This window comes from Thunnus albacares, chromosome 2, assembly GCF_914725855.1.
Source record: "Thunnus albacares chromosome 2, fThuAlb1.1, whole genome shotgun sequence".
NCBI classification, from domain to species: Eukaryota; Metazoa; Chordata; class Actinopteri; order Scombriformes; family Scombridae; genus Thunnus; species Thunnus albacares.
Window position 1 is genome coordinate 1850001 of NC_058107.1, and position 131760 is coordinate 1981760.

General features: G+C 41.2%; 2 protein-coding genes across 4 annotated transcripts in view; one reads left to right on the forward strand and one right to left on the reverse strand.

The window, feature by feature from the left end:
- Positions 1-10583, reverse strand: part of LOC122989672 (olfactomedin-like protein 2A) — a 24125-nt gene extending 13542 nt beyond the window's left edge. Inside the window, exons 1-2 of the mRNA XM_044362699.1 lie at positions 10290-10583; positions 675-938 (exon numbers count right to left, since the gene is read on the reverse strand). Of these exons, the coding sequence (XP_044218634.1) occupies positions 675-938; positions 10290-10358 (333 nt within the window). The 5' untranslated portion in view covers positions 10359-10583. The remainder of the gene's footprint in view (positions 1-674; positions 939-10289) is intronic.
- Positions 10584-14362: 3779 nt separating this feature from the next.
- nr6a1a (nuclear receptor subfamily 6, group A, member 1a) lies at positions 14363-106125 on the forward strand. Of its 3 annotated transcripts, XM_044362712.1 has the most exons (11): positions 14363-14855; positions 38216-38263; positions 66248-66271; positions 93898-94128; positions 94754-94809; positions 95792-95952; positions 96655-96885; positions 98079-98333; positions 99700-99821; positions 99908-100060; positions 100609-106125. In XM_044362712.1, exons 1-11 carry the CDS (start codon positions 14789-14791, stop codon positions 100737-100739), a joined length of 1479 nt encoding a protein of 492 aa, XP_044218647.1. In that variant the 5' UTR covers positions 14363-14788; the 3' UTR covers positions 100740-106125. The 3 variants fall into 3 exon arrangements, with proteins under 3 accessions (XP_044218647.1, XP_044218656.1, XP_044218663.1); XM_044362721.1 differs by lacking the exon at positions 66248-66271; XM_044362728.1 differs by lacking the exons at positions 14363-14855; positions 38216-38263; positions 66248-66271 and adding an exon at positions 81644-81785.
- The last annotated feature ends 25635 nt before the right edge of the window (positions 106126-131760 follow it).

Consider the following 131760-nt stretch of genomic DNA (forward strand, 5'->3'; position numbering starts at 1 on the left):
GACACTTGTGTATTATGAGCTGATATAAACAATGCTGCCTCTAGAGGCTGCTAGTGGGGCTTCTGAGAATTTGTCTTGATCAAAATGTCATCACATCTGGTGTAAAATAAACAGTTTCAGAGGAGACACGTTGATGAATCAGTGATAGTGATGAATATACTTTCAATTATGTATTTAAAAATGTGACTGATCATTAATTTAAAGCTTTTATTTGTAAGCTTTGAAGTTTTCTGACTTTGGTAACTCCTTGTGGTCTAATGTGTTGAAACCGGCACACAAACTATACAAATTTAAAGGACCAGTGTGTAGGATTTAGTGTAGGAGACGCTACGGTGGCTGCAAAATGCATGAAAAACATGAAAGACCCTCTCTAGAGCCAGTGTTTGGGTGTCCATTCTGGGCTACTGTAGAAACATGATATAAAGGCTCATTCTAAGGTAACAAAAACACAACAATTCTTATTTTCAGGTGATTATACACTAGTTAAAACATTCTTATGAATATTATATTCCATTTCTGCCAAGTCCATTCCACTAGATGCCACTAAACTCTACACGCAGCATCTTCAACCTGGAATTTAATAATTTTTCTACACACAAAAATTGATCAGAAGAAATTTAAAGTTGCTGTATTCACATAAATACATATAGCGGCTTTAAGTTTAATCTCCTCACCTTAAGTAACTCAGGGGCCTGTTTCTTCAGCTTCTCCATCTTCCACTCATTCTCACAGGGGTTGAGGGAGGACGGCGGGGCCGTGCACGAGCACTTGCAGTCAGATCCGGAGCTGACGGTTTCTACCGTGTAGAAGTCCTCCACACGTACGCTGCCGCTCCGCAGCCGCAGGCAGGCGTCCTTGCTTAGAGGGCGCATGATGCATTTACAGCGGCAATCTGAGCCCTCTGATGTCATCCTGACAGGCTCTGTCTCGCCAAAGATCTGGAAGAGAGAGTGTGAATTAGTAGAAATCCAAACAGAAAAAGGTATTTTGTGTCCTTTTTTTGTCATGTCACTATAATCTTCCCTTCAATTTCGCACCTAAGTGTCTCTTAGATGCATGAAGTGGAAATGTTTCTTTATTGTGGCACAATTCTAAACAAGAAGCGTCATAGCTAAACAAGAATTTATCATACTTGGATGTCAATGACATGGATTGCACTGTATATTTATCCAACCCCATAAATTTGGCAGTTTTTGAAGGTATATGTTGAGCTGTGCTGTTCCTTCTCCCAGCAGCTGTCCCAGTCATCTATTCCATTAGTCTAACCCCTGCTGGACTTCTATGAATAATAAATCCATGTTTTATTGTAGGGAAACAAAAGCAAGGGAAAGGAAAGTGATCCTGAGAAATAACCACATGTTTCCCTATTTTGAATGTTAGCTGGTGTGACTCAGAGGAAAGCCTCAGAGACAAACATAACTCATAAGGATTCTGCATCACCAGCTGGCCTTTGGCTGCCATGTATGATGACAGAGCTTTGGCAGGCCATGGTCATAGCTTACTTAAAAAACAGGAAGCAATGCACGGCAGCTCCAGCAGACATTCCACACAGTTCCTATGTGGGATGAGCGCACGCTGGCATCCAGAGGAGACATCTTTCACGCAAGCATTCAACTGCACAGATTTATTGCATGTTTGATGAAATGTTCAGGTGGTGATGGTGAGTTGGCAGAGTGTTTTGTGCTGAGAGCTCTGTGAATTTCTCAACTTCACCCATAAAAATGAATTCCTTTTTCAGTTAAAGGCGTGCTAGTTCAAGAGACCTTAACTGAAACCTCATCACTAGCCTACACTTGTAAATTAGTTTTGCTACTAACTCTGTGTCCTCTCATGTGGCCCTTTATGGCTGCCTTGTTGTTAGCTGATCTGAATAACGGACATATCGACATATAGAACTGGAATTCGTGATGACTTTTGAGATTAGACACAGCACAGTCACACTACTCACACATATGGTTGGTGCATACGTTGCTATAGCTACGGCTAACATCTGCACAGCTGCTACATTGGCTGTTTGGGGCAAATAAACACGGACTGCAAAAATATTCCAGTTAAGTTAGCTTCATGTTCCATCTGGCTGGTATTGTTCATCTTGGTGTTGAATATCTATTGGGAAGGCCTGCACCGATGTAGAAATTCAAGTAAATATTACATGTAAATGAGAGTAGAGATAATGTGAGTAGTTATCTGTTGTTCTATTTGCATTGCTTTTTGTCCTATTAGCAGCCACACCAAAGGATGGCCATAAAAGTCATTTGGTTTGTTGTTGGTCCATCTGCCCTTCTAACAAACTCTTTGTTCTAGACAAGCTATCTCGAAAACCATTACAGTACAGTAGCTGGATGTCCGTAATATTCGCTGTGGATATTCATTAGGTTAAATTCCCATTTGATTGCAAGAAATATGTAAATCTAACCCACAGACTAAATGCAAACCAACAGTACACATACATGCTCTAGAAAAAGGATGAACCCTTTCCATGTTGCACACTCCAGGAGCTTTTGACTGGCCACCCTGAAAACTAAATGTTAAATTCATAAACCAGTAGGCAGACTGCAACAAAACTTGGTCACCATATTTATGCTGCACCCCCTTGGAGGCACCATATTTTAAGGGTTCAATAGTATCCTCTGGTGTGCACACTGACTGAAAAGATGGGTCAAACAGAACAGATATTTTACATTTTCCATTACATTTTCATAGTACTAACAAAGCATTTTGTCTAAATTCCACATGCAAATACTTCATCTATGTTGCACATCACCATGTTCTATTTCTCCCTGGCCATCATTCTTGTTTTCAGTCCATGTGATGCACCTCACTAACAGAGAGCTCTTCTCCCATCATTTAGAGTCCAGATTCTTGGATTGTTGGAGGAGGTTTGGGCTGTCATCTCTTCCTGGTGAGATTTAGGGGTCTTTATAAACCACAGGACAGGCACACATGTGGTATCACTTTTATCAGGAATAGAGCTCAGATTCTTCATTAATGAGCTGTGGTCCTATCATCATATGACTGCAGTATGAAGGTAGGACTCCAAGTATATGATGAAAACATTAGTAGAAAGTGGGGCCAAACATTTACTGAGGTCCCAGATAGGATGGATAGGAATGCACCTTACCAACCAATCTTTTTGCAATAGTGCTTTTTCATGCAGACATTTTGCCTTGTCATAGGTGAGTAAAATATTTCACTGAAAGAACTGCGTTGAGTATCAAAATATCAGCTGTAAGCTGTAAGGAAATTTAGGGATTTGGAGGCACTATTAGGTAAGATAACAAAGTCATGGAGGAAATCTTCTGGAAATCGTCTCTTTGCAAAAGTATCTGAAAAAGTACAGAAGAGTACTTCTGCTCCTGATCTGACTAGCAGATGTAAGTAAAACGCAATATCAGTTTTTCAACAATGATAGAATTGCTGTCATTTATAATGAAGCAACAATGTCTTTACAGTAGCACAGCAGTTGGTATAGTGTCAGTAAATTGGGCTATATGTTGTTTTACACAGCCAGCCTACAATTAAAGGGGAACCCTGTGGACACATTTGGGGCAATTTAGAATTACTCAGAATATCTGTGAAACAGGTGTATAATGTCTTCTGTGGCTCTGGGGGAGCTTTGTTAAGCCCAAAAAATAAGTCTGTAATCAGGCTTATCCCAGCTTTGGCTTGGAGACTACAAATGTACAACAGAAAGCCTGCATTACAAAGTGGGGACATGGAATAAGAAAGATGTAGGCATTTACGAGGCATGACGGGTCTAATCAGAGGTTGCTATTGGTTGCAATATTGGAACAATTGAGTGTTTAGAGCTTGATCTATACTCGGGACTAAAAGTCAGGCTTTTTTCAGCTTCTGCTGCTCTAATTTTGACCAAAAATCTGTTTCTTGTGAGTCAGCCAACTTTAAAGAAGTGCAATACTAAATTGCTGAAGTATTAAATATGATTTGAATATGACAATAAATGATAATTGATAGGGAAAATGGATTCATTTCATGTTATCATTTATATAAAGTGTTTTTTGAATGCTGTTTGCTAGTTACAATTTTGGATGTCTTTTGGCAGTGCAGCAGCAGATTTAGTGAAGGTTAGGGGGTGGAGTGGAAGTGGTAGTGGGGGCTCATTAGTGAAGGAATGCAGGCTGAGTGATGGGGGAAGATGTGGAGTGGGGCTGCTTTCCCCCCCCATTACTGCAGACATACTGGGGGGCGTCTGATACGGGGCAGGACTCCTGTGTGCGGAGCCGGGCCAATCCTGACACATGTCAAGCGAAAAGGCAGCAGGTTGACAAATGCTACAGCCACATGAAAACAGAGTGGATTAGCAGATTAAACTTCTTTAGCGGAGGCTATGCGCACGGCCCTGCTGAGCTGCATTGTTCAACCCCAGTCAAACACTAACTGCTCCATAGCAACACCAGCTTAAATTGCTTTAAGTTGGAGAAGTCAGAGAAATTCCAACCAGATTTACTTTAGTACTTCATGTTTTGTCGAGTCAACAAAGCCTAAAATATTACCTTGCAGCCTTTACTGAGGAACCATTTGGCAATAGCTTATCATGAAGAATCTGAATCATTCTGCCAATCAGAGCAGCTGCCTTCTCCTTCTGTCAAATCATATGTGCTGGTATGCCTAACTAACCGTCCAGCATTTCATGCCAAGCTGACCTACCAGCATGAGAACAGGCAACGCAATTAAGAGTGCTAATAATTAAGAGTACCGGGTATTTAATGCATGCTTTGAACTTTGAGTCTTTGGCTTTGACCTCTCAAGTGCAGTCAAGTTTCAGGTCAAAAAGAACAGGGCTCAAACATGAACTCATGTCTGCACAATGGGAGGAAAAGACCCTGCACGCCGCAGAGAGCTCTATTAGATCAAGCGCTGCAGCCTGTAACAGCTAACACACCCTGACAGTGATGAAGTGAAACCCCAATTGGTTGCTAAAAACACAAGATGTGTTACACAATGGCTGGTGCGTTTGAAAGCCTCTGCTGGCCTCGGAGTTGAAGTCAACTGATGTGTCAGTTGTGCTGGCCTGTTGTATCTGCAGCCATGTTCATGTAAATAAGGATATCCTCTGCTTTCAGTTCTTTGCCAGCTGGTAATCAGTGAGGGAACTGTATGGTGAAAATGTCATCAGGCAGTGCAGGTATCCTGTAGCAAAGCTCAAATGTTCAGCTGCATGTTCCAGTCTTCTTTAAACTCAAGTGATTCCTGTTATGACCTGCAGCTAAAACAACCTCCCCGCATGTTACTTTTTAAACTATTTTCCCACAAAAGCCACCATGAATACCAATTCTAATCAGTCTTAAGCCCATCAAGCCTTTAAAGGATGGAATATCCCTTTAAAATCCACATCATCTCCTGTCAAGGGCACTCAAGACCAAAACCGGGGTCCACATTCCAGTCCAAAGAGTCTGCCTGATTTTTTAATCTAATTAGCTGTGCTTATGATAAACAGTCTTACTGTGCCACCGTAAAGACTAACGTGGTACAAAGGGGGAATTCTATCAAAGCCTTTAGTCTGGAGATGAACCGTGAGGTCGGTGGACCAGACTCCAAGCAAAAACATCGGCATTAGCACCGGGATGTTAATTAGCTGAGCACAAAGTGTATCAAGCACTCGCTGCTTTTGGGGGTACACATCGACATTCCTGCTGGGTCTGTTTATGTGTCCAGAAAGGCTCTAAACTTTTCACTCATCACAGCCCATCAGGACATTCAGATTAATGAGACACTGAAATATATGGGCTGAATGACTTCATGAGTTACTTACGTGAAGGTTCCTCCCTTGCCATTGCAACATAAATTAACTCTGGTAAACCGTTCAACTGGGTTTTTGCACATTTACAAAATTTATTCCCTTATTTCATTGCAATCATGCATAAAGGGATACTTCCCTAATTACTGGTGTATGTCTGGTGACCTCAACTATGACTGGAATGACAGATGTTGCCAATGTCTTGTCCCCAGATGATTTGGTACAACAGATGTTAAAGGGACGTTAAAAAACTGCAGAGTTTATCACTGCTCAGTGAAAGATATCGTGCTCAGTGACAGGACAATTAATTAAGCAAATATTAAATGTTTCAAACCAAAAATGCAGACTTTATTGTGTAATCTACAAGAACAACCACCAACAGAGATGACAGTTGATATAATAGTGCAGATGCTAATCAATCAATCAATGTGTGTTTGAGTTATGAGAAGAGAAAAGCTCGCACTGATACAACATAAGCACAGAGTTATTTGTCAGTGCAGCTATGTTAGCTAATCTACATAACTGTATGACCTACATCCATACCACAGGCATTGAATTTTAAAAAATGTGAGCCTGTTTGTAATATAGTCGGCCACTTCTCTACAGGATTTACTAACCCTGCTGCCAGAAAACAATGTTAATATTGGATGATTCTACAAAACCCTGGATTACACCCAATGCCCATGTTGCCTAGCTTTCTACAGTATCTGCACATGGCAACTACTGCATGGTGAAGATTAGGGAAAGATTGTGGTTATGGCAAATAAACTATGAAGAGATCTGTTTGTTTGAATTTTACATGTCAACAGAATACAACCGGACACAAGGGCCCACTGATCTGTAAAAGGTCAAGGTCCACAGGGAGATGCAGTCTGAGAGAGATTCTACATACAGTACTATAGATTGTACAAGACTGAGGACATATACTGCAGACAGAGACAAGCTACATTTGAAACTTATCTGTGTTCATAAATCTTGCTCACAAGGATTTAAGGGATCTGCATAGAGGAAGAAAAGCACCCAAACTATGTGAATGAAGACATGGAAGTCTGAGAAAAAGGCCAAGCATGCTTTGAAACGCACAAATCTGGATTGTAAATGTGTAATCTGTAATAAAAACAGGGTTGATTTGTGATGGCTTGTGCTAAGAACCAGGAAACTTGTCATGCAAATTGAACCAGTTCTCTTTTGCTTATCCCTATTATTTATCTATTATTATATTAGTATTATAGATTATATTTGTTATAAAGCACACACATTGGTCTTGGCATTCAGTCAGACTCATTTAACAGTGGAGCTGTTAATTCATTAATGCATTGTTCAGGAAAATGTATGGATGTAAGAAAGCCTAAAATATATGTATGCAGTAATCCATATTCAGCATTTCATACCAAAGCCAAGCAATGTCAGACCCGTATTAAACCCTGGTCACGCGCAGGGTCGTGAACCCAGGTCGAATGTCAAATGTTCACCCATTCACACCAAACACCAAAAAGTTGTTCCCGGATCATTGCCTCAGTGTGAAAGAGGTATTAGTCTTCCTCGTTTCCAGCAGCTTGCAGCTTTGTTTTAACCACAAACACAGAGACATGACTTTCTGCAGGCTGATGATGTTGACACTTCATCAAGCCCCATGTGACATCCCCAATTAAATGAAGTCTTGTTGACATAACATTGCATGACAAAACCTCATTTCATGCACATTGTGGCACTCATCTAACGCAGCGGGGCACATTACAGAATCTGTAAATCCATGCATATTTAATCTGTCTGAGTGCCATGCTGCAGACTGCTGTTTCACTGAGGCAGACTGAGCATCCCGGTCTGCTGTCTCCTTCTCTCTAGCCCCCCGTTGACCTTGCACTGATTGTCCTCGGGTTTGTTTACAACCAAAACACGAAGCAGGTGCACGCACTGGTTCCCACGCCACCCTGCGTGCCCTCCATGCCCTCCTCTGAGAGGGCTTTGTCTCTTGTTAATACCAGTGCCACCAGTCTGGCTACAGACAGTATGACTGGTCATCTACAGAGACATAAGAGTGAACTTAAAAGAGTGTTGATGTAGAGTGAAAAACACAACTGACAAGAGATCATTACTACACTGGAAGCAAAAGATCACATCAGCTGATTCTAATCTCATCTCATCAATATGTATAGTTTATTTGGATATGTGTGTAGTTTTAGTGAAAAACGATGATGAAAATGCTTTTCGAACTGCACAATAATGCAATTTGGGACAAAAATAGAATAATTATGATTTTAGGGAATGCTTTCATTGGAATGAATATCAGTAAAATGTGTCATCTTTTGGTCCGTTCACTTCAGATACATATCTATCTGAATCAGCAATCAGATATCACTCATACACTGTTTATCATGGTCTGGCTCCCTGTGTTTCTTGTTGGCTCCCTGTTCGTTCTCTCTCTCTCTCTGTCTGTGTGTGTCTGTCTGGGCGTGGTGCTCCGTTTCCCTCCTGCTGCCAATCAACTGGCACGTTGCGTCCCATCCACTCATCAAGCTCCTGCAGTAGATATACACCTCGGCTCTACACTCCAGTCTTGGCCAGACTGTTCAGTTCACCAATGTGGTACTAATGTTCTTAGTCAGTATATCTCTTGTGTTTGCCTAAAACTCTGTTTGACTCTGTGTTTTCCTGTGTCTCAGGTTCATTACCCATCTGTGGTCTTTGTCTGCCTGCCTCGCCCAGCATCCAGCCGACAGCTCGGCTCTCTCTGCCTGACCCGCTCCGCTGTTATTTCGGCTCAGCTCTCTACAACTTCTCAATAAAACTGCATCTGAACTGTTGCAAGCTGTGTGCCTGAGTCCTGCTTTTTGGATCCAAACTTACCTCACACTGTTGCAGACTAATTATGATTTACTTCATAAAGTTTTCATAAAATAATTTCTATTCTGTTGGTTTCATTTATTTGTAAAGGACCAATATCAACACTGAATATGAATGTTATCATTTGATCTTCTGTAGTCCTCTGGCAGGTCACAATAAAAACATACACAGTGTGACAGGACAAAATAAACAGAACAATATTAACCACTACATTACATCACACACAGTATTTTTTATATTTTATGTTTTATGTGTATAAGTGTTCCACCTCACATCTGCTATTATAACCAGTACTATTACTACTAGTATTAAAAATACTACTACAACCACTATTACTATTAATACTTGTACTGACACTACTGCATCTGTGCAATAGTGTTACTAGACTGTTACTAGATGTTGATTACATGGCCACAGGTACAGTGTTCAGACAGCTGAACATCACATTCACTTGTGACAGCCTCCACCTCCACCATCCTCTTCTGTTTTCAGGCGTTCCACCAGATGTTGGAACCTGGCTGCAGGGATCCCGTTCAGCCACAAGAACATTGGAGAGGTCCAACACGTGCATGTTGGATCTCTCTGCATTCCACTTCATCCCAAAGGTGTTGGATGTTAAGTTCTTCCACACCAAACGGGGAAAAAACATTTTTTTTTTATGCTGGCTTTGTGCACGGATGCATTTATCATGTTGGAACAGGACAGAGCCAAACACAAACTGCTGCCACAAAGTTGGAACAACACTCTTGTTTATAACATTATTGTAAGATTTCCCTCAAAAAACAGTATGTGGACGGGGCTGTCCTCATCCCTTTGGCCCTATAGTGTACAAACACTGTTCCTACTATACATGCTACCACATGCTTGTACTATTACGGCTGTTATTAATATTGCTTTTACAATGTTACTACTTGAATGCTGCCATGAATACTACTACCACCTCGTATCACTACTACTCCTACATGGGGGCTTTACTCTTCACTGACCTACATTATTTGGCCTCTCCCATTGTATCCAGAGTAGGCAGTTGTTGACAGTCACACACCATACTTGGACATACTTGAAGAAGACCTTCTGGTGTTCATATCTGTAATGTGTACTTGTCGTCTGTCAGCGTCTGTGTGTGTGTGTGTGCATATGCATGAGTGTGTGTGTGTGTGTGTAGAGCTGGATTAGGCTGAGGGAGAGTGAGGGGTTACCGGAGTCCAGCAGCTGTACAAACAAGGGCAGCCAGATATTACTGTTGCCCCACTGAGTGCCATCTCTCCCACACTCTGCTGGCAGCATGCCTCCACACACACACACACTGGAGGTATCATTACATAAACCAATTGTTACTCGTGTCACACTGTAAGCCCTCATTGGGAGGTGACACAACCTGAACCATCTGCCGACAAAAGACAGACAATTTAAAGGTCTGGCTTGGGGGAAAATGTTGGGTAGGCCTATTGGTCAGGTCACTTATTTGTCTGAGGCAGAGGCACCATGACATGGGACATGCTGCAGGTAAGAGGTGAGATATAGAGTGGGATATTATTATGACAGCAACTTGATTAAACATTGAACATTACTGACTCTGAACAGTCCATTAACACGTTTGGGATTTATTTCAATACAGTAACACAGTGCAATCATGTGTAGAAATCCTTGGAAATACAGTGAAAAGCCTCCTTATGTGTCTTCTTACCTTGCTCTGTGAAGACGCATCCTTACACAAAACCAGCAGGCAGGCAAACAAGTTCGTGTATCTCCACATTTTCTCTCCTGAGCGTCTGGGCGTGAAGTTCAGAAATCCAAAAACAACACTCACTGCATTCAGTCCAGAAGATGTAGCCTGGTATCGCGCCTACTTTAGCTCCATTTCCACTTTACACAGGAAGGATCATACAGTGTGTGTCCGTCTGTATGGATGTGTGAGCTGTGCTGTGCGTCCTGCCTGCACCGCGCGCTCTGTCCTCAGCCAGGAGCAGAGTGCGCATCATCTGTCATCCGCTGTCCTTACTGATGGGAGGGGTTTACACACACACACACACACACACACACACACACACACACACCGTACATGTGTATGTAGTCTGCACAGCTCGACGGGGTTTTATAATAATATTGATACTAATGATAATAATATGAATCATCATAATAATAAAATGATGTTGTATTTTAAACACTTCAGTGCACATAACGTCCCGTACTGAATATTGTCACTATCTGACTTTATAAGTGGTCATGAAAAGATTCCATCGTTTGATGTGAGCAGCGCACTTACTCCAAACTCTTATGTCAAATCTGAAGGGCTTTTGGCGCCATCAGCTGGTCAAGTATTACTTTGCAACTCCAAATCCAGATCCCAGTCTTACCTGGGACCAGCAGTGGAGGTAGCATTGAAATCCTTTGCTCAAGTAAAAGTACTAATACAGCGATGTAAAAATACTCCATTACAAGTAAAAGTCCTGCATGAAAAGTCCTACTGAAGTAAAAGTACATAAGTATTATGAGCTTGATGTAGTTAAAGTATTGCAGTAAAAGTACATAAGTATTATGAGCTTGATGTAGTTAAAGTATTGCAGTAAAAGTAGTGGTTTGGTCCCTCTGACTGATATATTATTATATATGACATCATTAGATTATTAATAGTGAAGCATCAGTGTTAGAGCAGCATGTTACTGTTGTAGCTGCTGGAGGTGGAGCTAGTTTACACTACTTTATATACAGTTAGCTAGTTTAGTCAAGTGGTTCCCAACCTAGGGGTCGGGGCCCCTCCAAAGGGTCAGCAGATAAATCTGAGGGGTGGTGAGATGATTAATGGGAGAGGAAAGAAGAAAAAACAAAGTTCTGATACACAAATCTGTTTTCAGTTTTTAGACTTTTTCTCTAATCTTTGATTTTTGCTGAAATATTGGATCATTTGAACATTTATTGAAATGAAAGCATGTGAGAAGTTTAGAGGGAAAAATCACTATTTGGTGGAGCTGTTAACAACTCATAGACATGTGAAATGTGACCCCGACTACACACTGCTTTTTGTAAGACGTCAAAAGCCAAAAAGGTTGGAAACCACTGGTTTCATCTTTAACAATGTGTTGTATTTTAAAAGCTTGTTATATTATCCATTGTGTCAAATCTTCATCTGAAAAGTAACTAAAGCTGTCAAATAAATGTAGTGGAGTAGAAAGTACAATATTTCCCTCTGAAATGTAGAAACTAGCATCACATGGAAATACTCAAGTAAAGTACAAGTACCTCAAAACTGTATCTACATACAGTACTTGAGTAAATGTACTTAGTTACTTTGCACCTCTGGGGACCAGTCATGGCTTGAGACTGGACCTCGACGCTCTTATAACACAGAACTTCAGCAAACACAGTAGATTCAGTAGAAACAATGCTGAACAAATCACAAAATACATGTGCAAGGATAAACTACATAGTCTGATCTTCCAAGCACTAACAGGAATAAGGGCTCAAATAGGACACACTGATGAAGACATGTAGGGAATAATAATAATATTCATCATAATAATAATAACCTTCATATAGAACTTTTCAAAAATAAATGGACAACATACTGAAGCCAAGACTTGAGAGCAGATAAACAACACTCACGGGACACATAAAATACATATTAAATAATTAAATCATAGGAAGAAATATGTAAATACAAACTATGAATAAATAAACTTAACACTAGTGTAAATGAAAAGCCAATCTATAACAATGAGAGATTGGGGGCACTGAGCTGCTCCAGAGCTGTGGACCCCTGACCACAAACGCCCTGCGACCCTCCGTCTCCCACTGGGACCTGGGGACAGCCGACAACAACTGCTCAGCAGACCTCAGCCGGAGTGTAGGGAGAGAGAAAGTCAGCAAAAAAAAATAGTGGCAATAAAAGTCCATGGCTGGATTAACCACTGCTGGTGGCCCCTATAAATTCCCCATTTCTCCCAGAATCTGTTCTTAAATAAATCTGGTCCCAAGCTACAGCTGTGTGGTAATTTGATTAAATATGTTTATGAATGTGCATCATTTAAAGACAAAACTGAAATAATGAACGTAAAACTAGAAAACAGTTCATAAAGCACACAGCGGTCTATTACCAAACAAATGCTCAATGACATTAGCACAAACCAGCTGACACACAGTAAACTTGGAGCTTTTGGGGCCCCTGGAGTTCCTGGGGCCCGGGGCAGTTGTCTGCTTTGCCTGGTGGCAAATTCATCCCTGTGGGAAAGAGCTGGAGGTACACGGTCAGGCAACAGAGACATCTGCTGGACAGTAAGAGAAAAACAGCAGGAAACCTCATCCCACACATCAACATATAATATGAAGATTAATATCTTCCAAAATAATTCATAGTATCTCTGGTAGGCTAAACTCAATCATAAGCTGATTTTTTGTTCTTCATATTTTAGTTTCCTATGGAAAACATCAAATTAGCAGCACTGTGTCTGAAAGAAACTGTACTTGGTTTGTCTTACAGACTTGTTGCATATAGTGAATTGGTGTAATCTGGGTTATTTTTAAGCATTTTTTCAATCATACTACCCAACACTTAAAATCAACATGACGTACCAGATGTTTTCTGGCTACCTCAGAGTAAGAATTGTGGATATCATAACAGGCAAATTGAAATAAAACCCAAATATTTGGTCTGTATGAAGGCCTACATGTCATGTCTTTGTAGACTTTGCAAAGGGAGACTGACAATGGAACAAAAGTTTGGGAATTACTTTTGTGCAGGCCGTGGTGATTTGTAAAAACAATGTATATGCATTTTACAGTCTGACACAGTTCAGTCAGGATATTCTGAGACATTTTAGAAAAACCCAAATCCCCATATAACATTAAAAAAAATGCTGCTAAAAACAGCAGGTTCAACAGTCAAACTTCAGCTGATACACTGGAGACAACAGCACAGATAATCAGGATCATTCATCTTCAACATCTATTTTTCTCTCTGTTAAACTCATTTACTCAGACATGACCTGCAGTATTTGTTGTCATGTTGTGTCAAACTGAGAAACAGCCGCGTTTAAACTAGTAGCCTGTTAAGAAATGTTTTATTGTAGAACATGAGTGGTGGCCTCAGGCTAACAGAATGAAAACCTGATGAATGATTCACACGGTGTTACAGTGTGAGCACCAGAGGGCACTACACACTGTCACCTCTTCCTTACTGAAACATATTTCTTCATATACGAAGGAAACATGCTGCTAGTTTTCAGCTTCTCTCAATAAAACCAAACCTGCTCTTCAGATCCAGAGCGGAGGCCGGGGCAGGGTACGAGAGACTCCATGTCCCATAATGCCTGCAGCATAAAGTCCGTCCGTTGCGTAATCTCTGTTGTGTGTTTGTGCTGCCTTCAGGATATGTGGGAGCAAGCAAACTTTATATGAAGTTAAAGAATTATGATTGGAAACTCATTTATGCTAACCGATAGTTTAGATTGAACATATGTATTATATAGGCTACAATATTTTATCCATTATTGTATGTCTTTTCTTCTATTTTCTATCAAAGTTCAGGAAGTGTGAGTCAAGTTCTCCTGTGTTCATTAAGTGAACAACAAGTTCACACAACCGGTTTCCAGGTAACAAAAGACAGGTTTTTGGATCACAGCCGGTAATGTAGCTAGCCCCTCCTGTACTATGTCTACGTCTTCTCAACAACAAAACAGCTTTGGCTCTGGTTTTTATGGGGGTTATTTTGATCTGTATTTCACATCCTTTAGGCAACTTTTAATTGTCTATAGTGGGCCAGCCTTAATTAAAAAAAAGTTCCAATAGAGCCAAAGTATTTTTCATTGTATGCTAATTGTTTGACCATCACATGTCAGCCTAGATGTGTAAATGCAGATTAAAACTTCACCATAACATCTGAGGCCTAATTTAGTTATTTCTGTGAGAAGCCGCAATCTTCCAACTTCCCCACGGGCCATGAACGCATCATCTTTGGGGGTGTGGATCCAATTATTCCCCGCTGGCTTGGAGGCAGCAGTGAGCCAGCCAGGCTGAGGACAGGGGCAAAGCAGCGCCAGCTCGATTCACTTCATCCTGCACGATCATCATCATCATCATCATCATCACCACCACCATCATCATCATCATCACCATCACCATCACTGTGCGGGCTTTTCGTGGCGGTGAGAGGCGACGTCGGGCAAACTCGGGATCAGCCCATGCAGGAGGATGGAGATAGAGAAGAGGACGAATGGGTTCGACTACCCGGAGAGAAACAACGCCAAGTCCGTCAACGGTAAGCAAACACATCCCGGAGCAGGGTCCTGTATGTGCACATACATCATCCACTGTACACACACACACCAACACACACACACACACACACACACACTGCTGGCTCACACCTTTCTCACCTCTTACCATGACACTGTGGCTGCATTATTTTTTCATTTGCCCCCCCCATCAGTGCACTCATGCCTTTCACCGCCGCTGCAATCAATTCTCAAAGACACCTCTGCAAACTGCACCTGATAGTGCGATGGAAATGACAAGAGAAAGAGTGTGAAGCCCGCATTTAATGTCATATGTAACTAAAGCTAAAATGAAGTTAAGGCCTCTAAATGTTAAATGTATATGAACACGTGGAGTGTGATGAGTTTGCAGCTCCAACAGAGACTGAATTTTTGGTCTGAAAATGTAGTTGATTTGGTTTGTTTCTTTGTTTTGCATCAGTGGGAATGATTGAACTGTGTGTGTGTGTGTGTGTGTGTGTGTGTGTGTGTGTGTGTGTGTGTGTGTGTGTGTGTGTGTGTGTGATAGCTGGAGTTGGGCTCGCTGGGAACAGAGGTCGGAATGTTTTTATTTGGAGGTGGTCAGTCAGGCTCGGGGAGATCGTAAAAGGTGAACTTTTGAACTTGGAGAACGCCCTGGAGCCATTATAGTCCCCAAAATCCGGTGTTGCATGCGCCTCACAGGATGGTTAAAGATGGAAAAGAAAAAGCGCTGATAAGACAAGACGCTTTACTTCAATTCCAGGTTGCTTTATTTTATTTGATTTTATATCAATTTACAGCCTGATGTTGAGACTTCTATGGAGATAAAATAATGTGTTCCCCACACAGCTCACTTCTCATTCGGTTTGCTTTCAATTTATTATTTCCTTAGAAGTTCCATATTGATCAATTCCAGGCCCAAACTAAGCCCCACAATGCCTTGCAGCAGTGTCTGTCCCAGGCGCCAGTGCCATATCGTGCCCCCATGCGGGTGACTGAAGATTTATTGACATTTCCAAGATTAAAATTCCTCTAACCGTGCCTGCTCCGCGCGCACACACTCACTGTGACTTATGTGGACACTGACATGGACTGGGAGCTCTGGTTTGTGTGTGTGTTTGTGTCATTTGATTTGTTGAGTAGCTGAATAGCCAAATGAGCCCAATTATTATAAAGATAGAAGAAAGACTGGAGACCCAGCAAAAGTCATTAAAACAGTATAAAAAAAATCTTCAGTAAATAAATAAATATATATATTTGAGTAAATGATAAAAAAAAATACACACATTTAATACATTGAAAGCTTATTTTGAGTATCACTCAGATCTGAAACTCTATTAATTGATCAGTTAATTAATTTGATCATTTTTCAGCCTCTTAAATGTGAAGATTTGCTGCTTTTCTCTGTTGTTTGTTGAATCTTTTTCAGGACGTCACCTTTAGAAAATGACAACAGCCATTTCTTTTTCTTACTATTTTGTGACATTTTATAGACAAAACAATTGATCAACCAATTAAAAAAAAAAAAATGATGATGAAAGCAGCTCTACTAACGTTAAATTAACAGTATTAAAGATTTAATCGTCTTTATTATCCAATTTTTTTTGCAGTTTTCATGGCAGAATACAAGAAAAAAAAAGCCAAAGGAAGATGAACATGTTTTTAAAATATTTGATGAGGCCGAAACACGTCATCTTTAACAGAAACGGTCGTTCAGCGGCTAAATCTGACATCTAATAATGTGATGTATAATAATTCTGGCTTTTTAAAGAATGTAGAACTGAAATGATTTGTTTATTCATCAATAAACAATCAAATAATTGGCAACTGTTTTGATAAAAAAATTGTTTTAGTAATTTTTCATTCCTCCTCTGTCTGGTTAATTGTGAGTTTTGCTGCTCGTCTTTTGTTTCATGTGACAGTAAACTCAACATTTTTAGATTCTGGATAAAACAACAATGTTGAAGACGTCGGCTTGAGCTCTTTAAAAATGTATCATTTGCGTTCTTCACTACTTTCCTGACGTTTTATAGGCCGATATGTTAATCATGAAAATAATCTTCAGATGCATTGATGAGGGATATAATTGTTAGTTGCCACTTTAGGAGAAAGACAGATGTTGCAGATGTTAAAGTCCAGCTGGTTAACCCATCACTGACTGGTTTAAACCTCTCTATCACCCTCCTTCCACTGTCTGCTCAGGCCTCTCCACATAACCACATTTTAAGAACAAACTCAATTTCCATTGATCTCTGAATTGACCAGGAATTTAGCTTCTCTCCCCCCCCCCTCCCCCCCCCCGTCCCTCCCGCTCTCTGCTCAATGAAGTATGCTTGTTTTAATGTAATTGAACTCACTGGAAGAGGAAGGAGCAGAAAGCAGGAGGAGGACAGGTTGGGTGGAGGGGTTAAATGTTTGTGTGGATCCGTGTTTGGGCCTCGGGGAGGGGGGGGGGGGGTTTGCAGGCTGGCACGGCGGGGCAGACGTGGTGAAAGAAAGTGCTTTGTCAGCCCCCTCAGCTCAGGGTCTGGGGGTAAAGAAGAGGCGGCTGCAGGATCTGTCCTGTCCCTCGGGGCAGGGTGAAGGGGACGGCTGGCAGTGGGTGGGGCAGGGGCAGGATGCAAAAACCCCCCGCCGTGACGCTTGAATGATGAGCCAGGAGGAGTACAGTAGAGGAGGAGGGGCCGCCGCTGGGTGAAGGAGGAGGGGGTCGCTTCGGGGGTGGGGGCCACGCAGGCAGATGTGATCCATCATGTTGTGTTTTCCTCTTCTTTTTAACTTGACTCCTTCTGCTATCAGTAGATCTGTGTCAACACCAGGACACACACACACACACACACACACACACACACACACACACACACACTAAAGTGGATCTCTAAAGTCACCGTTTTTATTAAAGTCTAATCATTGATCCTGTATTTATTAGGAAGGATCAGACTGTCAGTGAGGTTTCTGTTATCCAGTAAAGAGAAAAATATGACCACAAACAAACAGGCCTGAAATCACAGCAGGAAGCAGTTTGTACAGTTAAAACAAATTAATAGAGTTAATAGCTATAAGAATATATTTCTGTGCTGAAATAAGATCATTCTTTCATTTCCACAATTTAAAAAGTCTGATTCTGATTTGACCCTCATAGAAATGAATTTTAACAGCGTTTTTTCCTTTCAAATTTGATTGACTGGAGGTTGTGAAAATGCAGTTTTTCTAGCAGGTTTCTTTAAATTTATGTCCTGAAATGGAAATAAATCCAGCACAGTTCACATCTTAGATCTGCTCTCTGAAAAGCTGCTTCTGATTGGTCACGTTTTAAAATGTGTCTAAAAGTAATTCAGCTCCAATTTTCCAATTTTCCAAAGCAGGTTGATGAAGAAACAGGGAGAATCAGTAGTGATACTGTAGTGATTTTCATTAAAAAACAGGAAACTGTAGGAAATGATCTAAATGTTTAACTCGTTTCAAATGTATTTTTTAAGTTGAAATCAAAGCTTTGAAATGAGAGAAAAATCTCCCACCTGTTCCAAGATCATTTTACAACCGTTCCAGTTAATTCTTCATCTGGTTCATTAGCATTTCAAACAAACACACTCCTCAGCAGATGGTTTTTACCAGCTTAAAGACTCGATGAGTGTGAGGGGATTTTAAAGATGTAGACGCTGGAAATCAGAGAAAAACTCGAGTTGATCATCTTATCGATAATAATAATAATTCATCTGATCATCCAGCTTCATTATAATAAAGCACTCTTTTGCCTTTTTCAGAACAAAATCAGAATTTTGATTTGGTCTTTTTTTTTTTTTTTAATTGAGGGAATTTGATTTGATTGATTGTTCTTGATTTCAGTCTTTAAGTTAAAATAAATGAATTAAAACAAATCAGCAAATCAGAAAAAATGAAACAAACAAACACAAAATAATGAATAATGAAATATTTTCCAAAAAACTAATTTTTTTTTTTTTACCAGACTATTTGTTGATGTATGAATTCTACCAGTAATTATGAACAGAGTGAATTATTGAATCATTTATTGATGAATTTAACATCATTTTACTTCCATATCTAAGTGTTCTGACATTACACAAGTAAACAGTCTGTAGCTAAACCACAGTCAGAGGACAACATGATCTTTCCATTTAATTACTTTTCTTCGTCTTCTTCATCTTCACGGGAGAACAAATAGACCGATGTGGGTTTTAGGAGGAAGAAAGGAAGCACTGAAAGGGAAAAAGAATCTAATCTAGCTGTGAATGGAGAAGATGTTGTGTGAGGAACGAGCTCAGTGTTGCTGAGGAAAAGTCCTCATCTGTCCGAGAGGTCTGGAGGCTCAGCGTCCTTCATCCTGATGCTGCCGTTTCCAGGCAACACACATTTTTGCGGTCAGGATAACGAGGGTCAGATGGTGATGCAACAGAGACGACAAAACAGCAGCAAACGCTCAAACACACACACACACACACACGACACAACACAGACTGTTGTCTTATCTTATCACTGTAGTCAGTGCAGCCACATCAACACACAAGGACCCTCTGCAATCACACTTCATGTTAGATTAAAGGTGAGCAGCCACGGCTACTGCACACTGCAAAAAATACAGGCTAGTATTGATTCCTAAAATCTTTTTCTCTTAAAACAAGAGAAACATTTATTTCACCTGAATGTGGTTCATTTCCTTCCTGCAGCTGCAGTGAGCTGCTTTCATCTGCTGCTGAGGAACAAATCAGATTATCTCTTATTATCCAATTGATTTTTGGTTTGTTTTATGTATATATACACACAACAGGAGGACTGCAACTTGATTATTTTCATCATTGATTATTCTGCTGCATATTTTTTTGATGAATCAATTTTAATGTATAAAAAAAATGTCAAAAAATAGTGATAAAAAGCCCCATAATTTCTTAAAACCTGAGGTGACATCTCATAATAGTTCCAAACCCAAATATATTCAGTCTACACTGATATATGGCAAAATAAAGCAGATTGTTTTCATATTTGAGAAGCTGGAACCAGTAAATATTTGGCACTTATGATTGAAAAATGACAAACTATGAATCCATTTTGATTTTTTTTTCCCTGATGAATCGATTCATCGACTAGTCGTTCCTGCTCTAAATGAAGAATCAGAGAAAGAGAAAACAGAGATAGATAAATCATTGATATTTTAAATCTAAGGCTGCAGCTGCAAAGTCATTTCTTTATTGAATATGCAAACAAATCGGTGTAAAGATGCAAAGACAATGAAGATTTATAAGAGGAAAATCAATTGAAAAGTCTTTATTTTAATCTGCATCTGAGTGAATATTTTTTGTTGTTTGAGTTTTGAGTTTAAAAGGGTTTTTTTAATTCTAAATGAAAAAATAAAACACCAGATGACTTCAAATGAAAGAAATGTAACACTTGAAAGTCCAAACTATGTGATCACCGTTACTTTTCTGTTCAACCTGCTGACGTTAGATTTTTAAAAAAATGCTGCAACCACGTAACGACTATATTTCACACTCAGCTTGTCTTGTGTTAAACTGTGATGTCAGCCAGTACAAAAATTAATGAAATGACTGTAATATAAACTCTGTATTGAAAATGATAACATAGAAAATTAATGTGACCTGAAAAAAATCATAAACTATTTAAAATTTGAACGAATTAAAAAAAAAAAAAAGCCATTCATCTTTTTTGGTGATTTGGTCGATGCAAACAATCATTTCATTAAAATCATCATGTTTCTATCACTCAGTGTTAAGATGTTGTACATAATGATTTTTTAAAATTTCAATCCGATTTTTCTTTTTTTTATATAATAAAATAATAAAATAATTGTATCTACCACAGTTTTCCAGGGAGAAGTCTTCAATTAACTTGTTTTTCTCCAACCAACAGTACAAAAGATATTTCGTTCATAATGACATAAAACAAAGAAAAGCACAAAATATTCACATTTAAGACACCATTCTTGGTGTTTTTTTTACTTGAAAAGTGACTGTAATATCAATCACTTATCAAAATAGATGCAGTTTCATTTCCTCTCAGTTGATAAATTGACTTGTTTCAGCCCTTTTTTGTTGTTCTACAACAAAACAACAACAAAATGCTGTTTATCAGTGACGGGAGGATGCAGAGAGAGAAATGAATGAACGGATACATTTCAAGGAGGCAGGCTGAGTTAACACTTATCATTTACTTCTGTAAGTAAAAAACGCTTCTCATTTGAAGTCATGAAATCACTACAACATTTCCATGACTTTAATATACCGCGGCAGCGAGCGCTATGGGAACGGTGACCAGGGTCAGTGGGATGTTGCTCTTGAAGCATTAATGGCCCGGTCTCTGCTGACCTCCTGGTAACCCAGGAAAGTATTTACAACCTCCACTTGATCCATGAGCTACAGGCTGCGATGGCAGTGAGGCTGTGTGCTCTGAGAGATGTTTGGTGGCTTGATCCTGGCACAACCTGAGGCTCTAACAGCTGGTAATGAGCTGCAGGGGAGGACGGGGGAGGAAGCAGCACACTGCCATAAACCATATTTTGAAGGGGAACGTAGTACAGTAAGTTATAGGGAACAGTTGGTACAGTGACGCTGCCGATCTGCAGGCCACGCTTTTGTCAGGCCTCTGTGATATTCAACACGTAGCCAAGCCAGAGGCCATAAACGTCTTCAATTTGAGTTTGAATTTGGGTGGAGGATGAGTTTACAGGCAGCTGTAAAACACTGAACTTGGTATGTAGAGTAGGAATGGCTTTCCTGTGAAACTGTGGCGCTGGAGGATGCAGTTGTCGGGGGGTTATAAAAGAGCAGCTGAGGGCTTCCAGTTCAAAAACGCTATTTCCATTTTAGAGGGGAAAGCAGGGTCTCGTAGCGGTTAGGTGTCACTTACTTGGATATTTGAATTCCAGAAGAAACTCGCTGCAGCTCACGTGTGATTTTTGTCTGAAAAGAAGGTGCCAGTGTTTGGATGTGTTGTTCCCTCCAGGCTCCCGTCCTCGCTGGTCTGCAGATGAAGCCGCTCACCGGGCACCGCAGTCATTTCACAGTCAACAGAAAAGACACACAGAACTGTGCACATTGACTCTTTTAACGGGAATCTGCTAAACAGTTACAGTCCTAATGACCTCAACACAAACACAAACACAAACACTCAGTTATGAGCAAACGCTGCCTGATTGCTCACTTGAGGTCACGTTTTTTAAGTGCAGTGCACTTTAGCTGTGAAAGGACTAAAAGGCGTAGTGTGAGTACCAAGGCTGCATCTTTCTGTTCATGATATATTAAGCTCTTCATATTTTTCTTAATATATCAATTAATTTGATCAGACTGTAAAATGATTTAAGATTTAAAAAATACCAACTTCCAGACTAAAATCACTGTTTTTTAGTGACACTGCAGAAAATGTTGTTTCAAGAGTTGCACTTTGATATTCGTCAGCATGCATTTGGTATTGATTATATAGCATTATTTATATATATATATATATATATATATATATATAATATGTAATTTTATATTCACATTTTTTGTTTTATGATATGTTTTTATACTATGAACCTTTTTAGAAGCAAGTTGCTGCAAACTTGTGTGAAAAAGAAAGAAATTTGGTCCAAATATTTGAATTTTTAATATGACTGTTGCGTTCACAAATACACCATGTAGTTATTCGATAGCATATTTCAATGACAGAGAAAGAGGTGAGCTAAAGTTGTAAATTATATGAATACTTTTTGTTTGATGTCTGACCTTTAAAAAGCCCCCACAAAAGTTTAAAAGTTACAAATACATCTAAACTGGTTCCTTGTGTTTAGTTGTCACATTGAAACAAGTGAAACCTGTTTGAAATAAACTCTACAGCTGAAGAGGTCAAGAGTTGCTACCTGCACTTAGATTACTCATTGTTTTCATCCAGAAATACCCACATTGTCTAAAATGAGCAGATCAATTTGAGCTGATTTTCACTCACTGAACTTCTAATGTCAGATACATTATAGTCTGAGCTGTTATTAATAAGAAATGAGATGCAGAAGAATAGGAAACATGGTGACTCCGCAGGCAGATGCCTCAGTTTTTTCTTTTTTTGGTTTGTTTTGTAAGATGATTATTATCAGATGGCTGCCATAGGCCTGAGTTTGCACAGTGCAGTACGCTGGCTGGCTCTGTGAGGTAGTAAAACTCTGACCCCTGGTATGATGAAAGGGAAGTTGCTCCTTTGAGCGTGTCAAGCCGCGGTGACGGAGCCCCCGCCCCTCTGACCACAGCGTGACCCTCAGCCGGGCTGCCCGCCGGGATTAGTGCAGATAAAGACATACATTCATTAGCTTAATATAACATACACTGATGACTGCAGAAAGAAAAAGGCTCTGGGGCTGTAAAAGTGGCCTTCACCCCATTGTTTGATCTTAAAGGATTGTATTTGCATTGTGGCCGGTGCTGTAGCTTAGAATCAAAAGGAGGCTAAACTATAACCTTAAGTGGGAGATCAGTGTAACTCAAACCTCACCTATGATTGATTATACTTTCAGAAAAATACAAGTGTATGTTTTATTTTTATTAACTCCTTTAAATCAAATCAAATCACCCCTTAAATTTCCTTTATAGCATTAAATGAGTTAAAAATCCACACTGACAGTATTTTATAAATACTTTGTCTTGTTAAACACTTGCTAGGATCTTTATGAGGCAGGTAGGAAATATCCCAAATGCCTGTTAATATATAATGTTATATGAGCCTTCATCATTAAATTAAACAGAGATACTCTAGAAATGGTTGGTATTACTGCACAGATTCTGCCTAATATCCATGTATGCTGCCTTTTTGATCTTTTTACTCCAACGGGATGATTGTATGTTTATGTTGTGGTCGATCGATATCAATGTCATGTCTGTGCATTAAGAGTCAGGATGTGGTTAGCTTAGCTTAGCACAAAGACTGAAAGCAGGGGAAACAGCTTACCTGGCTCTGTGCAAAGTGAAATTAAAAAAACAAAAACAAAATGATGAATTAAAGGTTGCTCTGAAAGCAATAAAAAGAAATGTAAAAACAACAGTTTGTGTTTTCAGAAGGCTTCGCCACTTGGAACTAAACTTAGCACAAAAAGTAAGGAAATTAGTGTTTGGTACATTATTTCTTTGTTGTAACAATGCTTCTTGGCAATAAATCTTATACCGTTGGAAAGCCTGTTTATTAATGGTGCCACATTTGTAAGGAACATGCATTTGTGGGGTGAGCAGCAGAGCTGAGTATGTGGGTTGCGCCCAAGAAAAATATGCCAAATCTTCTCTGCCAATGCTAAACAGCTTATTCTGCCATTGACTCTTGTTTGGTGTTTGGTGGATTGGATGATTGAAGTTTGAAGAAACAAGACATATTGGCCATTTAACAATTTATTCACTTAACAAACAGGAGCCTCAGTAGCGTGTGGAAGAACCATACACAGCCACAACAGCCTGGCACCTCCTCCTCATGCTGGTCACCAGCCTGGTCACACACTGCTGCTGTGGGATGGCGTCCCATTCTTCAACCAGCATTTGTCGTAAGTCAGCCAACGTGGTTGTATTGGTCACTCTGGCACAAACAGCACGCCCAAGCTGAGTCAATGGCAGAATAAGCTGTTTGGCATTGGCAGAGAAGATTTGGCATATTTTTCATGGGTGCAACCCACATACTCAGCTCTGCTGCTCATCCCACAAATGCATGTTCCTTACAAATGTGGCACCATTAATAAACAGGCTTTCCAACGGTATAAGATTTATTGCCAAGAAGCATTGTTACAACAAAGAAATAATCTACCAAACACAAATTTCCTTACTTTTTGTGCTAATTTTATTTCTTGATGAACAGCGCCCTAGTTTGTCACTCTGCCCAGTACTTCTGTGCATCGACTGAAGTGGAGTAGAGAATCTACATGTCAAATTGTGAGCTTGAGAGGTGCTGGTCGGTGTTTCTTTTCACTTTGGACAGAGCCAGGTTAACTGTTTCCCACTGCTCCCAGTCTTTATGCTAAGCTAACGCATCTTGACTCCAGCTCTGCACTTAGTGCACAGACATAAGATTCAAATCTTTCTACTTTTCTCACTCTCTGCAAGAAAGCAAATACTACATGTTTCAAGTCACAAGCAGATTTCCATTAGAATAAAATGCTGGAGAAATCTATTTTGCAAAAGTTGTGATAAAGTTTTGGTGGTGTGCCCTCTGCTAGTTCCCTCCAGAGGCTAAACAGTGTGACATTGCAGGCGGTCTACTGGTCCTGAAAAAGTATGAAAATATCTGAAATTCTATTGCAAAACTCTACATGAAATTTAAAACATTGATAATTATTGAAGGGATTTTGTTTCTTAAAGGGAGCCAATTATGCTTTTCCTTATCATATATATAATGTTATAATGTTGGATGTTCATATTAACCATGGCCAACGTGTCAAATAATGAGGTAAACGTAGGTAGCAGTAATCCCTGTGAGCTTCAGACTGCTCTGAACGCTCGGTTTCCAACAACTTTTTCGACTTTCAGCCTGGGTTGATGATGGCTCGTGACGGTTTTCTTTATATGGTCATCTGCTCATGCAAATTCACTGCTCCACTCTGCTAACATAATGGCATTTTTCCATTGTTTTGGGGGCATCACGCTGAGCTGTGACTCCATTACACAGCAGGGCAAAGTAAAATAAGTAGTTTACCTGTTGGAGGTGTGCTGGTCATCTGCAGCTCTTCATCAAACATCATCATCACTGTGGCTGTTTCTGCTTGTAGTATTCGTCACTTTCTAACTGATCCGCTCAACAAAGAGCTCCAAATATCTCTATGTGTTGTTGTTTCAACTGGTGTTTAGTGCTGCTAACGAAGCTCTGCTAATTTGGTGCGGAACACGTTTTATTTCCTGTAAATTCTTCATGGTAAAAGACTCCCGCTGAAAGCTTTTAATTTGAAGCAGTAAAGCAGGAATTGTTGGGTTTTCATCTGCGGTAACTTAACACAACTCTGATACAGCTTCCAGAAAGATGGCCAATCAGAACAGAGTGGGCTCGTCCGGAGGGGGGGCCTTAAAGAGACAGGAGCTAAAACTGCCTGTTAGAGAGAGAGGCTGAACTGAGGGGCTGCATAAAGGGCCAGTATAAGATAAATAAGGAAGTTTTTGAACTGTGAATCATGCAGAGCTGCTCTAGTGGAGTCCAAAAATAAAAATATAGAGCTGGACGTGAGCATAATAGGTCCCCTATGAATTCACTTTTACATATCTTAAAAACGTGTTTCTGTTCAATGAAAATTGTCAGATAAGTTTTTCACTTCATGAAAATAATGTTTTTTACTGGTATTATAAAAGTATACAGCTTTCTTACTCCTACAGGTGAAAATGTTCACGCTGTCATTTTCAGGTGGTCAAAGTGTGAGCTCATGAGCGAGACGGAGCGCAGTCTGTGAACTTGAGTGGCGCTGGGAGGCAGTACTGTGGGGCTGTGCGTTTTTTCAGCCAGAAGCAGCGGGGAGGACAGAGTAGACATTGTGCTGCGTTGTGTTACACACCGAGGTCAAGGGTCAGGTGTAGAGGTCAAAGGGATGACCGCGGAGCAGCAGGGACGCTGGAAGTCATTCAGAGTTGGGAGGGCTGAGAGAAAGTCTATATAATGACGTCATATGAAATGCTGCACAACATTCATAATTTCTGTATTAATTTGAATGGCCAACAACATTTTACACTAGTTTTAGAATACATGCTGTATGTCAAAGTGCCATAGTACCATATTCAGCTATGAGCAGTTCACAGATGGAATGCAGGTTTATTCCTAATCAGAAGATGATTTATTATTGACAACAAGGCATTTGAACTTTATAACACACACACACACACACACACACACACACACACACACACAGCAACCAAAAACATGAATTATAACTCTGAATTCATTGAAGACGGCACTCCAAAACGTAACTCCACACTCAGAGGTGTCCTCTTGCTCTCATTCGAAGCATGTCGCACCACCAGATCCTGACAGAAACTAATCATCCAGCAGTATCACCACACCAAGGTTAAAACAATGAACACACAAAGCATCTGAAACTTACAGTGAACTTGTACATAATATAAATATTGTAACCAAGACCAGGATTTTTGCTGTTTGGCTTTGGGGCCATTATTAAATAAATCAGAGGTTCTTTTTTGAGACATGGTGAAGCACGGTAGTGATATCTAACCCACCATTACCAGTCACTAATATCCGTGATCCTTCGCACCTAGCTATGTGCTCTGCGCTTGTGCATCAGATACACAGAAAAAAAACATTGAATGTTCTAAAATGAAAATATCATAAAAAAAGTAACAAAGAGTGGATTTCAATCATTTAGCTCTCAAAAAATATGTTTTTTATTGATTTGTTTAGTAAACTCTTTGCTTTACAGCCCCCCCCCCCCCCCCCCCCCCCCACCAGAAGCAGGGGGAGCTGCAGCTCCCTGAGCACTCCTGTTTCCAGCATCCATGAAGCCAACACTTGAGTTCCTTCACAATCTGTCATTTTGAATATCCACCATGGAGCACTGAGAAGTTCTTAGCTGAAGACACATTGCTAATCAGGGCTGAAACTGTTTGTTATCATCAAGAGGGGGCACATACAAGTAGGCTCCTGTATTTGTTTCAGGGTTTACCTGTGGGACCAGGTGTAAGGTGCTGTAGCACCCCTGTCAGATTCAGCGAGCCATTGGCACCCACTGGAAGCAACACTGACCCCATTAAGGAACAATGAAGCTTTGATAGAGTGATACAGCAGCAGCAGTCCTTCTACGGCCAGGTGGTCGCATAACACTGGAAATGTCTTCCCTCTCCACTTGGTTCTAACCCCATCTGCTCCTTCAAGGCTGTCTGTGGCAAACTGAAACTCTTTACTGTCATGCTTGGGTGTCTCTGCTGGAGAGAGGGGGGGGATTGAGTGGTGCCCAAGGGGTAAAGCAGCCCCTCTCTGCTCCGACCTCTCAGCAAGCACAGGATTCACTCTGTTCCACAGCGGAGTGAAAACAATGATGTATCTGTGGCTGCTGCTTCCTCTCATCCATCTTACAGTTGGGAGGGCTGATTGATTGATTGATTGATTGATTGATTGACTGAGCAGAGAGCTGATGTCACACAACCCACAACTGTACTGTTCAAGTGTAATCTCACAAAACGTTTCCCATCTGTGCTGTTCAAACCTCGTCAGTCAGTCAGTCAGTAGCTGCTGGACTGTAAGAAATGTTTGTCTTTCTATGAAGTGATTCTTGATTCCCAGATTCACAGTTGATTAAGTAAAATGCATTATTACCAAGTGTTGTGAACAGAAAAATGTAAAAGCTTTCATGAAGTGGCTATAGGTAAACAATATAAATCACTCAGAAAATGGCAATTATTTATTATTTAATTTAATTAATATTGTACTTTTCATAAAAGAAAAATAGTTAAAATTGCTTTAACATAAATTTCAAAATTACATTTCAGAATAGAATAAAGATGGGTAAAGAACAGATTACTTAAAATACAATATGATAAAATACATTCAAATGAAATGAGTAGTAATTTTATAAAATGGCTCAGTATCTGACCTGAAACCACAGTAATGCATAAAAATCTATCACTGATTTTGACTTCTGGGGGCTGAGTTCACTTCCATTGAAAGTCTCTCACTTCAGTGTTATTGATAAGGTTATGCTGTTCAGTTTCCTCTGCACTACAGGAATAGTCTGATGATCACATTTTGCTTTTCATTCTACTTTCTGATGCTCACCTGGCTTCCAAATTTTCTGTTGTGCGCTGTGAGTGCACAGGCTTAGCGTGTGCAAGTAGGCAGGCAGGTTGGTTGGCTGACGGCCCAAATGAAATGATTGGACGGACTTATTACAGGCCTGCAACAGCCACAGAAACTGGATTTCTTTCTTTTTATTGTCAGAGCGTTTGATTTATCGGGATGTACCGAAAATTTCAACAAATATAACAAAAAATGCTTCTAAGATACATCACCTACCCCAGTTTTAAAAGGCCAGTTGCATTATTTTTATTATCTGCAAATTATTTTCTCGATCATTGGATTATTCTTTTGGTCTGTAAAATATCAGAAAATAGTAAATAATTCCCCAAAGTGCAAGATGACACATTCAAGTTCCTTGTTTTTCTGACCATCTTACCATCATATTCAATTTACAGTCATGTAAAACAAAGAAAATATTTGTGAGATTGGAAAAAGTGTTTGCTTGAAAAATCCCTAAAACACCGATTTAATCCTGTGATTGACTAATCAAGTAATTGTATTAATTGTATGTATGTTAGCCCTTTTCAGTTTGTGAATAGGTTAGTTCTTTTTTCTCTTTTTTTTTGCCTAACCAATCAGTTTGAAGTGACGTATCCATCACATTGACAAAAACGTAAGCAGATTTAGGAGTCTTATACAACCTGTGCATCTGCATCTTCTCATTCATAATTGTTGGACATTTTTGTGGCCATTGTTCTTTCATTATATTTTCATGGATGTAGCTAGTTAGCTAGCTAGATAGGAAGTAATAATCATGTCCACAAAGCCCAGGTTTGTTGATTGTTTCTCCAACTGCTGGAAGCAGCTGTCGATGAACACCAGAGCTCTCTGAATCACTAAAAAGTATATGTGGGACTTGTGATCGAGAGGTTTGGAGAAACATGTCACTGTTGAATTTTTCAAATGCCATTTTTAACACATTAAATTCCATTTACCTCCATTGTACTGTGGTAGACGCAGGAATCTCAGAGACAAATAAAAAACCTTAACATATCTGCATGTCTAAGAGCACTAGAGGACAGTCAGAAAATATGTTTGTTTTTCAATTTTGGTGAACTGATCCTTTAAAAAACAAACCAATAATAGACTTCAAATGACAAAAATTCTTTAATCCAAAATAACAGCAAGTCCAGGTTTTTATGATTCATTGCAGAGAAAGAATACTTCAGGAGTGTCTTGTGGGTGATTCAAAGAATGTTAAAGCTTTGAGCTTAAAACAGGAGTGATATCAGCAGATAGTTTAGTTAAGCCAAGTGGCAAAATGATTAACAAGCGGAATAAAATTTAAAGATGAAAAAAATGCAGACATGCTTGTGTCTGCATTAGCAGGAGGTTGCTGTTCATTCAAAGGACAGAATATCCTATTAATGGGTTTATTCACGGTAACAGGGAGACTCAGTGGGGTATCGGAGGATCAAAGAAACAGTTTGACCTCGCTAAGGCTTCAGTTGTGCGATGGCCAATAGCCAGGCTACTCTGGCATCTAACTACAGCCACTAAACTGACTCACCGACTCTTCTCTACGTCTCTGTCAACATTTCCCCTCTCAGTCCAGTCCGCTGTTTTAAAGCAGGCCTTCCCAGGGTGACATGTGATAGATGGTGGCTATGTGGGTTAGATAAGAGCAGGGCTGGCTCAGGGCCAGCCAGGCTGGCAGGTAGAGGCCAACCTACTCAGATAACAGGCTGGTGTTGCCCTCCATTGGCCACGCGGAACCCCAGCCATCTGGGACAGAAGAGCAGGGACAATGATGGACTGATACAGGGGCTGCATGAATGTTTGAAAGGGATTCCTAGGCAGTGCTAATGCATGGCTGCAGGTTGAGGATTTCAGAGGGAGGGGGGACTTAGTGTACATTCAATATCTGTTGCATGTAAATCACAGTTGAAGCCGCTATATTGTGGCCACATGCACAAACAACTCAGCCATATGGTGCTTTCTAGTAAGGAATGTGGATCCTGCTGTATTGCAAAGATACATTACAGCTTGGGGGTGTGGTTATTATTGACCACAGTGTTGTGTAAAGACTGATGTCTTATTTATATCATAGGTCTTTTTCACGGACGCCAGGGGTCACTGGGACATCGTTAATGTCATTCGTAGCAGCTTTTCCTTCTATGGCAAGTCAAATGTCTGCTCTGAAAAAGGAATGTAAATATATCTGGATATTTTTGACCATCTTGACAGTTACCTCAAAGCTGATTGTGATAACCTGAGACTCTGTTGATCAGTAAACTCAAACACATTTTTAATCTTACTGATTTTTGGAGCAACTATGTAGCAGCCATTAGAGGGACTGAAGCAAAATATGTATTTTCACTCAGCTTTAGCTAAGGCATGATGGCTGCATCTGGTTTCCAATGGCAGTGATTATCTGGCCAGATGAAACAGAGCCATGCTGGCTGGAGGCACCTTGAATCAGTGGTTAAATCACCATATGAAGTAAAAAGAAATGTCTGCATTGACTTGCTTACACTTGCAAATCTTCCATTCATTCAGTGTACTTGTCAGAGCTCACAGCTGGCTGTGATGAAGGCCTGATACAGTGCTGAGCCACTTGTGGTAAATACCATATTGAGCATTAATAGCATGTCTCCATCCACAAGGAGGGAGACAGAGGGGACAAGAGGCGGTATGTTATTTTGATGGCGAGCTGATTGCGCCGGAGGTTGCAGAGGTTTTAGAGGTGAAAGGTTAAAGATGCAGCCTTTCTTTGTCAACACACAATGGGCCACAGCGGAGCAGGCTCCGGCTGTATTGGTTGCTGCTGGAAGCCTTCCCAGCCTCGGGCTATAATGGTCAATAAGCTGTCATGAGGATTAGCAACAGAGACCACACACTGGAGAGCTCCATTCTTCTCTACCGCTGGTCCATTATCAGCACACACTGCTGCCTCAGAGTATGGACTGAAACAAGGCTTAATCCTGATCCCAGAAACGCCACCATTAAGATCTGACCACTCTGAGAAAGAAAACTAGGAAATGTGAAAAGCAGGAGGACTGACTGACCGATATCAACTCACAGTGTGTCCCTCTACAGTCACCGGCCTTCTCTTGAGAGATCATTTCAGCAGAAGGCTGACCGTGTGTTTCTGTCTTCCACACACATCTTTACAGTATCAAAAAAATCTTGCAGAGTCTTGAAACTTGAAACTTGAGTGAAGTCGACCTGGTTCCTCTTATACCATCAAGTCAAAATTTCAGTTTGTCCAATATTTTGGTTTGTGACCAAATACCTGCAAAACTAATGATCAGCCTCAGCTGCACTTTGAGTTGAGTGCTAATTAGCAAATGTTAGCATGTTAATACACTAAAGTAAGCTGGTCAACTCGGTAAACATTATACCTGCTAAACATCTGCATGTTAGTATTGTCATTGTGAGTGTGTTAGGATGGGGACTTTAGCATTTAGCCCAAAGCCCTGCTGTGCATAAGTATGGTTTCATTGTGTTTGAAGCAGAAATCTTGCAGAAATCTCAAAACCTGGTCAAATAAAAACAAAACTATTTGCATATAGAGGTGCCATGTGGGGTGAACTGACCCTTTTTTAAAAACCATGGTGTGCTTTGAAAAGTGGTTAGCAGTAATGTCAAAACATATATTAAACCATGATATGGTTCTTTTTAAACTGACATTTAACAAACAGGAGTAAAGCAGCCTAGTGAGAAAATGAATTAATATACTGTGAAATTATTAGTTTCTTATGTGTTGGTTTAATTACAGGGACAATACAGATAACCTTTGAGTCTATCTGAAATGAATTTGCAGCTGAAACAAATAAGTGGATAAAAAGATTGAGGATAAAAGCAACAGAACTGATAAAACAGACTTTGTGCAGTAATTAGCTTTATGATGACTAGAAGTCATAATTGAGCCTCAATTTGTTTGTTTTTTTTTTTACCTCTAAATCATTGCTGCAATGTAACAAATTGAACAAATTAAATGGATCTGATCACTTGTGTGTGTGTGTGTGTGTGTGTGTTTTGTGGGGTAAATCTCACATAAACGCTGTAACATATCTCAGAGTTTCAGTGTGTTCGAGGTGGGGTGGTCACAGACATTCATGCTTGTCTGCATGCGTGTTTGTGTGTTACACGTCAATGTGTGTCTGTTCAAAGGAGGGCGACTGGGGCATGTGTGTGTTTGTGTGTTGGTGTATGCTCCAGGGAGAACATATGCCGATGTTGACTGTGGGGCAGGGGTGGAGGTAGAGGGGGAGGAGGAGGAGGAGGAGGAGGGGGGCAGCTGGCGTGTGTCGGGTCAGGGGTCTACAGCTGTTGATAGCAGGGTGGTACACTGACACAGATAGGGGGATCTGATGCTCTGACAGCCTACGCTCTGGGCTGTCAGAGCATCGGTCCGTCTAGATGTGAGGGATGGAGCTCACCGGGCGGTGTGTAAGTGAGAAGTAGACGTCGTGTCTCCAGACGACGGCTGCACAGATGGCTCGGCTGCTGATGGAGGCGAGATGGGGAAAAAAAGAGGGTATGAAATAAAACTCGGACAGCAAGAGGGTAACTAATATGAAGCTAACAGATTGTTGTGGGGTTATAGTTAGACCCGTATGGTAGTCAGATTATATATCAGCCTCTGTATTAAATCAGATTTGGTCCAGTCAGTGTGGTCTACAGTATTTATTGTACATGATAAATATTACAATGATTGTCTATGGAAAGTCTTTAAGCTCAAATCATTTTAATTTTTTGACATGGAAATTGACACTTTTAAAGGAACTATTTCATTATTTGCAAAGTGTGCTTCTTGCTTTCAAAACAAGCATCAAATGAAAAGATTTTCCTCCAACCTAAATGGCAAAATTGGCTTTTGTCATTGATGAAATAATTTGTATGTGACCTAAACAAACATGATTCATAAGACCGTCCCTATAGCTATGGTTTGGTTAGTCTTAGGTGCACAAACTACTTGGTGAAGGTTATGTAGAGACTGATGGTTGAAAGAAACAAATATTAACTGTTGGTTAGAGATGAAACATAAACTGTGCGCCCAACTAGCACTGCAACAATTAGTTGATTAATCTATTAGCTGATCATCCTGCTCTTTTGAGAATCGATTCATCGTTTTAAGTCAAAAAATCTCTGGTTCTCTTCCCCAAATGTGAATATTTACTGGTTACTTTAGTCTTCGGTGACAGTAATTTAAATATCTTTGGGTTGTGGACTGTTGGTATGAACAAAACAAGACATTTGAGGACCTTGGGCCACCTTGGGCTTTTGTAAACAGTGATCGACATCGTTCACCATTTTCTGACATTTTATAGACCGAGCAACTAATGGAATAATTGGGAAAATAAATGTAACACAGCAAATTAGTACAAACAGAGGAAAACTTCAGCGGGAAATTCCCCAAACTGCACAAACCTCCAGCAGAGTGTTAGAAAGAATACAGAGGCTAGAACTTATTACCAAAGTGAGTCAAAGATGGTAAAAGGCTGTGGTCACCAATGCAAATGTTACTCAATGCCTTCCCACAAATGTTCTTCATGTCATGCTACTTACTCTAATGTTATGTGAACTGTGTATTAGTTACAATTTTTATCATTTTTTTTCTCAAGAAAACATTTTTCAGTAGTGTTCTAAAGAGCAGACAGCACAATAAGTAGATACTTTTTGGATTTAGATTTGATTTTTGATCCTCTTTTACTGAACTGCTGGATATTGTGCTTTTAGAGGCAGGTGTGTGTTTAAAGCTAGAACCTTTTGAAGCAGACAGACCAAACAACACTTGAGGATAACTGTACCTAAAGAAATGGTCTGACAGTTACACAATCAAATGAAAGGTGTGTTTGTGTGTGTGAAATACATTCACACACTGTAGGGTTTGTTGTAAATGGCAACAGTGGTTCTCTCACAAGGTCTCAGCAGAAATATGATTGAATCATTTATCCAGGGTCTGTTTTCATAGTACATCACTGACATAGTCACTGTAATGAAAAAACGGAAACTGTGCTCAAATTATTGTATTGTAGGAGCTTCAGAATTATTGATAGTACATTGTAAAAAGGGGTAAATTATAGACTGCAAACAGACTTAACTCTATATGTAACGTCCTGATATCATCTTCTAAACATTTTTACAAAGTATACACAAGGCATCCTGCAGGATGATTAGCCTACATCATCTAGTAATCATGCTACACAGTGAGCACAGTGAGTGGATGAGATGCACTGTGTATTTTAGTTTTGTCAGCAGCATTTTACACTTTAAACAATCCTCTGCCTTTGATTTCTAATCTCTCAGTTTGAGTCCACATTATAAATTAGTGATTAACGCAGACGCTCATCATTACTGTAAACAGGGATTCATATCACTGCTGATACCAAGTCTACATAGTGAACTTTGAATATTGACAGATGCTGAGTATCTAATCTGTGTAAGCTGGTGCTGTGTCACTGAACAGTCAGGCTGGCAGGATGATGTCTCAGCAGGCAGATGTGATGTGTTGCTCACTGCTTTCTGACCTGTGAGTGCTTATCTAGAGAGGGAGGAAACTGGATTTACTCTTATAGCTGTAATTGAGATGCAACCTGTGTAGCATTTTGAATAGATATTACCTGAACAGTAATTTGCCTTTTAGTTAAAGGACAGGTTCACAATTTGTCAAGTCTGTCTTAGAACAGTGAGGTGTCCATATGAACAGTGAAAGAGGTTTACCTCGCTGTAATCATTCCTCCTGTTCATACTGACTATTAAAATCCTCTTCAAATGTGCTTTCAATGTAAGTGATTGGAGCCAAAATCCACAGTGTGTCCACACAGTCATTTTGTGCAAAAACTCCCTCTTTGTGTTTCCTCGGACAGTGTTTCCCTGTTGAGCTGCAGGTGGAAGTATAGTAACAAAAAGAGGGACTTTGGCACTAAAAAGACTGTAACATTGAAAGATATCTACTTGATTTGGACGACTGAAGGTTCATGTAAGCTCCAGATTAGGACTGGGCAATATATTGATATTATATTGACATCGTGATATGAGATAGATATCGTCTTAGATTTTGGATATTGTAATATCGTGATGTGGCATAAGTGTTGCCTTCTCCTGTTTTTAAAGGCTGCATTACAGTAAAGTGATGTAAACTGTTCTAACTGTTCTATTATCTGCCTTTACCTACTTAGTCATTGTTTATCAAAAATCTCACTGTATAAATATCTTGTGGAAGCACCAATAGTCATCCCTACAATATTGTCGCATTATTGATGTTGACGTATTTGGTCAAAAATACCGTGATATTTGATTTTGTCCATATCACCCAGTCCTACTTCAGATAAACTTTTAAATACATTTTTGTACAGAAGGAGGACTGTGGATTTTGTCCCCCATCACTTCCATTGTAAGGTCATTATGAAGGGATCTTCTAATGGTCAGTATGAACAGGAGGAATGATTACAGCAAGAAAAACATGTTTCACTTTTCATTTGGGCTCCTGACTGTTGTTCGAAGACAGACTCGACCCTCTGGCTAGTGCACTGTATATGGCTTTATTTGAACTTATTTTACATTTTAATGAATTTTAGCTTGTGTGGAGCCTTCAGCAGTGCTTTATTCCTGCAAAGGTCATTCTGTAATTTGGTAATTTTAGCACATCATTACTCAGTAACTCATTTTGTTACTATTTTGTTCAAATGCATGTTAAATTAGTGCTTCAACTTGGGAAGTACTCACCAGTATAATATGTATGCAGTATGTATGCAGTATGTACCACTTTCTAATCAGTGTACGTACCCATGGTGTAGTCACTGTAAGTGTTGGACAAGCTTATTTCCTTCTCTAACAAAATGTGTAGCTTCTTAGTTGGTTAAGAGCTTTCAACTTATTTTATGGGTATTCCTTACTAAATGTACTGTAATTAGAGTTGGTTGGTTGGGTTGGGAGCTCTGTAATTTCCATCATTTTATGGATGAATACATTGAATCTGGAGCTAATGCCTCCAAAATCCTCTGTCCACAAATGCTCTGTATAGTGCCACAAGGGTATCAGACAAGTTATAAACATGAGCTGTTTGTACTACTCAGGGGTGGGCGATATGGCAAAAATATTATATCACAATTTTTTTTAGGCAGGATCCTAATCCACGATCTTATCACAATTCTTTTTCATGTTGGTTTTTAAGACTATTTTGCAAGTTCCTGAACAGTACTCAAGATTCATTATCACATAATGATAGAAATTTGTCTCAGCTGAGGGGCTCACAAACAACATAAAAACATGGAACCATGAAACCATGAAACATGACCATGAAAGACTCACAAAAAATTACAATAAAACACAAATAATTCCATAAATAAATAAGAGCAGGTGTGCAAAGCTGCATATTGCAGTACAACCAAACTAACAGTACAACCAAACTAATTTCACAGCTGAAAAGTTGATGTGTAGAAATGTTAGTGTGTCATTTCGGATAACTAGCTGGATGTGCACCGTTCAAAAAGGGCACAAACACAGTACACCTGAGCTGACATCACGCTAGCTTGCAGTATGAGAAGTTAGTGCTACCAGTTAGCAGGCGAGCTAACCGCTAAATGGTGGTGTTAATGTGCAGCCCAGCTGTCAGTTTAATGTGATGTGCAGCAGGTGAGCTTCCTAGCAAGACATTAAAACTGCTGTAGATTTCACAAACACACTACCGAGCATCAAATCTGTGGGCTAACTGGTGAGCTGGTGATGTGACGATACTCAGCATTTACCAAACAAATGATGTGAACAGTGCTGATAGTTTGCTCTGTTGCGAGATCCCTTTTGCCGGAGGTCATTTTCTCCAGCAGACCATAGATATGGTACCAGGTGCTCGCCATGTTGGTGCTGTTACCTGTTAGCCTCCTGCTAGCAGACTGCACTCTGTCAAGGCGCTGAACTGATACAATGTGCAATGTAGCACAATACTATAGATCTCTCTGTTATGGCAGATTGTGGAGAAATTTTAATTGTCCACAATCTAATAATTGTCATATTGCACACCTCTAGTGCTACTACAAATTACACATTTACCCGCCAAATGCTTTGTGCAGGCACCAGGTTTAGAGTACTGGTACCTTTTATCTTCCAGTTCAAGCACTTGGCTAAATGGTACAAATATTTCATCAGGATGTCTTTGCCCTGTTCCTTTTTGTGGTAAATCATGCATTGCTTTTTAATATATTCCTGCACAGATGTCACAAACACAAAATAATGTATGTGTTTTCTATTAAAAGGACCAGTGTGTAAGATTTAGGGGGATCTATTGGCAGATATCCTTATATCTACATAAGGAGCGGGTCCTCTTCTACAGAGCCCGCCATGTTGCACCGCCATGTTACAGTAGCCCAGAACAGACAGACTAGCTGGCTCTAGAGAGGACCCACTGTAGTTTCTCCTACATGCTTGGAGGGGGAGGACGGGTGGGGGGTGGTATTCAGTCGGTTGCAATATGCAACCACACCGTTAGATGCCACTAAATCCTACACACTGGTCCTTTAAATGACAGAAAATCCTTTTTTTTCTTGGAATTTCTCCTCTGTGTTTATCTACCACACTACCACACCACAGCCTGAAAATAAATACCAGTGAGTATCTGTGTCTGTCTGTTTAAAATGCATCCAATAGCTACCTTTGATCTGTCTGACCTTTTTTCCAGGCTTTTATGGGGACCATCCGCTAGAGTCTGAACAGAACGACAGCATGGGTGAGTTCACGACATGCATGTATTCTCAGATGTGAATTAAGGACACAGCCCTCTGTATACTCTGTATATTTGAAGTAAATAGAGTATATTTTAATAGGACCTTTTTGACATGTCACAGTAGGAAAAGCACAGGGGTAAAGATAAAATGAATGACGGCTGAATTCCATTTAGCTGCTTCAGTTTCAGGCTCCTGGTATTATGCATGCTGGCTTATTGGGATACTTGAATAGAACAGAGCCATTGTTAATCTTATTAGTAACACCTGTGCTTTTCCTAACATGACAAGTCAATAATGTGTGCTGTCTTCAATTTGTCATTACTTAGTTTTCCCACTTCGCTCTTCAGTCACTGACCTGTTGTGTAGCACTGTGTCACTACATTACAATCATAAATATTAGTCGTAAATACCAGAAAAATAGAATACAGACCTCATAAAACACAGCTACAGTATATTGTGGGCCAGTTTTAGTTTCTGGCCATGAATTAAATCATTAGACAGAGAGCTCCATCTAGTGGTAAAATAGGGTGCCATAAGTTTAATGAATGGGTTATAATTTCCTGACAAATCCACAAGAGGGGAGTATGAACTCAATAATAATGGAGCTGCCTCTTTCATAAGCTCTGGTCCCCTGGCTCTTAAGCAGTGACTGGGAGACAAAATGAAATGTCTAAAAGCAGCTGTTGATTGATGATAGGAAGGATTATTGTTTCCTTGCTTAAGCAAAATAGAAAATAATATTTTTTCTGTTATTTGTTCTGCTGTGTAGAAACATTTTGGCCAAGTGGTCAGTGAGCATATCCTGTACATAAAAGTTTAATCTGTTATCAGAAGTCTCTCTGCATGGTGCATGACATGCAAACCTAACACGTGAGATGTAAAAATGTCAAAAATATGTTCCTCCCAGGAGGAAACTGGGAGCAAGGGGGCAGGGGTGAGGCGATGGTCCAATGTTAAGGTCCAGGTTCAGGCGAAGTTCACCCGGCACTCCCCTGGCTGCCATCACAGCGCCAGGTGGCACCGTGGAGGGGTCAGAGGTCGGACACAGTTCAGAAACTGCTGACCTCGCCGTGACTCTGCACTGACCTGATTGTGTGCAGCTCTTCTCCGGCTTTTCTCATCGTTCCCTCTATAAACCTGCGAGAGGAGAAAAGGGTGGGGAGAGGGGGCTAAGAAGTGGAAGGAAGCCGGAGAGGAACTATTAAACCTGCGCACACAGTGAATGGCTGGCATTGTTGCGTGCTGCAGGAGGAGGCACGGATTTATGAGGCCGAGGCTGATTGGGTTGTAAACTTGACGAGGTGGGCTCACGGCCGCAGCTTCTCTCTCTCTCTCTGTTGGCCCTATTCTCCTCCCAGGATGCCCCGGTGCACGTACTGGGCAAGGGTGATGCTGGGGTCAAGGGGGGCTGAGGCAGGGCTCCTCAGGCTTGTAAATGCTCTGACAGGGGTGGGAATTCAGAGACCCCCATTCAGTGACCAAAAAACCCAGGTCAGGGGCCAAATAGCTGAGTTAGCAACAGCTGTTTTCAACACTAGCCCTGTAGATGAAGTCCTAATGTCAACTCGCGTATCTCAAATGAGAATGTTTTGTTTTGACCCTTCATATGAATCTTTCTACCTAAACTTGGAGCATGCATCAGCATCTTCATGAGAAGAGATGGTGATCTACAGATGGTCATTTATTTGGGATTGATTGGTTCATAGGGTTATAAACCTATAAGAGAAGTGGAGTGTCCTGGGCACAGATGTAAAATGCTAGAGTCCATAAAAACTGTAGCTGCACACTTAATCATTCACACATCCATTTGGATCAATTATTTATCTTTTCTGGCTCATCTTTTATGTAATCATTGTTCAGGCCTGTGTTTCTGCATTTATTCAAGTGATAAATAACTGAAGCAACATAAATCATATCCTTCCTATTTAGATGTTTTGTGCTGTGTATCAGGACATGTTTTGCTCCCTGTGGCTCCTCCTCCAATCACCTCTTGGATGACCTGGCTCTGTCGCCGGGTTCAAACTCTTCCCCAACCCCCCCCTCCCTCTCTCTCTTTAGTCCCAGTTCACAGCTGACCAATAGCTGCAGAGTGGGTCGTCAGAGGGGTTATCAGGGTTCTTTGGTGACTACCTCTGTTCCATGGTTAATCATTACCAGCTGCCTATTCCAACACAAGGACGGGACTTTCTCTTCTCAACTTTGGCCCCGAGCGGTTTCACTCTTCAGCTTCATCAGACTGCTTCTCTGCATGCTTGCTTTTCATTCGTTGCTGTACATTTTAACCAGTATCTCTCAGGAAATGCACACAACAGGCATGAAATGTTATGTGTACATCGCAATAAATGTCTAATTGGATAATTAAAGTAAAATAGGTGTATTGTATGACATAGCTCTTTAAGTTTAAGGAAGTATAGTTTGCCAAGAAAGACTTGATTTTTATTGAATTATGTTTTGGAATCTGATCTTTCTGACATCAAAGAGTGATTGATTTGTTAAAGAAACCCACCTCATATCAGAACACAGGCCTCCTACAGCACTACATGTTGTAGGCCAGCAGGGGGCAGTAGATCCTTTCCTGACCTGCGTGTGATGTATACTCCCACGTGCCACCTGGACCCAGTGAACTCAACACCCATATGGAAGTACTTGGCTGGAGCCCAGCACATGCCTTTCCTTTGTCCTCACATAACTGGGCTAACTTTATGTGCCTGTGTCCAAAAGTCATTCAAGATCACCAGGTTTTCATTTTCCTACGTGCTACGCAGCAGAGCAGTCAAACACTTGACGCTGCTTCAGATCCCTCTCTTTGTTCCTTTTGTTGTGTTTTTTTTTATTTCTCTTGTAAAAGTGGATTTCAGTGTGAGTTTTCAGTGTTTGACTGAAGTGAATGTATAGGTAAGCTGGTGAAGAATGAAACACCACTAGTAGTAGGCTTTTTCTTTCCCTCTCCCATGGGTGCCCCAGCCTTTTTTGCACTTGGAACATGATGTGAGTGCCGCAGAGTGTTTGGGAGCTGCTGCTGGTGCTGACCTCTATGCTTTCTTATCACTTTAGCCTTTAATAATTCATGATTAGCCTAGATTTGATTCACCGTCTCTTTTTTTTTTTTTTTGCTCGGTTGATGCAACTCGCGTTGGCGTTAGACTCGGGGTCAGCCTGCGGAGTGTTTCCAGGTCAGGGAGAAGTGGGTCACGCTGTTCCCAGTGTCAGTGCCTATAACTTCACAGTGTGTGATGACAAAGCCCAACTCCACAGGGATAAACAAGCAGACTTTTGTGTGGCCCTAATATATGTAGTGAACAGTGTCCATCCGCCGCACACAGGCCTCTGTAGATATACTGCTTTACTGTGCTGACGTTTCTTTTAGTTATTAAAGTTATATATTTGCAGATTAATCCTTCATTTGAAGTCAGTAATGTATCACAATTTCTCAGAGCTTTAAAAAAGAGCTGCCAACTCGGAAGGAAGGAACTTAATTTTATAGAAACTGTTTCAGTTGTGTTTTTACACAAACACAAAAATAATCTTGTTTATTAGAAAAATTGTGTCTAAAAATATTGGTTTCCATTTTTGTCTTCATTTGTTTCTCATTAGTTTACTGTGCAAAAATCTGTAATTCACCCCAAAAATCTTGTAAAGATGACATAAAAATTAGAATTTTATATATAAACATAGTAATTGTTATTTTATTAGACTAATTTTACAGCTTAAGATTTGTATCTTCATGTCCAGCACCTAAGGTAGACTGTGTGTGTGTGTGTGTGTGTGTGTGTCACGTATCGTGTTAGATTGATCTTTGTCGAGACAGTTGAAAGACAAGAAGTGACCCGGGCTGCTTCTCATTGTCCCCTCCGACACTTTTCCACTGTAAACAAGAAAGAGAACATGCTTTCGGCTCTGCTCTGGTTGGAAAACATCAATGTGTTTGAAATTTCCCAGCATGTTAACATAACCTTACAGGGCAATTACTGCGAGATTATTTCCATATGTCTATATCTCCTCCGATTACACACTGAAATAGGGTTATGAGGCTGATTAACTTTCCAAGAATCACCGGCACAGACTGTTTCACTTTTTTAAAATATATGTATATATTTGATCGGGTTGATTTGAATCAAGACAGAATTCATTGAGTCTCTGTTTCACGTCTGTGTTACATTTTAGTTACAGTGCATTTGGATGACTGTCCTGTAATTACAAATGTCCCAGGCTCAGCCCCCACAGCAGCCTGTCTGTCTTTAAAAGTGTCCTTGACAGGGTTCCCTCTGGTCTTAGAATTCCAGGAATATCATTGAAGTTTGGAGAGGTGCTGTAGACATGGAAAGTTTGGGAAAGTTGTAGGTCAGGGAATAATAATCTGCAAAAGAACGGTCGCTTCGTGCAATATAGCCGACGGGATTTTCCAGCTTGTTTCACACATTTGTTGCAGTCAATGGTTTTCAGCCCAAGTGAAGTGGAAAGCAGACAACATTAACAAACAAGAACCGAGTGCAATTTTGAGGTCACGGAAGAGGTCGCACTTAGTAATGGAAAATGAGAGAAAACTTATGGAATTTAACATCTGGGTCATGGTGGGAAGCCTGCTTTAGGCAGGACACTGAACCTCCTACCTGCTTGCTTTGCATTGGACTGTATACAAAGTAAAATCATAATAGTAGTGTCTGTTAAAGACGAGACCCAGTTGTTGTCTTCATGCAAGGTCTGGAGACAACAGATCTAAAACATGGAGAATAATGTGTTGACAACCTTAACAAACAAGACGCTGAGTAAAAACACATTTCCAGCAATGCATCATATCAAATGTTTGTTGAATTGATAATAGACATTTAGATCCTTATTTCACAGGCGATATGTGTAGCTGCCTTTCTTCATGTGTCTGTATTCTATCAGTATCCATCCAATGAGAAAATGTCTTTGTCTGTTTCATTTCACCGTACAATAGTCTTTAAAACAATGACATTAGTTTTAAGGCAGCCATTCAAATTGATACAATTGAATTTGGTAATTATTCAATTTTGAGTTGTAACAGTTCAGACTCAATCTGCACTTAGATCTGCGTCACCGCACATCAATAATGTCACTTAGAACAATAAAAATAGACATGTTGTACAATTAGATTTCCTCAGTCAATGTGATTTTCATCGTGTTACTCAAATGAGGTGAAACCACTGAGACACGATTAAAAAGCGACAATTCTCTCCATAAACAGTGAACAGTTTTCATTGGAAGCATGTGGATTATCAACAGCGACAATTCTGGAAAGAAACTAAACTTGAACCACTAGATTTATGTAAACACTGTATGAATGTTTTTAGGTAATTTATCCTGTAAGTTGACATCAGTAAACTGCACACAGTGTGCTCATATTTAAAAGCTGGACAGGTATGTGAGGCTCTTGTTATTGATTATCAGTAACCATATGAAGCTTTGGTTTCCTCCCTGTTCCACGTTACCATCAGTGTGTTGTATGAAATCCTTGAGTACACATCAGTTGCTGTCGTCAGTCCTCGTGTCTGATTGGTTACTGGGGTGATTGAACCGCAGTCTGCATTCATTGATCAGTGAGTTATTCTCATGTAAACCCACCGACAGCAATGAATGTTTATTGCAGCCTTAATAGTGAACGCCTCCTGCGTCACAGGTGAAGCCGCTGTCTGATGGATTGGTCTTAAGGTCACGGGTTTGGTCCCGTCGACGACGAACAAGTCCATCTGCCGACTGTGCTCCCGCCTGTATGCTCTGAAGTGAAATGCCTCATGATGCATGGTTTCCAGATGATGGTGTGCGTGTGTGCTGTGGTGACCCTCAGGGTACAGTCAACGGTCGATGGTTTTGGTCAGAGCTCAAACTCACCGACAGCGTTGAATGTTCACCGTGGGCACCGTGAAGCGCTCTGTGTCTCACCATTGGTTTGTTTGATTGATAGCAGCTTTTTGATTTGTCAGAGAAAATCAACACATGAAACATACAAGTAAGAAAACCGAGCTCCAGAGTGCATTTTCATTTGTCGTCAGCCTCTCAGTTTGACTCAGACAAGTGGAAAATCACAGAAACACTTGCCTGTCCCTCGCTTGTTGGTCCCCATCCAAACCACATATATTTAAAATGTCTGCAATTCAAATTTAAACATGTGTTTTGCTTTTTCGTAAGCCTGCTATGGTGTCAGTGATTTATATATCCATCTCAGCTGTCAACAGATGGTAAAAACGATGGAAAAATGCTAATTTTATAATGCTAATCGACACCAAGAAAGACTAGCTAGATATAGCTGTGTGCTGAGTATCACAATCATGCGTGTGTGTATCTGTGCGTTCTTCTGTGTTTCTCTTGGCCTGTGCGGAGCAACTCCATGCCAAGGCGTGTTACCACCCATGTCGGCGTGAGGTTCAAATTACGTTGATGGGAAGCCAGCAGGAGTGAGGAGAGGCGGTGATGCAAAGGGCTTGGGTTTCTTTAAATAGCCCTGCAGACGTGGTGAACGCCATCATGATTGTCATCGTCCTCAGCTTCTGTAAAACTACTAACACAACTCTCATCTGTCTTCTTCAGCCTGCAGCAAGAAGAGGAACAAAAAGGAATGGAGGGGGGGGAGGTGGGGGTGGAGGGTAATCTGAAATGGCATGAATAAAAGGACAGCGTCAGTCAGGCTCGTGGAAGGAGGCGAATTGGTACAAGTGTGATCAGAGAATGCCGCTGTGCCCCACAGCTTAAACTAGTGCACTGCAGTGTTGAGCTAGTTAGAGATGATTACTGTTCCCTTTACCCTGCGTTGAACCTCAGCTACTGCTCTGGGAGTGCGCCTTCCTGTGTTCGTCTCTTTGAGGTTGGAAAATCATGCAGTCATGTTTTATTAATGCTCTCTCTCTCTCTGTCTGTCTGTCTGTCTGTCTCTCCTTTTCGCTCTCTCTCTCCACTGTTTTGCCTGCTTCCCTCAACACAGAAGAAGAGATTTGGAACACAGTATTTTGTTTGTTCTACATCCTCTTTTTCACAACGAATTTTGGCATTTCACGTAGGTCGGGGTTTTAATTTGGAAGGGTACTGAAACCTTGTAGGGAGGTAGTGAATGTATGATGCAACTCATTGTAGAGAGGGTTGTCGCAGCTCGGTAGGATTTGTGTTCTGTTAGATCAATCAGATGGAAAATGAGAGAATTGGATCTGCAGATTTTTGTATGTGTTCTCCACACACCGTAGGCTTTCAGACAAGAGCCACACACTCCTCGCGTCCTGCATAATGAATGATCACTTTGGGAAGAGTGAGGTACAATTCACTTTTTCCTGGTTTGACACAGTTCACTGACCACGGAGGAGACGTCATTATCGCCACAATATAATACTAAAACATGAATTATTTCCCTCGCCCTCCATTTCTCCTGTCTGTAGTGTTTACCCCTAAAAACAAAACCCCAAATGTCTCAAGATGAATTTTCCTTGAAAATAATCTTCACCTTGAATCTAAATAACCAATATCATAGCTATTTTTTTGGACAATAGCTTTTGTGTTACATTGCTTCAATACACAAACCATGGCCATATATTTGTTAATTTTCCCCCAGTTTTTCTTATCTCTAAGAAAGCTAGATGCCCGCTTACCTCCTTTTCTTTGCAAAGAATACAGTTTCTGGCATTTTCCTATTTTTTTCTCTGTTTCCACTGACAAACAAGGTGGGAAGTAATAGTTTTTTCAGTCTCTCTGGCTCTGGCTTCAATGGCTTCCCCTCTTGGCACTTGTACTGTTTGGCTGTGCGCCTGAGACACACAGAGGCTTTTTTCATTCTCAAATATCTCTCCCTTTCCTTTACCCCCCTCTTTTTTTTTCATCTGACTTGACTTCCGCTCTCCCTGCAAGGGGAGAACTTATGGGAAATGTATGTTAACTCACTGCATGCTGATTTATTCATCGGTTTGAGGCGTGGCTGTACTTCCGCGTCAGGGTTCTTGATAATTCCGCTGCTGGCGTGGTCCCCAGAAACTTTGCATAACTGACAAACTTGCAAAAGTATAGCGTGTAAAAATAGCTGGGCGAGCATGAGAGCCTGACAGGGCCAGAGTGAAGAGTGCAACAGTGTGACTGAACCAGTGTGAACCCTGCGTCGTCAGCACATTCCAGGGGTTGGACAATGAGAAGCACACAGTGTACTCTGTCGTGTTGCCTGCATAGCTGGCTGGTCTGCAGCCAGAACTCCGTGCTGCCTGAAACAAGGCCAACGCAACACAGATGCACAAAATTCAGCAAAACGAGCACAAATTTTTCGATTCGGTGTATCGTACATGTCAGCTATGCTAGGATTGTCTGAATTGGACTCAGCATTTAGCCTGTTTCTCGTGTGAAAAGGTAACGGGTTCACTTGAGGAAGATTAGGCATTACTAAAGAAAAGGTTCTCCACATCCAGAGTTATCAGTGTAACTGTAAGGACCAAAATACTGATTGAAGTATGAAGACGTGGTCCATGTGGGAATCTATTTTCATACTAGAACCACTGGGGAATTCAATTTGTGCTCGTGGAACAAGAATGTGTTGTACATACGGTTTCTCTTTTCTAGGGTTAAGGTTCGTCAGCTAGGCTTGGTTATGGTTCTGGTAAAGTCAGAAAAATCCAGGAATTGAAAATGTTGAGACAGGAAGTGATCCTGGGATCTCTGGAGCACAGGGTGACTGTATCAACTCATTAAACCTTCCTAACTTTCCACCGGACTGTTACAGTATCAACACTCCTACTGTTTCCGGTTAATTCATGATGAAATTGTATTTCTTTCACTTTTCATTTGACATTGTGTGTCCATTTCACAGAATCTCACAAGCGAGCCATCTTAGGACAACCACCTTTTAGACGTTCAAAACATGCCAAATATCTGTCAATTTCCTCTGACAAATATTTTGCTCACATTACTGTACCCACAGTTAACGTGAAACTCCCAGCATAGCTCAGACGCCTGTTCAAAAATACTCAGGCTGTGAGGCTGCCAGCATATGCTCTCACACACTTTCCCATCCCATCATGCCTCTTGACAATTATTATTATTATACAATCCGCTGGCACTGCGAGACATCTCCTAATGGAAGTGCATGAGGAGATTAAATCGCTAAAATCACCAGCGCAGTGAGTGATCCTCTTCGTGGGCAAACTCAATCAAATTCAACAAATATGCCTTAATTGCTGTGTCAGTCACAAAATAGGCTTTAAGTCAGATTGGACATTTTAATATCTGCTCGAATTAAGAAGTTTATAATGAGATTTAGCGGTGCAGCGGGGTCGCGCAGTATCATATTTAGCTGTCACACTGCTTGCGTTTGTTGTCACACATTTGCAAAGTGGAATGGTCCGTGATATAACAGGGCTGATTTATAAAATGTGGAAGTCAATAAATAAATTAGGGTGAGATAAATATATGGTAGCAATAGTGGCTGAGCAGTAACATATAAATGTTCATGTCTGATATGACATGTGATGTCATTTGATTGACTGTAGATTTACAGTAGAACTAATCAATATCTTAAACTGATTTGATGCTACTGAAGGCAGTTCTGTGCTATTGTGGTATGAATGAATAGGTTGTAAACATGTGATGATTATTGTTAGTCTTAGTATTGGGATTAAAGATAATTTCAGGAGTGAATACCGTGATCAGAATAAAATTCAAGGAAGGAAAAAGTAAAAATAACCTGCTGCCTTTTGTTGTAATTATTTGGCAGTGACAGGGAAAAGGAGGGGATAAGTTATTGTGGTCACAGTTTGCATCTTGGAAAGCTGGATTCCCGTCTTCTAAGATACTAAATATTGGCAAAAAAACTGCACCTCTCAAGAACTTTCATTTCTGACAAAACCCTGCACTGGAATATTTACTGAACTTTTCTGTCAGGCATGATTGGACAAGCCTTAGTAGGATTCTCTGGATCTTGAGGGGTTTAAAAATGATTCATAACCATTGTGAAGCCGTACTGACTTAACCTGGGTACTGGCAGCAGTGGCCAGGCCGGCCCTGCTTCAGTGTAGGGACTCCTTCAGGCGGAGCGCCAAGCCTTTCCAGAAACACCCTGCCTCCACGTGCCATGGATCATCCTGCCAAGGCTCCAGGGGTTTCATTTGCAACTTTAACTGTGGCTGAGCCAGCTCCTATCTCTGCTGCCAGCTCTTTTCTCAGCATTAACCCGTGGCTCTCCTTTGACGGTGACATACGGTTTTCTCTAACGTACCGACCTCCCTGCTTATGACTTACCTTTACCCCCCATCTTCTTCTCAGTTCCTCCTCGCAGCAGCCAGTATCCTCACTCTCTTCGCTGCTGATTGACGCCCCTGTCTGTCTGTCTGTCTGCCCTGTTTTTCTCCCCCCGTCTGTCTTTTCTCTCTCTCTGCTGTGCACCTTTGAACCCAGCATTGATGCACTTGATCACATCACGTCAGTCTGGCTCTAGTTGACTTATCCACTCCTGCAGCATGCCTGAGAGAACTGCACTGTATGTCACACTCCTCTCTCTTCTCCAAAGCTTTGTCGGCTCATTTCAGTCATGAGCGCCGAGGCTGATGAATATGTATCCCGGGCTCTTTTCGCAGCAGTTTTGAGGATCTCTAACAAAGCGGGATGAGAGAGCCCTTTGTGGTTGTCTTCTGGATTTAACCGTGACATTTCTCTGGAGCCTGCTGCCACTTCTTATCTTCAACAGACTTTATCCCCAGGTCAGACTCGCGGCCCCTTTTGAACACTGGCATTGTCAAAGCTCACACCCCAAAAAAAATCCTCGCGCTAACTATCATATTTCGTTATTCGGGAGCTCACAGTAACGTCTGTTTGAATCTCGGGGCCTTAATTGAGTCATTAGAGCACACAGAAATATCTAGCCGAACACAAACAAATGTATCCTCAAGAAACCCAAACAAAAGGTTATACAACGTTTTTAATCTGTCGTGCCGACGCAGTGCAGTGGCGGGATTGTCGGCGAGCACAGGGATCAGCGTTTCCCCCCTTGTCTGCCCGGCCGCTCGAGTTTGCTGCACCCCCCGGACTGCGGTAATATACAGCAGGGAGCAAGGGAACCGGGCCATCACCGTCATCATCATCATCATCATCATCTTAAAAACACCCCCCTCTCTCCCCCCATCTCTTCCACCCACCCCACCCACAAAGCAGGGAAGCCTCACACTGAGAGATTTAGGAATAGCACGGGGCAGGGAAGCAAGGGTGGCAATTCTGATTTCATATTTCCGTTATCAGTGGGAGCCAGCAGGGTGAGCCAGCATGGGAATGACCTGGATACTGATCGATCTTTATTCCTCCCAGATGCTGCCGCCTGTGCCAGCTAACAGCCAGACAGACCTAGTGGATCCAAATTATGTTGCTGATGTGTTTTCACAAAATAACTGAGCAGAAAGTGAAGGGATAGGGAGCAGGTTGTCGGAGGAGGTGAAACGCCTCATTTCAGTGTAAATTAAGCTCCTGTAACAGCGGCGTTGGTGCACCCGGAAAAAATAATCCTACAGCAGCCACCGGTGCAGTAACATACACACACCGAAGACAATGAGAGATACACAAAGCTCCAAATTTTATACCTGAACATTTTTTTATTTTGCCATTTTGTCTGTTGTGATGAGCTGTAGCACCTCCCTAAACCACACCGTCCTCCATTTTTAGCTCCAGTTGGAATCAAAGCCACTAATACTGGCATTGTTAGTGCCTTCCTACACCTACTAGAATAAACAGGTCAGCTCGTCTACAGTGCCATTTTATTCCCATAAAGCCACATTACCCAGTTTTTTTTTGTTTTTTTTTTGCGTGACATTACAAAGCATCGCGCCCCATCCCAGTAGGGGAGCGTGTCTCTGCGTCGCAACCAGCAGGGACACTGTGTCCTTAATGCGCTGCACCGTGCTTTGTGCTCTGTTGACCTGATCAGCTCCGCCTAAGCCAAAGTTAAGCTCATCTTTTTGTCCTACTGTATTTATGAAAGACAGGCAACCGTTCACTCCGCTGTGGATAAAAAAAAAAAAAAACACAGAGCTCATGGGTGATATTTTTAGAGATGCATAAATGCGTGACTCCCGACAGTAGACTAAGACTGCGGTAAAAGTCGGCTATGTTCGAGTCGAGCATTGCGGCGGTTTTGATTTGGCTGATCCTCTGCATAGCAGTTTGACGACTGTTGCAGTAGAGTTGTTGAGGCCAGTGCTTTGGAGAGTTGCTCAGAGACTTAACCCTCCTCCCCAGCACCTTCTTCCTCCCCTTGCAGAGGAAAATCTCTGCTGAATTCATGTCTCCTTTCAGATTTCTAAGAGGCGTTAAACCTTTCTGGATTAAAGAAGGTAATCTGACAGGCAGAAGATTGTATTAGCCGGAGTGTTGGCAGAGCTTTTAATTTTTCCTCTCTTTTCATTTCCGCCTCTCAGCCTGCCTCTCCTGCTGACCTGCTAGATGGTATTATTGTGTTTTTCTTTTGAATTACAGCAAAAACATCCACATCTTCCCTACTATTCACTCTCTTCTCTTCCTCTCACATGCTCTCTATCCCACTCTTTCCATATCTCTCCTCTTCCGCTCTCTCCTACCTCTCTCTCTCTCTCTGACTCTTCCAGCAATGACAGCATACTTGTGTGAACCCATGATTTATCATTTGCTAATCCGTGCTGATTATGGAGCTTTCCACACAGCCCTTATCTGTTGCTGAGCCCGCTTTTCACTCCATAGCTGCCAATTATCTTTCAGGCAGCCTGCAAACAGACCTGTCTCTGTCAGCCAGCTGCAGAACCGCCACCGAGGCCTCTTACGCATTATATACACAAGTATGCATGCACAGGCGCACCAGTGACAGGCTTGCTGGATACGTGTATTTTTTTTTTTTTTTGGTCCAAGTACTTGTTGAAATGTCAAATTGAGAGATCAGATTCAATCTTGTGTTTTGTAAATGTTCTGCACTTTCACCTCGACTCCCATTCAGCATCACCTGCTGAGGGCAGGGACATGTGGAGTGGTAGATTTAAAGAAGAAGAAAAACAAGCTTTTTTCAGCTGCAAGCGAAAAACAGCCAGTTCATCATGGCCACTTGAACTGCTTGACAAACTGGAGCCAGTCTTGGAATTGCTTCACTTTAAAGAGACAACAAGGACAAACAGGCAGCTGATATTAAAACCTTGTCTGACTCATTGTGGTGATAAATACTGCTGGCGATTTTTTAAGCCGTTGGTCTGAATATTTGGTTCGGACAGCCCTTAATGCGGAAAGCTGATATTAATTTAGTTACACGCTGCTTTTGGCTAAAAATAAAGCACAGAGGATGCTCTGTCACAAGCTTTTACTTATTTGACTTGACATCCTGAAGCTTAGATATTAGCATATTAGCATCAAGGTCAACATTCTGCTAGCGTGCCAAATCTACCACCCACACAGTTAGGACCAAGAGCCACGATGACGATGCCTCACTGTGACTCATCCAACACTTCCTGTAGCCAGGCGGCGGGACGGCCAAGGTTGGCGTATGACAACATGAGGTTTGCGCGAGAGAGAGCGAGGCCTCGCCCCGCGGGGAGGGTATGCAGATCACGGCGTGCTCAGCTGATGTGGCGTCCGATTGTCAGCGTAATGGGAAGTGACGTGCACATCAGAGCAATGTGGGTCAGAGCGCCAGACGACCAGCCTGCGGCCTGTATCTGCTTCGCCTGTCTAATCTGCTGTAGCCCGACCAGACGAGACTCTCTAATCGACCCTGATATTCACTGAACACACATTACCATCTCCCCTCACGCTCAGGAACGCAAACACACACACACACGCGGCACGAAGGGAGCTCTCTATGTGAGACGTGAGAGTGAAACGTAGTGGGTGTCAGTGGAAAGAATGTAATTCTCTTTTAAGGCTTTGAATCATTATTTAATTGTGAAGGAGGGGAGAACAACCCTGTAAAAAAGCACATTGCCTCCTCTTCCTGCTGTTTTGGGTCAAAGTTGGCTAAAGGCCTTGCACATATCTTGTGGGGCAAACTGGCAAGCCAGTTCCTTTTTTTGTACTTAACCAAAGCAAATTACTATTCACTGAAAGCATGAAAAATCCTGATTTTACACTCCCATTTATCTCCCCATCTCTGCTCTTCTTACTTTGATGTAATGACCAGTATATTTACAATATTTTCCACGCCCTCATGGGTTTTGAAATATTTATGCAGAAGGCTAAATTTAAATGCTGGGGTCTGCGGTTTCCCCCGCAGTGCGATATGGACTGAGCTGTGATTTTTTTTCAGCGGGGTGAAAATGGGTCGGAGGGACGCAGAGCTTAATAGGATTCCCATGACATGGTCAGGGGCTGGCGTCTGAAGGGGAGGAAAAGGAAGGGAAGGCAACGGCTGGAGAAGGGGGAGCAAGTAACAGAGGTGGAGGGAGGGGAAGGGGGAGAAAAAAAGCGCAAACTTTTGTGAGTGTTTGCTTAGCACCTGTGTACGGACTTAACAACTCCATCGTAGCCAGAGGGAGGTGACACATGGGAGCCTTGAAGTGTTTTGACATTTTCTGCTCAAACAGGTTTTTTTACGGCCGGGGGAAGAGGCCCAGAGGAGTTCAGCCTGTGCGAATCTGCCTCTGCCTCATCAAAGGCAGTAATTTCCTGTTCATTTCAGACCCCCATCCCCCAACCCAGAGCTCTTGTCTGCTAATCCCACCCCTGCAAAACTGCCCCCACTCCCACCCACCCACCCACCCTCAACCCCCCACCCCGGGCCCCCCTGCTGGTGTCCTGCCCGCCTGTGCTTCAGCTTGCTACACTCCAGGGCCGGGGACTAGGAGGCTATACGCTTTGTGTCAGCAGGCTCGCGGCTGAGCACTAACAAATCCTCATTGTCCCGCGCGGGAGTGGTGACAGAGGAGGAGGGAGGTGGAGGTGGGGGGGGGGGGCATCACTGTCTGGTTTCTATTCAAATCCAGGTACACACACACAGGCCTGGGAGGGAGCAAGGGGATGCAGAGGGGCTTATAGAGCTCCGAGCCTGGGACCAAAGTCCATCCAGACCTCAGCTGAGGCCAGGCCAGGCCAGGCCAGGCCGGGCTGCGGGGTCACAGGAGCCGCTTACACAACCGCTGCCCTCTTCGAACTGACCAGGCGGTAATAGCTGATCAACAAGTACACAAATCACAAAATTATCAAGGTTCCCAAAATGCTGTGTAGCCATTTTTTTAGGGACAAAACAATCAAGTTCACCTCCAGAGTCCAAGTGTTATCATTTCGTCAACAAAGGACTTTGGCTACCTGTAATCCTTTAACAAGCGGCAAAGTTTGTGCTCTCACTAATTTTCTGCAGGTTTTTTTTTTTTTTTCTCACTCTGGTATCAGAGGTTGCATGTAGGCTTAAGTTAATAGAGTGAGGCCTGCGTTTCAGTGGCGGCCTCGCTGTTGATCGCTCTCTGGGTTATGGAGTGTATGAGTTCAGTTGACATCGCCGGTGATGAGGGCTGTGAGATGTGTATCTGGGTAACAAGACTCTACATGTACAGGCATTTCAGAGAATGAGTTGTACTCTGCTTTCAGTCTAAGAGCCTTAGATGTGCTACATGTACACACACACACACACACACACACACACACACACGTAGATGAACACACAGTCTTTCTAAATTAATGTTTTCCAGACCTCAGATAGGACTTGTTTTTGTTTTTTTCAAAATCTGTATTCGTGACCTAAAGCGATGACACTTGTTTTTCAGTTCCTATAGCGTACAGCAGCTGTGTGTAGCATCAAAGAGCTGCTTTTCCAGTTATCAGTCACCAACACTCGCGTATCAGTCGAGACTTATTTGTGTGTTTGTGTGCGTGTGTTGTTGTTTTTATCATCCTGGTGTTAAGCCTTTGCGCTGCCTGTAAATATGTTTTTTATGAAGACTACAGCAGCAGCGGCCGTGGTGTACATCTGTGATCCAGGGGGCCGATGTTTTTCTCGGTTGTTGCTACTCCCTCACGCCTCAGCTTTTTGCGATGGATTAAGAGCTTTGGACAAAAGCAGACCAGCAAAAAAAAAAAAAAAAAAATACATTGGGACGGCCAGTATTTCCTGTCACTAAATACATTCCAAACCCAACGACCCCCCACGTGAGCCGACGGGGAAAACCAACGAAAAAAGGAATAGAAAAAACAACCTCTGTGAAAATTACTGTCTCTCCTATTCTTCCTCTTTTGTTGCTGTCTATATTTAACCGCCTCCTACATTTACACTTCCTTTGCTGCATTTTGCCCCCCTTCACATTACTAGTTTTTCTTGACTCTAGCAAGTCATTCATCACAATTTTTGGGGGTCTTTTGATTTTGGAAGCGTCGCCACTTCAAATTTTTTCTGCGCAAACCACAGTGGTGAAAGATTTGAACAATGCTGCAAGGGCAATTATTTTTAGCTCATTCAACTGATACCTCATCTGCCCGCTCTTAGACGTGCTAAAGCACGCCGGGGTTTCTCAAAGTGGAAGAGGGCGAGGTGCAAGGTGAGTATTTTGAGAGGTGGTCACCCCCTAACCCCGGCCGCAGCTCTAACCTTCACCCTAAACGCTTAAAGGCGGCGGGGGTATCCCCTCCCTTCGCCGAGCGGAGCGGAGCAGCAGCTGGCTGACCTGTCCCTCCGCTGCAGCCTCTAATGGCTGACCTGCCCTGTCTGGACGGCCCTGCTCGCTTTTGTCTACTGTCTGGCTCAGTTCCTCCCAGTCAAACATCGCTACTGGCTACCGCAGTCCGCATTCCCACAGAGCAAGCTTTAGAAAAAAACACACACACACACACACACACTCACACTCACGCACACACACTTTTCACACTTGGCACACTTTGTCCGGTGCACACAATCTCCCTCTCTCTCTCTCTCTCTCTCTCTCCTTCTCTCTCTCTCTCTCTCTCTCGCACATACATCCTTTTCAAAACTCTCCCACACACAGAGTCTCTGTCTGGTTTCACACACATCGTTTTAGACAAACTGTACCAAGCGCAGACACACACTCACCCACATCATCAACACATAAAATATCTTTGTGCCTGCAGTGACGGAAAAAATAAAAAACTTATTTGAACACATTAGCGGTTGTGGGAGTAGAATAGTTTTGAAATGAAATTTTGAATGGAGTTACAGCTTTTTAAACAAGTCGTGCACTAGTGTATAAAAAAAAAAATAGAATAAGGGGGAAAAAGTGGTCAAGACAAGTGTTGAATCAGTGAGGCTGGAAATGAAAAAGACTTTAGGAAGGACGAGCAGTTCAAATACTTACCTAAAGCGCGGCCAAAAAGTTGGGCAGCATAAATCTGTGGTGACTGGATGGTAGAAAAAAAAAAAATCAAACACAAAAGAAGTGAAAAGCTTCCATATTCGGGGTGAAACCTCATGTAGACAGGCTGAAAAGTTGCTGCTGAAATGGGTTGAACGGGTTCCTCTCTCTCTCTGTCTGTCTGCCTGTCTCTCTCTGTGTCTCTCCCAGACGCGCGCGCACACACAAACACACACACACACACACAAACACACACACACACACACACACACTTGCGGATACATACTCCTGACACACAGTCTTTCAGTCTGATCTCCCTGCCTCTAGTGGGAACTCAGCCAGTAGTTTTCAAATACAAGTGCCTTACAAATCTCTCTCTCTCTCTTTCTCTTTCTCTCTCTCACCCTCCCTCCCTCTCTCTCTCTCTCCTTCCGTGCTTCTACATAGATAAACAAGCACACACATTCCCACATGCATGCACCCCCCCTCCTCCCTCCCTCTCACACACACACACACACACACACACGTACACACACGCAAAGAGCCTGGCTACGACGCAAGTTATTGAACTGCTCCACATTTTCTTGCATGCACTATATATGAGGCAGTTGATGGACAGCAGCACATAGTCATGTGTGAGGCGAGAGCCGCCGTGATTGGCTGGAGGCCTGGGAGCTGAGGGGGGGCAGGGGGTGCTGTGATTGGTCTGAGCTCAGACCATTGAAAGTAGAAGGCTTCTCTATTGAATGGCTGCCGCTCTGGGTGGAGTTTGGGTGACACTGCTCAGGAAGAAAAAAAAAAAAAAACAACATCCTGAGAGTTTTGTGCCTTTTTATTGGAGTTTAAAGCGCTGTGGTTGGACAGTGGAGGTATTATATTATATATTACATATCACTGTCTGAAATGAATTGTGGAGGCTTAAAAAAAAATTGTGCCTCATGCTCTGCTTCAACATGGACTACTTGCTGTTGCCTCAAATTGTAACAGATGCACATGTGTGTGTACAGTGTATTCTTTAGTAAAACTGCAGCTTCATCAGATGTATTCAGCCATAAGTGAAAGACTGAGAGACTGAGAGATCAAAACCTAATTGCACATCTTCAACTCTCCTGTGTTTGTGTGACACCAGGATTCAAAGAAAAGCAGCAAATATTCACATGTGAGAAGCTGGAACCAGTGATTTTACAACAGTTATCAGTAATCACTGATTAATTGACTGTTGATTGTTTCAGGTCTGTAATTAACCTGTTTAATGCAAATAATTTATTAGTCAGCTGACAGGAAATGAATCTGGAACAAATAGTATATTTGATCAATTGTTTAAGTCAAACTCTCATCAGTTCCACCTTCTTAAATGTGAGAATTTTTTTTTGCTTTTCTTTGTTTCGTATCATTTGTATCAAACTGTTGAGTTTTTTTGGTGGTTCCTGACATTTTACAGCCCAAAACTATTAATTCATTTACTAGAAAAATAATTTGCAAATGATGGAAAATAATTGTCAGTTGCATCTTTATTGTCAGATGCACACTTTGCTTGAAATGATCACATTACTGTAACTTACTGAAGGAAATAAATGCATATTTCCACGCTTGTGTTTCGTACTCTTGGTAAAAGCGTCTCGAGCAGGCTGATATAAGGACTGACTGATCCGATCTGAAATGACATATCGTGCACTATGTGAAAGGTGAGTGATGTCTGCTTTTAGGCCAGTTAGACAACCTCAGCACTCTTTCAGTAATAACCACAATGCATCAGTAGCATTGCACTCTCTCATTTCTGTAATTCTTTTATTGTCACTATATATAGTAAGCCAAGTAATGTTTATGGGCAGTGTGCATAAAATCACACAAGAATAAAAATCCTCCACAGATTATTATTAGTGCATTTACTGACCAACCAACCAACTGTAAATCTGTCAAGGCAACTCAACATTGCCCCGTTGCACTGGTGATCTCTGAAGGTTCAATATATCAGAATAAAATCATGTACTGCTATAATTCATGAAATTCATTTTAGTGCTGAAATGTCCTCGCAAGTCTAGTAAGACAAACATATGCGTGTATGTGTGTGTTTTCCGTCCCCCTGAGTGATGACGGCATAGCGAGACCTGGAGCGCTGCCAAGTGCTTTCATTCACACCTGATTAGATCACTCTGACCTGGATAACATGCAGCGCTCCACGCTCGGCAACACGCTGCCACACAAGCCTTTTGTTTAGCCTCAACAAAATACTGGCCCCGGCACCGATCGCCTCCCAGTTAGACTCAGATGATATTAAAGCAGATACCTCGGCGGATGTCGGGATGGCAAAGTTGTTCCACCTATCTGCTCTGTGTGTGTCCTCTACTCACCTGAATCACATCCTCGCTCGCTCCTTCTGGAGTCGTGCAGATCTGTTCTCACCAGCGACAGTGAAGTTAAAGACCCAATTTACTGCATATGTGGTATTTCAGTATAGCCGATCACACGATACAGATTTTGTCATGGATATATATGTTTCTTCTGTCAGTCGTAATGCTGGAAGATGGCAGTGTTATAAGAAGATGTCTCACTATATCTTGGAAGTAGCTTCAGCAGTCACCTTTGATGAAATAAATGTGTAGAGTTGTGAAAGTCAGACTCAAGCTGGACTCAAATGATGTTTGTCCAGAAGGCTACAGGGATAGGTGGGAAACTAAAATAAAAAAGAATACACCGTAAGATTCAACACAAATACACCTTGAACAACTCCAACGCTGCCTTATTGACATGTGGTATTTTGTTAGCTAACAAGCTCTTCACCAAGCATCTAAGAGTTAGCTGGATGTTGTTCAGGAAGGAGAGTAATGGTTGGTAAATGTTGCTTTATTTACTCGTTTCTTTATCAGTTACATTCATAAGCTGTGGTTTGGTAGGGTTTGGTAACTCACAAATTAAAGAAAAGACCTCTCTCCAGGAATGGAGTTTAATTTTTTCACTAGCGTAGCTACTTTAAAAACAAACCTAGCTAAAACAAAAAAGATAAGACATAACAAAATAACAATGCAGCAAGAATGTGGCGACTCACATGTAGTTCCTTGACCTTTAAACCCTTAAATAATCTATCTGGATATTAATTTTGATACAAATAGGCCCCTCATGAAATATGTCTGGATTGGTTTCGTTTGATGTTAGCTTTGAGATAGCTTCAGAGCTGTTGGGAGGGCATACTTTTACATTTTTGGTGGCTAGCAGCTTACCCTAGCGTCTTTGTACTAAGCTAGGCTAACACATCCTGGACTCATCATCCTGGAGATGAAACTGACAATTGATCTTCTCACCTGCTGCTTTAGAAAGCAATTCCCCCAAACGTTGGACTGTTCCTTTAAGGAATAAAAGTTTTAAAGTTCAAGTTATGAGTTAGTTGATGAAAGCCACAATTTCACAGTGATTTATTTATTTATTTTTTTATGGCTGTGGCTCGAATTGCATCTCCTCCCTTAACACTCAACACTATGTCTTCACATTAGCATGTTGTTCTGTATCGAACACAGCATCTTGGTAAGGGATCAGCTAATTACCCTGGCGGGCCTCTCTCTAAAACACCTCTTTGTTGTGCTAATGCACTCTCTGTGATAGCATCTCCATCCATAACCTTCTCCATGTGTACAGATAACCTGGAGGGGGTGGAGTGCTGTATGTAGGGCGCTGGGAGTCGGGTAGTGGGAGTCGGAGGGGGTGTTGTTGCAGCATGTCCTGCAGCTGTGCCTACGATGACAAGCCTGTCCTCAACCTGCCCTCCGCCAGACTAAACACAACACACAACTTTACCTGCGGGGGCTTCCTGCCTGCCTTCCCATTTGCAGTTCCACTTGTTTTGTGACTTTGGTGAGAATGCAGTGCAGTTTTGGGATCTCAGTGGCACATCTGTGCATTGCAAGCTTAAGTTATAGCAACCACAACTCTCCGTTTGCAATGTGATTGATAGGTTGGCTGCTCGCCGATGTGCACTGGCCTGACTGAATGCACTGAACCAGGTTTTTGTGCCCATAGCAGTTCTGAGGGAGTCATGCTCGATCTTTCTGGGCCACATGGAAACTAGGTCACTGTGCTGTGCTGTCAGTCGTGTCTCTCTCTTGTTGTATGTGTGTGTGTGTGTGTGTGTGTGTGTGTGTGTGTGTGTGTGTGTGTGTGTGTGTGTGTGTGTGTAGAATAAAACTGTAAAATAGGGCTTTTACATAAGGATGGGATGGGTTCCACAGATATGCAGTACTGCTGTTGCGGAGATTCTCTCAAACTGCAGCACGCACACCCCCACCCTCTCCCTGTGATGCCACACTGGGAGAGAGTGAGATATAAAGAAACAGAGAGAGAGAGAGAGAGATGAAATTCTCATCCTTGGTTCAGATCCCGAAGAACGCTTGGGAAGGCAGGATCTTATTATCACAGCAAATTTGCAATGTGCAGAGTGGAGGAGATTAGATGCGTCTTGCCTTTGAAGTGTATTTTCCAACCATTGTGTGATGGCAAATTCCATCAAGTGTTGGAGGGAGCCGTGATAAGAGGCATGGGTTATGAATGCTGCGGCATTAAATGCCGTCATTTGAGCAATAAGATGAAACACTCACAAACTCCTGCTAAATGAAAAATATTTCCCCTCATTTCAGCAGTGTCATTCATGACCGCGTCTCGGAAAAGCCATAGATGCTAAAATAACAAGGTGCATTGGATGGCCTGGATAAATATGTCAAAATATGTGGAATGTGGATTATACGTTATGTAAATGCTGAGGTACTGGCCTTTGAATAGGGGACTCCCATTTATTTTCCTCTCCCCTTTTACATTTGTTTTCCCAATCGGCATTGTTTGTTTCAACCATGGATGACTTCTTTATCTTCTACGAAACAAAGTCCTGTCCTTAAAAAACAGGTTTAGTTCACATAACAAAAATTTCAGTGCTTGGTTTTAAAAAAGTTTTTTTTTTTCAGAGAATTGAGTTGAAAACAACTTGTGAAGGGCTCAGATTTCCAGAGCAGACGCGGAGGTCCTTCTGGACTTTGATCAGACAGTCTCAGTGTGTCCTCCTCAGCACTTTGACCTTCACTTTGAGTGCCATGGCTTCTCAAGGGTTGGGTGTCGAGATGAGGCTGGTAGGGGTAATGCAAGGGTGAAAACAGGGACGTCACTGAAGTGACCCCGCCGCTCCCAGTCCCCCCCTCTCAGGGTTCCTCAGGGGGCTTGGAGAGCTGTAGGGTGGGTGGACATCCCAGGGGACCCAGCTGAGGAGTGACATCCTTGGCCTGGGCCTCAGATCCTGTTGCAGCTTTGGACCAAACACAAACAGTGCAGAGCTGCTGGAGGTGTCTCAACACGCTGGGACACATACTGCTCCTACAGTTGGTCTATTCTGTCTTTTACATCAAAGAACATGGCTGTTTAGGTGCTCATTATGCCAAAAATGTTGAATAAATCCGTCCATTTTTGTCTTTAGTTTTAGATTCTGTATTCGGATGCTCATTTGTGTGGTGGTGTCCAACTGCTGGTAGCAAGCGGCTCATCAGTCCTAATTCTTTTTATTGCTGTGTATGAACTGTTGAGACTGTACTGTGCTGCAGAAAAAGGGCACACAGACTCTATTAGTTCATTGCATTTAAAGGTATCTTGTATAGTTTTCTTGTAAACAAACAAAAGTTATGTTTACTCATTAAAACGCATTTTTAATGAGAATTTTTTTTGTGTCCTTGGAAAAAAAAAAGCATTTCCTTCCTCATGAAACATTTGCAAAGCTGACTTCTGGAGGCATTGTTTACATCCATGTTTACTAGTTTGCACTCTTCTTCTTCACTGCCTCTGTTGATAGACTGCTGTGTTTTTAGGTGCATTGCAATCACCTGTAGATCATTAGAATAGTGTGAAACCAGGACAGTGTATCACATGTGATATGTGTGCACATGTCTACATACATGTGCGTCGTGTGTGTGCGTGAGACAAGTAAAGCTGCTCCATAGCGCTACTACAGAAACTAGAAACTCCTTAGAGCTTTCTGGAAGAACATGATTTTATAAAACATGTATTGTACAGTAAAAACCTGGTTTCTGCTGAAGAAACTGATTGTCTGCTCATGTATATGCTTAACTGAGTTTCTTACAGGTCTTTTTCATAAGTGCATGTAAATGACAAAAAACTCAGCAAAGGAAAGAGGGACTACTGTAACTATGCATTTTTGTATTCCAAATAATTAAATGCCCAAAGTCTTAAGTCAAACTGAAATAAAGTTGAACAGTGACAGTAAACGTGCTTATTGATTACCAACCTAAATCTTTTCTCCCAAAGATCTGATTGGCTGTGTGCATGTTTGCTGTGTGAATGAGCACACTGCATCACCTCGTGTTTAGCTCACATTAGCGACGGGATGGTTTCAGTTTGTCACAAATGTGCTTGTTTAATTTAGTCTTTGTAGTAGTCGTTTGGCGCTGCACTTCAGATTACTGCTAATCTCATTAAAGTCCACTGCTGTGTTGGGGATCTATATCCCATTAAAACTATAACCACTAAAGCAGCATTTATTTTGACAGATTTCTCTTCAAACCCAAGCTTCTTATCATGTCCACCTACCAAAGGAAGCATATGTGCTTCCCCAACAACTACACAAACATAACAGACATTGCATGACAATGCACAACTATCAAGTAATGAGAAGTAAGGGAGAACAGTGAACATATTGGTGAGCAGCCATTAGCAGCCACATTTAGCAGTCATAACATTATCAGACGTTTACTGGCCATAGCATGAGGTCACAGAAATACTTAGTATATTTCCATAGGGATTTATTAATGGCATGCCATTACCCATAAACAGTAGTATAGTGTATGTGTATATGGCACATATGCAGTGAGTGGGTACTTGATCAATGGAGCAAGCAAGGTCACTGCTAAACATGCCCCTCTTAGGTAAACAGTACTTCTCTAAATTAACAATGGGACACACATAATGGATGTATGGACAAACATTATAAGAAGTTAATTTAACAATTTGACATTGTCAAATGTCTAACATTGTGTTTTGGGGACTGTTAAAGTGACCTCCGTGCAAGTTCTTGTTGTTTTGGAGCCAGTTTCAAGCAGTCATTAGCAGAGGTTTATCTTAAGGCACACCAGCAGGAGCTTCAGCACCGTGCCGTGATGCCTGATGTTGTGTTGGACCTGCATATTTCTTGACAGCATATTCAAACAATCACAATTTTGTTACTTGTGTCCAAGAATGACAAAAACATGGTTGCATTTAATTTCTTTCAAAAGAACAATTTACCTCGTACAGTTCATGTTCAAGGTAAAACATTGGTTTTGTCTAACTTACATGTTCAGAAACTAGCATGACACTGGTTGGGAAGCTACTTTATATTGATTGAGGCGTGGTAGTAAATAACCAATATCAGATCAGCATTTGGGGATTAGAATATTACTGTAGCTTGGTTCAGTTCAGGTTACTTACTATTTGAAAACCATCATCACTGTGCTGTTGCGCAGCTCAGTTGCATTCACAAAGCAATTCCACATATTAGCAAAATGCTAGTGGAACCCAATAGAGGCACGATCAACATCAATCAATCAATCAATCAATCTTTATTTATATAGCGCCATATCACAACAGAAGTCATCTCAAGGCATCAATGCTGAACAATGATATCAAGACAGTCATAGGGTTTTGGATGTACATTTCTATATTCTGTAGGTTCTTATGCTACGTTTTTGCAGTTTGTTGCTCAGTTTCTTTGTGTTCCATGTCACAGGACCTTTCTCTCCTTTGTCTTTGCTTGTACTTACCTTGTAGCAGTGGGGAACATATTGGTGGAATTTGCGAAAAAATGTTTTGTGGAGCAGGAACCTGCTTTACAGTGACACACAACGTACAAGTGCAAGATCTCTCAGAACTTTGTGGAACATTTTTGAAAAGTGTGGAAAATCTTCAGAAGAGCGAGCAGGGCCAAACACTCCTTGCTTTCAGATAATATATTTCCTTGGTTACTTGGTCACTAGAAAGCCCTCTATTGTACTTGTTGTGATTGGCATTCAGTGCTGGCCTTCATCAAAATAACTGGTTTTTAAGAGACTTTCTATGTTCTGCATTGCGTTGCAGGAAGTGAAAACTGTGAGACTGTCTGGTGCTCCCCACATGCTGCTGGTGAAATATTGAGCTGGTTTTGGGGGAAGCCTTCCCACTGAGCTTGGTTGGGGTATTTTTAGACTACAGTCTATAAGTGGAGGTCTGAGAAACAACACTTATTTGGGGGGGGGGGGGGGGGCGCTCCCTTTTCACTACTGATCCCCCACCCTTTCCCCCATTTCTCTTCTCCTTTTGCTTCATCTGTCTCCGGATTGGCTTGCCCAAACCCTTCAAGGATTGCTTCATGCTTATCTGAGAGGATAAATGTAAGAATGATGTTTTGTGTTTCCTCACTCGTGTGGCGTAAATATAGCGTCTGCATCATTAAAGGCTTCATGAACTGTTTTATATATGAAGGCTTAATGTCTCCATGATGACAGCTAACTGATTCCTCCCAGGTGCTTCCATCTCTGCTCCATATGTGTGCATATGGAAACATTGCTCCATCCTTCTGTTTTCTTGTTGAAGTGGAACTATAGCGGCGCTGTATGCACATTCGCAAGGGCCCCCGCAGAATAATTCATTTGATGCTTTGATAAGCGATAATGGACCCAGTAAGGTATAATTCATATGCCCCAGATCTCTTTAGAGAGTCTATGGCTTCCACAAAGTGTCCCACTACCTCCCTGAGTACCCCCCTCTTTCAAGACTCTCTCGTCTGGTTGAAGAGGGCCCATTTATTATTTAAATCCCTCCATAATTCATCCATTCCCCTCAATACACCCTCCGTTGCTCATTTCTCATCTAGCACAAATTAGCATGAGCCCTGTATCTGTATTTCTGACAACAGAACAGAGAAAGTAAGCAAGCAGGAAGAGATAGCAGGCAGCTCAGTCCAACGGTGCTTATTTCTGCAGTCCTCCCTGTGATTTGATGCTGTGTGACATATTGAGTCTAATTTGTAGCCTAAAGAACCAAACAGCTGTGGCCTATTTTGTTTAGCTGTTGTTCGGGTGATGTCACCATTTCTGCCTCGTAAGGCTGCCTCGCTCTCGGCGCTCGGTGTGAGGATGTCAGGAGCATTTCGCTAAGCTGCTGATGAGGAGGGCAGGGGTTGTGCAGCCTTTAGATTAATCTGATAAGTCAACCGGGGTTGTTATGTGCAGTTTTTAAGACATCTATTAACCAGTGTTAAATATTCACACATGCCTTGATGCTATATTTGACATGACTTATTTTTTATATAATGAATAACGGTTTAACAGGCATTGCACGATGATATTTCTGAGGTGTGGGTACAGCTATTGTCTCTATTGTGCTCATTATAAGAGGTCACCCTATCATGATTGATACTTTTAAAGGGTTGATTTATCCAAATTACACGTTACAGATATTTTCTAACTCACATCTAGTGGTATCTATTCATGCAGATATATTTATTTTATGTGTCCAGATAATGAGATACATATGTTACTGCTCAGAATTACCCAGGCGAACAATGACTTTGTTCCTGGAAGAAGATCTTGCTGTTGAATTTGTTAAAGAATCACTCTGGTGGTTTTCTATATTTTTCTGACTGTCAGCAAATCTCATGAAAAACCAACAAGGCATTAGTCCATTGCTCAATTCTTTCTGACTTGCAGCCCGTTTGTGGCACTCAGCCTGGAGCCCATTGAAGAGAAGAAGCCTACTGAAGATGTAAATCTTTAAAAACTGGTGGCACATATATACTTTAAAATTTCATAAAGCAGCTGGGCACTGTAGTTCTCAGCAAACGTTACTCAACTTAAGTAGTGAATCCGTTGGGGACTATTTTCAGCTGCAGACTTGGTGTGCTAGTGAATATTCACGGCACCAGGACGGTGTATGTGGGATGTATGTGTCGGACTCTCCTTGTTCGTGGTAATGAAAGAACACATCACTCAGTGCGACAGCGTGGCTCACTGACGTATTTTTGACGTACTTTAGTTTTTGGACAATGGATTTTTATGGCACAGAGGAAGAAACACACTCACAATACTAGCAGATCAGTTTGCCATTGGTAGAAAAATACAGAATATCACCATGTAGATGTAAATTTTCATATGAAATTCCACTTGGGTTGGTGGCAGAAATCTCAGAGAGACGTACATATCTCAAAACCTGGACAAATAAAACCAATATTATGTGCACTAGTAGATACCACTAGAAGTAAGTGAGACAATGTGTTTTTTATAAACTGGGTTAACTGATCCTTTAAATATCAACTTGTAGTTTTTGGAACTATAACAGCAAAGATAAAGCATTTTTAATGACATGTATTGTAAAGAAACTTTCAGCACAGATGACCCAGTTACTGTAAATTGAGAATTCGGTGACTATACTAATCTTGACCAAATAATATTTGTAATAATGGAATGCTCTTTTTCCAGATAAGTCTGCTAGCATAAGAACAAATAATAGGATAGTTGATATCTGATAAATGTACTCTGGTTACTGGAGCCACCTACCTGACAGTGATTTGCTTGCACCATAGTGCAACACTGCACTGAGTTCAGCGTGCATACTTGCTGTACAGGCCTCAGCATGTCAGACCAAGTGTCCCAACATAGCACATAGACATAACATTAGCGGTGAGCAAGGCTAGACCCTCACTGCTTAAATATGTCCTGACATTCCATCTCTATTGATCATGTGTATTGACAAGGGTTTTGTTTTATGTTTCCACAGATGCAATCAATGAAAGTAACCTAGGTAAGCAACTAAATCCTTGATATATACTGAAATGCTGTGATATATTTCTACTACTTTTGTGACAACTGCTAGTACGTTCCTAGTAAATTGCTTTCAGTTTCTGTATTTTCTTCATTTGAAGTTAATAGATAAAAACAGGCATTGTGACAAACCCTGTTTGCATCCTGAACAATGTTTGTCTAAGAAAGTTATCTAAACCATGTAGTTCACGCTCTGTTCCACCTTCGGCATCATTATCTGCCCAGTGACACATTTACCAGATCGTGCTCCTAGCTTAGCTGGTCTTCAGGACACTTTGTGACATTAGCTTGGTTCAGACTGCTGACTCACCCACCTGCTCGCTGGAGTTTTCATGTTTTGTTGGCAGACTGGTTTACTACCGAACATACTCGCTGCAGATTTCTCTCACTAGTCAGCCTTGACTTCTATCATTTTCTCACTTTCTGAAGTGTGAATATGAGCACCTGAATTATTATGTTATAGTGTGATTTTTTTTTTTTTTTTTAAAGTTTGTTATTAGGTTTTTGAACATACAAATGCTGAACAAAAACAGAAGATACAAAGATGACAACAGCAAAACAAAACCATCAAAAAAGACACGTAGTTGCTTCAGAGATAACCCGAACAACTAATGATAAAGATTATCATCCCAGTGTCTAAATCAGTGAACTACTGGTGGCATTATGGCATAATTAAGAGAAGTCTGCCATATATTCTTGAACATTTCAGGGGAGCCACTAAGCATCTGAGCTCCTTTAATTTAAGGTGCTGCATCACTTCCCTCAACCACAGAGTGTGACTGGGGGGTCGGTGGCTTTTCCACTTCAGTAAAATGAACATAGTGTTACTAAGGTTGTAACTGTATATTCGGTTTGAATTATGTGGCCGTTCTTGCCTGAGATACCAAATATTTCAATCAGAGGTTGTATCAAATATCCAAAAATATCATGGAGGCAGAGTTTTGAAAATAGAGCTCTAAAAATTGGATGATTTTGGACAATGCTAAAAAAAAAAAGAGTTTTTAAATAAAGGAACATTACACATCACAGCTCATCCACCAGAGCAGAGAGATCTGGTGTGAAACAGGCACTTTTCTACAGCGTCACAATTCAGCAGCCAGACAGGTAGGTATGTGCCTGTACTGATTATAATGTATGATTAACACAGTGATATAGGCTGTGGGCTGCAAGACGGAGGCTTGTCATACTCGTGTGTTCCACCTACTGCAGGGAGGAATGTTCTCGGGCAAACCTGCCGAAGTGCGGTTTCCTAATAGTTCTCAGTGTTTGCTTTAATCCACTTGAAGTGTAAGATGAGTGGGGTTTACTGCTTTAGAACATTTCACACAGTGTCAGGTATGTGCTGAAATTATATTGATGCTAGTATATAAAGTATATACTGTGTTTCAGGGAGTGGGGGAAAGATTATGTATGTGTGCTGTTTATATGGCACTGAATGTATAGCTCTTTAGAACAAACTTCAAAGTAACGTGACAGTGTTTGAATGGATTTCTCTTCATACTCTCTATTAGCCTCTCCATAGTGATTCACTATATACTAGCTCATGAAGGCTTTTAAATTTGCAGCTTTAATGTCGCGTTCACATGTTGGGATTTGCCATAAATACGAGCTAACTGAAAAAGAATTTCTTGTCACTATCTGAGTGGTAATTACAGGAAAAATCCACAGATGTTGGCAATCCAAGACCATAAAACATGAAGATCATGTGTAGTATGTTTTAAGAAACAGACTATAGAACATCTGGGGTGCAGTGGAAGGCAAGGCAGCTTACACGCTTACATGCTTGCCGTATTCAGTATCACTAAAACAATTCACTATTAGCAAAAAGGAAATCCACGGTGATGTTTAGTTGGACTGGTATTTACTGGAGCTGAAACCATTAATCAAGTAGTTGATCGAAAGAAAATTCATCTGCAAATATTTTGGTAACTGATGAAGTCATTTAATTGTTCCACATTCTCAACATCTGAGGCTTTGCTGTTTTTTGAGTCCTTTCTGATGTTTTATAGACCAAACAAATTAAAGTGAGACTTTAACTGAACAGTGGTCGCTGTGGCCACAAGTGTCAAATATGTAATAATTTTGGATATAATTTCAGTTCATTTTTGGTCATAAAGTCAGTCAGTTACACAACATATGCTTCTGAAGTTAGCTATATTGAATTGATTAAGGATTCGTTTTGCTGATTATGATTTGAACTATGTGTGTTGTCCTTTTGTTATGTCTGGTTGTGCTTGTGTTCTCTCTCAGTGAGATTTCCTGATTAAACAAAGGTTATAAAAGTTCCATTGTCTTGCTTTAATCAATTTATCAATTAAAAACATTCAGCAGATGAATCGATGGTTGCAGCCCTAGAATATACTGACAGGATTTTATTCATTTTAAATGTCTTGTGCACAAATCAATTTCAGGCAGACAAATAAAAAAATATATTAAAAAAATATATCTTTCCATGCTTATTACATTTCATTTGCAAGTGGCAGCAACTAGGTCAAAGATTCTTGAATCTTTCTATTACTGTCTGGCAAGTAAAACAGCAATGTGTACTAATTTAAGTCCTTTGAATCCTTTGAAATGGATTCCGGTATAATTTCTGATCACGTCATGATAAGGAAACCTGCACATCAGACTGTAGGCCTTTCCCTAAAGGTTGAGGTATGACAGAGCCAGTCCGTTACCTCTTTGTCTCCGCACCGAAACCAGTGCGACTGGCCTCTCCTAGTGTCCCTGCCTCCCTGATTAGAGGTCTCCTCAGGGCGTAATGACAGAATTGTGTTCCTGTCAGTTCCTGCTGCTCAGAGTGGGCTAATAGTTACGTTAGCCCACGCAGCATGTCATTAGCTCTCCACCCGTAGCCCAATGAGGGGCAAGTCTGTCATTTCGAGGCTAAATCACAGGGCAGGCAGGCAGGCCGGAGATCACAGTCACACCGGTGCTCTGAAGCTGCAGTGTTTCCGCCCATCCTTCCTCACCGCACTTAATATGCACCAACTTACACATACTGTATTAACACGGAGGAATTACTGCGACATGGGCTAGAGGAGGCAAATGGAAGTCAAAGAGAGGCGCTTTGATGGGTCGCTGATACCGAGATCATTCCATCAAAATCGTAATTTGAAACACTGCTCATTTCTGACTGTGATTGGATGATTCATGGTTATCACTCGGATGATTAGCAGGCTTGCGTAGCATCTATCAGAGCTCGGGCTAATCTGCTTTGATTATTAGCCTCTAAGCCTTCCTTCCACGCTGGGCTTGTCGAGTACGGAGTGATGAGAAATTACACTCTTCTCATATTTATATTAATCTATCTGTGCTTACTTGTCAAACTGATAATTGCATCGCCCATAGTTTACATCACCCCCTCAAGAATGTACTGCAGAATGCAGTTTTACTCCGTCCTCACACGTGCAAACGCCCCTTCACACTAGCGGGTGATATTGCAGTGTATTAATCAATTACTGCATTGTAAATATTTTGTCTATTAATTAAAGATGTTTCTGCTCCGACCACATTTTTTATACACCTTTCTTACATGTGTTTAGTCTGGTTTATAAGGGTCTGTAAAATGCTAAGTGAAAAACAAGCTAACCTTCAAACAAAATCAAAGTAAACATTGTGTTACAGGCTTCAAACCCCCCAAAACTATTAGATGAAATTTAAAGATAATCAGTCAGGACACAGTGACAACAGCTACAAATAGAAATCTCCTTTCCAACTGGGTTCTATTAGTTTCAGGTGTTGGGTTTGTTACCCTGAGGGATGCTAGCCTGGCCTGGCTCATTCTGGCTCTCTTAACTTGTGGTCTCCTACCCATCGTCAGTAGCCATGTACACCATTAACATTCAGATACGTCTGTTTGTGATTATGTTACATATGTTGATGTGGAAAATACAAGCTTCTGAAAGATACTGAAATCTCTTCAGAGAGGAATACATTAGCTACTGGACAGGCTTTGGCTTGAAAAGCAGCAGTCTGCATGAAGCATCTGTTACATGTGTGCATGCCATATCGGAATCATTTTACCCTGTTTCTCCGCACAATAAAAACTTCTGCACATTTTACAGCTTATTGGTCACAGTGGGCTTTTAATACCAACCACAACTTGCCCTGCAGCTGAAACTTCATGGGAAATAAGCTGAGCACGATATATTTAACAAATTTTCAGGCCTGTGGCTCTATAAGTAGATAAGAAGTGGATCCGTTTTTGATCCACGTGAGCCAGATCTTAGCAAAGCTGTGGGTCGATCCTTGAGTCAGGGGGACGAGCTGATAATTATGAGCGAGCATGACCGTGTTATACAATACACGGCGCATCTTTAGTCAGCGCCATGACCTTCTCCGCTGAGATTTGCGTCTGCCTAACTTTGCCCTTTTAGTGGGGCATGTTGTGTAAGTGAAGGGGGCACAACGTGAATAACATTGGTATTTGCGCAACAGCCTGTGCTGAGTGGAGAGCCAACTGGAGCAGGAGAATGGCGCTGTTCGGCGAGGTTCACGGCTGTTATTCCTACAGGCCATGAGCGTGAAAGGAGCTAATGCCATCTGACAGTTTTGGAGCAAGAAGAGGAGGGCTGGACAGAAAAGGAGGAGAGAGAGAAGGGGGGGTGGGGGAGGGGGGGGGTGTTAAGAGATAGAGTGGGATGGGGGTGGGGGTGGGAGAATATGAGGGGGGGGGGGGGGGTGTTGGATGAGAGAGAAATAGGGGATGAGCTAGATATGGACAAAGCAGGGATGAGGGATATGGGAGGGGAAGGGCTAAAGAGGCGATACTGTAGGGACCTCTATTGTTACCCGCTGTAGAAAATGGCCTCTGAGAGCCATCGCTTTTTATCAGCGTGACATATTAAAAGTCCAAATATTCAAACGTTTTTCTCGAAATACGCAGATGAAGTCCGGAAAACCTCAAAGCAGGAGCTGAAGGTTGGCAATCTCTCAGTCTTAGATATTCTATCAAATACTTATCAGAGTGCAGCACATCCAGACTCCCCCTGTGCGCTCGCACTGTGGGACACGTTCGCTCACGGCTGCCATTTTGAAAATCTGCCTTTGAGGGAATTCCAGAAATGCTCTCAAAGCACCGCGCAACACATTTCCGTCCAACGTTTCTCCCAAGATTTTTGGGAGAGCGAGGGCACGGCCGGCCACGCTGATGTGAGGAAAAATTCCCCCCGTTTTTTTTTGCATGTCTCAGGATCCTTCAAATGAGTTGTACTGCTTAAACACTGACAAGATAGACTAAAACATAGCAAAAGCAGGAGTGGCAGTGAAGAGATAGACGGCAGACAGATGGAGGGAAGAAGGAGTGGGAAGTGAGGTGGGATCCCACTGTAATTTGACAGGCTCCAGTCCCGTTCGGTCTTCAGCGGCAGTTTCTTTTTGAAGGAGGCGTAGCAGACACCCTGCTGCCAACCTAACCTGTCATTACCGACATGGCAGAAAGACGCAGAGGATGCTACGTCTCATTGTCTCGTTCCTCTGTTAAAATGCACTCGGAGATGTGAGATTTATGTCTGATTGCGGGGTTAGTCTTCAGATCTGTCAAATATATTACACATAGAGACATGAAAAGTATGAGAATGTGCACATTTATAAACACACTTAACTCGATGCAAAATGCCTTGTAGCCTTAAAACAAGAGAGACATTTTTTATTTCATGTCATATTTTCCATTTACTTTTGCATTGTCATTTTTTTTATTTGCCTTATAAGCCTTAACAGCAAGGAATATTTCTTGTATAAAACTATTATCATTATTATTACTATTATTTTGGCTCAAGGGTTATAAATATCACTTATAAATAACTGTTGTCTTTCAATTAAAATGAGAAAGGAGGGAAAATCCTCCATCAGCTGCTGTGTGTGGAGGCTTCATGTCAGTTGGGCACATGGGCTTTGGGGTGGGGTCTCCTCTGTAAACCTAAAACCTGATTGTAGAGCTTTTTGTTTGGGCTTGTCTGCATTTGTTTGATCTGTGTGAGGAGTTTCAACCGGCTTTTGAATAATTGTACAGCTTGTCTTAAAAAATATTCAGCCAGGAACTAGACTTGTCTTACAAAATACAGTCTTGTGTATCAGCAGGCGAACATTTACTGTCTCTGAAATGAATTTATTAGGTTTTGTAACGAAACCCATACTTTGCTTTTTGAGAGCTGGGTGAAAATCTATAGTTTTGCTCCAGAATAGTAAGTCACCACTGGAGGAGAAACCACTTCTGTTAACAGAAAGCAAACAACATCAAAGGTGGTGTTGGTTGTTTGGCAGCAGATAAGACGATTAGAAGTCAGAGCCGCCCGCCTCAGCACCCTCCATCATTAAAGCTGCTGGCCCACATCTATAGATTATAATGCCTGCTCTGCTGCCTCACAGGTCACACACTGCTCTACTTTGATCAGCCTGTTGGTATTTGTGAGCGAACAAGTCAGCTCATGCTGCTGACTTATCTTGCTCTTTGTCTGCTGACAGAAAGCTCACAGGGGGCTCCAGGTTTGTACGAGACCGCCCTCTGGTGGGGAAGAAGGGCGCCGCCATCGGCCCTCAGACAGCACCACCACCTTCTGATGCTGCATGTATGACAGGGAGGCATGACAGGATCAATGGAATGATTGAAAGCTAGTTTTGTAGTTTATTTAAAGGACAGGTTCACTGTTTTTCAAGTCTGTCTCAAAAAAAAACAGTCAGAAGCCCAAATGAACCTGTTTTTCTTGCTGTAATCATTCCTCCTGCTCATACTGACCATTAGAAGATCCCTTCATAATGACCTTACAATGGAAGTGATGGAGGACAAAATCCACAGTCCTCCTTCTGTGTAAAAATGTATTTAAACGTTTATCTGAAGCTAATATGAAGCTTCAGTCGTCCAAATGAGTCAAATCAAGTAGATATCTTTCAACATTACAGTCTTTTTAGTGCCAAAGTTCCTCTTTTTGTTACTATACTTCCACTTATTTCTATGTTATGTATTTTGTAATAATGTACATTTAGATGAGCATAATTGTAGAGAATGAAAGAATTTAAATCTTCTTGTTCAGCATTTCTGACTTTTATTCTTACAAGATTTCAGCTAAAATGAATTATTCAACACGTTTCTTCTTACTGTAGATCAGAGACAGTAAGTCAGTGTTGAGAAGTGCCTGAAACTCATTGTGAAAACCGGTGCGACAGGGAAACTCCCTCCTCTTCCTCCCTAGTCTTGTGAAAAAGGCAGTTTCACCTTTAACCTCTCTCTTATGCTGACACGGCTCCCTGTTCTCACCGCCTCAGAATCTGACTCAGGACAGATCGATTCCAGGAACGTTGCGCAAGTTCATTTCTTAGTTTCTGTTTTGTATTCAATCAGGAGAAAATCCTTGAAGGCCCTCGCTGGAAGGACTTTCAATGTGCATTTGTCATACAAAACAATGAATCAAATAATTCATATATTCATATCAATCAATACAACTTTTTTATTTCATAGTGCTTTACAGATGACTGATAATCAGACAGTACAGATGTAAACAGTGAGACAATTGGAGACTAATGCACAATAGAATAATAGAATATTAATTCAAATGAATCAAAAACAGTAAAATAGATCAAAGAAAATAAATAAAATAGATATGCGGTGATAAATCATGTTTAATCTCATCGACTGAAAACATAACAAGCATCCAACAGTAAAGCATAAAGGTCAGAGGTCACTGCATGCTGCTAATAAAACCATCTAAAAAACCAGGCAGAGAAATAAGAACATTGAAGACAACGGAGTGAGCGACTATGAAGCAGATCCAACCTGCAGCGTTTTTTTTTTCTTCTTATTGTCAATAACTGGTTAAAATGACACCCTGTTGTTGAGATATTTTCTGTCGCTACAATAGAGTTTGATATCATGAAATGCTTGAGAGCTCGAACACACCGACAGTCATCGTCAGGTTTTCGTCCCTCACAATCCAAGAGTTTTTTTATCCAGAGCCGCTATTTTGTACTTACAGTCAACAATCATACAGAGAAAAAAAAATCCATTGTATGAGAGCCACAATGCAGCAAGAAGACATGGGGTTTTTTAGTAAGGGGTGAAAGGAATTCTGGGAGATGAGTCGCTGAAGAGGTAGTGGATGAGGCAGGTTGAGGGAGAGTGGGTATTAAAAAAAAAAAAAAAGTAGATTATAACACTTCATCCCAGAATAACTGGAGTGCAGTGAACATCACAGGCTGGTGAGATGTGAGAGTGGATGTGATGGGGGATGTTTTCCTTTAACATCTGCATTGCAGACCCATTATTAAAGTCACACATATCCAAACAAGGCCTTAGTGATAGTAACCCTTCATTACCTGAATATCTTTTTTACATGTCCCACTCATGATTGAATCATCCCACAAGTCTCTTTTTTCATTTTAAAAGCCGCAGCACAAGTCTGCGTTAAATGCTGTCACATTAATGGGAAGACGACAGCAGCATCACATTAAAGGCAAACAGACATAATAAATGTTTGCCTTTTTGTGGTTTTCTGAAGGGTTTTTGCCCTGCGCTGCAAGGGGAAAAAAAAGAAAGTCTCGCCATAAATTCAACATTTCATTATGATCTCTTATGCACAGAGAAAATTAAATCAGTCTAATAAACATCCTGTATCAGATCAGTCTTTAATAATAGGTGTATGTTCTTTTTCCCCCCCTACAGTGCGGGGAAAAGACCTTCAGAAAACCACAATAATCATCACACCATCCGTCTCCCTCAATCTTCAACTTACATTCATGCCTCCTGCTTACTGTATAAATATCCAGCCACAAGTCTGAGGAACAGCCCTGGAACCACAGACCCCTAGGGACCCCAAAACCCCCACATATACTCAGTACTATTTAAGTACAGTATCAAATAAAACAAGTCCGGCATTATTGTGTTGTTGAGATGGCACCACACCTTTTTGCTTTCTTGCGTTTAGAAGATCGATGCCGTTCTCTTGTCTCTACACTATATATGAAGCTACAGCCAAGAGGTGATTAGCGTAGCTTAGCATAAAGACTGGAAGCAGGGGGAAACCACTAGCCTGTCCAAAATAAATACATCAGCACTGCCCCCTCATTCATTTCAGTGCTTAATACTTGACCCCCTTTGTGCCTGAAGGAGGCAATTTACATCAAAATTCATATTCCTTCATCTCAAAGTCAGAATGCACAGACAAGGTCAGCAGAAGCTACCCTTTACAAAGATGGATTCTCCATCATATGTTATGGATAAACTTCAGGAAATCCACTTTGAAACTCTAGAAAAAAAGATGCTACTAGAGATCATAATCATCAAACGTATGAATTTTCCTCCAGTCGATCACCAGTTGATCTTTTTACATCTTTTGCTACATGTGAAGCACACACTGTCACAGTCCTCCCGCTCATGTACCAGATGTAATGTTTCCTTTATGTTACCGTTACACAACATTTACATAACAAGAGACGTAGATGGGAAACACTTGGGAACAGAATAGTAGAATTTATTGATAACTCTTCCCTGTCGGTGCTATTAAAAGCATGATGAACGGCTGTTGAGGACGGCTCGTGTGAGTGGCTGTTTTTAGAGGTCATTAACTTCAAGATGGTGGCCAGGTCACCTCAGTTTTATTTGCCCTTTGGAAGTTCAGGGAGAGAACAGCACCATTGATCTGCTGGTCATCAGGGCTCCGAAAAGCAAATGCATCCGGGGAATGTAACGTGGATCATTGTAAATCCAATCTGCAGGAGTGGACACGACGTCAAATGCTGAGGTCAGCCTCCCGTACGGCCGCGACTCACACCCTCTGGTACTTGTAGGACAGACATTAGAGCGAAATTTATTTAGTAGGATTAAACATCAAAATAATCAATTAATTCATTCCCAACCTTTTTGGCTTGAGCCCCCTGTCATAGGTGAACAGTTATTTTTTTTATTCTAAAGGATTTTCAAAGGCCTAAAGAGGGAAAAGTATCCAGTATTTCACAAATAAGCACAACAGTTTGACAAATGTCAGAAAAATTGAATTTTTATTATCTTTTAGTTGATCTTGTGATTATTCACATTTATTTTGGGGTCCTGAGCCCCAGGTTGGGGACCACTGAATGAATCGATCAGTTGATTGACAGGAGATTACTCAGTGACAGATTTGATTCCTGGTTGCATCTGATCAAGTGCAAAAACCTTTTTCGTTCCTTTTTTTTTAGCCTCACATCACTATAAATCAAAACTTTTAAACAAATTCAGTAAATAAAAAAGAAAAAAAGAACTAATAAAAGAATCTCAGTGTTAATGATTCTGTTCTTTTATCAGCAACAATATATTCCTATAAAAACCCAAATGATCTAATATTGTCTTCTTGTGACTATTGTACTTTTTAAGATATTTACAATCAATATCTATCAAAAAAACCCCCAATCTCCCGTTTGATCTACTAAAGGAACACATTGGCCGTGAGCAGAGTACATATGAAGAGAGATTCTTTGAGGTGGTCTCGCTGCCCTTCAGGCAGGTTTCAGCTGAGAACTCTGGAGCTGAAAGAGAAGAGAAGAAGAAGCTCTTTCAAATCAGCAGTGGATTCTCTAAATTTGAATAAAAGGTCAGTGTTATCCGAACACATTGAGGGATCCCTGTCTCCGTCTGGCTCTGTTATATACAGTATATTCAGTAGGCAGCAGGACCTACAGTGTGTTTTCTCCTGCAGAGGGATGGTGAAGGTCTGGAAGTGCTTTGGAAAGCTTCTGATCCTTCTCTAACATGAAACACTGATTGTTCTTCTTTCACACTCAGGAAACAGATTCATGCTGCGGCCCGCATCTGGGAATCAGACTGTGTATATGCATATTTAGAGAGCGAGAGCAATGTGGTCTATTCCTGTTTTTCTTGAAGCTCTTTGTCTGAAGAGTGGAGAGAGGTTTGGCCTATGTGACAGTGTGTAGAAGGGGGGGAGGGGAGCTCAAACAAAAGAAATGCCCTTTGTTACTCCTATGTTTAGGGAAATGCAGAAAACAAGCCGCAAAACAGCTCATTCGAGCTGACATTTAATCACATTAGCATTTCAGCTAACAACTTAGCCTTGTTTAAAAGGGCTTTGGTGCGTGTGAGTCCAGAACACAGGGACAAACGTATCGTACTAGGTATGCTTGTTGCCTGAGGCTGCTTTAAGATCACATATTCAGTTCAAATAAACTTCTCATGTCTGAGAAATCCAACAAAATGCTTTCAGGGGTTTGTTTTTTAATGCCAGTCAAACATGTGAATACTTACTTTGACAAAAATATGTATTTCTACCAGGCCCTGTTTGTTACTGATGATTCAAATAGTCTAAAATGAGAAATGTTTGAAGTTACATCAGAAACTATCTGAGAGGAAAAAATTGATGCCAACTTTTTCAGTTTTCACTACTGTGCTACAAAGGTTCTGATGATTTATACTCAACCCTGATGTAGATATATCAGTCGGACTCTAGTGCAAATTCAATTAATGTCCATTTACTGTATATGCTGAATATATGAATTTTATTAGCATTTAGTTAAAAGCTGCACAGAACGCTCAGCAGATACTGTTTGGCAAGTCTTTCAGCTTCTTTCATGTCTGTTCATGATTGTTAGTAATGTTTCTATTTTTATAATTTTACTAAAAAAGTAGGTGTCATTTTTTTTTCAAATGGTGACTTTTATGATGGTATAAAACTCTTCATTACAAATCCTTCTTCAACACACATTTGCTTCCTCTTTAAAGGAATCTGTAGTCAAGAAATGAATTTGATTGATTGCAGTCTGATTAAATAACATGTATTGAATTAAATTTTACTGTCTGCTTATTCAAATACATGTTCATCTAAAATATAGTGAAGACCTGAGGAAATGGAAGCCTGCACTCCAAGAGAAATCGTGACATATAGTATATTTTTATTCAAGTAAAAGGTGTCATTTTAGAGAAGCTGTCCGATATGAAGTAGAGGAAGTGTTTGATGGATGTAACCGGCACTGTACCCTACATGTCGCGAGCCCCCCAGCCTGGGGGCCCAGTCGGTCACTGCGCTGTCCTGGCTTCAATTGACTTCAAGGTTAAAGGCACCATAGCTGATTATGCTGTTCATCTTCAACACATGGGAGGAAAGGTGCTAAGGTCAAGGGTGACATATGGTGCCCCCCCCCCTCGCCCTGCACGACTCAGGTTTGATTTCCTATTAGTATCAACAAGCAAGGTTATGCCATTCGTCAGCAAAGCCTGCTTTTGACACTGTTTGTATGGAGGAAAAATGAAGGTTGTTTATGTAAAAGAAAAGCACTTGTTCTTTCCCTTTGTGCTCAATTGAGTGTCAAGAAAATTGTTTTTCCTGCTGGGTTTCCTCTCTGTGAATAACCTTTGACAAATGTCTCTGTAAACCAGGAATAATAAGCTGTTTAAACTGTAGCTCCTTTCACACTATCCCTAAAATGTTCAGGAACATTTCCTGCATCGGCCATCAGTTAATCGGAGCAGGGATCGATATTCAGGGAAGTCTGTACCGCCAGTTTGCCACCTCAAGACCCAGTAACATGTCTGGGAAAATGCCAGTACGGCTGTGTTGTGAATGAAAACCATTACATTGCAGGGACAAACATGTAAAGGGTGTTTTTTTTCAAGAATGGCTGGAAACTGGACAGATCCAGGAATAAGGCAGCTCGGTTGGCATCCGTAAGTGTTACAATTCATTTAGCTTTTATCCAAAGTGACGTATGTCTGAGTGTTGCATGACCACCATCTGTTGGACTGTCCCTCGCCCCATCTATCCCGGCGTTGCCATGGCATGCGTGAAAAGGCGCGAGACAGAAATGTTCCTGAATGTAGCTACATGTGTGAATAGTGAGAATCACTAGCAGTGCCTGAAAGGTTATCCCAGTAATTTAGCAGGAACTATGTTTGAAAGAGGCTTATGAGAATTCCATCCATCCATACATCCATTTTCTTTTCCACTTATCCTTTAGAGGGTCACGGGGGAGCTGGAGCCTTTCTCAGCTGGCAGTGAGAGGTGGGCTAACATATAGTATAGAGACAGTCACCAGTTAACCAAACCTGCATGGGCACAGGGAGAACATGTAAACTCCACATAGAAGGGCCCCAGCCGGCCGCTGTAACCACTGCACCACTGTGACGCCTTCATTAGAATTTATGTTGCAAATATTTACGTCAAGCTTGAAGAAAGTCTTTGAAAATCTGCAAATAGGTTTAGGTGGGTTTACTACTCCCTGGCCATTAACCCCTTGTGAACTGTAAAGAATATTAATGCTCAAATCTGCATGTAAAGACGTATCCAATTACAACACCTTGGTCAGGTCCTTCCTAAGCCATGTCTTTGACGCAGTGACATATGGTAGCACACTCTTATGGTATTAGTGTAAAGTAAACTGGGAGACGGCGAGACTGCCTTTGATCACCAACAGGTTACACACATCCTCATATTTCTACTCGCTTATCAACCTGTGACAGCCCCGCTGTGTTTTTCCTTTTTCTTTGAGAATCCTCCCGAGCTGAGCGACGCATCTCAGTTTTCTCTCTCTCTCCATGTACGCATTCTCATGAGCTATCTCTCTCTGTGTTGCATTTGAATGTGAAAAGCTTCTTATATGTGACTTAGTGTGGCCGGGTCATTAGCATTCACATGGGGGTGGGGGTGGAGGGGGTGGAGGGGGTGGGGGAGGCGGGTTGGGCTCTTGGGGGAGGGTGGGGTGCTGCTGTGAGAGTGTACAAGTGGTATTAGTAGGGTGGAGCTGTGAAGAGGGTGGGCTGGGAGCCTGACTGGATGATCGGGTCAGGTTTGTCCACTACAGTGTGAGGTTAGCAGATCGCTTGGTGCACAGCATCAGCTCGGGCAGTAGAGTTTAGGGTGTGGCGCACCGGTGAAACACTGGATGCTTCTCACTATGGTCCCCTAGCCAGGCCACTGGATGGGATGAAGGAAGAAAACCCACTAGATGGTAAGAAACCTCTGTAGCTCTCACACCTTTACGGCTGGTCACAGTGCCACCAAGATACAGTTTGGCTAAATCATACTGATGAGAACACGTTGGGAAATTAGCGTTCCTACCAGGTGAATTTCGGTGGGTTGGCCGTTTAAGTCAGTGGTGCAAGTACAAAACTGAAGAAAGCTTTCTAGACCATTAATTGTGTTTAGTAGGACTGAGTAGAGTTAGAGGTGTTTTTGATTTGTGATACCTGAATCTGAGTACAGGCACTATACCTATCTTAGACCTGTTTTTTTATTTAACAAAGAGGCCAAAGATCTCATATTAAAAGTCTAAACACAAGAAACTGAGGATCTTTTTTTTTTGCCTGAAACTGGCAACATTTAGATGTAATTCGAGTTTCTGATCAAATGAGAAGATTTTGAATCTGATCAGAAGTTTAAGGTCAGCTTTTGGTAAGAAACAGTTTTAGATACTTCCTGCCAAAGATTCAGTAGCCACAACCAGCAGGTTTAAGATGCAGAGGTTCATGCTAAGCATTACTTTGAACATCTGTAGAATAACATTATTTTCACTATTGATAGACCTTTGATTATTTTCTCAAAAGCACTAGTGATGTCTTCAAATGGTTTATTCTGTTTGACAAACAATCCAGAACCCAAAGTTCTGTTTTAGATCATTCTAAAACCAGAATCAAATGAGGGACATTGCAATTCATTTAGACCACAAGGCCACCAGGCCACCAGGCTGCCTGATTCATTTTCAGTTGACCCACTAAATGATTGATTGTCAAATCATTTCTGAAATGAGTATAGCCTCCTAAATCTATTTACATCCCTCTTAATGTTTGATTCCCTGCGTTACATGAACTTAATTTAAGTCCATGAAGAAATCAAACAAATTACAGATTCAAAAGATTAAGTTGCTATTACTGTTAGTCATTTGTAGCATCAGTTAACATAACATTGGGAGTGTCCATGTTGAGCCACATGTAGCGGGAGTTTTCCGGCCCCCAGGGAATCTACAGAACCTGCTTCCTTCAACAAGTCTCACCTCGGTGTTTCTCTTGGTCTCCATCTTATCGGCCCTCAGCTCCGTTCGTAACCAAGCGAGCTGTGAAACTTTAGCTCGAACCGTCTTCATTGTTGCACTAAGTGCTTTAATTAGTTAATGTCTGTGTGTTTTGTCAGCTTGAACCTGTGTTTATGCTTGGACGTGCACTTTGGTCCTCCTCACAAGTGCCAGAGGCATAGTTGAGGGGTGGGGAGGCTAATTTGAACGGCAGCGAAAATAGGACTATCAGTTCCACTCAGATAACCCCTAGCTGTCATTGGACCTCAAGCCAAGCCGTGACCCCGGGGCTTGAACTCTGCGGTCATGTGACCAAGTGGTGTTACTCTGCTCAGGCTGTGGTCAGTGAGGGGCAGGCTGTTGAGGAAAGAGGTTGCTCGGAGAGAGAGAACAGAGAGAGAAAGAAAAGAGAGCCATGAGGAGACCAGGCCCAGTGGCTTTTCTTTAGCCCAGTCCATGCTTGAATGGGGTCCAGGCAGACTGGGAGAAGCATGAAATGGATACATGGGAAGGTAAGGGAGGCTAGTGGAGCAGGCTTTTACTTTCTTGTAATGGGCCTATGCTTGAACTCTCTGTAATTATGTGTGAATGAGAGAGGAGGCTTGTGTGTGATTAAGTAGAGAATGTATTTAACTGCTTTTTGGCGACTGCGCGTTTTCTTTTTTTATGCTTTTTCCAGTTAGTTTAATGTGGCTAATTTCAGTTTTGTTTTCTTTGAAACGTGTTTGATTGTTCTGTTGCTAATCTGTCAAACATGACTTCATATCCAACCAATCTCTGCTGTAGGATTTTCTGAGAAATGTCAAATGTTCTTAAAACGACTTTTAAAAGGAAAAACTATTGAAAAAGAAGCACAATTATTTTTCAAATATGTGCTGCTCTCAAGAATCCTCTTTGCAGTTTGCAGTTAACAAACTTGGCTTTTAGGTTTGCGCTACATTTGATGGGATTAGCCCTTTATGCTGGGAATCATTCAGGGTTTTCAGACCAGGCTAATGAGCACAGAGATATTTGAGCTTTTCACAGCCGTCTATGCAATCGATGCCTTCGAGTGCTTTGTTTGTATGTGTGTGTTATGATTTATCTCGGCTCAGTGGTGGTGAATCGCTGTGCTGTGCCTCCGTATGTATTGATCTTTGGTTATGTGGCTGTGGGTTTGCACACAGTCAGTAGTGTTGATATGATTGAGGATCACTCTGCTGACCAATTAGCATCAGCCCAACACAGAGAATACTTTTACATATTGTTAATTTTTATCCCATTTTCCTCTTCTTCTGCTCTCCTTTCATGTTTGGTGTTTCACACAAAGAGGACTCTTTTTAAAGACTGTTAAATGGCCGATCTTTCCTTGAACTTTGTTGATGTTGCTCTCCCCAAATTGCTCTTAGCCCTTTTAGCTCTTTTGTTGCTTCATTTGACTGTTTGTGTGAATTATTTTAAGTGCTAGAATAAAATAACCCTCTTTTGGCAATTTTCACACTACTTTCCACCCAGAGCACCCACCCACCAGATCACCTCCTCCCTCCCTCCCACCTCTTGTATTGCAGGAATTTGGAATGTGATCCTTTCTAAGCAGTGGGCTGCTCATCACTGGTTGCATGTCCTTTGATATGTGCTTATCTCAATGTCTTTTATTGATCGTACAGTTCACTCACATCATTTTTGACATAACTTGCTAATCCTCGACACAAAATTGGTGCTCAGGGAGTTTTGAGACAATGAAATAATCCCATTTCTGGTAGTCTGTCCTTCATTTGATATTTTCCTTCAAGGACTTTGGTGTAGCATGTGGAGGAACCATGTTACTGTATTCGTCCCCTCCCCCCAGCATGTTAATCCCCCAGCCAGCAGCCATGTTGGTTGTGCTCCAGCTGAGGGAGGGTTAACCTCACACTGCTACAACTCATTACATCACCTTAAATCTGCAAGAACACCTTCTTTTTCCATGTTATTCTGTATTTGAGAATTCACATGTTCTGTGTGTGGAAGAAAAAGCGGGAGAGGTAAACACACAGAGAGAGAGAGAGAGAGAGAGAGAGAGAAGGGCGCATGGGAGGTTGTTTATGTGTTGGATGTCGATGCAGGGGACAGAAGCTGTGTGAAGATCAATAGTAACAGTGGGGGGAGGTCAGGGACTCCTGTGACTCTGTAATGCTCGCCTATAAATAGCCAATGACAGAGGCTGCTCATTCCAGCCACACACACACACACACACACACGCTCCTTTTCCTAATTTCACTGAAATGTATCCATCTCCTCAACCCCGGCCTTGTCAAACCCAACCATCAGGTCCATCATGTTGCAGATCTTTGTCTTTCAAGGGTGTTTTATTTCAACTACCCTGCGCCCTTCCCCCCCCAGCACAAACACACACACACACACAAACACACACACACACACACACACACACACACAGAGGGTTTAACTTATCTGATGCATTCCAAATGTACTTTTTGTCTTTATTCTTATAGAGGGAGATGCCAGAAACGGGCACATACAGAACAAACTCCCACATGATCAAATGTAGATATTTTACAGTATATCGAAGGGTCTGCTCATGCATGGGAAATATCAGGAGGAGTTTGTCCTTCTGGCTCTGCGGTCTCTGGGAAGTCCCCCCCCCCCATCCCCCTCTCCTGTTAATACAGGGGAGACTCAGCATTCATTAACAGCACTCCCTAATATGAGTTTGTATCAGAAAGCCTGGGTTGTAAAACTCACCACATGGTTCATATCAGCGTGTGTTGGCTGTTTGGGGCCCGACATTAAATTGGAGCTCAGGGCCAAAACCAGTTTCCGCTGTCTTTCATTTCCATGAAGTTTTTTTTAATGATAGTGTAGAAAAAAAGAACAACAAATGTTATGGCATGGAATAAATAAAAATAACATTTATCACAAGTAGAACACTATTGTTGGTCTGGTTCAACACACTAAACACCATTTACATTTTACAGATTTACAGAATAAACAGGAGTTTCTTTGCTGTTGTTTGACTAAATTCAGTGTAATCTTTTATTAATTGACAGTTGTAAAAGAAAAGACTGTAGTCATGAAAATAATTTAATGTCCATTTAATTTATTTGGTAACTTCTGTAACTCTTTTTTCTGTAATGAAAACAACAAACTGTGTCAAAAGATGTTGTGCAAAAAAGCAACATATGGATCTAAAACCTGTTGAAATCCTAAAACTTCAACTTAAATACTCTTTTGCTGGCAACCAAAACTGTCAAATATTTTGGTATTTGACTGTCCCTAATTATTTCTATTATTAAATCATCATATTCTTAATCTTGTTTACATATTCTTTGATCAGATAGTTTCTGATTTGAATCAAAATTTTTGCTATTTTCAGACACTTTTTTTAACAACATTCAACACTTGAGAAGTTTTGACTTTTTTTTGTTAAATAAGAAAAAGTGATTTTAAGAAAAGCATGTTTTCATTGAAGAAATGTGTTGTTATTGGTACTAAAATGCCCTGAATTATATGGCCTGTGAACACAAATAAATATTATACTAACTAAATATTATTATAAATAATATGCGTTCTGCACTTTTCATTCATAGTGAAACTCAAAGTGCTCCAGTGTTAATAACACATGACAAACAATATGTTTTAAGCTGACACAGACATCAATTCTTATTTTAAATTTACATTGAATAAAAAAAACATTTAAATTAGCTTTTCAGATGCAAACAAAGCTGTGACAGTGGAGCAGACTCCTACAGTCAAGGCCTTTTCCCGCATTACTTAACAAAGTAGCATCACATGTGGTTGGCATTAGCATAACATTAATATGTAGCCTATCTTTGGAGTTGTATTATTCAATGCTAATGATTTAGTCTCTAAGGCTGGGTGTATATTATCAAGACAGCAATGTCAACAGGTTGCCATTGTCTCGTGGAGGAGCCCAATCTGCAACTGCATGCACGTAACTTTAAAGATTAGCATCACAATGTGGGCTGCCAGGAATGCTGGATCTGGAGTCCCAGAGGGTCTTTAGATGCCTTTAACCTCTGTGAATGTGTTAGATGTGTGTCCATGGCATGTACATACCAGTCATAGTGAGGGAGGGCCTACTCCCCCTCCCTCCCCTTCACCACCCCCAGGTAGGAGAGATAAGTTTCAGAGGAGAAGAAGAGATATGAGGAGGGGGAAAAAAAAGGGGAAGAAGAAAGGCAGAGAAGGAGGGAGGGAGGGAGTTCCAGCAGCGGAAAAGTACAGCAGATTCCACCAACCCCCGCTCCCTTTCTCAGCTGGGCACGATTGTGATGGAAAGCCTGAGACAAAAACCTGAAGAGAAAACCCCTTCAGCAGCAGGCCTTGTTGCTCTGTCAGCCACTCAAAAGGCTACTTTACACTATACACCAGCCTTTGTGTGCGCAGGGTGTGGACAATAGGGAGATTTGGCCATGATACATCTCTGTTCTCAGCGTGAAGCAGCTCGCGGAGGCTAAAAGAGATGGTGAAACCTGGGCACTTTTAAAGCAGGCACTTTCACAAATGAGAGCATGAAAAAGTTGAGCTGCAGCAGCGTTTCTGTGTGAAGCTTTTTTTTTTTTTTTTTTGTGACAACACTCAGCCTTAAATCATTATTAAATCATGCTGCTCTTATACATACAACTCTTTTCCCCTCCGTGCCAGATGAAAAGAGCCTTCCATGTAGTTCCACGTGACAAGTTGATGATGTACGTCTCACTCAGTCAGCTGGCTTACAGTGAACATTTGCTGGGACATGTTGGCAGCAGTGGGGAAACAAGAGTGTTGTTTGTCTTTGCCATTGACGGGGGCTTAAAATGCACGACTTGCATTTCCTGGTTTGCGTTAAAGTTTGGAATGAAACCCAGGCTGACCCCTGGGAAACAATGCAGCCTTTAATGGGCCTGGGGGGGGTTGGGGTGTGTGTGTGTGTGTGTGTGTGGTGGGGTGACACAGAGCAACGGGGGTGCCTGCACCCAAGCTAGAGAGAGAGAAAGAGGGTGGAGTTCAAGATGAAGCAGTGCTTTTATAACTCTTCATCAGGGAAGATTCATCATCATGTCTCCTTTTTTTTGACCCTTTGATAAATTCACACATTAGAATTTATGTTCATTTATCATTTGTCAGTTATTTCAACAATATCAGCAATCTGTGAATTAAAAAAATGAACCAAAGTTGCAGAATGCTCCACTCTCCTTCAAAATTTGTGCTAAATCAACCTTACATGCTTACAGACTTCTAAGTATAATAAACTATGTATAATAATAATATCTAATAACAATAATAATAACACATTAAAGGGAATCTCTAGTAATTTGTAGTTGAGCGTCTCACAACAGTGAGGGAAAAAAAAAAAGATGAAAATCGGTGCAGTAGAGATAAAGATATCCTGACTTTTAGTCCCTAGTGTGGGCCGAGCTCAAAAAATGCCAGATCCTACATTTCCCATAATGCAACCAATAGCATCTTTTCTCAGCCTAGTAAACACCTTTTTTTTTACTTGTTGGAAAAGAAAGTTTGTAGTCTCCATGCCCAAGCTGAGACAACCCCGATGACATCATCAGAGCTGACAAATCTCTGTGTGTAAAACTGGTGGAGTTTCCCTTTAACGCCTTTAAAAAACAATCTATCAGTAAAAGTAATGGATGTTGGACATTGAAAATTAGAGCTCTGTTTAAACATGATCATGTGACCTTTTTCCCTCACCACCAATCATCATCACATACTGTCATCAGGGAAAAGGAGCATTCATTTTTACATTAGGTAAGACATGACATAATCAATGCCCTATTTTACCCAAATTCTGGGGGGGGGGGAATAATGAAGTTGGTCATCATACTAGATTCTGCCAGAATAGTACTAAACATGCATAAGAAAAAGCTGTTTTAAACGGTCTTGTCATTGCATTTCCAGACATCACATTGATTATTTCATTTGATAATAATGTCCTGATGTTTTTAATTCATGAAAAAAATGTAAAAGAAAATACTTTTTTGTCTTTTAAATCAATGCTGATGATATCAGTGATCACTTTGAGATTAATGGATTGAGCTATTTAACAAATCATGTGACAGCTCAGCATGAGTTTTGATGTACAGCACATATAACCGACCTGCAACTCAGTGCTGCCTCGCCCTCCCTGTCCTCCATCATCACCTCTGCCTCATCTGATCTCTGCTTTTCATACATTGTTGACCTATACTTGCTGCAGTTTAAGGTGGACTGCTTTTCAAATGACATAGGTTAATAGAAAAAGCATGCTGTTTTACAACCACCTTAAATATTGAGTTTGTCAAATCACTTTTTTTCTGCCGTTGGAAATATGTGGGCGGGCTGCTCACCAACCGTAGTAGCAACATTACCTGAGGAGAGCGTATTGATATCAGCTCAGTCAATGTTAGTCTAACATCAACAGGTCTAGACAGACTGAAATATGATTCTCCTGGGCTAAATGACTGAATATCTTTCTAACCAACCAACACACATTTCCCTTTTTTTCTCTTTTCATCTCCTCTCCAAAGAAAGTGTAACTGCTGTTTGCTCATTCAGTGAGCAGTTTTTCAAGTGTGTATGCGTGGAACACGTCCACAGACACCGAAATGAACCCGACCGGTCGAGGCAGATGGCCGCCCACCTAGAGTCCGGTTCTGCTCGAGGCTTCTTCTTCCCGTTAAAGGGGAGTTTTTCCTTGCCGCTGTTGCCAAGTACTGCTCATGGAGGAATGTCGGGTCTCTGCAAATTAAAGAGTACGATCTAGACCTGCTCTATGTGAAAAGTGCCCTGAGATAACTTCTGTTGTGATTCGGCGCTATATAAATAAAATTGACTTGACTGGACTAGTATAGTAGCGCGTAGGCAGGCTGTCCGTGTATCAGGGCCTTACAATCAGCAGCTCAACTCACATTCTCAGCCAGAATCTGATGGCTGGCCAATATCTCAAAAGCTACCACTAGAGATGAATGAGAACATTTGTTTGTTCTTAATTTTGGGTAAACTGACCTCACTTAATTCATACTTTTGGAATTTGGAAGGTCAAGTGTTTTTCTTTCTTTACTGTGACTTCTCCAGACGTCCAGAGACTCAGGGTTAAACATGCTGCAGGCATGTTAAACTCAGAACTTTTAGCAAGTGAAATCCCTCAGTAAATGTCATGAATATTTAACTATCATCTGCAGGGAGCAGGAGGAGGAGTCATAGGACGTGACACGCTGAGATCAAGTGTGTGAAGGTGTGAATCAGCCTGTTTATATGGTGGCCATGCACTTGAAAGACAGGGTGATAGATTTGACAAATAAGCTCGAGTGAAGGCAACTAATAGCCATTGTGTTTTTTCCTCATTGAAGGAAGTCAGGCGTTTCACATAGGGTGGCCAGTGAAATATATGGTTTTAATGTGTTCTCTGAATGGGCACATGGGCTGACAAATGGCTGGCTCTTAAGGAGGTGAGGATCCATACTGTCGTTTATTTGATCTTCCACATGGTTTATGATGCCAAGAGTCTCTCATGTGGCCTCATGTTAAGCTCTACTTACAGTAAAATCATCCCCTAAGAGTTGAGGTGACCACTGCAGTAAGAGCATGTAGTTTTTCAGCTGAAATTGCACTTTTGCTGATTGAGGAAGGATGGTGAGAAGTTTTCTTCTCAGGCTTCTTGGAGGTGTCGCTCTGCTTTATTCTGGAGCTTAGCAGCCGGGAAAGCTCTTTATTGAGACTTTAGCTGAATCTGTGCTGAACTGCCCCTCAACTCACACATGAGAATACTCTGTATCAGTCTGTGAAGTTCATACAGAGCTAGCTGCTGCAGATGAACACAGAGGACGCAACAAACCTGTATGTAGTTTGTAACCAGTACACATGTGTGACAATAAGCATTACGTTTTAACCCTTTACTGCCTGTGGGACACTATCACTACATGTAGATCTTTCACAAAAAGCTGCATGAATATGAACATGTACTGTATGTGCATGCTCTACTACTTGCATTCACAGTAGTCTGGCAGTCCAATACTGTAATAAATCCTTGAAAACTCTTATGTCCCCACTGTAAGTAAGGGACTAACAAATAAACAGTCCATTTGTTTTACTGCAGACCCCCCCCCTTTAAAAGGTTAAAGATGGTGTGGTGCTAACAAGCCAAAGACAGAAGCTTTTTAAGTCATTTTTGGATTGAAAGTAAGATTTTCAGTAACATTTTTCCTTTCTAAATAGAGGAAATCTTTTTCACTAACATCTATATGAATCCTTAAAGGCAAATCCACACATTACTTTACATTACACTGTTAGTTCCTGTGTGTTATATGAAGCTGAGTTGATTAATTGATTCATTTGCAATAATCTTGGTTGTTCAAGCCATTTTTTTCAGGAAAAACATTGTGAAATCTCTCAGCTCCAGGTTCTCTAATGTCAGGCTTTTCTTTGCCTTGTGTACAAGTAAACTGAATATATTTAGATTTTAGACTAAAACAGGTAATATGCTATATTCTTCTTTCTTTTTAATGTTAGGACAGTGTTCATCATCTCTGCAAAGCTGACTTAGGAAGGAGTCAACAGCAGCGAGGATATTTCTCTGACTGGTAGTGCCTCCTCTCGGAGTCGACTTAACCTCTGTGCCGTATAGAGTTAATCACCAAAATAGTTAAATTCTAATCCCAGGATGGGCTCACTGTGTGACGCCCCATTGTCTCTGTACAGTATGGCTGCCCCTGCAGTCTTCTGCAGGCAGCAAACTTAAACCTCACACCATTTAAATGGTAATCTGTCTTTGGGCTTTTAGAAGTCCTCTATTCACCATTCTTTATCTGGGAGAGGCTTTATGCCATGTGCCCCCCCACCCCCACCACACCCCCCACACCCCCAGCCTCCTTCTAATTACCTTTAGTACATGAACCCTGCAGCCCACTATGAACCCCCCTTCTCTTTCTCTCTCTCTCTGGGAGGCTTAGCTCAGTCACATGCCTCTGATGAGCTGCCCCTTTAAATTATATACACACACAAAAGCTTAATCCTGCTCATTTGAATATTAAAGATTATGCTACTGTGGCCTGTTTATTGTCACAACATTGCACCTTTTAACCAGTGGTGGGTGACTGGGTCAACCTCTGACAACAGTGTCAGGTTTCCTCTATCATGTCCCATGAGGTGACCGCATCCACACCCGTCAACAGGTCCCACATTCCCTTTCTTTCTTTCTTTATCATGATGACTTTTTTTTTAAGCGATTTTAAGCATTTTGTTGGGGGACATGCTGTAGATGGGGAAGTGTTGATTCTTGACCCACCGGCCTTTCTAGAAATGACTCTTTCTAGAAGACGATCCAGATTTTCCAAGCAAAAGCTCCAGCTGCAACAGGCCCCATCTGTCAGATGATCAGGTGATTACTGGATTGGTTGATCAACAGAAAATGAATTAAATTGCTGAAGTCATTCATCAAGGAAGAAGGATGAACGTGGTTTGAGCCTCTAGAATTTGACATTTTGCAAGCAGTTTGTAGACTGTACATCACTTTGATCTCTGTGATGAGCTTTTTTCAGTATTTTCTGACATTTTATAGATGAAATGATCAATTGAAAAACTACCAGATAGATTGATTGATAATAAAATGATTGTAGCTTATACCCTGATAATCATTCACATAAGCTCCCAAAATAGTCACCTCACTGAAGCTTTCATTTCTTTTTATTCAGACTGTTATGCAGTAATAGAAGCAGTATTAGAGAAGGATATGACTTCATTTAAAGTGTCATTTTAAATGGTATAAAAAGGCAGCATGTCTAAATCAATCCCCAGTCTGGACCAATGAGAGAATGACAAGTAGTGTGTGTGTGTGTGTGTGTGTGTGTGTGTGTGTGTGTGTGTGTGTGTGTGTAGTGTGACCAAGGCTTAAGTGAATGATTAGTCAGTCAGTAGGGCATTGCTGAAAAAGCATACATTCAGTAAATCCTCCCTCGGTGCATAAAGTTAGAAATAAACAAAGATGCACTTTAACCAACCAGCAGCAGGAATTGAACCCCCCCGGGTGGACGCGGTGCCTTCATTGAGCCACGGAGGAAACCTGCCTCTCTGCCTCCATTATTGGCTTACCAACCACAGAATCCCATAGGAGGGTAAAGGTCCCGCCCGTGTGTAGTGCAGTTTGTTGCATTACACAAGAGTCTTACATTAATCAGATGTCCAGGTTAATCTCCAGGCTCAGCAGGCAGCATTAACCTGCTGGACAGCAGCGTTAGACCTGTTATGTCTACTCCACGCTGTCTCTGCTGTGGTGACGCATGCGCAGGCTCTTCATGAAAGCACACATGCCGTCTGCATACATTCTGCTGTTTTGTCCTGACCGCAGCCTTTCTTCAGCAGAACATTTCAGCTCTTTACATCAGCCACAGTCCGTGGTCCTGATTCCTCTTCAGGCTGTGATCAGGTACCTGCAGGAGGCTTTTATCTCCTGCTCAAGCACAAAAAACATAAAGCTGAGCTGTGAGTGTACTCAGCAACAGAGGAATCAAGAGCTCAAACCGCACAAGGAGTGTTACCTTGTTGCTACGCAACAAAAAGTTACAGTTTACAAGTTATGTTATAAATGTTAGCTAGCTCACCTGAAGTAATAAAGAGAAAATCAAACAGGATTGGAGAAGACTATTACTAGAATAATTACGTTTTCAGATATTTAGAGGCCTAAAGGGGTTAAATTACGTCTCAAGGAATTTTTTTCTACTTTCCTGTCTGGTGAGACATCTTGAGACTCCTCAGATTTATCGTACAACCGAATCCTTCAGAAAGCAAAGTAAATATGTGACATCATTGCAAAATACTGTCATATTTATCACTAGAAGAGACAATACTGGGCTAAATAGCTTGTTAAAATAATGACATTTTTAAAATTTGTTCCATTTCTCAATTTCCGTCATTTAATTCTTCTTCCAATATATATTTTTATTTGCAAACAAGAGTTAGGGAGGCAGCATCACAAACTCCAGATCTCCACTGACTGACAGAAATGGAAGAGGAAACTTGCTCATATTCTGAATAGAAAAACGCTTCACCAAAGGCTGGGATTGGTGTTTTATCTTAAATATTTTGTATTAAAGCTTCCGTTAGTCACTCAGTCTCTCAAAATTCCTTTTACACGTGACGGACATCTCAGATATTCAGGGTTTTCTCAGGAATTGTATCCCTAGACCATCGCTTGACTCTCCAGTGAAACCGACACTAATGGAGCTCTCTCAGCACATCTTTTCGGCATGTGGTCAGAGAGGAACATCCATCATATCAGAGACATCAGCATGTTGTATCGGTCTGACTTCTATCTGGTCCTGATGTGTTCGATCCCAGTCGGGCCTTGATACAGATCAGTAGCGAGCATACATTCCCGCCGCAGCCGGGCTTCGCAGAGCGAGGCTGTTCTCTGTAACCATGGAGTCCAACCCATCTGCTAGTGTGTGTGCGTGATAAAGCTTAACACCATGGACAGCAGAGAATAAGCGCTCCCGACTTAATTCTCCGCTTCCTCAGTGAGTTTGATTATGTGCATTATGTGGCCTGGAGGTACAGTAGATGGGGGGGGATTAAGAGAAGATTTTCAGCAGCGTTCTCAGATCGCTGTCTTAACAGTTTGAGAGCACCTTCACGATTAGTAAAGCGGCTTCACGAGGAAGGTCCTCAGTAGGATCTGTCTCTTTGATCCTCTCCCTACGCCGTCTCCGAGGTTCTCCGATACACCTGAACGTCATATCGAATCACTTTGTAAGACTCGGGTCCGTTTTCTCGCCTTGCCGTCTTAACGTCTCCCTCTTTCATGGTCAGCATGCTGCCAGCCAGCCTTACGAACCCACATCGCTATGTCATTTCAGCTACTATTTTTAATGTACTTTGTTCAGGACATCCTGTTCCACACTACTTCCTTGCTGCGAGCCCCCACCTCTCACCCGGAGCCCTTAAATATCCCCTCACATGTGTTCCAAATTACCGCCCTCGCTTATTCCTGTCCTAACAACTTTTCACAGTTTGGAGAGATCAGCAAAAAGTCCGCACCCTCGTAGGAAACAAGGTTAATGATTGAGAGGGCATCTGTGTGGAACATCCAAGGAACTAGTGGCAAGATGATGCTTTTAAAGGTATACTGCTATATAGCACTGAATGAGTAAATCAAATTTTAAACACCTTGAATCACATGTCACAAAGGGATTGATGGAACAACATTTGACAAAGCACATCATCATTAGAGACTGAGTAATAGGCCTCAGAGGTCTTTGTAGAAAGAGGGCCCTTCATGTGATACGGCTGTTGTTAGGAGATGAGAAAGGAGAGACTGTAAACAAATCACTCGTCGTTGGAGCTTGCTGCCTCCTCTCTCCTGAATAAAACATGTGCAAAGACGTCTCCGCTCTCCGTCCTGCTGCCTGTTACACCTCCACTTTCACAAAATGAGAGTTAGAGCTTAAGAACCCTTTGGATTAGCCAGTGCCTGGCTAGTGTTTAAGCCCCAACCGCCCCCATGATCTCAATTAAAAACTTGTGTCTTCAGCAAGGTTTTTGCACCCACTGTTTTTTTTCCATGGTATGGATGAATTAGTGCTAAAAAATCCCAGTTAAAAGTGGGTGGATATGGTTCTAAAATCCTTCCTTCCTTCCTTTCCCTTTTTTCCTCTGCAGATGATCCAGCTGACCAGCGTACTTGCCTTATCTGTGGAGATCGCGCCACAGGCCTGCACTATGGCATCATCTCCTGTGAGGGCTGCAAGGGCTTCTTCAAGCGCAGCATCTGCAACAAGCGCGTGTACCGCTGCAGCCGGGACAAGAACTGCGAGATGTCGCGCAAGCAGCGTAACCGCTGCCAGTACTGCCGCCTGCTCAAGTGTCTGCAAATGGGGATGAACCGTAAAGGTAAAGTGTGACCACTGGGACATCATGGTTTCATTGTTTTCAGGCTCTGACTTGCTGCTTTCAAAGCCCTGAAAAAAGGCTGTAACACATCAGTTCTACTAATCATCTATACCACCAGCTCTTCTGCAATGCTTAGTGATACACATGCAGTAAAATGTAAAGCAAGCAGTCTGGAGTTGCAGTTTGTCCCCCTGCATCAGAAGAAGGGTGTTTGATTATTGGTTCTACACTGCCCCCTTGTGGATGAAAATTGTAAATGTTCAGTTCTGCTCCAGCCTGATACTCTCATTTTACATGATTTATTTCCAAATGCTTTGATTAAGCCAAGCTTGTCTTGACATGTGAAATAGATTTGTTTAACTCCCAGTTTTTTAACAAACCACTCCCTAGAACTACTCTCCAGGCGACAGCAAAAAAATCCATGTCTGCCTGCCAACAAAAACAGGAAAGCTACAGTTAGAGCTAGAGAGATAACTTACCACTTTGAGGTGAAATTCTGTAAATGTAACACAAAGCACTATGTGATTTATTTCAGCCACTAGGTAGAGCCATGATACTAATGATGGATCATGTTTCGTTAATGAAGTTCTTTTCTAAAAATGTATCTTTCTTTTTTGTCTTGTAGCAATCAGGGAGGATGGCATGCCAGGAGGGAGAAACAAAAGCATCGGCCCTGTTCAGGTAAATCACTGACTGAAAATCTGATCATCACAAAAAATGTTGTTTTTGTGACACTCACTGACCCTCTCCCAACTCCCAGCTGTACACATTGTTCTGGCTCAAACCCGGAGTTATCTTGCTTACCCTGAATGCATTCACAGCGCAAACCATTCACTTAAATAACACTGAGTGGAGTGCTGTGATGCTAATGATTTTGGTGTAGGGATACTCGTGAAGCATGTAATGAGAGAGAGCCCTGACCTTGTTATATCATCAGTATAATCATGATTGTACCGATTATTCCCTATTCAGCGCTGGCTTCATTATTAACTCTGGCGGGAGAACAAATGGTCAGGAAAATGTGTGACATGAGGCCAAGTACCACTGAGCCACTATTCAGGGGGAGGGATGTGGTCAATTCATTCCAGCTCAATTCAGCAAGAAAAAAAAAGAAATCATAACAGGAATGCCCGCTTCCATTAAAAGACGGCTTTATTTCTAAACTCTAATGAAAGGAGGACCTCTCTGTCATGAATATGGAATGAATTGCTGTTTCGGTATATGTGCTGAAATGAAAGAGAGCTGACCCTGGCCACAGATACAAGACACAACATTTTCTGGCATGCTAATGCCTTTCAAAATGGCTTTTTGTCTATGTTTTCTCCCTGCACGGACCTGGATTTTTTTTTTAGGCATTTGTGTATCAGCCAATCAAATACACACACACACACACACACACACACACACACACACACACACACACACACACACCTGTTTGCCTCCTTTATTTCTTGCTATAGCTGACTGTTTCATTGTGTGACGGCGTCCTTGCTCCTCAACATTTGAGTGAAAAGCGGCGCAGCACTAGTCGATGCTAATCAATTGTAACTGAGGCACACAGTGCTTTTGGTCACATGAGGACGTGCTGTAAATTCCACAAAAACACCCAGAATCTTCATTTTGTGTGTATGTGTGTGTATGTGTGTGTGTGTGTGTGTTTTAGATCACAGAGGAGGAGATCGAGCGCATCATGTCGGGGCAGGAGTTCAAGGAGGACGCCCCCGAGCACACCTGGGGCAACAACGGTGACAGCGACCACAGCTCTCCCAGCAACGGAGCCTCGGAGGGCAACCAGCCATCACCCGCCTCCACTCTGTCATCCAAGTGAGTTGCTCGTCTCATCCACTCAGCTGCGCAGCACCGGCACTCGCCCCATCATTGAGATAATGAGCCGGCCCTGACAGTCTAACACCTCGTTCCCATCTCACCCAGACTTTAGTTAAGGTATTCATCAGCCGAAGAATGCCTGAATATGCAGCTCCTCAGGCTCGGTGATGATAGCGAGTACAAAGAACTCACTGCACTATCTGCTGTTCTTGGAGACGAGTGCATTGTCTATCTGCGCTCATCAAGGACAAATATTGTCTAGCTACTCGCATGGTGTCATTTATTTTAGACTCATTTTGTATAAACATTAGGTTTATCTCTGCAGCCACACAGCCTGATAGCTGTTCAGAGGAATAGTTGTTTTATCACATTAAATCTGAGCTGAAATGAACAACAATAACAGACTATACCTATGCAGCATAGTCTTTGGTATGCAGGTAGAAAATGAACTGCAAAGTTTTGTTTTACATGGAAAGAGATTGGAGCTGCACCACTCTTCTCTAGGTAGAGGATAAAGCTTATGAAGTTTAAAGGAGCAGTCTGTATGTCCAGTGCACAGATACAGTAGGTTCGGGACGTGTTTGGCCTAGCTTAGCGCAAACTGCTAGCCTCACTCTTCATGGCTCTTCTGGTATATTTCCCAAAATGTCAGACTTTTCTTTAATGTATAAAAACATTGACCCCTGTGTGTGTTTCCAGTCGCTCTGTGGAAATGAACGGCTACACGGCGGCCCTCAGGGACCAGTACATCAACACCTCCATGTCCACACACTACCAGCTCCTGCCTCACCTGTTCAGCTATGCCGCTCAGTCTGGTCTACTGGCCCCCCAGCCCCGCAGCCTCTACCCACAGTCCCACCCACTGGTGCTGCAGCTGGTGGCCGCTGAAGACCTGGCCCCCCTGGCCACCCCGATGCTAATAGAAGACGGGTGAGTCGATGTATACAGAAGATACAGATTACAGTATGCATATGTAATATAGACCATGAACTGTCACGATATACAGTTCATGCTGACGTACTTTTATCTTCAATGTGTTATTAGTCATTTAAAAATTCTTGTCAAATTTTTGTCAAAGTTCAACACCACATTTCGCCAGTGTAGAGTTTCTTTTAAATACAATTAGACTGTTTATTTCATTTACAAAAATACTTCAAAAATATCCCTATTGTGTCAATTTATTATTCTTATAAATTCTGCTAAATGTTTGTAATAAATGATGGCAAAGGACCTTTGAATTTAGTGCGTCTGCTGGAATTTTGTCTCAGTCAGTGACTCAGCACACTTAACATATTTGAAAAGTTTGCTGAAGGCTAAACAGACTGCAGACTCCTTGTGAAACTTTGGAATTTGTGCCAAAAGAAATTTTTTTCTCGATGTTTATAAAATGCAGCCGGTTCCATACTGATGATGTGACAGGGCTAGAAAACAGACAGGGCAGGATAAGGTAGCCACCTAGTGGTACAAACCATCATTACAGAAGACATTTTTAAATGACTGTGTGGACACACTGTGGATTTTGGTCTCCATCACTTCCATTGAAAGCACATTTGAAGGATCTTTTAATATCCAGTATGAACAGGAGGAATGATTACAGCGAGGAAAAACCTCTTTCACTGTTCATACGGACGCCTGACTGCTGTTATAAGACACACTCGAAAAACTGTGAACTTAGCCTTTAATCTTACCTCATCTCTCTCGTCACATAGGTTGTCAGACACGAACCATACTTTTATAGCTCAGGAGAAATAAAGAGCTTTTTTCCATATGTATCAATCAACGTTTTTGCATCACAGTCAAAATGGCTAATATACTAGCAGCCGAAACAGTTTTCTTCAAATGAATTTAATGTTTCAGAATTGATGTAGCATCTGCTAAGTTGGCTAATAACTTAGCCCGGAACAGTTCAGTCTCGTATTTGGCTGATTGGTAGGTATTATTTCAAGCTCTGAGTATCAGTGTGGTCATTTCAGTTTGAAATATGTGATCAATCAGATTGCATCATATCCATCTCGTCAAAGGTGATCCACTGTGAACACTCCAGCTCTGGATTTACTCAACAAGCCATTATCTCCGTTATATATAGTTCTCACAACAGTCTTTTGTCTTTTTGTGGTTCCCAGGTACAAAGTGACACAGGTGGAGCTGTTCGCCCTGCTGTGCCGCCTGGCAGATGAGCTGCTTTTCCGCCAGATCTCCTGGATCAAGAAGCTGCCGTTCTTCTGCGAGCTTTCCATAGAGGACTACACCTGCCTGCTCAGCTCCACCTGGCAAGAGCTCATCCTGCTGTCCTGCCTGACCATCTACAGCGCCCAGATCTTTGGAGACCTGGCCGACGTCACCGCCAAGTACACGCCCTCTGATGACGAGCTGCAGGGGTGAGTGGCAGCGACTCGGAGTCTGGTTCGAGCGACCCTGTGTAGTATGTTTTTGGATAGGAATGATGTGGCAAATGCACAATTACCATTTAACAACTAAAGAGCCAGATATTTCCTACAAGAGCTGCTGAAGACCAAAGCAGAGCTAAAGGAGAGTGAATATTGGACTTACATTCATCAGATGGACAGATGAATGCTTGTTCATGTCTGCAGGGTGTATTAATAGACAACTGTTTGCTAGAACCATTTGTCATTTCAAGCTAATACGGTGAAATACAGTAAATCTTTGAATCTTGAATCTAATGTGCTTACATCTTGTTCCCCAAGTAACCAAAAAGTATTTGTACCAGATGTTGCCAGATGTTTGGTAGCTGACTAAATCAGCTAGACATTGTCTTAACAGTAATAAGGCTTGTGGTTTGACTTTTGTGTTCACATATGTCAAAACAAATGACTAAAGAAATTCATTAGTAATGTGTTGGTGATATTACCTAAACGAAGACCCATATTGCCTCCTACCTCTCTTTTGCTATCACACCATTAACAAATGCAAGATGTTAGATTTAGCCTCCTGGAATATTGCCAACTCAATAATTCACTGCAACAACAATCCTCTACAAAGGCCAGACGTTCCACTCTGTGAGTTCAGTATCTCCAAAAGGGTTTGATAATTTTCCCTATCACAGCAGAAGTATTGTTGTTGGATGAAGGCCAGTGAAGCAGTCCGTGAACGGGAGGACTCCTCAGGACAGAGCTGTGGCTAGCACCATCTGTCCGGCATGTGAAATACATGCATGTCCCTCGCTATAGGTAGAGAAGGGATGTGTGGGGGATTTGGTTCTGTGTAAATCAGACCCAAATTATCTGACCTCATGACAAACATTCTCTTAATATACAGCAGTGTTTCAATCAATTTGCTTGATGTTTAGGGGTTTTTAGGAGTGAGTATCTGATTTACAGAGGCAGCTCTTCTGTCTGTGATGTTCCACTGTGAGAGAGATTAGAATTGTGAGACTCTTGATGAGTGGAATTAAACTTTGTGGATCTTTCAAACTCCCTCCGAAAGCTGTGTGATCAGCAAGATGTTTCTTAAGCACTTTCAGTGGATCTGACATCTTCCCTCCCTCATTTCTGCCTTGTTCATTGAAGCATAGAAACTTTAGATAGTGGCACTGAGCGGATTTTACATTTTTTTTTGATGTGCTGCTCTATTTTAATGTGAACATGTGGACAGTAAACCTATTAAAACTAATCTTCCGTTTTGTTTGGAGAATAGAGCTTTAAAATGGTATTAACCCTAACCCTGTAGAGACAGTTACTTCTAAAACTTTCCAGCACAGTTGACAAGTCTGTCTTGATTCCTCAGCTTCAGTGAGGACGGCATGGAGGTGATGGAGAGGTTGATATATCTGTTCCGCAAGTTCCACCAGTTGAAGATCAGCAACGAGGAGTATGCTTGTATGAAAGCCATCAACTTCCTCAACCAAGGTAACAGGACAGGCTCTATCATTACTGAATCCAAGCCTTCTATTACTCTCATTGTATCACTACCTGACTCTCTCCTACCTTTACAGATATCAGAGGTCTGTCCAACATCTCCCAGCTCGAGCAGCTGAACAAGCGCTACTGGTATGTGTGTCAGGACTACACTGAGTATAAGTATCCACACCAGCCCAAACGCTTCCCTGAGATCATGATGTGTCTGCCGGAGATCCGCTGCATCGCAGGTAAGGCCTCTAAGAATAGCACAATTAGCAGATGTTGTATAGTCTTACAAAGTAAAGGTTTAACTCAACTAATGACCAGAAACAGTTTGTGGACCTAAAACTGCTCTGATTCAGAACACCTATGGCTGCCAGCCTGGGAAACTGTCTAATGCAGTGTTATACCCTGTTCACATGAACAGACTCAAACACTGGAGATGCAACAGGATGCCATTCATTATCAACTGAATCTCAAAAAAACATTCACTGATCCACTCAAATGGCGCTCTGAGTTGTGTGATGTGTGGAAGCTGAGGAATGTTCGGTAAACGTCCTTTGACACACAAGACTGATAATCAATCACACTTGTAATATACATAGTCTTTTCTTTAATGAGCTTCATGGACTTAAATAAGAGAAATGAACTACTACTACTACTACCGCCTGCCTCTTTGTATCTGTATGTGTGAACTAGAGCCCGATAAATTGTCCAGGCCGATATATTCAATAATCCCGGATCCTATATGGAAGCTGATCCTGAGCCCTGTGTGTTGTGTTGTGTGTGTTTGCAGGGAAGCTGGTGAACGTCCCTCTGGAGCAGCTCCCCCTCTTGTTCAAAGCAGCCTTGCACTCCTGCAAATCCAGCCTGACCAGCTACAGGACCGGCCCGTCACCCTGTGTGACCGCCTCCTCCGGAAACTAGACCCCCCCCTGACCCCCCAAGTCGAGGGACTGGTCTCCCCTCTTGTGAATGTGACAAGCAGCTAGTTTGTTTTTTGTAACTTTTTTCTTTATATATTTATTACACGACAGAGCTGAATGTATGCTGATTTACACTGTGCACATGCTTCTGTACAAAACAAATGCTCGTAGATGCATTGGTCTTTGGAGTTTACAAGTGTGTATCCAGTTTGCTCAATGTGTCAGTGTTGCCATTGTTAGAGCTAGACTTTAAAAGAGTTTATTTTATTCAGACGGGGGCGGATAGACACATGTGACGAGTGTTTTGAGACTACCTCAGGAAGATGTTGTTGCTATTTTCAGGTACCTTTTCTTGCTGTTAAATGAAGAGTTGTCCAGTCTAAAACCAAATCCCTGTGGATGCTTTGGCACCTCAATCAGAGTCTGAATGTTCAAAGGAGCTGCGTAAATCAAAGATTGAAAAACAGTGTTTTGTCACACTGAAAGTGCAAATTGAATTAGCAAAATTTAGCTACTTTATCTGCATGGACTCTCAGACATCCTGCTTATGGGAGGCGGTCTTGTCAATTTAACATTCCATGAGTTAAGGTGACAGTTATTTGGATCTGTGGGATCTTCATTGAAAAAGGAGCATACGGGTATTTTTTACAATCATAGACTGGGGATGTAAGGCTTTATTGCAGGGGAAGGGGAGGATAGCTAGGTTTGCTTTTAGTTTTATTGTTTTCTTTTTTTGACCAAAGTGTTTATGCAATGCTTTTCTCAAACACCCATTGATGGGTAGAGAGCTGATAGCTCCGCAAAAAAAAAAAAGAAAAGATTTCTTATCAATGAAGGATCAGGATAAGAAATGAATCAATCTGTGTCAGAGGGAGACCCTCTGCTGGACAGATGAGTATGTTGCCGGATTTCATTCTAAATGCTGCTGAACATGCACACGTTCTTGTGCACACACAGAGCAGACATGATTCCTAGTCTTTGTTTCTCCCTCTGGTTTCTGTCAGACGGGTTGTTTTTTTGGCCCCGCTGCCGTTATTTCCAGGAACTTGGTACACCCATCACTTAAAGAAGGTTCACAATACTGGCTGCGTTAAAGTGGTAATCTTTGACATCCTGTGTTCTTCAAGTTAATCAGAACAAACTAGAAACAAAACAAATTGCTTGGTGCAGCTGGAAGTCTTCAGTGGTCGAAAAAATACCTGACCTACTAAAACCGAAATGGAGCCGACAGTAACCGGAACCGAGCGTGAACGGGGACTCGAGTCCATGAAAAGGAGCGTCTTCTAGAAGTTAGCTGAGCCATCTTCAAAGCAGTTGATGAAAACTAAAATCCAGCCGGTCCTTCAATAGTTCAACCTCTAACATGATGCCACGTTCATGTCATTGATGTGTGGCTGTGCTCTGATTGGCTGAGTAAAGACGCAGCGTTTGTTTCTTGTTCTCAGGTTTTGTTTGGTCCAATCAAAATTTTGCACAGACCCAAGACCAGTAGCAGTTTCAGTTGGACCTGACCCAGATCCGAGGGGCTTTAGGAAGTGTGGATCTAAAATCCAGTTCAGGTCAGGTCTTATCAGGGTTAGGGGTCAGATTGGACCAACGATCTCTAGAGAACCAACAAGGTTTCATAATATTGCTGTGTCATCTAACAAAAAGTTAGCAGATTACCACTTTAACCTGGACAGAATTGGATTCGGTGTGATTGATCGGGGCCATGTCTCCATGAATCCAGGCTAGGTTTAGAGAATTTAGGTGACTCACCTCCGGCTTGCGTACCCTCTGTGACAGATATGCACATTGTTTTAAAAAGCCATAGAAAATGGTCTTTATTTTTGAAGTATGAGATGATCATTTCAAACCGCTTGAAGTGTCTTCTTTGATTCCTTGAGTTTTTAGCCGTTTCATGATGTGCGAACAATTAGAAATGCAGACAAAAATGCAGTCCTCGCAACGACTCTCTTTTTTGCACACGACGGTGAGGTTCAGAGACCTTGACCCTTGAGCTCGGCCACTGCCCACCCAGTGTGTTCCTCTCTCTCAGGTCCCTGCCGACCTGGATCTAAACAGGGTAAAGTGAGTGTTATGTATTGCATTCAGGAGTAACTCAGTGACCATGCTGATGTACTTGTAGTTTTAGTTGTAGGTTCCAGGACATAGTAGGTCCTCTGTAGAAAAGTGTTTTCTTTTCCACTTTATTTCCCTCAAGGTCACCCCCCCTACCCCCTAATCCCCCCCCCCCCACCCCCTTCATTCAGTGAAAGTGGGTGTAGTTTGAAGGTGAGACACGCAGGGCAGATTTTTCTCTTTGGCATTCGTGATGGGCGAAGCGAGACGCTGTGGCATCTCCAGAATGTTGGCTCGTGCCGATGTGGCGGCTTCTCTCTCCTGCTTCCATCCACCTGTCTGTGTGCAGCCTTTAACAACGACACCAGTCCAATGCAGTGTTCCTCTTTCAAAACTTTCAGTTAGCCTCTTTTCATCTTTTGATTTTTATACATTTTCATGTACCTTTGTAGTTATTGTGAATGTTTTGGGTTTTTGTTGTTTTTCACGTTATTCATTGTCTTTTTTTTTTGTGGAGTGAAGGCAACTCCTATCATTTTCTAAACTTTGAATTCTTTACTTTTTTTGGACATGATTTTAAAAAAAAAACCTCATTCCCTTGTCCACAGTGGTTTATGATATAAGTATTACTCAGGCCTTGTCAGCCACATTTTATATGGACATCTTGGAGCCTTTTATGTATTATTTGAATCCTTTATGATGCAAATGTAATGTTTTGGAGCTTTCTGTGGTTCCAAACTCGGGTGAAATTTCACTCATTTTCTGCCGCCGAGGATTCTCAGAGCAGCTGAGACGGGTGTGTGGAAACTAGCTCTCTCCATTTCATAAAATGTACATCAGTCATCATACAGGCTTCTGAGGAACAGCCTCAGGACTGGGTGAAGGGACGTTTCACCTGAATTGCAAAAAAACGCAACATTTTCTCACTTATCTTCAGTGGTATCCGGCTATGCAGGTATTTTATCTGCTGAAACATTGAGATATGGGTCTCTGAGATGTCTGCCTCTACCCCAAAACAACAGAGGTACACAGGATTTAGTTGTTTTTGTGTTTATGTGTCCTGGTCACTCAGCATCATCTCTGCAACATCTCTGTATTTTCACTGGAACCACTTTCTACTAAAGAAATAGTCCCTATGAATCTGTGGATTGTTACAGGGATGCTGCTTCTGGAAAATGTAACTGTGAGCATCACAAGTGACCTTTGACCTCTATGGTATTGGAGTGTAGGAAGAAATCTCAGAGGCCGATATTTGAAACCTGGACAAGTAAAAGGCCAAACTATCCGCATGGTTAGATACCACCTCTGTTCTGGTGAGTGAGATCTTTATTTTTTAGTGATTTGGGTGAACCGACCTTTTAAACCACATAATCTCAGGGATTTATACTTTTATGTGACAAAAGTCTGAATGATGAGATGTATCATGTTAAAGGAAAAATCCCCCCTAAATGCTTTACCACTTCCAAGAAACAACTACAACTGTGTCTCATGGCAGAATTAAAAAAATATATGTATCTCAGAAAGCGTCAGCTGTCAGGATGGTGGGCTACACAGAGTAGACGAGGAAGGTTCAGGTTGTCCAGCAACAAAGTCACTAACAACTCCTCACCTCAAAGTAACTCCAGGAATGCACTGACTGCTGAGATCTGCCAGTGGAAAAGGATCTGAAGGGGGATTTTTCCTTCAATGGAGCAGCAAATAATATAAATACGGGTCTCTGCTAATCAACCAGAAAAAAAACCTCACTACTGCTACCTTACTGCCACTGCTCTGACTTCCTACCTGTCATGTTTTGATACACATGTGCTGAGGAAAGTGTTCTTTTTTATTTTCTGTATTTGTATTTTTTGCAGACAAGGGATATGTCATTTGCAATTTCTATACCTAAACTACCTCTTTATTTGTCATCATGTTGCTTACTTTTCAAATAGGTGATTTTTTTTGTCTTATTTATTGGTTTCATTGCACCAATGTTCTGTTATTTTGTGTCTCTTATTTCCTCAGATTTATAACAAGCGCTGACACCTGATTTTTTTTTTTTTTTTTTTTAACGTGTAAACATGTTGCCTCATATTCCTCTCTACCTCAGACTACCTGCTGGCCGTCTCTGTCAGCAGCTTTAATTTCCTCTGACCTCAAACACTCTTAATCTTTCCCTTCAGGGATCCTCTTCCTCCTTGTTTTTGCTTTGTTTCGTGTTAAATTAGCGTCATCTTTTATTTCACTTCTGCCCTGTTATCGTGAATCCAATACCAAAGATGAAAGAATGTCAATGACAATGTCAGAGTACTGATTAAGCATTCACGTGATGCGTTCTCGCTGCAGTTAACCTGTGCTTTATTTTCCTCTGCTGACCTTTTCTGCATACGTCTTGTTATCTTGTGGATGGCTGTTTGCTGTGTACACTATATTCACCACATCATGATATGCCAGTGTTTTTTTCATTGTGCTCCATGATTGTTGTTAAATGCTAAGGCGGCTCAAGGTTATATGGAGTGTTAACAATGGGACTGCTATCATATCTGACTCTGTCAATGCTGCTTATGATCGATTATCAATCAGAGAATGTAATTGTGGTCAAACTGACATCTCCTTGTGTTTACATGCTTTTCGCTCACAGACTACTGCAGTGTTGTCACTGGGGTTGGACTCATATATATATAACAGCATGACAAATGACAAAGCAGCTCTGCTTTCCAATGTCCTCCCTGGGTCTTATTTAATGCTTTTGTCATTTTTAACACTTCACTCACTGACTTCTGTGGATGCAGAGTGCACAGTTTTAACCAAAAAGACTAAAACGTCCATAAGATCTAAGCTGTGTTTTGGTTCAAACAGAAGTTAATTTGTGGATTAGTGTCCACAGATCTCAGTAATGTACCTGATGAAACTAATTAGAGTGACTGTCCAAAAGAGAAAAAATAAGACCCCAGGTTGTAAAAAAAAAAAGCAGATTTCTTATTTAAAGAAATTAAAGGTTAAAGCCAGAAAGACTTTTGTGCCGAACCATCATACAGTATGTGTCCCACCCCGGTCATGTAACGCTGTCAGGACCCTGTCATACAGGAGCACAAGATGAGAAGAGTTTGGGGGAAGTAAAAGAGTAGAAAAATCATGACATATCTCAGGGAAGAAATAGATTTACACACTGTCATTACCTGTGAACAGGCAATTGAAACGCCTTTATGTTTTTTCTCTTCAGAAATCTCTTGTCTGCTCTTGTTACTTTAACTACCTGTGAAGAATGTGATCCATTACGTGTTAAAAGCATGTTTAGAATGTGTTAGGACTTGAAACCAAATAAATGTGAACGTTATGCAAGTGTACACAGATTGTCCTCCAATTTTTTTTTTTAGATTAATATGCAACTGAGATGATGTTCTATTCAGTCAGTGATACTGAGCTTACTGAGGGGTAAGTAGACAGGGGGTAGAGAGCTGAACGCCGTGTGGAGCTATGTGGACGTGTTTGTCCCTGACCTGCTGCTCGGTGCACTCCAGTATGTTTTTCATTCAAATAAACACGGAAAGTGGGTTTCAGCCTGTTGGGCAGTGATGTTTCTTTAAACTTTTATATATTTGTCCAGTTGTTACATAAGATGCACAAATGATTACAAACTACTAAGAAGTACTAAGAGCATAACAGCATATACAGTAATGGGCACTTTACTTTTATCTTTCTTATGATGTAGATTTAGATCATTTTTGTTGTTTTTTGTCATTCATACTTCATTGGATTTTAATTTTTCATCCATTTCTACATAGAAAAAATATTGAATTTCTAATGGCATATACATATTCATGCTACTGATATATATTGAGTGGTGGAAGAAGTGCTCAGATGCTTTACTTAAGTAAAAGTACCACAATGTAAAGTATAATCAGTTAAAAGTATTTTATGTACTTGTTTTGTACTTTGACACTTTAGTAATTTCATATACTAAATATATTTCATAAAGTACATGGTCAGTACTGATGGTAGCTGATTCAGGTGGAGCTAGTTATCCAGTGGTTCCCAACTTAGGGGTCAGGCCCCTCTGAAGGGTCACCAGATAGACATTAAATGGACTTTACCCTGCTAACTCCCTGGTACAAAGTCCATGTAATGTCCAGTTGAGCCCAGGTGTGGATACAGCAGCTCATTATCTGGAGAATTGACAGCGAGCGAGTGGGCGTGTTGATGTCTATCATGCGGCGTGTGCTGGATAAACGCAGCAGGCCAACTAAGCTGCATTGTTTTGTTCTGGGCCTCAACCATGAATGTATTATGTATACTGCTGAATAGGTCTCAGCCTTGCAGCCATTTTTTCCTAGTAGTCATTCGTGGTAATGCAATGAAAAATCCCCCTGCGGCCCAGAAAGCATTTTCCCCACAGACAGCCACTGTAAAACTGGTGTCAGGACACCTTGAACTGCAAACAAGGTCAATTATGATTCTTTCTATTATGAATTTTTGATCCAAGGAGGATTTATATTTATAAAACTTGCTTTTGAAGCTAGCACTAATGGGAGAGAGGACTTCCTGTGATTTCTCATAAAATAAAAGCTGTTTTATTTCTGGTGAAAACACTATATTACAACCGCATCATGTCCTGCCCACTGTACTGCTGCACACTGTATGCAGTCGCCACCCCTTGCTTAAACCAGTGGGTGAAAATGTCTATGACACAAACAATCTCCTGCTGTGTGCCACATGTGTGAAAGGGCAACTCTAGACAATGTCTGGACCTGATTCTCCACACATTGTCTGGAGTCATCTGAAAACAGCCAGAGACATGTGAAATATACCACAACTACACACTGATTTTATATAAGACAAAAAATAATCAAAAATAAAAGCTAGAATCTACAGGCTTAATCTTTAACGATGTGACTTATAAACTTAGATGTTATTTTATGTCAAATTTTAAATTGAAAAGTAATTAGCAACTTAAGCTGTCAATTAAATTTAGTGGAGTAAAAAGTACAATGTTTCCCTCTGAAATGTGATGGAGTAGAAGTACAAAGTACAAATTACAATTTACAATTTCATTTAGCAGACGCACATCTGAGAGTTGATACAACACAAGCAGGGATCTAGTCAGGAGGGAACAACACGAGTAAGTGCTATAAAGCTAAGTTTGAGTCCAGTAGGGTGTAGATGCCAACAGGCAGTGCACAGAGGCAATGCATAGACTGCATTAGAAGCAGATCCTTCAGTCCATCAAGTGCAGAGGTGTTTGTGAAACAGCTGGGTCTTTAGTCTTTTCTTAAAGACTGAGAGGAACTCTGCAGATCAAACAGAGTTTGGTAACTTGTTCTCCACCTGGAGGCTACAGAACAGAGGAGTCTGGCTAGCAACTTAGGGCCCCGTTGTGGTACCAGGCACCTTTCATTGGCAGAGCGTAGTGAGCGGGAGGGAGTGTAGACCTAAATGAGGGAGTTTAGCTAAGCAGGAGCTGTTTAAGTTGCTGCTTTGTAAGCGAGTGTCAGGGTTTTGAATTTGATGTGGGCAGCAAATGGGAGCCAGTGGAGGGATATGAACAGTAGGGTAACATGCTGCTGCACTCTGGATCATCTGTTTGAGGTTTGAAGAAACATGCAGGGAGGCCTGCTAGTAAGGAGATGTGAAAAGAGTTTTGTTAAGTCACAAGTCAAATTAATTAGGCGCAATCTCATAATTATAAAATAAAAGGTTTTAATTATGAAAGAAAAATGCATAATGAAATATTTTTAAAAAAACAACAACATTGAGATACAGTATATACAGTACATTTGGTGCTGCAGTATCTTACATCAAAGCAGGCCTCACATATGAATATCAAATATGAAAAGCTAAATATCACATATATATAGAATGAATTAAAGTCTTTATATACCGTAGATCTTCAGTTTTAAGCTACGAAGGGAAAATAGGATGGAAACTGGAAACACAAAGGGGACAAATTCATCAAGTCCAGTGTTTCTGGGGCTGTGACAAGAGCAAACTCCTTATCCTTGGTGAGTGCAACACTAAGTGTTACAGCTTACAAATGGCAGCTCTGTAGGTGGACAATAATATCTCCTACACAAACACACACCACAAACATCTACAAGTAGTAAAAAAAAGGGCTGTTCTCAGAGGCTGATTGAAAGTAATGAGGCAGCGTATCAGATGGTTTTCACTTGCAGTCCAGGATCAAGGCTAGGATTTATGAATGCTTCCTTTACAAACACCAACACTTAATAAATAAATAAGAGTCAACTAATGTCACCATTTCTGCTTTGAGATTAAATTATTAACTGACTCTACCGATAACATCGGTGCACATACTGGGTAAACTGTTTACTACACACTCAGATATGACTCTGTTACTGTGAGGAGTGATTTAAAGTTCTGATGTTTACTTCCTACATACACATGCTGCTGAACTACTGGGGCCATATCTTGACCAACAATAGCTGGGTGCACAGGATGCATTGGTGACCTGTGCAGTATGCAACATGCAAATAACTGGAGCAGCTTTGTTGGAAGCATAGCGGCATTAACCTGTTGCTAAATATGAGCTGCTAGGACAGTATTAAAGCAATAGTTTGATATTTTGTAAAATATGCTTATTTGCTTTCTTGCAGAGATTTAGATGACAATATTTGTACGCCATTATCCCCCCGCCAACATAATTATTTTTTAAAAGTAATTTGTAACAGTTTTGGAAGGCACAGCAAATGCAGCCTGATCCCACAGAATGAAATGACCTTTTAACTTCATTTTAACACATTATGTGCCACCAGCAGGTAGTGCTATGTTAAGAGCTCCTGGTCATTTCCTGTATTTCTGTGAGATCAGGTTGGTAAAACCACAACTTGTAATTTTTACATTTAATTACACATTTTTTGTTCAGTTCAAACCCTGTAATTAGTCAGTTTTAAAGGCACTGGAAGGCATATTTTGTTACTTTTGGGCAGAGCCAGGCTAGCTGTTTCCTAGCTAAGTTAAGCTAACAGGCTGCTAGCTCTAGCTTCTTATTTAACAGACAGATATGAGAGTGTGTCTATCTTCTCATCTAACTCTTGTCAAGAAAGTAAGCATTATTCTCAAAATGTGGAACTATTCCTTAAACTGTGCAGTGTGTACAGTTTTTCTATGCTGGAACAATCTGGCCCCAAGCTCACTGTGTGGTAGTTTGATTAATTAGGAATATGCATAAACACAAAACTGAAATAAATGACTTGCTTAGGACCACCAAGTCAAGTGATATTGTGCTTTAATAGTGCATATCCCCAAACATATTCTTTTACTCACCTTGAGACTTGAGACACTAGCAGCTTGTAATAAAGATTATGTTTCCCTGTAGCACTGTGCAGCGTGTGAGGTCATACCAGACTATTACAGGGTTTTAATGTAGTAAATTCAATCATAAAGACTTTATTAACCAACATTAATAGAATTCATACTCTGTCCAAAAAGACTGTGAGTCAAACAACAGGAATATTAGATGATTATTATAAAAAAAAACAATAGGAACAGTTTCTCTGTACAGGGCTGGAGGGTCAAATGGATATACTTAACTATTGTACATGACTATCAAAGACATATAACCCAAAGACTTTACCTTTAATATGATGCTAATATCACCCTGTGCATTGCCAAAATTAAACTACAGTCTTAGCCCACACACGAACACACACACACACATACACACACACTCGTTACCTTGTCAGTGAGTGATGGTTGTCACTGGGGTTGCTGATTGCATCATGAGTGTGGAGCAGGCTAGAGGTCCAGGAGGCATCACTTCATCTCCTCAAGGCTGACACAGTGGCTTTTGACAGGCCGTCCTACCCCCCCCCCCCCCCCCCCCCCTCCCCAACAAGCCTCTAATCAGATCAGAGCCAGTCAAGGCTGGTCTGGGGTGTGGGTGGGGGTGTGCGTGGTGAGGGGGTGGGGGGGGGGGGGGGGGGGGGGGGGGGGTCGGACGATGGATTTCGTACATGATTATATAAGAGTGCAGGACCTGAGCCTCACTATCTGCTGGGAGATAGCCATCTTGCAGGAGAACAGACGGGTTATTATCAGTGTGAAGGGTGTTTATTTGCCTGGTATGTTGGTGTTTCTGGTCTCACCTTGGCATGCAGCATCAGACGCTGCCCTTCACAAATGCTAACCACTGTGATTGTGTTATCTGTACTAAATGTCCAACATCCTCTTTCTCTGTGATAAAACACACTGATGTTTCATACACACTGATAAGGCTTGAACTGGATTTCAAATCCACAGCGGGACCACTGCTTAGATCAGTGTGTAAAATGTGGTTAATCAATTACAATTCAGTCCGGACTCTGGTTTGCTTTCTCCCTTGGTACGATTCATCTGGGCATATCTGAACACAGCAATCATGCTCTGGTGTCGTTGCTGTTCTGAGACCTTTTAATGATGTGGTCTCAGTCCAGTCCCGAAAGAATTCTGGGGTGGTTTGTTTGTAGTGGGAACATGACCCAACCTCAACCCAACCCAACTACAAGGTGTTCTCTGCAAGTTTGAGCTAAATGGCTCCAATACACAGGTTCACTTTGCATACTGGGATGCTAATGAGCAAAATTAATAGTTGTTGGCAGCTGGTCCGAGCAGCAACTACCACGGCTTGAGGCTGAAGCCGATGTGGAAGACGATGCTCCAACTGACTCCCGTTCAAAAAACATCAACTTCTCTCTAGAAATCATTAGAGTCATTCTGGTCTCAATCACTAAATTCAGACCCTCTAATAAGTGTGCTGGTGGTCATTTTGGAAATTATTGCTGTGTTAATAAGATTTGAAGACTAATAGTAGCTTTGATGTCTGCTGTGTGGGTGTTGATTGACAGCTGTGATTGACAGTTCTGGGCTCTGGGACTCACACTGAGTCGGACTATTGTCACAATATTTATTTATTCTCTAGACCTGCTCTATGTGAAAAGTGCCCGTTCTTTCTGAGTAGGCACGGTTATATAATTAGTGAAAGTAAACTTAACGAATTCTTAGATCAAAAGGTCTCTCCAGAAGAAAGCAGTACGGTAATCTGCAGGATGCTGTCAGCTTCATTTGTGACCAGTTACTGTACTCAGGACAACTGCATGGATACAGATGGATGTATTCTAAATGTAGAGAGTATGGCCTATGAGTAAGAAAAGAGGATGTCTGCTTGATAATGAAAAAGCTGGATCCTAGAGGGGTTTCACTGAGCCAACATGGGAACGCAATGATCCAAAGCAGAGCAAAAAGGAATATTGGAATATCTTTATTATAATATATTTATAAGTCTGTCTTCATTTTAAGGACCACAGCAATGGATTCTCATGATATTTTACATCACAGTCATGTTCCTGCCTCTGATTTCCAAAGCGTACTGTAAGTTTTCAGATTGATTTTCTTACAGAAGTCAGTGGGTTCAGGTCCTCTCAGTACACTATGAAAATAAACCTGCAGACAGGGGTGTGATCACTCAGGTCACTGATCACAGTCAACATTTGTTGTTGCATTATTGTTGTGTGGCAATACAGCTGTGACAAAACCATTCTTTTTGAAAACTCTGATTGTTCGTTCAAGGACTTCTGACATAAGGAAGTGACGGTGTAGACTCAGGAGGGAACATGGAGTCATTAACAGCCACCACATCAGCTGATCTCTCTAAGTGGCAGCTTCACACCTACACATTTAAGTACCACAGAGGTCCACTCTATACATCTAGTGCTATTACTGCTAACCGTGATATTAATACTTTGCAAGCTTAAGTACACCATCCAACAAATTTAAGCTGATCTTGCTACTGTGAAGTGCAGTTCACTCGCCAACAGCATTGCAAGCTGAATCACATCACTATTTTTATGATACATCTGACATTTTAACGAGTCTTTCACAAATACACAGATAACACTATATCGCTGCTCTCTCTGATGACTTTTAATATGAGATGGCTTTCAGATCAGACAACAAAGCTGCATTGCTTAACTATGATTTTCATCTAGAATTTTTATGGGATTTTATTTGCTACTTTGTGGCAGTTTACATTCTTCTTCTAAAATGCTGGCTTACAGCCCTCTCAATGACTGAACTGAGATTGCATTTTTTACAAGCTAGAAACATCCATGTTGACTATTATTTGTTGTCTGGGTTAGACTGTGAATCCAATGCTCTTTGGCAGCACCAAGGAAAACTTTGAAAATCATCCCAGGAGGACCACACAACTGTAACTTCAATTTGACAAAAAAAGGTAAAAAAAATCAAAAATATAACCAAAAACTAGCAGCACACTACATCACATCACTGTATGTAAGAGACAAATCATGGCCACGTGCTGCGTTTAATGACGTTTGTACTATAACGTTTTTTGTGTTCATTCTTCGTGAAAATCACTATGTCAATAACATCGCTTGTTATTTCAACAAATTACCCTGTTTAGGTTGAGGGAACATATTGCGTCACTTGTGTCTCCCTAATGGAACAGTTCTGACATCAGATCTGCGAACTGACCAAAAACACCAGCGTTGATTCAGCCAGTCGTTACTGCACAGATCCGGTCTGACGAGTTGTTTGAAGAATATTTTGTACCTCATGATGAAAATACACCACAGTGTGCCTTTGTGTGACTCATATAAAATAATAAAAAATATGCTTGTGTGTTTATGTTTAAGTCTGCTTAAGCTGATATGTGATTTTGAAGGACTGTACCAGTCGCTAAATAATAAGATGTAAATAATCTGTAGTTTTCAGCCATGAATGGAATATAATATCTCTTTTATCTCCATAAATCTGTTATATCCATCATTTCAAAACTCTATTATTATCCAGTTAACTCAGCCTGATATACAGATCATTTGTGTGTGTTGAATTCAATATTAAAATACCACAATATTCTATTCTGCAGATGAAGCATGAAGTGAGAGGACCCCCCCCCCCCGCCCTCCCTCTCCCTGCCGTACAAACACACATTAGTTTGGTTGTTGCCTACTGTATTTACGTCAGTCGGGACACATGTCAAGGACAGAACTGGCTGTGCAGCTCTGCCTAAACTCTTCCACTTTGGCTCGTGTTTTCAGAGCGTGCGCTCCACCACGCTCCCGAAGCGTGCCTTCACCAGGTGTGGTCCTCCTCCCTCCGTGCACCCCCACCACACGCATCCCTTCCTCCCTCCCCTCTCCCTCTCATCTCGTTCCCCTTGACCCTGACACACTGGGACCTAAACGCTGATAACGGGACGACAGCCCCGCCATTCCTCACCCCTCGCCAACTGACACACTTCCAGAGGGGGATAACCTTGTTCCCTTACATTTCTCTGATGCCTCTGCTGCCATTTCCTCTGTGCTCCTGAGAGCACTCTCTCCCTCTGACTCTGTATGTCTCCTTCCACTCAATTTTAATTGCAAGTGCATGACATATCCATACAAATAAATGTCCACTTTGAGATTCTCACCAGTTGATACAAACACCACAGTGATGCAGCTTTTAAAGACAGAAAGATCTCAATTGTGGTGAAACACCTTCACCAATACAGGATCCTGGAACTGGAAGAAAAGCCTGGTGTAAATTTGGATACAATCCGTAACCACAACTTCAATTAGATGTTAGAAGAGACAACGATACTGAGGTGACCATGAGGGTAAAACAGGGCTGAATGGTACGAAGGAGATGAAGTGTCAAAATACCAATTTATGCACTTGAACAAAACCAGATAAAAAAATATTATTACACATATTCAACCCGTACTGCAACAAGACATATAATAATATAGGACATAGTGTTTGAATTCTGCAGAGCACCTAAAATACCAAGAATGAAACACTTTAGTTTCTTTCTAAAACTACCATTTATTTGCAACAAATTGCATTTCCCTCTAATAAATTTGCTTTACTGTTCAAAATGTCTGGATTTCAATGCAATACTTCTTCCTTCATGTGGCTGTTTGAGCTTCACTGTACAGAATGATGTCTGTGCAGAGTTTGACACTGAGGCTGTTTTTACATTCAGCTGTTGAAAGTTTAAGGTGTACACCTTCAAGCATGATTTGTGACATCACAACTAGTTTGGAGCCAATTGTAGCTCAGTATGCAACTTACACAAGTGTGATGTGGAAACTTGAAGCTTCTAGTACATCTACACTAAGAATGGTGAAGTAGGAGACATCGTGTGACCTGCTGTTAAACTTTAGAAATGAAAAATATTTACATATTCATAGATTCTGGATTTTTTAATGAGGGAGAAGAAGTGATAATTTTAAGAATTTTTAACTAGTTAGCTGAACTTTTTTGTGTAGAAACCCCATACCAGAAACAAATGATTTTTCCAAACAGAATATTTAATGTCCTACCTCTACATAAGAGCTGATCAACTTGCTGGATTCAACTGTGAACTAGATCTGAATCATAATGAAAGTATCTTTGCTTAGTAATAGTCACTGGAAATATGCTTAAAGAAATACTCAGCTTACCAGCTAAGACACAGTGAGGACTATAGCCAGCTGTCCTCACTGCTGTGTTAATATGCAACAGATGAGATATGAGGCTTTACATTGCATTTGGTAAGTCAGTCCTGATTGTCACAACTTCTCTGAGATGATCTTGGTGTACTCTTACAGTGATTTCCTCTGGGGGGGTTTGATTCTATGCTCGCACCCCGAAACTCACGGAGTGATCAAGATGTGTTTGTAAAAGGAGCAGCGGTTCGTTTTAACACCTGAAGTCCCTGATATACTCCAAAAGTGACATGGATCTGGACAGCAGACATTTACAAGTATGCAGTTCTAGCTCAAATTATCTATGTCTGTATAGCCGCAAGCGTCCACTTGAAGAAATTTCCCCTTTTTCCATGTACGCGAGGACATCCGTGTGCAGCTCTAAAGAGCAGGATATACTCATCCCGTGTGTTCATACTACACGGGATGTCTGCACACATGCATGCAGTCATCAATTTTGGCCTGTACGTTGGTGGTCATGGACATGGGCGTTTATTTTTCTAACTATTTTTTTCTTTACATTTTTTAGTGTGTATCAGACAGCCAATAGAAGAGACATGACAGGAAACAAAGAGAGAACGAGATGCCGAACAACATGTAACAAAGGTCCCAGGCCAGACGCAAACCTGGAACACTGCAGTTCATAAAGGAATAGATCAGCCTTTTGGTTAATACTCTTATTTGCTTACTGGCAGTGAGTTAAATGAGAAAATTTAGCCATTTTCATATATGTCAGTTATCTTATATATATATATATATATATATGTCGGTTATCTTAGCTCAGCTTAAAGGTTGGAAACAGGAGGAAACAGCCACCCTGGCTCTGTCCAAAGGTAATAAACCCTCCTGCCAGCAACTCTAAAGCTCATTGATTAACACATTATATCTGCTGTGTTTAATCCTAAAATTGAAAAAAATGTCAATTTGTTGTTTTAGAGGGATTGTGTGTTGGACTATTTCTTAGCTGTGAGCTGCAACTTACTGGAGTCTCTGCTGGTTGCCTGGCAACTGTTCAGATTTGAGATTCCATTTATGACCATGGGACTTAAATGTGTGGACTGTGAGCACCAACAACGTGTGAACACATCCGCTGTCCACGTCTGTCACCCCGGCAGCTATGCGGATGCAGAAAGTATAATTTGAGCTTGACATACAGTCAAAGTTGCATAAAGGTTCTTTGTAAAAAAAGCAGATAAAAATGTAAAATTCCTTGAACCACATTTAACCAACCAAACAGAAATGTAACATTGGTCTTCATGTGTGTATTCAGTATATAATCACATACCATGTCATCCACGACTACACAGACATTAAGTAGATCTGATTCACACAAAAGTCTCCTGTGCTGTCGATATTTACTGAGCTATCACAGCTTTATAGGTATTCACAGAAATCAGGAATAATGTGCATGTGAATAGTCACTAACAACATAATAACCGGGAGGGCACCTGAACCAACACATGCCCCCTGACTGCACTGAATTGATTTGCATATAAGGAAGTCTTGATTGGAACAATTAGACAAGGAAAGAGACTCAATTGATTTTAATTCAATTCACATTTTGCCACTGTGTTTTGTGAGTCAATGCATTCCTCAGAATGAATCCTCCGTGTTTTGCTCGTTCTTTAGTCTGATGACCGTGGTTTTGTAAAGTCCTCTTTTATGACAGCTAATTACCAACCAGCCTTCTGTAGCCTTGAAAATGAATGTGATTCTGGCATAAATCTGCACTTGAACATCTGGTGTCCAGATAATAAAATCTCTCAGCACCACGCTCATAATGCAATAAATTCATGTTCAACATAAATGGTGATAAGACCTGCAATTATCTGGTGAGGAGAAGAGATTTAGAGGAACCAAAAGGAGTCAGTTTTATTGCCAATTTTCAGATGTTATGAGATGTATGCAATAAACCTTTAAGATCTCTCTCCAAATTCTCAGAGGGGTGTGTGGGTCAAGGATTATTTGAAGGGGGTTTGGACAGTGTTTGGCACAGTTTATGGCAATATTTGCACTGTAGGATGTCTGCAGACTTGGATTTCTTCAGACTGTAAATTCATATAGACAGTTGCTGAAAGACGTATGTGTAAAAATGTATTTATTGACACCCGTTTTGCTTCTACAACAAATCCAATGAAAAGACCAAAACCAACAATGAAATGATCTATTAACAAGTAGCACGTGTGTATCAAAGCTTTAATATACAGCATCTTATTCCTCTGTAGCTCCATTGTCATTCTTAAAATTATTAAAAACACATCAATGAGTCACACTACTGCACTGGGTGACATGTTCCTTCATTACCATGGACACATGCACATTGTAGTTTATTTTAACTTGAGAAATACTCACTAGAGCACCAAGTGTGTATTAATTCATGGTGGAAAATGGTCCCCAACAAATGCACTATTTCCTCCTCTTTGAGTGATGTTTGCTAAAAAACTAAAGCTGTTGTAGGAAGTTTTTGAGCCTTTTTAAAAAAATGTATCTGTATATTTGAGAGCTGTTTTTGTGAGATTTATGTCTTCAGTAGGCAGTGATGGACTGGACTCAGAGATACATCACTACTCATATGGTCACACTGTGACATATGAGTAGAAACCCCCTGTACAATGTTATGATGATATAATGATTCTAACTTATATTATTACAATTGTTATTTACAATGGGTCAGATCAAATTCTATGGTGACTTTTATGATTATAGTTTGTGAATTTGTGAGGTGGACAAAATATCAGAAACATCATTTTCATATATAATAGTTGACTATAACACATCATATTACTGAGCCAAAACACAAAGAACTAGTAGTAACATCAACAACAGCCCATAAGAAATTGTATTAAATGTTCTTAGGGGTCAACAGGTATTGTGATATTAGTATAGATTAGAATTCAACTAGACCATACAGCAGCAATACAGTAACATATAAATACTGTTTTTATATGAATTGTTATGGTATATTTCTTGCTGTGATTTTATCAAACTTATTCCATCCTTCTGAATTTTGATTATTTATCTTCTTTTTTTTATTCTATTCTATTCTACAAGTCTGTTTTATGTGGCGTTGCTGTTTTTTTTTTTTTTTGCAAGGATAGTCCTGACAATGAGATTGTGAATCCCAGCGAGGCCTTGTCCTGGTTAAATAAAATGATATATTTTTCAATTTCACTTTCTCGACAGGGAGTATTCAGGACCGGTGTTTCAGTTCAATTATGATGTAATAACCAGTAGGTGTAATGAAAACCTATTGCATCAGGATGGCTGTTAACTACTGACTAAGACTGAGTAACATTCAAACCTACTGATTAAAAATCTTAAATAGTGTTTTAGCAGCTGTCAGATGTCGATGTGGGTGTTTACTCTAAATGAATAAACAGCTGTGGTGACAGTGAGATGATTTTCTGAAATTAACATGAATATTCCCTTTTGCTTGAGTTACATTGATTTCCATCCTTAGTTTCTTCATAATCAATGTGTTTACAATCACTGAGCACAGCCTTACTGTTTCACATGTGAATTCATGCAAACCAAGTGGTTCATTCAAGAGCTCCAGCCCTCAGTGATGGATTACTATACAAAAGATATATTTAAGAGCAAGGTTGCAATTGAATTTAGCCTTAACTAACAGCGTTTTCCTATTGTTAACCGAACACAAAAGCCAAGTTCTGAAAGTAGCACTGTTAAGAATAGGGGCTGTTCAAAATCAGGAACCTTGTCAAGGGCAAGAAGTGGTGGTGATTTATTGTGTACCCTCCCCCCACCCACCCCCCGACCCTCCACCCACCTTCCCCATCAATGCTGCACACCTCTTAAATGCCCTGCGTCACACAGCATATATTGCTAAGATGATATTTTTGTGCTGTTATTCATCTGGCATTCACTGTCCTGATAATGACTTTCTCACAGAATATTGAAAATTACCTTTTAAAATGTTACTTGGTACTCATTTATAAAAGAATTACTATTTTTTTTTTAGGCCATAAATAGTTTCCAGATAAATACATAACATTGAAATTAGTGTGAAATCTCTGCAAATAATTTACAGCATGTTACTGTAGAAATGTTATTAAATAATTTTATACAGTAACATGTCAAGAAATGTCATATCTAAGTACATCAATCTTATATACTTGATTGATTATTGTTGTATTTATGTATTTACTTGTAATTTAAAGGTACAGTGTGTAAGATTTAGTGGCTTCTAGCGGAACAGACTTGGCAGAAATGAAATATAATATCCATATTATATATATATTATTGACCATCAACAGCTAGCTTAATGTCAGCCCCTATCTTTTCAGTGATCCTCTGAACTCCTCCTAATGTTAGCAAGCCAGCTGAGAAGATACAACTAGTAAATAAAACAACTTTGGAGTTACCTGGAGTCACATTTCTCCTCTTTTGGTGGTGGCTAGCCGTGTCCAACCACCTCCAGCCCCCACACCAAGCTAGCATTTAGTGGACCACTCTGTCCACTGAACACACAAAGACCAAACTGAGATCAACTCTACATCAAACTATTGGTAAGATGGCGACAAGTTGACATTCAAAGTGTTGAAGTAATGGAACATTGGCATTTGTAACTGTAATGTAATTACTGAATTTCAAATTGTAAAATACCTTACATTACTTGCTACTGAATAAAGTAATTACATTACTGTTTGCAGTGCATTACTGCCCAACACTGTTAAGATCCTGTGGTTAAGATTTAGTTAGGTTAGGGCACAAACACGGTTTGGTTAGGGATAAGGAAAAAGACACTTTATTAAGGTTCATCGTTATGGTTATAAGAAACCAATGTTGACTGACAGAAGGAAATGAGAAGCATTTGATTTCTGTATTAAAGTCCAACGTTTTGCTGAACCATCCAACCACTCCGACCTCTACGTTGACATAGCCATGGGAACATGGGTTGTTGTGATGGTATTACACATCACTGTATCCATCTAAATCCATGTATATCACATCCATGCAACATGTAAATCTCAGGACCACTGATGTGATGTCAGCCAAAAAGCATAACAGTAAGAAAATAGTTAAGACCTGTACTTTGATAATCTCAATGAACAGGCGTAGCATCCATAAGAGTACAAAACAATGTTGCTACAGGCCAGAGAGTTACTCATGACAGTGCAAAAATGTTGCTGCAAGACACAAATAATGGCAATATTACAAGCATCTGTGCATGTCACCATCAGTCGAGCTATTATCAGTAAAAAATGGCAAAATAGAAATAAATCCTTAACAAAAAAAGATTTTCAAGAGTAGACATATGTTTGACATTCTTATTTAGGGCTGCTAAATTATGGCAAAAGTCATAATCACAATTATTTTGGTCAATATTGAGATCACAATTATTTACCATGATTACTTTTTGACTCTCATTTTTGCCGACTGCCAATGTCAATATAAGCACATATTTTTTTCCACCTGGCTGAGGAGACTATTACACATTAGTACAATCATAGATCGCACTAATGATCAAGAAAAGCAATATATGAGGGAAGAACAGAGGAAGACTGGAGTTGTGGAGCTCAGCATTAAAACTTTAATGAACCTGCCCAGTGGGTGGACCAGTAATTTTCTTTGAGTCAGGACAGGATTTCTGTGTAGAAAAAGGTTTTTCAAACAGAGTGGTACATCCTGTCAGCCGAGGGGTTTCCTATGTGTGCAGCCGAACACCGCAGCACCTCCACGGACTATTACATCCTGACAGACCCGCTGCTTCTTCCCACTAACCTGAATAACAAACCGGGGCTCGGTGCTCCACTTGGATCCAAATGGAGAGCCAGGACTAGCTGGGAGGCTAATGGAAGCTAACTGGCTGTTAAGTGTTAAGGTTAAAGTGGAAAGAAATAGCAGGTCTGTCGTGGAGCCAACATGCAAACTATTTTGGTATTTTTCAGTAAATTTCAGTTGTCAGTTAGCCTGGTGAAGGCAGGTTAGCCGGCTGCTGGTCAGCAGCTGCTGCTGATAGACGGCCAGTTCTGTGGACAGAGACGCTTAATGCCTGTCAGAGGCGTTTAGGGAGGAGTGAAAGTGCATTGCTGTAAAGGAAAGGGGTGTGCTAAATTTGCAACACAAGACAAAATGAGAGCATCATTACAAAATGACAATAATAAACAATCATCGTTTTATCTTGATTATCTTGTTTTCATAATCATTGGAATCCAAAATTGTAATCAAAAATAAAATTTGATTAATTGCACAGCCCTATTATTATTGCTACTTGAACTACAATGTATGAATCTTGCTGCAGCACTAATAAACCAATGAAGGATATGATTGTTCAAAAGTAAGCCACTCAACAACTACTCTCATTTCAATACTGTTACATTACAAAGTCACAGACAATAAAACTTTTCAACACCGAAAAGTGATTGAAAAAGCTGTTTGCGCTTTGATGATTCTGTGCTGATGACTGTTAAACTTTGCACACAGTTTAGTGAGTCAGTCATCAGGATCACTTCACGTGCAACGTCTTGTAACACAGGTCCAGAAAATGGTTACTGTAGTGCGCATACAGTGACCCTGGAAATATGTGCTTCACTCGTGCTTGAACACCAGAAAAATGCTTCAACATGTTGCTGGAAAGGAGGCTCTGACCAATTGTCGAACCTTGGACAGTGGACCAGCTCTTCACCCTTGCAAGGATACTTGAGGGGTCAAGGGAGTTTGCACATCCAGTCTACATGTGCTTTGTGGACTTCGAGAAGGCTTACAACTGTGGCACTTTGTGGCAGGTGCTCAGTATGGGGTACTGGGCTGTTGCTGTGAGCCATTCGGTCCTTATATAACCGCAGTGAGAGCTGTGTCCACATTCTCAGCAGTAAGTCTGACTTGTTCCCAGTGGGTGTTGGGCACTGCCAGAGTTGTCCCTTGTCACTGATTCTATTTGTGATTTTCATGGACAGAATCTCAAGGTGCAGCCGGGTGTCCGGATTGGGGACCTCAGGATTGCTTTTCTGCTTTTTGCAGATGATGTGGTTCTGTTGACTTCAACACACTGTGACCTCCAGCTGGCCATGGTGCTCAGCTGGAAAAAGGTAGACTGCTCCCTTTGGGTTGCGAGTAAGTTACTGCCTCAAGTGGAGGAGTTCAAGTATCTTAGGATTTTCTTCAGGAGCGAAGGTAAGATGAAGTATGAGGTTGACAGGTGAAGCATCAGCAGTAATGCGGGCACTGTACCAAACCATTGCAGTGAAGAAAGAGCCAAGCCAGACGGCAAAGCTCTCACACAAGCTTTGGGTAGTGACTAAAAGAATGAGATTGTAGATACAAGCGGCTGAAATGAGTTTCCTTAGAAAGAGGGTGAGGACCTTGGACATCCAGGGGGAGCTCAGAGTAGAGCTGCTGCTCCTTCACATCGAAAGGAGCAGCAGCTGAGGTGGTTTGGGCACCTGGTTAGGATGCCTCCTGGATGCCTCCCTCTGGAAGTGTCCATCCCACAGAAGACCCCAGGGCACACCCAAAACACGCTGGAAGGACTACATATCTCTTCTGGCCTGGAAATGCCTTGGGATTCCCCAGGAGGAGCTGGAGGGCATTGCCAAGGTGAAAGATGTTTGGGTTTCCTTACTCATTTCGATGCCACCGTGATCTGGTCCTGGATAAGCAGTGGAAAATGGCTGGATGGATGGATGGATGTTGCTGGACCCATCAAAACAATATCCCTGAAGGCAATCTAGATAAAGGTTTAGACTCAAAACAGTGTATGTCAACGAGTTTGAGATGTACAGTGTACAAGAACAGTATTTCTGCAAGAGAGCTGGGGGATTGTAAAATCCCCAAAACTCAAAATGGGGCTCTGGATTGTGATTGATGTAGGCTGCATGCAAACTGTTCCATAATTCAGATGTTCCATCAGCTGTCAGTCCATAAAAAGTGTATTCTGATGCTCGTGACACTAATTCCCTCAGTGTGAGTAAACTCTTTAATGATGTAAATCTAAATGGTGTCTGACATCTGGTTATCTCTCCTTTGTAGCCATTCCTGTTCTTTGAGGCTAAATGTATTTGCCCTCAAGAATAAACTCATAAAGCACACTGTCCTATATACTGTTGCCTTTTAATGGGAGTCCTTTTTGGCAAAGGACCTCAACTCCAGTACACTCCTTGCCATGCTCTGTTCTTTAGCAGCTATGTCTGATAGCAGGGCAGAAATCAGTGTGATCAGATTTCTCATGTACCATGAATTTTTGGGTGTCTCCACTCTCACTTTTTTCTTCACTGCTGTAACACATGCAAAGCAATTAACACAATCACTGTCTTTCACATAATGTAACCACAGGGCATTTTTTAAACCAGCCTGGTCTGATACACAGGTGACATTTTCTGATCCAAAACACCTCGCTGGGAACTTTTTTGCAGCATTGCAGCTGATGGGCTAACGTTAGCTGCTGCTTGGCTGTCCTCTTCCAGTATGGTATCAAGGTCTCTGTCGATGGAATGATTGCTAAGGATGTTTGGTTGCTTTAAGTGGCAAGTTTTTTGGCATTTGTACCTCTGAAAAATCCAAAATTCATTTATGACTCTTCAGGCATAATTTGAACTGACTTCCCGGCAGAACTTCATCTTGTCTTGTTGAACCGGAAACAGTAAACTAGAGCTGCTCAAAATATTTTTTGTGTGTTGCCAAATTAGGAATGGGTCTGTGTGCATTTTCACACACATGGCACAACAGCTGTAACTTCATAAATTACCTACAATTATTAATAATCCCATTAAATTAGTATTTCATGTGTACAAACTATGAAATCGGGAGAATAAATTGGAAATTTGAGTGCATGAATTACTAAAATTCACACAAAAATCATGCACCCAAGTTAACTTTTTTCTCAATCACATTTCCAGGTTCCATATAAATCTAAAGATTTTTGGTTTGAAAAAAATCTGAGTCAGGGAGTCCAGAGGGTGTAGAGCTGGCTCAAGCGGGCCAGGGGTAAAGACGGAGCTGCTCCAGAGAGGGATGCTGCTGAGGGTCTTTAGCCAGATACAGGTGCAACACGTCCTGGCAATTTTGAGATAACTTGTCACTGATCTTGAGTTCATTCCTCAGGAACCATGCATGTTGTACAGGACCAGTCCCACTTGTCACATTGTGGTGGGACCGGATCTGTAGGTCCAGCATTGGTGCCATTTCGGAGGGATGTGTGCCAAACTCCCATAGAAGATCCTGTAGGATGAGGTCAAAATTGGTGTGGTACATCAGTGCTGGTTTAAATCAAGATGTTTTCCACCTTGATGTACTGGTTTGTGTTTTTGGACTGAAGCTCCCTGGCTGCTTCCACCAGCTGCTTGAGAAGAAGCGTAGCCTCCTCCTCCTGCAGGGACCCCCCTTTGACCTTGATGTATTTAAGGTCAATGGAGGGGACAGGACATTCCAGGACCAGGAGTTCATCCTGTATCCATAGTAATCCAGTAGGGGAATGGCTACAGATTTCCCTACTGATCCTGCTGCTCCACTGACCATCTTTCTCATGACAAACACCTCAAGAGGGAGCGTCCTCCTGTTCTGCATGATGTGTTTGGAGATCACATTGTCCCTGAGAATGTGTTTTGTAGCCACAGGGAAATTATCTACTCTCCTGTAACCAGCATAAACAGATTTGTGGTGTCCCTCACCCAACGGGTAAGCTGGTGGTATTTCACCTCAAACTGCTGTCTGCTGGTATCCTCTGAAGTAGACGCAGAGCTGTTGTTGTGGTTCAGAGACCCTCTGTCTCTTATTTGGTCTCTCTCTTATTTGGTGTCCTTCACTCTGACAATGGCTTCAGAGGATTCAGGCTCAGAGGTCCTCTGTGTCTTCCTTGTCCCCGCTTCATCTGCAGAGTCCCATCTTCATCTTGCTGCTGTGTTGACATTGTCTTCAGAGTGGCTTCTAGAACCAGACTCAGAGACGCTCTTCTTGCTCTGTGGTGTCTCTCCATCAGCACTGGTTTTCCTCTTTCCACTCCTGGTCCTGACAAAGACATCACAAGACTGTGCTGCTGCTGTGGTTTTATATGAATGAGGAAAGTCCAGTGAACCATTAACTTCTTGACAGCATGTAGTTAATGGTGGTTACTAATTATATTAAACGGCACAGTGCCATTGACTGTATATGAACATGGACATCGTAACAGCTCTCCAACAGTGAAGCCAAAACATCTTGATCGCCCCCTAGTGGCTGGCTGCAGTATAGGTCATAAATCCCGCCCCCTCCATGTTAGCAGATGGGACATGAGCCAAACTAAAAAAATCCAAGTACACATCAGATAAATTTTTCCCAAAGATGGTGAAGTGCTCATTTTTCTGATAAGTTTATTTTTAATTTGTTATTTCACAATGTGACAGTTTCATTGACATGCATGAGCTTATGTATCATTTCCTGTTTGTATGAAACATTCAAGTATGTTGACTACTTTGCAAGTAAAAACAGTTCACTAAGACAGTAGTATATACTGTATACAAGTACCATGTATGGAAATGGGGACATACTGGTGGTTTGCCAGGTTTGGTGCAAAAGAACTTGACTGATCTGCATAGAACCCCAGACCTCAGCCACACCCAACGCCTTTGGGATGAACTGGAATGCAGACAGCAAACCAGACCTTATCACCCAGCATCAGTGTTGGACCTCACTGATCCTCTTGTGGCTGAATGGGAGCAAATAACTGCAGCTCAGCTCCAACATCTGGTGGAGAGCCTGAAACCAGAAGAGCGAAAGCTGTTGATGATCATGGCTTCGCAACAACGTGTTTCACAGTCACATTCAGGTGAAATGTTCGGGTGTCCACATATTTGTGTAATGTTTTATTGTATATATGTCATGTAGAAGTGTGTATGAAAGCTGTTAGTTGTATGAGTTTAGGTATATCACAGGAGAAGCATTTTTTTTTCAACTAATACTAACGCGCTTGGTTACTTATTGTCAACTAGTGTCTGCTATTAATTAGTACGACTTATTAAATATACAATTATTTGTGTTTACTTGCATGACGTGCAGATGTTACTTTGTGGTAGTTCAATTATAAAAATGTGACCACATTGTCAGTCTGTCAGTGATTATAATATACCAGCAGGGGGCATGAGTCAATCAGACAAGTTAACTATGAGCTATGATTTATTATCCTCTTCAATCAATCCACCATTCAGTGCAATGCCAATGCAGTTCAGTTGATAGACTGAATTTTCTTGAGTGAATTTTGAGAAGCTGTGTGTTATAGGGATCAGAGAGATAGATTAGGGTTCTTTTTTGATTTGACCTTGTAGGATGACACTGAGGAAAACCCCTGCCATGTCTGCTTTCTCTCCATGCTATTGTAGTCGTTCTACTTAATTTCCCTTTTCTAAGTGGTTTGTTGTGGTTGTGCCCCGGTTTGGTCAAGGACAGACATGAGGACACTGAATGCAGTCTGTTTAGCACAAAATCTCACCATTCTTCTTTTCTTATTGTGGAACACGAAGCTCTGGCGCTCTCACCTGTTCAGACATCTCTCCTCAGCGGTATAGATTTACCAATTAGTTAAATATGAAGGTTGTGACTGTGTATCACAGGTGGAAGACAGGCCTTTCTGGAGTTGGAAATCTTTTCATTGCTAAGACCAATGAGAGGATCAATTGTATTTGGTAATGTACTCAATATTATGAGGCATATGGAAGATTATTAATGCCAAAATTATTAAGCAAGCCAAAAATCAAACTGAAACTGTGTCAAAAATTGAGAGCATGCACAGAGATAGATCACATGACAAGTCAACCCTTATTTCATGCATGCTTGGTTTAAAATATGTTTTAAAGTAAGAATTTAATAATGATAATAATAATGCTATGTGCTATAGTAACAACATATTGTCACTAAACCACAAATTATAAACAGAGACAAAGTCACACAACACTTTTTGCTGAAGCACAAATTAGCCTTTAATTATATACTATACATTTTACAGTTATGTCTGTTGGCAGCTGAGAAAGCCAGTTGACCATAGTGACTTTTCGGGGCCCATGCACAAGAATGCCAGGTCACAACGGTCCCTGGCACTTTTGTGCATCTTTGAGGTGCTAGGGGTGCATAAAAAGTTACCAAACTTTGCTTGATATCTGATATAGGTCTTGGGCTTGGGTGTGCAAAATGGCTCGAGGGCGCCCCCTGGAAAATTTTAAAGTCAAAGCCCCCCCACCTCTGATTTGACGTAGATACACAAAATTTGGTATGCAGATGTACCATCTCCAGACTTAAAAAAAGCCTTCTCCCCTAAGCCCAACAGGAAGTCAGCCATTTTGAATTAAAAGCCATTTTACTGTGCAATTTTTGGCAAAGTGAAGCCATTTACAGGCGTTGTACTTAAACAAACTCCTCCTCGGGAATTAACCTCAGCCACTTCAAATTTGGTAGGTGACATCTAAAGACCTTTGCGATGCTAAATTGCAAAGCTTTTGAATTTTTATGGAATACCCTTAGCATGGTGTGCTGGTTGTTGTAACTCCACTTTACATTATCCAATTTGCCCCAAATTTCTCATGCTTGATAAGAGTCCAGGCCCAAACACATCTACATGCCAATATTGAGTCATAGTCATAGCGCCACCTACTGACAACAGGAAGTCAACCTTATGTGACAAACATCATCTGAAATTCTCGGAATTTACATGGTGTGGCATCATATACAGCAACATGATGTGTAATTAGTGGATGTTCTCTAGTGCCACCTAGTGGACACAGGAAATGATAGCTATCTCCTATAGCAATGTCCAATATTCATGAAAATGTATATTCATGTCAATTGCCCTCTAGTGAATGTATTGCTGCATTAATATTTCACTTATGAAGTATTTCCTGTGGGCAACAGGAAGTGAAACCTAAATGACACATAGTTCATCAAATGTATACACAGTTTCCAATATGTTATCTCCAGTGCCAAGTACTGTACACAGAAAATAATATTTTACCCATTCACACAGTGTTCGATGATCCGGAAAATTCAGAGCTGTGTCAACCGACCTCCAGTAATGTCAGCGCGACTGCTGCTGCCCCTGCAAGGAGCAAGAGCCCGTTCATTGCTAGAGTTTTATTTATTTATTTTTTTAAACAAATATTGGGGTTGTAATTCATAGACCATATAGATACTCAAAAGCCTGTGCAACCAGGAGCTGTGCTGATATGGTTGTGTAGCATTAAAAAAAAACATGTAGGAAGGACTCATTGCAGGGTAGAAAAGCAACATGACACCCCAGATAAACTGTAGATCAAGATGCTCAGTTTGGACAAGATTTTGAGTCCATCAACTTTGAGCTGATGGTTACTAAGCAACCTGACTCAGAGTGGATATCCACTTACAAAAGTTGTCTGTCATTACAAGTATTGAGTTTGCTGTGCTTCATGTTGAGTAAAGTGAAGTGCAATGCATATTGGATGTGTCACAGTAATAGGTAGGGAGAAGGGCTTTCCAAAGCTATTCGACCATCCAACAAGGAGTTCTGATCCAGCACACTGGAGACTCATTGTGTCAATTTAAATTCTGTGAGCTGGACTACACAGGAATCTGTATACTCTTTATCTCACTGATGGTAGGCCCAACTAGACAAAAATAGACATATAATATATTTATATGTATATACAGTATATATTTATATATATATTATACATTCAAAACACCACAGTGTCACAGTGTAGCAAATACAAAAGCAATGTGCTACAATAGTCTGAAAAGCTCAGTAGAGGGCCGACGAATAACAAAGTTGCATTTAAATGTCACTGAAGGGCCAGTAAGAATATCTGCTTTCAGTGTTTTTTTGTATAAATTAAATTCATTCCAACGTAACATTGTTGCACAAGTTTTGCTTCTGAGTAAGTATTGTGTACTAAAAGCTTTATGGTTTTTTAAACCACTGAACCAACTGATGTTGTATTCTTCACAGAAGAGATGAAGGCAGCTGATTAACAAACGATGAACAAGCACAGAATCTTTAATCTTACAAATTCAATTTTTGCACAACTCATCCTCCTGTAGCTTTCACCCAGAGTGATTGCAGCACTATCATCTTTTATCCACAAAGACCCTGCCACTCCAGCAGAAAATAGATGTGGGTGGGTGGGGGGGTTACAAAATGAACAAAATATAAATGATGAAGTCAAAACATGAGCCAGGCCTTAGCCCTTCCCCTTTATTTATTGTACAAATATATCTGGGAGACAGAGACAGAGCTTGTCTGATGCTGGGGCTCCGCTGACCTGTAGCCACAGCACACTTCCAAAACAAAATCACGCCAGAAACAAACAGCAGATAGGCCATATTTCTTGGCCCCAATGACAGAGGGCCCAGCTCAGCAGGGGCCCCTCCTCCAGTCAGCCCAGCTTGTTTTCTGGCCTGTGCTCCCTAATAGTCGGATGTGCAGATATAGGCTAATCGAGGACCTTGCTGTGACTCTGGGAGGTCAGGGGTGAAACAGATTGATAGATAGAAGTTATCTCCCCGTATGCACCTTCTGCTGAGCAAACAGTCTTATGGCTGAGATGTGCTGTGCAAGTTATTTCAGAGGCGGGGCAACTTTAACAGGGACAGGGCATGAGTTCACTTTACATTTCACTGTTATAAAATCCCTGCATTTGATATGATGCACCGCCAACATGTGTAATTATTGCAGAGTTCTGTGTGGGGAAAAGTGGTGCAACAAACAACAAAATGAGGCTGTTTTATAAAGTATTTTCTTTGTATCCCTTGGTGTCCTACCACATAATAACCAAACTATCAACTTAAGTCTGTTTTTAAATGGATTTGTGGACATTTTTGTTCACCATTATATCAATAAAAAAAAATCACAGGATTAAATATAGTTTCACTCAGGGTCACACTGAGTCACAATCATTTTTCTAATTGGTAACGATACCACTTGCAACCAGACAGAGTGATAAATTGTGTGTGTGTGTGTGTATATATATATATATAAATAATCGGCTATATAGCCCCCTCAGTCTCCTCAGGTGACCAAAGGGTCTCTGTCTGAATGTTTGCTTTATGCTAATTTCAGCTACCTGGCTGATGAATGTAGATATATGACAGCGGCATTGATATTCTCATCTTACTCAATAAAGCTAATATGTTTATTCCCACAAATGTCAAACAATTATTTTTAAGTTAAATGCAAATGGAATTAATACGACTTAAAAGTAAAAGATCTCAATTGGATTTGCCCAAAGAAACTGAGCAGAAAAGTAACAGCATTTATTCATTTAGTTAATGGGTGAGTGTACAAAGCAACTGAGTTCACAACCAAAGTTGATGTTCAATCTCCAATCTTTACCTAAATCATAAATAAGTTGTTTTAGTTTCCCAAAGTTGAATAAAAGTACTGCTAGTATGTCTTCTTGGTACCAAATCATCAAAATGCTCATATGGGCAACTTTGGAATGGTTTCTTAATATATATTGCCCCTCAGTCTGCTTTTTAATGAATAAGGGGTATTAGAGGTATTAAATATATTAATTTAAGAGAGATGGCATTTGAATATTATTAAGGATTCGTCTGTCTCATACAAGTTTTGTATTTTGTCTTAAAGAACAGTCTAAACTGAGAGAGAAAAATCTATAAGTCCGACACTAATTTTGATAGCCTACATTGTTTCATTGAGACAATTATAGTGAAGTGAATTACAGGAAAATTAAACGAACATTCTTAGGACCCCACCTCCTCAAGGACAGCCAGTGGTCTGGAAAATTTTACCAGGACTGATATCATCATAACATCATCAGGGTCCTGCAGATAGGGAAGCCATCTTTTTACTGCAGAGACTGAAGCCAGCTGACAATCCAGCAAGTGACGGTAAAGACAGTGAATGGATGAGAGTGTTTTAAATAATAATAATAATAATAATAATAATAATAATAAAAATAATAATAATAATAATAATAATAATAATAATAATAATAATAATAATGCGTTTAATTTGTACCGCACTTACATCATGAAAATAACATAAAGAAAATAGTAATAAGAGTTAAGATGAATAGAAAGGGTTTTAGGCCTTTTTTTTTTTTTTTTTAAGGGTCTAAGGTGCCGCCGTCAGTCCTCCATGGTGCGGAGCTCAGTACCGGGGGCCCCGGAGGAGCAAGCTGTTAGCAGATCTGAGGTTTGATCAGTTCCTGCCCGCTGATGGATTTGTATGTGAGTACAGGAGTTTTTGTGTTAGGTGAAGTCATATATGTGTTTCCTGTCTTTAAATGCGCGCGGTGGTCTGTGATTGAAGACCCTCATCTTTGTTGGTTTCCACACAGTGACCCTCAGCAACCTGACGGATCCTCTGCAGCCACCCACTGCTTCCTGTCTCAGCTAACAATAGAGAGTTTGACGTTTCATTGCGCTTACCAAGCAAAATGCCCTGTCATAGTCAATTAATATTAATGCCAATGAAATGACAATGAATGCAGGAACTATACACGTAAGCATGTATGTATACAGTTAACCAGTGCAGATAAATATAGAAATATGTAAAAATAAAGTAAATATATTTATATCTATATGATTATGTGTAGTATATTTC

Excerpts from the sequence above, each read along its gene's own strand:
- nr6a1a (XM_044362712.1), top strand. The coding sequence starts at position 14,789 with ATGGAGATAGAGAAGAGGACGAATGGGTTCGACTACCCGGAGAGAAAC. Across the intron at positions 96,886-98,078 it reads CCGATGCTAATAGAAGACGG|GTACAAAGTGACACAGGTGG; the intron begins GTGAGTCGATGT and ends TGTGGTTCCCAG. Across the intron at positions 99,822-99,907 it reads CATCAACTTCCTCAACCAAG|ATATCAGAGGTCTGTCCAAC; the intron begins GTAACAGGACAG and ends CTACCTTTACAG.